Here is a 144,179-nt window from a genome sequence, read left to right as displayed (position 1 = left end):
GGTGATTTTGAATCTGTTCAAAGTTTTGATTTTTCTACCCTGTATACCACATTGCCTCACATGCTCATTAAGAAAAAATTCACACACCTAATTAAATGGGCATTCAAAAAATCAGAATGTGAATATTTAATTCGACCTGTTGATACTGTTTAAATAATGATTTTTTGTTATTTTTTATGTATATGGATCTTGTCTGTACACTAGCATGACTAGCTTTGATTATTTGTAATATCTTCAATTTTTCACTTATTCTTACTACATTTGTATAAACTTCAAGATTATAATGATTTTTTTTAAAACCGTTTTTTTTCTAAAGTGAATATTGATTGGTTAAATATTTCTCAGTCATGTCCTGCCATGGCTTTGTTTGAATTTGTTTGTTAGCTTTTTGGTCATGAATGTTTGTCTTTAATATTTAATTAACTGTGCATTTGTATTCAGATATCGCAGATCAAATGTATTCGTTCATTGTAATCATACGTTTTTTGATTGAGTTAAATTTGCCAATTGATATTTTATCGTGTGTTTTTCTATGTTGTGATGTTATGCTATTTTAAATTCTCCCTCGCCCTGCTCGTCCGAATTTAAAGTATTTCTACTCTAAATTCAAATAGGCTTTAAACAAAACAAACACATAAATAGAGTTAGTTGCTCGCAGTAACATTATTATCTTCTCTTGCGATACAAATTTTATTTCACTCTATAATACAAGTTTCTTCGATACAAACAACATAATATAAATACATGTAATAAACATAGCAGCCATTAATGTGACTAACTTCGTACTATACGACCTAACTGCGAGCACCTTCGATACTAATATATTTAAATGCCAAACTTTATATAGTACCCCACCCGTAGAAACCGCCAAAACTTTTCTCGTGCTTTGTACACGTAACATCAGACTTTATAAATAGTACATACTCCTGCAGAACTAGTTCTAAAACTAGTTACACTAATTCCCATCTATATATAATAACTACAAATACCGAAAGGGAAAACCCCAATTTCAAACGAAATGAAATATATGTTTCAGGAAAACGGAGAAGGTTTGGAGATTCCGTATATCGTCAGATTATCGGAATTACAATGGGGACTAACTGTGCACCACTTATTGCGGACCTCTTTTTGTATTGTTATGAGTTACAATTTATGACAAAAATAAGCAAAGACCCATCAAAACAACATCTGATAAACAAATTTAATAATACTTTTAGATATTTGGATGATATTTTCGCTCTCAATAATGACGACTTCAGTATGTATATTAATGAAATTTATCCTGCTGAACTTACTTTAAATGAAGCCAATACTAACAATGACCACTGCCCTTTCCTCGATCTTGATATCTATATCACTAACGGAAAGCTGAATACTAAAATCTATGATAAAAGGGATGATTTTTCATTTCCTATCGTTAATTATCCGTTTTTAGATGGTGACGTTCCCTTGTCACCATCTTACGGTGTTTCTGTATCTCAACTTGTACGATTCGCTCGTGTATGTACCAATGTTCTAGATTTTAACGAGAGAAATCTATGTATTACTGAAAAATTATTACACCAGGGTTTTCGATATCACAAACTAGTCAAAACATTTACTAAATTTTATCATCGGTATAAAGGCATCATTCGTAAATATAGCTCAACATGCAGACTTCTTATACGTTCAGGTATTTCACATCCAATTTTTTATGGAAATATTCTTTATAAAGCACAAAGGTGTCAGTATTCACCTCAGAAACTTACAAAACCTTTGAATAGACTTATTAAGAAGGGATATAATTACGATACTGTTGTCAAGTCATTAAAGATTGCATATTTTGGCGTTAATATTGAGTTACTGACAAGGTCTTTGCGTCGGAACTAAACACATTTATTCTAAAACAGTTGTTGGCATGACACGGGTTATGTTCTTCTCATATATGTTATGATGGTATGACACTAAACCCCTAACGGGAAGGATTGTGCCTGATGTTCATATGATGAAATCATAATTTTTCAGTCAGTTTAATCGAAGTCTGGAGCTGGCATGTCAGTTAACTGCTAGTAGTCTGTTGTTATTTATGTATTATTGTCATTTTTTTTTATTTTCTTTGGTTACATCTTCTGACATCAGACTCGGACTTCTCTTGAACTGAATTTAATGTGCGTATTGTTATGCGTTTACTTTTCTACATTGGTTAGAGGTATAGGGGAGGGTTGAGATCTCACAAACATGTTTAACTCCACCACATTTTTGCGCCTGTCCCAAGTCAGGAGCCTCTGGCCTTTGTTAGTCTTGTATTACTTTAATTTTAGTTTATTGTGTACAATTTGGAAATTAGTATGGCGTTCATTATCACTGAACTAGTATATATTTGTTTAGGGGCCAGCTGAAGGACGCCTCCGGGTGCGGGAATTTCTCGCTACATTGAAGACCTGTTGGTGACCTTCTGCTGTTGTTTTTTATTTGGTCGGCTTGTTGTCTTTTTGACACATTCCCCATTTCCATTCTCAATTTTAAGTATAAATAAAGCAAACAATTATATGGAACATTTTATTTGTACAATAGTTGGCTCCTGTAATGATAAATGGAGATATGGGATATACAATTTATAAGAAAGCAACATCTGGAGCCAAGGCTCCGTGTTGAATGCCGTACATTGACCTATAATGGTTTACTTTTTTATATTGTTATCTCGATGGACATTTGTCTAATTGTCTAAGCTGCACATATCGTCTGGATTTTCTTTATTTTTTGTTGGTAAATTAGGCAGTTTGATAAAATATAAAAGGCACACAGAGTACAGACTCCGGTTTACATCTCCTACATGTGAAATTTCAAGCTGAAACCTTTATATTTCGCAGTTTGTTTTACTTATAAAGAATGAAAGATTGGCTTTTATTTCCACGTGAACTTTACAAAAATATGAACGTAGGTAGGTATTTTTCATGATTTTAGTTAAATTTTAGAATTAAGATATTATTTGAATAATCTTCTTTAAAAAAATTGCGTGAATTTAACGTGAACCTATTTCCGGTGATTTATTCATGAACTATTATCATAAGATTCACGTGGAACCAACCAGTTCAGGCAAGTTTCAAGTATAGATAAAAAAAAAAAAAGAAGCTGTGGTATGCCTGCCAATGAGATAACACTCCACAAGAGACATAAATGACACCGAAATTAACAACTATAGGTCACCATACGGACTTTAATAATGAGAAAAGCCTATACCGCATATTCAGCTATAAAAGGGCCCGAAATGACAATATAAAACAATTCAAACGAGAATACCAACGGCCTTGTTTATATTAAACAATGAACGAAAGGAACGAAAAACAAAAATGTAACAACAACCACTGAATTACAATAATATGCTCGTTTGGTGTGAAAATTAGACAAAATTAATGTTAATTCATTTGAGAGAAATTTCCATGTGCACGACGAAATATTTCATATTGCATTTCAAGGAAATTTACGACACCCGAGAGGGTAAATGAAAATAAAATAAACACCATTCAGATTCCGACATATATTTTGTTTTTCAATTCTCTGAGTAGGAATAACGTTAAAATCTGTTTTCAATAACGTCACACGTTTTCGGCCAAAATCTAAGGGTATCAATCAACTTTGAAGCCATTTATCTCAAACACAAGGATGGTGACATATAAGTTTCTATACGTGTATGGATTCAGAATGTAATCCTGGATATTATGTAAGTTTTTTGTTTTTCTCCGTATATAAGAACATAGCCATCCATTGAAAAATCTAAAAAGGCTAGCCGAAAAATAGGCATTAATTTTCCCCTATATACCTAAGTAAATTTGTCGCAAAAATTGACGTTTTCTTATGAAAATACCAAGAAAACAAAAATGGTGACCCCCTTTTTTTATTTCATATTCCGATGTATCTCGATTCAAAGAACACGTGTGCCAAAAAGTTTGGAAATCGGGAGATATGGCATTCGGTTTCGTGTTACCTTTACCTAAAAAGTCACAATGTATCGATACAGATTTAATGTAAACCTATTGTGTGACTTTACCATTCCAAACGACTAAATATTAGAGATTCGAAAAAATAAATTGTATCTTGCCCTTCAGTGGTTTGAAAACATAAATTTACGTCAAAAGGACCGCGAATAAGTTATAAATAACATAAATATTGTATATTTGAACTCTTTTATTCTAAAATTTCAAGGTTTACCAACTAACGCGTATTAATTACAGCCAGGTATAATGTAATATTTTGATGTTTTGTAATGTTTTATATAAATTTACCTCTAATATCATACTAGTTGATTTGGTTTAATAAATGTTTATTTGTGTACAGATAAAATTACTGACTAGGATTTTTTATACAGTGTTACTTTTCAAGGGAAATTTGGTATACAAAATTCACTTTCCCACAAATATATAATGAACTTTCCCTTTTTTTACACTATTTTATTTTAGAACTATTTTCATAATTCTGATATTCCTTTTATCGGATGTGAACACATGTAGCTCAATTTAAAATTATGAACTCTGGTACTTCCTTTGCAATTAATAAGTTTGCCAGGCTAAGCAGGAACAACAATCTGGGTCTTGGCTATAGGGAGCTACCATTTAATATTCTAAAGGGGGATGTGCTAGGATGACAATTGAAAAATATAGGCAGGCAAGGCTAATTAGACAAAATTAATGACTAATTTTTATTATCTCCAGTTATAGTTGAACTGTTAGATGTAATTAAGACGGTAACGATGTCTTGGGTTGTTGGGAAATAAAATAAGTTGTATGCCTTTTTGTATTGTCTAGATAGAACGTAAATAAACTATATGATAAAGATCATATATGGTCAAGATACTGGTAGATTTGTAAATACACCTTTGATACTGTAATGATGTGATTTTCCTTGAAATCTTGAATCTGTAAAAATTCCGGAGGAGCTTGTTTTTAAAGTTTATATGTTTATATGTAATAACTTTCTAAAACTATCCAGGATAGTTTAAGAAAGTTATTGAAATTTCAAAAACATTTACCACATAGTGATTATATGCGGACCCGACATCGACGACGGAATGTAGGATTGGTACACATGGTACAATAACTTGGCTTATGCAATATATGGGCTTTGCTTATTGTTGAAAATAGTATGCATGTTTGTTGTTCGCCATCTTACTGTGTACAATCTTAACGAATGCAATAATAACAGTACGAGTCAGCCTGGGGACAAAATAATTTCGTACGTCCGTTGTTATTAAATCACGTTTTGCCGTTTAATTCATATCAACATCCACTAGTTCTATATACACTTATTCAAAGCGTAAACCGAATGAACAATGCAGTCAACATTTTAACGACATAATGTAGTTAGCTTTCCTATCGCCGAGTTTTTCTAAATAAATAAGGAAAATAATGTTATCATATATCTACATGCTGTTTTTCTTTCTGTTTTTTTCTCTCTGTTGACATGATTATGTTTGTTGTTCGCCATCTTGGTTTGTTTGGTTTACGGGCTTACCGAAAAAAAAAAATCAGTCTCCTGCAAATAGGTCTGCTGCGAACTTGCTGCAGACTTGCAGCGAACAAAGAGTCTGTGTTTGCAGCGTGTTTGCTGCAAATACGCTGCAGGTCTGCTGCAAACAATTTACCATGCAAATGAGTGTTTGCGGCAGACCTGCTGCAAACATTTTTATGCAAATTAATCTTTCTTCTGCGTGTTTGCAGCAGACCTGCTGCATGGTTGCTGCAGACCTGCTGCAAACATTTATATTCAAATTAATTTTTCTCCTGTATGCTTGCTGCAAACTTGCAGGAACTACATATTATTATTAAATGATTATACAATATTAACCAATTAAGCCCCGAGTCATGTTGTGTATACACATCATATTATCTTTATTGCACAGTAAATTCTGAAAGTTTAGTTACATACATACATACAATATCTCGAATAACTTAAAATCATTTGCATAATTATCATAGCATAAATATAATTTTAAGATTTCGTGTTGTTCAAGTACGTGCTAAAATGAATTGCATGCATATCTAAAATACGAAAAAAAAATTGATGGAATTCATTTTGTGCATATATACTGCTTTATAATTAACATTTTCACATAATTCATCTTGAATTATAACAACACAATATTTTAAAATTAATCTCCAATCTTTCTTGAGTGTACTGTATTTAACGTTGTTACGTGTTTGAAAATGTTTTTCAAAATATGAAGAATCAATACTTACAACAAATGTCTTTGAAAACTTTTTTTTTAATTTCCAACCTAAAATACTCCCTGAATACTAATACATTGTATATGATAACATGAATCAAACACCTTCAACATTTCAAATTTCAAATCTGTATCTTCCAGGAAGTTACCAATTGGCATGATCATTCGTTTTATGTAATTCTTGCAATGCTCTTGCAAACATATAGAATTGTCAAAGATTCCTGCAATCTATCTGCGACCATCCCTTAAATTCTAGAGTTTCCTGCAATCTTACTGCAAACATAAAAGTTTCTGCAAACTTGCTCCAAGCAAAAAGCTGCAATGTTTACAGGAGGTTCGCAGCTAGCTGCAAACTTCTGCAAACATTATTCAAAGGGTTCCTGTAAGCTTTTTGTTTGCAGCAGACCTGCAGCAAGTATGCTGCAGACCTGCTGCAAACATTTCAGTTCTGTAAGGGGGTGCCTTTTTGGGAAAAAAAATGGTTGCTTATATAGGGAATCACTGAAGCGTGACTGGAGCGGTCCCCTCTTAGGTCAGTCAGTGGGCCCCCTCTTATAAAAATTTCTGGATACGCCTCTGCATTTTTTATTATGAATTTTGTTTCAACAATTTATATCTCATTTTGTGTGCGGGTTTTTCTTCCTTTTAAATTTATAAATATGATTCAATATCTATAAATAGATGTGTAACATAGCAATACTGATATAAACTTTAAATTACAATTAACTTTTAAATGCATCAGGGAATGACTTAGTCAATTTCGATAACGAATGTGGAATTCCAAGCGTCAATTTTTTTTAAATTCAGCAGGATAATTTGGAGCAAAGGTAAGTTTTTTTTTATTTATTATTCTTCACAAATTGAACATTATTTATCATGTTTATATCGGTAACATCTAGTTTTAACTTTTAATATAGTTCACTACGTCATACTGGAACGAAATAAAACAAAAAGTAAAACAAAATACCAAACTCCGAAACCCCAAAACTCCAAAGTAACTTAAAAAAAAAGAGGTCGATAAAGACTGTCAAAACCAAGGGTTAGATTTTAAATCATTATGCACCGAAACGAATAAAAAAAGTTGTAGTAATCTAGACTGCTTCAAATTGATATGATAATGTTGAGGAAACAATCATTTCTACTGCATTGTACTAGTAGACTCTTGTAGTACGTACATTGGGGGACATAAACTTGCCTCCCCTATGCCGCTAAAGTATATTTGCTTAAGAGCAACACACACACATATATTTCCATAGAACGTTCATTTCAAAGAGGCAGATAACAACACAGGACAAGTATGCATCATTATCATACAAAGGGACACACCTCTCACGACTAAACTGCAAAACATATACGACCATACACTACATATACAGTACATAACATCCGCCCAAAAAAGAAAATTTCCCAAATTTAAAAAAAAAGCGTATGTGTTTTATCCATATACAATTTCAAGAAGAAGAAACATGGCATTATAAATTCGAACTATATTATCTCTTGCGTTTATAAAAATAAAAAATCAGTTTCCAAATATTGTAAATACATTTATAATAAATGAGATATTCGTTACTAACCAGTTCTCACATTTAGCATCCATTGGGCAAATCCACCAGTATCATCTATGCAGAAAATCCGAACGTCTGGCATCTCGATCTCCCCATTAAGACCTTATGCACGCATTACGTTCATTCACCAACACAAACATTGTGCATATTGACACATTTACTCAGTCTACTAAAGGGAAACTACTAGAATATTGTCATAAATATGGCTGTATACAACAAAATGACAGACCTATAACTCTTAAAAAATGGTTAATATTACATGAAACACTTCATAAGTAACATTTATATGTCAGTAAAAGACAAAAACGACCATTTTTCCCTCTCTAACATGTCCAATCTCAATACTTCACGCTCACAAAAATAAAATAAAAATGAAACAAATGAAAAGCTCCAGAAATGTCAATATAAACCTAGGTTTTATTTATGACTATTATCCAATCGCTACTGACAATCAGCTGTCAAATAAGTCCAACTGTTAACACAAATGTTATGTAATAACAATATACTCATAATAATCACAGAAGTACCGTCTCTGCGTCTATAGAAGAATTCAAATGGTTTAAAACTGTAGTTACGACGGCGTGCATAAAGCTGAGTCTACAAATGTAACGTCTTCAAATTACAAAAATCATTTACGACGTCGGTATTTCCCCTCAGAAAACGTAAGCGTAACAAAAACACTGGACACTTAGTTTACCACATAATTCTAAACATTCACGTACTACATTTTTCTTTTTTTTTTCGACCAAAAATGTGCAGCAAAGGCACATTTTGAAAATATAAATAAATATTTGCTACGAGCAGTACAATGGAAATATTTAGCGACGATGTCGTGGATCCTTTTAAGAAAACAGCGTAAAAACGCCATTTCTTTAGATTGTAACATAATAGCTGGACATTAAAAAAATTCAGGTGTTCAGTCTGGACTATCGAATCATTCATATGTTGCAGATTTTACTAAACCTCTGGTTTTGCACATTTCGAATACCAAGTTATATTGAAAATAAAAAGATAGCAATTACATATTTTTTCTTACCGATTCTTCCATTTTGATTATTAGTCCTTCCAAATTACTACTTCTTACACATAACGAAGATCATTCCAAGCATATCCACTATGGTCTTTTTTGATTTTTTTTTGCGGTATTTTATATAATCTGAACAATTCTATTATACGAAAATGTGGGATAAAATGTTAAATTTGTATAAGTTTTAGGTCAAAAACTCTATTTTATGCTATTTTAATGTTACAAGTTACACCGATTTTTTGCCGTTTTCTTTATGTCCGTTTCATGCTTTATAGATTAGACTAGAGCATACCCGTGATATCGCGGGTCCATGACTGAATTAAAGTATATAACTATTCGCAAGCCTTATTTTAGTATTAGTATTGTCATCTGATAAAGTCATGCCGATTTTAAGATACACAGTTTTCTCTGCTTTTAAATCTTTCTGTTTGAACCCGTCGAACTGGAACTTATCAATTATTGGTAATATTGATTATTTGGAAACGTGACAAAAGGTCCTGGAATGTGGTATTTTTAATCAACAGATTTGTCCTATATTAGTTATAAATAAAGTTGAATTCTTTGATTCGTTGTTTAACGTCATACCCGGTGACAAATTGAAAACTGTACCTATACGCCTTATTTTTAGTCCAGATTTTTAGTATTCGTATTGTTTACCTCTTAGAAAGTTTTACTGATTAAAATACAACAATAGGTAACAATTTGACAATTTAGTAGTGTCAACCCTGTGATTATGACCCGTGTATATACATGTAGCATATTAATCCTGAATACACCGTTTGGTGGTGCGCCTGTCAGATGCAGAACGTACAGATAAGGTAACAGGTGAATATACTATTGGTATCGGTATCGGAATCGACCCGGAACTTCTTAATTATTGGCAATATTAATTACGTGGAAAACAAAAGGACCTGGAGTGATGTAATTTTTAATCTACACCTTTGTACTATATTAGTTGTATATAAAGTTGAATTCTTTGATTCGTCGATTTTACGTGATGACGGCTGACAAATTGCACCTCGTCTTTTTAGTATTATAGATATTAATTTACTTTACTAGTAATGTGGATTCTTATGGCATGCATTCATCATTTTGTCATGAAAAAAAAATCTTCTTAAAAAAATATTAAAAATACATATAAATATTGATCAATATTATATGTTTAAAGCTATTGAAAAATATAAAAAAGAAGATGTGGTATGATTGCCAATGACACAACTATCAACAAAAGACCAAAATAACACAAACATTAACAATTATAGGTCACCGTACGGCCTTCAACAATGAGCAAAGCCCATACCGCATATAGTCAGCTATAAAAGGCCCCTATAAGACAATGTAAAACAATTCAAACGAGAAAACTAACGGCCTTATTTATGTAAAAAAAAGAGAGCACATTTTACAGTTGACGTCATCTTTGTGCACGCCGTCAACACATTTTCCCTGCTAAATCCTAAATACACATACACATTGTAGGTCAAGCTGATAGACCAAGACGTCACATGACACATGCTACAGTTTTCTCAAAACATGAACATACACAGCTGTATGTGTTGAAGTCAGACCAAAGCCAAATTGCGGTTAAAAGTTTAATGGTTAGTTTAGAAATTTTGATCCCGTCCAACAGTCCAACGAAAAGTAAAGTTCAGATGGTAATAAACAAAAGCGATATACTTTCAATAATAATATGCATAAACAATGAAGTTTAAAAACAGTTCCATGAATGTTCTTTTGTTATTCACTAATTAAAATCCAAAATAAAAACATCAACATTTTACAGAAAATTCAAAAAATTGGTTCCAGTGTCAACTCCATGGTACGGCTATATTCCACTGAACGAAAATTCCAAGATTTCAAAGTGGTCAAAATTAAATAATGGCGCCGCCAGCCTCGTGGTCTAGACTTTTAGAAAGTTGATTCTGCATCTTTCGGAAAATCCCTTCATTTAAAGGGATCGTTTTGACGTCCTCCACAATATTGTGTACTTGACTGGGGGACTAATATGGTAAGCCCAAACAACGAGTTGACGAAAAAACTGTTCATCAAATCAATTTTTATTACATGACCATGCTACAGCACTGGCAGACAATAACTAACGGTTACAAGAGCGCAATTATTCGTAATGCATTTTCCGTAGGGTACCACTGGTGTTCCGTATTTTTTTCTCTCGAAGACTACACAAGTTTTTTTCAAGTTTCAAATTTTTATTAAATCAGGAAAATCAATACAAGTATAATGATGTCTTCCCCCACATTAACATGATATTACATCACATGAATAAATATATATTATGTATGACAAAATATCAAATCAAGGTTAAATGAATAAAATTACAAAGGATTCAAAGCATAATTGTATGTAATGGCATATATTTTTTGTATCATCAATATTTTGTGGGTTAAGTAAACTAATAATGGTTTCCATAACTTTTTCAGGGCACAGATCTTGTGAATTAAAATTTAGTTTATTAAATAGTTGTTTTATATAATTTTCAAATTTTTTGCAATAAATAAGGAAATGTTTTTCATCTTCTATTTGATTGCAGTTAGAGCATATTCTGTTTTCTCTCTTAATTTTTGGTCTGAAATATCTACCCTTCTCAATCAGAAGAGGGTGGGAACTAATTCTTAATTTTGTAAGATTTCTTGTTATATTAGGAGAACATTTATAAGATAGATAATTTTGCAATTTAAATTCTGCTGAATAAATATTGGCATAGAAATGTAATTTATTGTCTTGTTCAATTGAACGTAATTTTTCTAGATTATGCAAAGTGTACACAAACTAGAGAAAAACGGGTAGCCATTCCTGTTACTAGAAATGCCAGTGTTGCATAACAATAAAAAAAAAAGATACAGGCTCAAGCGGCTCAAATTGACTTTAAAAGCAGGTGAACAATATCATCTATTCTTTTTTGCTTAATGAAAAAGGCATATTTTTAAGGGCTCCGGCGTGCAGAAATGGAAGATATTTTCTATACTTCGTAAATTCTGAATATGATTTTCGGCTATTTTTAAAAGTTATTGGATAAGGCAACAACCATTTGATTTTCAGGGGGAGGCTATGGTTTTTTTTGGAAAAAAAAGTTTGTTTCCAGGTTTTGGTGAAAAAAATAATTTGTTTTGGACCCTGAGAAAAAAAATTTGTTTCACCCTCAGCTGCCACTATATGTAATGCTAATATTGAAAGAAAAAAATTGTTTTCGGTTTGTCGCTAAAAAAATAGATTGTTCTTCGCCGAAGGCGAAAAAACAAAGTTGCACAGAAAAAAAAACATAGCCCCTCCCCCCTAGAAAATCAAATGGTTGCTGCCTAAGCCAGAGACATATACAAATGTATACACATGTGTATATATGTCTCTGGATAAGCTTTCGATTAAATGTAATTCCAATCCTGTATCATCAAATCAGAAGCTGTATAGGATTCTATTCCGAGTAAAATGTAAACAAATGATTGCGCTCTTGTAACCTATACGTAAAAATATGTTCTACCTTTTACGACATAAGAGATAAATTGTGTGAGTCAGTTCCAATAACTAGAAGACCCAAAAAAGGAATGCAGCACTTGCAACATGAGAACACATTGCTTTATTATGCAAAAAACCCATACGTTTTATACTAGTTTTATATCTAAAACAAACCCAACAGCATTGAAATGGAATACGAAATGTTCGTTCCAAACAGAAATCCTAAATGTATTACATTATTACTGATGAACTGGTTATCCTTTCGTCATATTATCTTTTCCTGCTACTGTCTGTTATTCGTCGTCTTTTGCTATTTAATATCCATTTCTCCAAATTTTGTATAACTCAAAGCGTAAATTAAACAATATATTCAACATGACGACGACATAATGTTGTTTGCTTTCCTATCGCCTAGTTTTTCTTGCTAAACATAGAAGTGTACTATTGCGATAAAAAATGAAGATTTGAATTACAGCGACCTTTAAATATGTAAATTTGTGACTTTGTTTGTCTCGATATCGAAAATGTAGGTTTGGTAATGTCTTTTGTAATATTATATATTTCTGTAAAAATAAACATTATCTATTTCATAAATAGATGTAATAAAAAAATATATATACATCATATCTATATTAGAAGTAAAGTAACAACCAAGGAAAGTTCAAATCTGGTTTTATAGCTACATGTAGTGAAACCTATCTCTTTATGAAAGTCTCCTAAAATTCAATTAAAATTGACAGCAATCTGTGAACAGAGTAAACTGACATAATAGGTAAAAATGTCAAAAAAGGGGCACAGATGTCTACATTGTGATCACAATAAAACCTTATATGCCAACAATGAAAAACAAAATGATATTGACAGAGTGAAAGCAACAATGCAAAATGAAGAACAAAAATAAAAATACAAAAATAAACACAAAAATAAACAAACAGCGAGATGTATAAGTACTGAGCTCACAAAAAGGATATAACGAAGAATGGACCAAACAATCGAGATTAATAGTGAACAATGACAAATGAAATAACACTATAATATCATAGAACATTTGTACTTCATTCTGAAGGTAAATGGTAGATATTCACAGTATGCACTATAGAATCAATTTATACTTTACAGCCAATCATGAACCGAAACTCGAGAAACGTTGAAAAGGATGACGAACAAAATGTTCATGGATTGACGAAAATAACGTACTGGGAAAAATACGGCGTCAAACGTTTCTCTTACCGAGGAAGTCGCAGATACTCACCATGTGTTTACCAATCTGAAGACGGAGGGATCATTATCTCAAATGACGTTTTCGGGCTGACAATCAAACAATTTGAACAAAGGTTTAAATCGTGTTTAGAGAGACGGAGATCACAGGAACAGTACATACTGAACCTAAGATATCCTGACAAAACCTCAGATGAATATGTGGAATACTTAGAGAACATTAGATATTGCAATAAAGGTAACGTTACATTGTTAAGTTGATTACTCCATAAACAATAGTTCCCTTTCATGAATGTGACCTACCGAATTAGACTATTTACCGGATTTGTTATCACATAAGCAACACGACGGGAGCCACACGTGGAGCAGGATCTGCTTACCCTTCCGGAGCACCCGAGATCACCCCTAGTTTTTGGTTGGCTTCGTGTTGTTTAATCTTTAGTTTTGTATGTTGTGTCATGTGTACTCGTGTTTGTCTGTTTGTCTTTTTCATTTTTAGCCATGGCGTTGTCAGTTTGTTTTAGATTTATGAGTTTGACTTCCCTTTGGTATCTTTCGTCCCTCTTTCTTTACAACTGTAAAACAAAAAGGACAATACAAGGTAGGTACTGATTAAATTTAAAAACGGTGAAATTAATGAATAACAGTACTGTAGTTGAAGAGTTGCCACCGCCAATTGTAGATTTGACGGTCGCAAATGCAGTTTTACTGGCGACGCGGAGCGGAGACAGTAAAACGGAGATTTGCGACCGTCAAATCAAAATTGACGGTGGCAACTCTTCAACTACAGTACTGTTATTCCGATTTTTATGCATTACAAAAAGAAAAAAATACGATAAAACTTGAAAATAATTCTAAATTTGTCAAATAAAAAAAAATCCGCGAAACTTCATGAATAATTTTGGCACAAAGACGTACGTGACGTCATACAAACGAAAACTTACAAACTGGAGGTTATTTCGTTACCTGTACGCTTCAAATTTGGATAAAATTACATTAAAACGGCAAATTCGAGGTACACGTAGGTGTTGTTTTATTTTTGATTATATAGTAGTAATCGAACATTTGTTGATTCATCAATCCAAATGGCGGGTCTCTCATTAGTTGCGGCTGGTCAACTGTGGATTTGACGGAAACTGTTAGCCAATGAAAAAAAATGTTACATCCAAATTGCATTAGACTCAAAAATCATTTGCCAAAGATATGTGCACAACACTATAATGTTGTAATACCACCATTTATTTTTCCAGTTTAGTGAGTGTAAAATTTGCACTTGTAAAAAGCAATGATTGTATACGCTTAAATTAAAAAAAGTAAGTCACCAAGTGTAAATGTAAATGCATAGGTATCTTAATGATTTCTTTCTATATAGTGTAATCTTTTATTATACATGTTAATTAACATGTATGCAATTATGATTTTGTACTTTTTTTTTGCAATATCTATATTTTGCTCATCTATTGTTTTATTTTAATATTGTATGTTGCTTTGTAAATTTGTATTTTTTTTTTTGCTTTTTTCATATGGCACCAAATGTGACTGACTATCATTTGGTGGCATTACACCTATAAATTATAAGAAAAAAAACTAAGAGGCATCCTCAACTATGTAAATGTTCCGGACCATATGAGTATTTGGACCATACGCGTATGGTCATGACCATATGCGTATACTCATATGGTCCGACTATATGAGTATAATACTCGTTTGGTTATTAACGGGCCGGACCATATGCGTATTTGGACCATATAGGTATATATATTTTTTTCAAAATACATTATAAACGTTTCAATAATACAAAAACTTTATCTAAAAAAACAGTGATGGTTTAAAACATGACAATTTTTGTAATTTTATAATAAAAAAAAATACGTAAAATTTAATATTGATGCCATAGTTAGTTTTCATCGCTAGTTACATTCCTGCATTTAGGTTTGGATGACATTCACTTCCACACGGTATCATAGCTTTTTTGCATTTGCAAGAAATTTGTGCACGATCTTTTTCATTTACACATTTTGTTTGCGAGTGAAAAACAAGCCTTTTTTGCAGCTGCGTTCAGTGATACCGAGGTCTTTGGCAATTCTGATGTCTACGGTGTTTTTAAGAAGCTCTAGATCTCAAATATCGTAAAATGACTGCAATACACCATCTTCACAACACAACTTAAATAAATTAATAGTATGCTACTTTCCAGTGACTTCTTATGTAACAGTTCATTAATTTTTGGAATTTAATTTTCAAGTCGACATATTGCCATTACTCGTAATAACAAATCGGTAATGACCATCGGTATAAAATGTGTTTACTTTAAATTTGACAATTAAGTAAAATTAAGTAACTATGTGAAACTTTTTATTATTATTTAGCTTTATCTTTTTATTATAATATAATGATAAAATTACCTTTATGATAGCGTATTTTGAATGAACGGTCATACCATATGAAGAGTTTAGAAGTATGAAAAGTAAACTGTAACAGAGTGTTAATTACCCCGACCATACGCGTATGGTCCGACCATACGCGTATGGTCGGACCATATGAGTATATACCCATATGGTCATGACCATACGCGTATGGTCCAAATTCTCATATGGTCCGGAACATAAATACATTGTTAGTTCAAAAAACAATAATGATGACGTCTTGATGGGCTAATCTAATTTTTTTTCTGTAACGTCTCGTAAAACGTCATAACGCTAAAGCCATTTTTGTTCGTCTGGACTTTGAGAGCAAATTTTTACATGGAATCTTCATCAACGGTTAGACAATTTTGCAAATATACAAAGCCTCATCATTTCCGCAACATTTCTGTGCATATTGGAGCCAAATATATCCAGAGTTATCTAAGAGAAATAATATCATAAGATAACATTCCACTTAAGATGGGCAATCATTTTTGTAGATTTTAAAATTGTTTCACAGAATTTCCAAAAAAAACGTCACTTTCGCATGAAAACGTTTCTTTCCAGAAATCAGCTGTTCTTTACTCCTCAAAATAACATTACATATTTTACTTAATATGTACGTTCCTGTAGATTAGTACTATACGATTTCCATTAGCATATTTATGCTTCATATGTATACAAAAGATTGTTCCAAAAGACTTATGAGGAAGTTTAAATTACCTCTACTCAATATAAGTTCTTGAACTGGTTCACCGGTAAGCTTTGAATGCTCCACTATTTTTCCAATTGAGGATACTCTACTCCGTCAATTAACCTAGTTTTACTCCGTTTGAAGTTCCTGAAAATCCTTATATTCTGTTTGCGCCGTTGATTTGTACCTTGGCAAACCTTTTTCAAGATTACACCTACTTTTGACTTTTTTTTCTTCAAAATTACGACATAGATAGAAGCCTATTATATACACATGGAAAAAAGTATTGCAACACCAAATTGAAATTGAAATTGAAAAAAAAACTCTTTATTTTTTTGTGATATAATTTGGTGAAATAGAACTAGTTAAACATTATTTAAGTATCACCTGAGTTTAATCAATAAATATCGACTCGATAAGTTTGTATCTGCAAATGCAGCTACTGTACCCGTAAACAGCAAAACAGATGTTTTTATCCTCATTGTTTTCAACACTTTAAATAACCAAGTTTTTAAAGTTATGTTATTGACACCTTGTTATTGGTCCCTGACAATTCTTAACTGCAGCACGATGGTAGATTTTCAGCATGAGCGACGCAGTGATGTCGCTGTAACAACAGCACGTATTGTTGGTCATCACCATTCCACTATAAGTCGTTTTGAGAATAAAATTCAGACAATAAACGATGTTAAAGACCTTCAGTGATAATGAAGACACCCAATACCATTTGCTAGGGAAAATCAAGCATAATGAAGGTTGGTCAGTAGGAAATCTATTGCATAAAAGACAATCCTAAAAAGAGTGTGGTGGGCGGACAGGAGCCTTTTAACAAGAACTTTTCGAGATCGACTCATCGCTACTGGTTATCGTGCGATAAGACCATTTTGGAGACCGATGCTTACTAACAGACACACAGTTTTCCGTATCCAATGTAGTGCAGAGTTCGCCAAAGTTGGAAATTAGCATCGTGGCGGAAAATCCATTGTTCCAATGGAATTCGGTTCATCTTCCTTGGCCCGATCGTAGCCCGGGGATTTGTACCATATCGAGCATATATGGGACACTATTGGGCGGAAAGTGCGCGAAAGGACACCCCAGTTCAAACACATCATGAAATAAACAATGCTCCTCATCAGAAATGGTTGCTGCTACCTTAACAACAAATTAGTCAATTTATGGCAGGAATCCGAAGACGTTTAGATTCGGTTATCCGTTTGAATGGAGGCTACACACAAAGTGTTAATTCTTTAGCGTATAACGATCAACCATGATGTGAACAGTCATCTGCGGGTTAATTTTGAAATGTCTGACATTGCAAAGTTCGACTACAGTAAAAGTTGTAAAATGCATTTTTTTGTACAAAAAACACCTCATTTTGTTATCAAAATTGTGGTTATATAAATCTTTTTTGTTTTCAAACATTTTAGTTCGTTTCAATGCCAATGTTATCATAAACTATGTTTCAATAATATTATACAAATATTTTTATTATATTTTAACCAAAAAAAGCGGCTGATTTTTCATTTTTTTTTAAATCAAGGTGTTGCAATACTTTTTCCATGTGTATATATGGATTAAATACACTGTTAGTGATAAAATAAAAAAGAGGACATAATAAATATAACAAGAATAATTTATATACACAAAGTCAGCACAATTTTCATATCATTCACTTAATTAATATGTATTTTATAGATTGGTTATCCTGGACCGAAAAAGATTTGAAGGACATATATCTTTACGAACAATTAGTGCGTACAGTCGGAACCGAAATAGACATACGTAAAAGACAACAACTATTTATCATAGAAGATTTGATACATAAAAAATCAACTGACAGGAGAAGTCCAACAATATCGAGTGGAAGTTTAGCAGAAGGAATTGATTTACAAGGTAGTGACATAGATATCATGTGCGTCATCAAAAGCTTAGACGTAGTACAGGATGAAAGGAATATCAAACACCCAGTACAACGTAAAACATTGCTTATGGAGACAGATACTGATCATCCGGGATTTTGTAGACTCCGATTGATAGCAGGAGGGGATGGAACAAATAACTCAATGACATATGAATACGTTGAAAGCAAAGGTTTTTATTTATCAGTGAACGAATTGGTTTGTAATATTAATAAGATGGTTCCAGAGTATAAGCTATCGCCACACGGCCCGTGTTTGTCAGATCAATTTCAGATATATGATTTTGCATTCTGCCTTCGGTGTAAATATTTACCTTACAATGCAATGCCATGGGCATGGCGTTATCGGCAACAATGGCCACCCAATTCCGTAATTGACAAGATTAAGAAACACGGATGTTTGTTTGTTCCTATCGGACCAAGAACTATGCCAGATTGTAATATTTTATGGAGATTATCTTTCTCTGTGGCAGAAAAACTACTTGTTCATTCGTTTAATTTCATTCAACTGGTATGTTACTGTCTCCTGAAACTAACGTTAAAGCATATTGTTAACACGAATAAACTTGCCGAAGGTTTGTTGTGTTCTTACTTTCTGAAGACGGCTTTGTTTTGGGTCTCAGAAGAAATAGATATTGATACCTTTCAACTGTCAAAACTATTTTTTTGCTTTTCGAAATGCCTCGATAAATTGTTATTATGGGTAAAGAAGTGTTACTGCCCGAACTATTTTATACCCGAAAACAACATGTTCCTAGGAAAGGTAAACTCAGATAACAATACAATACTGCTAAATATTTTGGATGGCATCAAATGCGATGGAATTGACAGTCTAACAAACCAACTATTTCCGTACAGCAGTAGAAGTCTTCGTGTACAAAGAACAAAAAGTGAATCTGCGTTCATTAAATTAGACGTTCTCTTTTATAGGATATTACGTTTTGATTTTATGGCAGACATATCAAAGTGTTTAAAGGCACTTATGTTTACTGAATCTTTAATTAAGTCCCAATGCTCTACATTTATAGTTGGTGTATGTAAACATCACCATGCTGAATTAAGTCAATATGTAGCACAGTTACTACCACCACCATCAATAATGACTACACCATACATCATACAAAAACGTTATCATAGACATTTAAAAGACGGTACCAAGACTGATGCTGTATCTGGTTGGCTATTATACGCTTCGTTTTATTATGTAACTGGACAGTACAAAGTTACACTAAGACTAACGGATTATGTTTTGTCAAGATGTTCCTCTGATATGTTAATGTTAGACTTTATTCACTACAGTGAAGAATATATGGACATTATGAATAACTACAGAAAAAATGTATATTCTACAATGACACTGAATGAAAGGATGCGAAAAGCTACTGTAGCTAATGTTCATTACTTTCAAAATTCATCGTTAATACCAATGGAACTACAGCTGGAAGTGAATGACGATGACATTTTTATACCGCCTACTGTTATGTCTCACTATCTTAGATTTATGTGCTATCATCATTTTGGTGACATTTTTAACAGACAACAAGCGTTACACGATTTGAACTTATCTTTAGACGGTACACATTTTGTTTCAACGAACACCTTATCTAATTCATTAACAATACTTGGAGTATGTTATGAGATATTTGGTGATAAGGATGCAGCATATCAGTGTTATGATGAGGCTTTGCAATGTGATGGTTTAATATGTCTTTCTGCACAGGTGCGAAAATCAAAACTTCTAGAAATTTAATATAATTTGTCATTATCAACATTATTTGGAGCTTGATATATACTATTTGTCAGTAAAATATATTGGTTGTGTCTTTCAGCAGAAGCGTTAATCCAAACTTTTAGAAATTTAATATTATAAGATATATATATTCAGTATCAACATATGTCAACAAAAGGTATTGAAAATCCTAGAAATATGTTTATTCTGATTCATATACGAATCAAATTGATACGTTACTGAAAGCACTAATCACTTATACTAAAAGAATAATAACTGACAGTTGTGAACAGAGACACTTTTGACCTTTTGTATTTCTCCCTGCCTTAGATCTTTATGACAGCTATGATCAGCATGGTGACATATTAAACAATCAAGTGATTTATATACAAACTAGTAGATTGTTATTTGTTATCATTTTTCTGACTTACATTCGTTTTAGTGTAGAACTTCCAATCAGGAATCAGTTTTTCTAATTCATGGATATTTGGGACGTTCCAATTCTCTGACTATTTTGGTTTTTGTTCACACTTCTGTCTTAAAAACGGTTCTGGTGTGTGTAAAGGAGTTGATTGGCTTGTTCTACACTGTAATCTACTTTTTTTACTGCATTACTGCATGTTCCAGGTGTCATTTTTGTTTTGGTTAAATTATTTTCTTCTTTTTTGCTATTTGAAGTACTGTTATGTATTTAAGAACTTTTTCTTGCATAGCGATATTTGTGTTAGCTGTCTTTCAAACAGGCAACACATGCATTATTGGATGTATTGACAATACTAGGAGTATCTTATGAGCAAAAAGACGATATTTAAATTATTTGATTTATTGATTTATTGACAATACTAGGAGTATTTAATGAGCCAAACAAGGCAATATTTACATTATTTTGAGTTATTGCCAATATAACTTATGAGCGAAATAGTTAATACGTATATTTGATTAATTGACTACGCTGCACGTATCTAATAAGAAATAAGGTGACACATACATAATCATGATTATCTGATCCATTGACAATTCTAATAGTAAGTCATGAGATATTCCGCGATATTAATGTATACAGACTATCAGTGTTGAGAAACCTGGCAATACAATGTAAGATGATAATACATAACATATATAAAGGTTGAGGATGAACACGGATGCGGCCACTTTCATTTTTGACAAAAAACATCTCATAAGTGTAAATGAAAAATGCGAAATGAAACAGAATGCCATTTTAAAAAATAGGGGTCCATGCGCTCGTTTTCGAATGAAGATAGTTTGAATGATAAAAATTAGTCGAAAAATGGCTTGTTTCCAGATAAAAAACAGTTGACGTCGTGAAAATAACATTTTACGTTAGCAACGTCATTACCTCCCCTGTAACTGTATCGTATGCCCTTAAGAAAAAAATGGACGTTAGGAATGTGTCAAAGAGACCATAATCAAGGAAACAGTCCTGTGCAACCAATGTGTTTTCAATCCGGCAATAAAATATCACATCCCGAGTCAGCCATTATATATATGTCTTCTAATCAATAATAGTTTTCTCGTTTGAATTGATTTACATTGTCATTTCAGGGCCTTTTATAGCCGACTATGCGGTATGGGATTTGCTAATTGTTAAAGACCTTACGATGACCTATAGTGTTTACTTTCTGTGCCATATTTGTCTCTTGCGGAAAGTTGTGTTAAAGTATAGATAAGTGTCTGGTGTCTGTTGCATAAACTGTCTACGTTCATTGTTTTAGTGTTTTTAGAACGCACTCGATATAGCCTTTTTGTGCTAATGCGGCATAAAGCATCTAACAATCAATCTTTAGAACGAACAAGAATAAGAACGCAACAGAAGATTTTAATCACTATAATCAAGGGATAGAACACTTGCAAATGCATACTCAGTGTAGTATTCATTTCACAAAGTTTTCACTGGAAATAAACGAAGCAATGGTCATCAACCCAATCTATCATTTGTTTCCCAAACGATCGTTACAAAAATAATAACATTATATGTGTGTTTCATTCTAATACGTTATTCTGATTTCGTTAACTGCACACCACGTATTATTTCTTAAGCAATTTCATTACACAATAAAACTTATCATTCATGATGACACGAGGTCCCATGATAAAGTGCACAGGTAAATTAAATAAAAACTTGATGTAAATCGTGTTTGCATGATTTTTGCTAAAACATGTTATTAGGTCTTTCCACTTTTCTGTGGAAAGATCTATTGTTTTTCTTCTGATTATTGTTTTTCTCCTGATTATTATTTTTTTTTTTTTTCTTCCGCCTAATTTTGTTCTTGCCATAAATATTTGTTTTGCAACATGTCGCTTAGATATTTGGTATATGATATCGAACAGTTTATGCGCTTTTGAAATTTACCCTGCGTAAACGAATACTTTTCTTTGTTGGAGTTATCTACCCAAACACTGTTTTCCTTGTTAGCGCAACTCCTTCGCAACCGTAAAATATTATGACAAATTTATTTTACAAAATTGCTCGTTATATCCTTCGCATGATTTGTCCTATTTTGACCGAAGCGATATGAACGCTCCATATGAGAGTTATTTCCCCTTATGCATTTGTTATAAGTGATATGCATTTCTATCTTGTAAACCATTAGTGCTAGAGACCTAGGATCTTTTGATTTGAGATCCTTGGTCCAGAAAAATGAAAATAAGGTCAAGGTCAAAGGTCAAGGTCAAATTCAAAATTTTGATTTTGGCTTATTTTCACTCACTTTCATTAACTTTATAAGATTTCGACAAATTATTTTTACTAAATTGTTAGTTGCGACATGTCGTAACTTAAAAATTTTGATTGGAAGGGTGCGTAGACAATAAATGGGAGTTTTTGCCCCTTTTATATTTAGAATTATGCGTAAAGGGATATTACTCATGAACCATACATAATACAGACCTAGGGTCTTTTGATATGAAATCCTTGGTTTATGACCTTAAAATTGAGGTCAAGGTCATATGTTAATTGGACGTTCTAGATTTTGACCTTTGCTCGAAATTCATATTTATACATCATTAAGCCATAGGAACTGACATTTTCAACTGAATTTCAATATTTTCATATCAAAATAGATACTTATTGGCGGAAAGACCATCAATTGTTCTTTGAATTTTTTTATTTTCTTCCGCCTAATTTTGTTCTTGCGATAAACATTTGTTTCGCAATATGTCACTTAGGTATTTTGGTATATAATATCGAACAGTTTATGCGCTTTTGAAATTTACCCTGCGTAAACGAATACTTTTCTTTGTAGGAGTTATCTCCCCAAACACTGTTTTCCTTGTGAGCGCAACTCCTTCGCAACCGTTAAATATTATGACAAATTTATTTTACAAAAATGCTCGTTATATCCTTCGCGTGATTTATCCTATTTTGACTGAAGCGATATGAGCGCTCCATATGAGAGTAATTTCCCCTTATGCATTTGATATAAGTGATATGCATTTCTATCTTGTAAACCATAAGTGCTAGAGACCTAGGATCTTTTGATTTGAAGTCCTTGGTCCAAAAAAATGAAAATTAGGTCAAGGTCAAAGGTCAAGGTCATATTCTAATTTTTGAAATTGGCTTATTATCTCTTATTTCCAGAAACTCTATAAGATAACGACAAATTATTTTACCTAAATTGTTTGTTGCGACATGTCGTTACACGTAAATTTTGATTGCAAGGGTACATTGAACGTAAAAGGGAGTTTTCTCCCCTCTTGTATTAAAAAAATATGCGTATGGTGATATAACTCATTAACCAACTATAAATAAGACCTATAGTCTTTGATTTGAGTTCCCTGGTTTGTGACCTTGAAATTGAGGTCAAGGTCATAGGTTAATAGGACGTTCTAGATTTTGACCTTTGCTTTAAATTCATATAAATACATCATAAAGCCATAGGAACTAACATTATTAACTGATTTTTCCTATATCAATATCAAAATAGTTCTTTACTAGTGGAAAGACCTTCAATTGTTCTCTGAACAATTGGTTTTTAATTATAAGTATTGAATGCTTCTTTTTGTAACTTTATAGTGTTGGAAAAGCGTTGTCCGTGCGCACATCTTCATACAAAATGTAATTCGGTCAACGCTTTTACACCCGAATAAATTTACAAAAAGAAGCATTCAATTCTTAAACAATATAACAAAAATAACGAACTCAGATGAACATTCAATACGAACAGTCCGTACTCAAAAGGCAAATTCAAAGATCAAAGATCAATTCCTGACTTGGTACAGACATTTTATTATGAAGAAATTGGTGGATTAAACCTGGTTTTATAGCAAGCCAAACCTCTCACGTGTTTGTCAGTTGCATAAAATCCCATTATATTGACTACGATATGTGAACAAAACGAACATACATAAAAGGTAAAAATGTCAAAAATATGGTGCATTCGTTCCCAAATAGAAAACGCACGCTTTCTACACAATCTGCATTGACAACAGTATTACAGACATGTTGGAAATTAAATCCCTGTTCATTACCATAAAATTTTATCATTTCACTGAAATTACAAATGTACTACAATGAACGCCATTCGACCTTTTTTTTTAAATAAATAACTTATTTTCGCATTGATTTGTTTGTAAATTATTTACCACTTGGTAAAGGGTAAAGACACCAAAGTGACAAACACAACACAGGACTTGAAGTCAAAATGACGATAACATGACGGAAAGAAAGATACGTATTTCTTCCTTGGACTATGTACTTTTTATAGTCCTAGTTTCTATCTTGATTATTAGATAGTTACTGTATGCTACGAGTGGGTTTGGAATCCAACCACATCTGCAGTTTTTTCTGTCTTTGAAATAACTTTTAATGATTCGATTGGTTTTTTTTCTCTCTTTTTTTACATTTCATCTTACACTTTAACGGAAAATGGTAACTAACTAAATGTATCATCATAACACAAAAGGCAGCTTGTGTTTGATTTCTATTCAATAATGAGTAGAAACAAGTTTTCCGATATATTCTGTTGGATTTTTTTTTTTAAATATATATAATCAGTTATCCAATAGAAAACATAAACATGTATATGAGTTATTTACAATAAACTTTAGGGATGACACACAGTACTCGAGTTATCGGGTACTCGTTCGGAAGGCCGAGTACTCGATTACAGTTTTAGTACTCAGATACTCGTTTTCCTCTTATACATATTGAGATAGTTCTCTTTACATTCCACTCACCTTCGTTCTGTTGAAATATCCCTTTCGTAATAATAAATAAAATCAATTAGCAACATCAATATGTTTATGGTTATGAATGTATTTTCTCATTGACCTAAATATCTGACCGCAAACTGCAATTGAGCCTTAACAAAAAATCTTAGTATGAAAGGTTAATAAACTGTAACATCAATATTAACCGTTACGTCCTATGATTTTTTTATTGCATTTGTTTGAATCTGAAAAAAACCTGAGTACAAATAGTTCACATATTAATATTTGATCATTGTTAGTTAAACTTATTTAAGAGGGTGCTGATGGGGATTTACAGAATAGAAAACATCGACAAGAACATACAAAAATAGAGAAAATGGACCCCCCGAAAATAAGAAGAAAGGATTAACGAGGTGCTTAAATATAAAGAAATGGGATTAATGAAAAAAAAGTATATACAATGGGGAAAATTACCTACAGATGAAAGAATTCAGAAATAAATCACCCTTTCCACCAATCTACTCAGACAGAAATTTTTATCGGGCAATAATTATAATTGAAAGCAAGGTCCTCGTGGGAGCTTTGAGTATTTAGTAAGAATCAATAAAAAAAGAAAGTATCTAATGAAAAATTGTACTTGACATTTTCTTCTATCGAACGCATTGTTTTATAGCTATATGACGTTGAAACTAAAGTAATTTAGTATATGCATAAAGTTTTCCTATTCCTACTAGGCTTGATTTGTAAAGGCTTTTTTCATTAAAATCGTAACAGCATGCTGGAAAAAAATTCATGAAAATACTCCCACAGAACATCGATCCGACCTATCTTGGATTCAGGAAATGCAAACGTTAAAGTCTTTAAAAAAGAGGCCAAGGATTCTAAAGGAACATTAAAAAAAAAATATAAAAATAAAAAAAAAAATGCTTAAGGTGTATTACCGCCAAATAATGGAACGTCACATCTGGTTGTATACGAAAGTAGGCCTAAAAAATATTCCCTTGAATTTGACAGTTGAAGAAAATTAAACCTGCATTTCAATACACTTCAATTTTTCTGAGTCATAAACATGTATGATGGGTGTCTGAAAGCATTATTCTTTTTTATTTGATGGTCTTATCAAATATTTTGGAACGTTAAGGTTACATAGTTACAAAAGCAGGTAACCAGTAAATAACAGTGTAAAATTGGGTTGTTTACTTCCGGTTATGGTTATTTTCTTATATGCAATGAAATGTAGTGTATAATTTTCACTGTAGCACTGGAACGGATAAAAAATTTGTACATGTAAAGTATTTCTTTGGTTGAAATGAAGATAAATACTGTACAATTTTTTTTTAAAGTGCCAATTTAACAAAGACTAATAGGGAAAAATCAATGGTGGTATTACACCTTAAAAGAAGAATTAAAAACATGGCAAAAGCAGTACACAGAACACAATATAAAAAACTGAAGACTGTACAACACGATCACCACTAAACACAGAGGTTGATCTTAGCTGCTCCGTATACTATGTCAAAAATGCAAGTCCTAGAAGGGTCCTATTCCTTGAGCCTAGTGGTCAACATCTCCTGTTGTGTTCTTATTCTTGTGCGTTCTAAAAATCACTAAAACAAAGCTCATAGACTGTTCATGCACTAACAATTATCTATGCTTTGGACGACTGTATGATTTGAAAATAAAAGATGAAAATTAGGACTGACATGAATTATGTTCATTAATTGTAATGATACCTTTCTTTCTGTAGGCCTAATGTGAATGTATTTACCAATAGCATCATTACGAAAGAAGAAAAAACCACGAAAGTTATGTAATCCTGACCAAATTGTCAATTCGATCCTTCATAAAGGACTTATGTCATGAATATATTTTCGACCATTGCATACATAATGATCTTAATCGACAAATGCCTGACCAACAACTTTAAATAGTAAAATCACAAAAATACTGAACTCCAAGGAAAATTCAAAACGGAAAGTCCTTAATCAAATGGCGAATTCAAAAGCTAAAACATATCAAACGAAATGAAAACAACTGTCATATTCCTGAATTGGTACATACATTTTCTTATGTAGAAAACTGTTGATTTTTACCGATTTTAAAGCTAAATAAACATCTCACTTATATGACAGTCGCTTCAAATACCATTATATTGACAACGATGTGTGAACCAAACAAAGAGACACAAAAGGTAAAAATATGTCTGTTATATTCATATCGATACAACTGAATCTACAGAAGTATAGTAGTTTCCTAGAAGTGAAAAAAAGGCTAAGAACAGTTAGACGTAAGTTTGACATGACCGCTAGTTTAAGTGGAAACTTCAAAACTATAGGTTCAATCTAGTTTATGGATTGGTTCATTTAACGTAAATAAAAGTTCAAAGATTCAACTAATTATATTTATAAGTGCGTGATATGTTCTCTGGAATTGAAAAAAACAAAACAAGACAAAAACATGTGAATAATTGATTAAAAATTAGTTACTGAGATTGTTGTTTAATAGGGTGTGACTGTGTAATAACATTTATAATGCCAAGTAATAAGCTGTTAATTCAATATTTATCAAATCTGGGGTTTTTCTTACCATCAGAAGCAAATTATATACGAACTAAGTACATATCTAATCATTTGGAAACAAAGTAGAACAATTTTAAGTTTTCGAGGAAAAAGGATCTATGCTTATCTTTCAGCGTCAGGTTTCGAGAAAGATGGATCTATATTTATTTCTCTGCTGGTTTTACATGATGTCGAACGTAATATCTAAAAGATTAAACATTAAAGGTGGTTCGTTTCAGAAAGACAAATACATGGATTTAAGTCCTTTGATAATTTTTGACAAAGTCGGCCCAAAACAGTGTATTGAACATTGCATGCTTCATACTGGTTGCAATGCTGTTAATTTTAAAAGAAACGACTTGCATTGTGAGCTGCTAATTCTCCTAAATGTTAATGCCCAACTTTTAGACGTCACTGGAATATATTTTACAGAGATTACAGAATGGACTCAGGTAAAGCAATATTTGAATAGTTTATATGCCTTATGGTGTTAATATCATTCGGGGTTTAGAGTAACATTTCAATATCTTGAGAGCTTTGATTTGTTATCTATCTCATGGGCGAATTCTTGAATTTGTCAGAAAATATGAATATTAAAGAGTCGATACTTGAACTGTTTAACAGATTTTAACAATTGTTAAAGCATCAATGAGTTTTTTCAGCGTAACAAGTTGCCGTAGAGTATCACGATACAAAATTGCAAATGTACATAAACAAATCATATTAAACCCTTTGACTAAAATATATATTTGGCTCGTTAGAATTGTCATAGAATTTTGGCAATATATTTACGTTGACCTATGATTAGAAATATAAAATGTTTACATTTTTTCGAAATTATTCAAGAGTTGGTATTGCCTTGTTTAAAAAAAAATGGCCAACGTAGATACAAGTATTTTGTCTTATGAAGAGTTAAATCCTTCTTTGTAAAGGATAACACTGATTCAAACAAATAAATATCTGAAACTGACATTATCAAGATGCTTGATTTCTTGATTGACAACACATCTGTTACGTTTGGAGACCTATTATACCACTGTCACAGGTTAGGGGGATGGTTGGGATCCTGCTAACATGTTCTGTATGTATGTGCCTGTCCAAAGTCAGGATCCTGTAATTAATAGGTTTTTTTGTCGTTTGTTTATGTGTTACATATTTCTTTTTCGTTATTTTTTGTACATAAATTAGGTCATTCATTTTCTCGTTTGAATAATTTAACATTGTTATTTCGGACCTTTTATAGCTGACTATGCGGTATTGTCTTTGTTTATTATTGAAGGCCGCATGGTGACCCATATTTATTAATTTCTGTGTCCTTTCGGTCTCTTGTGAATAGTTGTCTCATTGGCAAGCATATCACACCTCCTTTTTTTAAAATATCGATGGTTCCATTGGTTTACACCTAATGCATTTCAACATTTATTGTCTGTACTGCTCGAGGCCAAAATATTTGGAAGTCGAAAACCTTAAAAAAACGTTGAAAGAGCTGATAGAAAAGAGATAGAGTGAAGTCAAATACACACAATAATTTTGAGTATTCATAATAGGGAGAATCAATTCATGAATTGATTTTGAAATTTTATTACAACAAATTTGAATAAACCCATATCCATGTTAGTATTTTTGTTCCACAGTTTTAGATTACATAGATAAATAGAATTAAACTGATTTCGAAAGGTTATTACAGAAAGTTGATATTATGAATATTATGATATTATGCAAGCATGTACCACAGTCATGTTATAATTAATGAAAACACCAAAGAATAAGGGTATCCAAATATGAGACAAATTAAGTATATGTTCAGCAAAAATACCCCAAAAAATCAAAAGAATAACGCTTGTATTGCTGTTCTTTATATTCAATTCTAATACGCATTTAGCTGAGAGCTATTTGTCAGTGTGAGAGCTTCACAGTGACTTTCAGATAGAGTACAGCAATACACAAGATGTGTTTTTAATTGAAGTTTCTTCAGTGCTTGTATTGTTTTTTGGTTGTTTTTTTTTTACACCAGACTTATTATTTTAGAGTATGCTGGTGCTAAAGTCACCAAAAAAGAAAAGATAATAACAACGGATGAAAACTCTAAAGATAAAGAGAACAATCTGTTTTTCTTTGTGAAAATAGGGTTATCTGTTCTTTTTATCTAGGTAGACAAGTTAAAACAAAACAACATTATCAAATAATTATATAAAATCAAATTTTCTTTTTTTTGTTTTGTTTTTTTACACCAGACTTATTATTTTAGAGTTTGCTGGTGCTAAAGTCACCACAAAAGAAAAGATAATAACAACGGATGAAAACTCTAAAGATAAAGAGAACAATCTGGTTTTTTTTGGTGAAAATAGCGTTATCTGTTCTTTTCATCTAGGTAGACAAGTTAAAACAAAACAACATTATCAAATAATTATATAAAATCAAATTTTCTTTTTTTTGTTTTGTTTTTTTACACCAGACTTATTATTTTAGAGTTTGCTGGTTCTAAAGTAAAACAAAAAGAAAAGATAACAAGAACGGATGGAAATTATAAAGAAAAAGAGAGCAATCTGCTTTTCTTTATGAAAGAAGCGTTAAATATCTGTTCTTTTTAGCTAGGTAGACAAGTTAACACAAAACAACATTATCAAATGTAATCGTAGAAAACAAATGAATGCAGAATCGACACAGTTCAAAAACTGTATATATGTAAATCAAATTTTTTGCAAATAGAATTAATAAAATCAATTTTGTTAATCTTATTTCAGGATAAACATGTCTGCTGGCCAAATCCATGTACCGGTCAAACAAGATGTGAAGCAGCATATTTCAACCAGTACATTTGTGTAACATATGGTATGTTTAAATAAAAATAAAACCAGAAAGTTTTCAGCATTTGTCGCTATTTTAGTTACTATATTCTATGAGTTGTTAACATTCAAAATCAATTTAAGATCAAGATTAAAGTTTAGATTAAAAAGAGTTATATTGGAATATTCATAATATTAGAACCAAAAATATTCTTTTATAATTTTGAAACGTAACACTGATATGAATGGTACCAGCATTCTGATATTATAGCAAATATACATTATCGTTTTATTAAGTAATTGCATATTTTATCAATGATTATATTTTCAAAAGATACACCATGCAGCAGTCTTCCTTGTAATAATGGCGGAACCTGTCGTAATCAGTTTGAGTCGTTCTTTTGTAGTTGTCCAGCTGGATACCACGGAACGGTTTGTGAATGTATGTATTATCTTTCAAAAGCTTATTCTGGAAATTGTGATGAATTATAAGTCAAAAAGTCGAAGGCTAGAAGTATAATATTGACCGTTTGCTGATATCACATCCGATATGAAAAATTACATGTTATGCTCATTTTATAATATGCTTCAACATTGGAGAATCATAACAGTTTAATGTATTGATACTTATACTCATATTTACTTATAACATTAAGTCTAAATCCTAGAAATATCGAAGTATTCATTATCAAACTTACCTCGTTCATGTCGTTACTATTTTATTTTCCTGCTTGATAGATACCCCATGCACAGAAGTCAATTGTAACAATGGCGAATGTGTGATATCCGGTTCCAGCTTCTATTGCTCTTGTTGGTCTGGCTACTATGGAGAAAGATGCGAGAGTAAGTACTTCTGATAACCGAGGATTTATTATTATAAATCAAATGCTCAGATTCATCAAATGAACGAAACACAACAGTCATAGTTCTGACTTAATACAGGCATTTCCTTGTGTAGAGAATTGTGGCTAATATCTGGTGTTATGGCTAGCTTAACCTCACACATGTAATAACGTCTTAAAGTCATTATATTGAAATATCGAAGTAATTTTAAAAATAACCTGGTTAACATTTTATTTTCTTGCTTGATAGATACTCCATGTACAGAAACAAACTGTAACAATGGCGAATGTGTGATATCCGGTTCCAGCTTCTATTGCTCTTGTTGGTCTGGTTACTATGGAGATAGATGTGAAAGTAAGTAATACTCTTAAGATAAATTTAAAACAGAGAGTCATTCATCAAATGACAAAATCAAATGCTTAGATACATCAAATAAATGGGGAAAACGTAATATTCCTAACTTGGTACAGGCATTTCCTTGTGTAGAGAATGGTGGATAATATCTGGTTTTATAGTTAGCTGAACCTTTCACATGTATCACAAACGTTAAGTATTCCATTATATTGATAACAACGTGTGAGCTGTAAGCTGTTTTTTTTTTACAAGAAAGTTTGGATAAAATTAGATGACACCAGCGACGTGCAATGATTTTATTCTAAAACAGATGACAAGTGTGAATCACACGTACAATGAACGAGATATATTGCCAAAAATGATACAGCGATTTCATTTTTAAAAAGATACAACGTCATGTTTACTTAGTTACGTTTGCGTATGACTGCTTACTTGTATCAACTACGTTTACTTATGTAGATACACCATGTTCAGGACAAAACTGTAACTATGGAAGCTGTGTTATATCTGGATCAAGTTTCTACTGTTCATGTTGGTCTGGTTACAATGGAAACAGTTGTCAATGTCAGTATACAATAATGTTACAGTTAAATCAAATAAACCTTATAGATACTTAAGAATATAGTTAGCTAAAAATAAATTTAAATCGAATTTAAAATTTCGACCACGAGTAAGAAGACCCTTGTATTCAAAGGAGCAAAATAAGCTAAAATGACAAAAAATTGTGAAGTATAATGGGGCGTTATGGCTCTCGATTGAAATCAGACAGCGCTAAGACATTAAAAGTGAAAAAGTCTGATAACTATCCCCAATGAACTCGAATGTCCTATCATTGTCTGAATGCGTATGATATATGAAGTTAGATGCTTTCCGTTATATTCCAGGGAAAGTCAGTCAATTTTGTTTAGTCACTTTACAATCATCACTTTGTAGTGACACATTCGGTTTTCTCTGATCAAAATCTGTCTTTTCTTGACGGTTTCCTGTGGAACGAACATTATCTGGAGAAATTTGTATTTCATGCGTTTTTTTTGACCGATTGAGTCCAGATTGCATTAAAACATTGCCGTCTTTGTTCCGGAACAGTCCTGTTATTTATACGAAATTCGGCACAAATTCCACGTCGGGGTCCAGACAATTACAAGACACGATACGAAGGAGTCCATACAATGCTGCACAGCATACTTTGATAGGATTGCGTTTCGGTAGTTCCTGATTAGCTGCAGAACCGTAGCTGGTTCCTGATTATCCCGAATATGGCGATTTCGTGTATAGGAAAGGACCTTATGAAACGGGTTTCTAAAGGATATCTTCCGTAAGCGTAGGTTTTCGGTCTGGTCACTGTCAGATCTCTGTTGGGTCGCATTTGCAGTTGTGGATTTAATTTCGTTCCACGACTTCTTACTCCGAGATCCCTTAAATAGTTTTTGAAACGATTATGTCTTTGCAAACTTCAGTCACTGAATTGCTGCTTTGAATTTGTGGCGATAAATGTTTGATTGTTTCCTTTCTATACCTCATAAAGGTACGATTCAAGTAGATGATGTTTAGAAGTCGCATTTGCCAGAAAGATTTTCAATTCGAAATTACTATGTTTTTAACTGTGCGAGTGAGGGGTTTCATTGTCAAGAAAGATAACAATTTTCATAGATTTCTTTCGCATATCCCGGTTGATATCCATTGCATATTCAGTGAAAAATGAGTTAGTCATCCACGAATTGTTGTTAGCCTTCCAAGTCACAGAAAGCGATTCAACATCGTAGTTCTGAAAACATCTTATTGTATTTGCGTTTCTAATGATTGTATATAGACAATAGAAGAACGTAACGTCATTAAAGCTTGCGTAATAAATTATGGACTTTCCGATTTGATTTTCCTCTGAGTTCAGTATTTTTGTGATTTCACCTTTATACTGTTATCAAAACTTTGATTTTTTCAAATTCTAAGGCATTTCTAATTCAGGAATTGATTACCCTAGCTGTATTTGGAAAATTCTCTAGGAATATTTGGTCTCAATGCTCTTCAACATCGTACTTCATTTGGTCTTTTAAACATTTTTTGATTCAAGCGTCACTGATGAGTCTGGCGTACACAATTTTAGTCCTTGTATACATGATGAGTTTATTTACTTGTTTTCTGCTGAAGGACATAACCAGTTAACATGTATATAAATGTAAGTTTGAAATTTCTTTATCTTTTATAGACTCCTACACTTATATCAATGAAGGCCAAGTTATTATGAGTCCAAATTATCCTTCAAATTATTACGACAACGCTGCCATAAGTTGGAGCTACAGAACTGATGTTGGCAGACGAATTGTTATAGTCGTTCTGGCAATCGACCTTGAAGAAAATTTTGATTGGTTAAAGGTATTGTAAAATAAGTTTAAAGAGTTGAATATATGTAATTTATCAAGACATATCAAATTAATCTGCACAAGTTTGAGAAGATGATTTCAACTGATTTCTACGAATGATAAACTACAAACAAAACTACAGTGTTGCTATTACAAGAGAGACAGTTTAAATGTCGGATAAATGCATATAAAAAAGATGTGTTATGAGTTCCAATGAGACAACTTTCCACAACAGATAAAAATAACACAGATATTAACAACTATAGGTCACCGTACGGCCTTCAACAATGAGCAAATCCCATACCGCATAGTCAGCTATAAAAGGCCCCGATATGACAATGTAAAACGCTTCAAACGAGAATAAAAAATAATGGAAAAAAACATTACCTTTTCTATAGTACAAATGTAGGATACACATCTGTTGTGCAAGTCAGTTGACTAACTTACCTCTTAATATATTTCTAAAAAGATAATTGGTTAAAAGCCATAGCACAAGTGTATAGTTGATAGTTGGTTTAAAGTAGCAATTGAGACTTTTTTCAATAAAAATTAGTAGTGGTGTTACATTCCTCAATATAAATATGAAAACAACATGGTGTTGAGAAAAAAATCTGAAAGGTTTCAAAAGACGAAGAAGTTGATGATGAACAATTGAAATAAAATCAAAAAACACATTTAAGGCTAACAAGTTGTTAATGTTGGCATTTGTTTTTGTATTGACCAATGGAAGTAAGTTCTTAAAACTTACTTTGATATGACACTAGTTCAAATACTACATATAAAGATAGTCGGTAAAAAAAAATCATTTCATAGCATGCTAAAGACCAAATACAATAAATACGGAGTTTATAAGTTCCATATATCTTGTATTAGGTCACTAGCACACTGTGTAACTTTTATTATTCAGGTTGTTGTAAAGGATCTTTCAAACAAAGGTTACAAACTGTTAAAAGAGGTTTAAACTCAAATGGTCACACTTCATCGAACAAAATCGATAGAAGGTTCTTTTTATTTAAGTATCCGGGAAAATGTAAAACTATAAAAGGGTGCACACAATGTGAGTTGCATATTTTCATTGCAAGTACAAAACAAACGAGATAATTTAAAAATTCCCTGTGAAATAATGTAGTATAACTTAATTACACAAACTGACTTCCCTCTATTTATAATAATGTTGAACAAGTTTTATTATTTTGCAAAGATAAGTAAAAATATGTTAACATTCACAAATGATAAACCAATATTCCTTAAAGTTTGAAATGCATATTCTCAATGATATTAGCATTCGTAACTTGGAGGAACATTTTGATTGGAAGTATTCTGATATATGCTTATGTTTATTGTCTGCAAGATATGTCAAAGGTGCACAAACAAACAATGTGTCTACTAGGTCTTTCATGTATTGGAACATTTCAGATTTCCTGATTAATCTTGGTCGAAACCTTAGGAGTTGCATGATTACACACTATTCACCGTTTCAGAATCTAATGCATTTTGGATAATATTTTCAAAAGTGTACACCAAAACGTCGTAATTTGTTAATAGTCCAGTCAATGTAGCATAAATTTGACCCGAACCTGAAAGTAATTGCAACAGAATATTTTTAATTTTTAATCTTTAGCATTATACCCCAAATATACACAGAAAAAAGTCCTATAAAATCTAACTAGAGGAAGACTAAAAAAAATCAGCATTTAAAATTCCTATGGAGATTTGCATTGAAAAGGGAGATAACTCTTGCAAAAAAGGCAGAAATATCAATCAAAAGTGATACAAAATAATAACTTTACCACTTCTATTCATCAGAATGTATTGATTCTTTAGCGGTCTTTAGAGTATAACAAACATCTCTAAAGGTGTTTTCATATATTTTATCAAGCTATAATCTAGATTTCGTAATTGACCATTTATTTAATTTTTTAACATGTCAAGGTAAAGAATTTAAAATTTAATCCAAATTATTAAGCATGTATTCTACTTTTTGTGGTTAAAAGTTTCTTTAGATAAGTAAGTTGCTGAAAAAATATGATATACAAATATAAACAATACCAAATTTTCACATTATTTTTTCAAAATGGTTACAAAGCTTCAAATTTGCAATTTCTTTAATGAAAAATGCACGAAAAAAATTAAACTACCCATAACACCTAGGTTTTGTACATTTCATGAGCTGAACATTGTATAATTTAGTCAAATACAAACTTATAAACCCATCAAAGTACTAGTATCATACTTAACATTAATTTCAAGAAAAAACAGCCAAAAAGAGACCAAAAGACTAATTTTTGCAAGAGTTATCTCCCCTTCCAGTGTTAATTTCCATAGGAAATTAAAAATGTTGATTTTGAGTTTTCCTAGAGTTAGATTTTATGGGACTTTTTTCTTTGTATATAAAAGACATAATGCTATAGATTAGAACTAAAATATTTTCTGTTGCAATAAGTTTAAGGTTAAATCTTAGTTTGACTGGACTATAAAAACCACATAAACAATGGAAATGCAACCTATGACGTGACGTTATTTTCACTTTAGGGTACGAACAATAACATTACCCATACTCCTGTAGATTCTGAGGCGGCCAAAACATGTTGTCCGTGCCCGTCATGCCACGTTGCCTGAAAGCTATGTTTTTAAAATTTTCTGAAGTACTTATGTCTCAAGGTCTTATATGATTGGGTCTCTAGGTCTGGAATAAAATCAACATTAAGTAAAATGGTCCTATCGAAAGGGATACATAACAAAATAGAGGTAACTTATTTTCATATTTATTTTAGGTATATCACCGTCCAGATAAGATAACTGAGTTGGCAAGCTGGACTGGAACCCTTTATTCTGGATTTGTTTATTCTCACGATAATTATGTATATATAGAGTTTACTTCAGATGGCAGTGTAACATCCACTGGATTTCAAATTGTGGTATCCCCTGAATAGTAATAGATGCTATAAATGAGAAAAGTGTTATTACTCAACAGACGCCCTTAAAACTGTCATAGAATGAAGGGCTATTAGCCTCCAGGGTTTTACTTCTTACTTCATTTGGAAAAAAACCAAAAGTCTTTAAAAACAGTTTTGAATTTTATCAGAGATAAAACAAATAATATAAGAATGAACACATATATATCGTTAAATATGTAACGTTTTATGTTAGTCTTTTTTCATAAACAAATGATTTTTGTCCAACTTATATGCGTATATTAATATACATATTTATACTGCAATAAGTTAACAATCTTTACATTTATATTGTAGTATAAAAAAAATATATGGTTAATGTATGAAAATATACTCTGTTTGATATTCTGTACAAAACTAGCGAAGGGCGCGGTTTCTCATCCTCATACAAAACATAAATAAAAATTGCAAAAATCACAAAAATACTGAACTGAGAGGAAAATCTAATCGGAAAGTCCATAATCACACGGCAAAATCAAATAACAAAACACATAATGAACGAATGGACAAGAACCGTCATATTCCTGACTTGGTACAGGCATTTTCAAATGTAGAAAATTGTGAATTAACCCTGGTTTTATAGCGCTAACCCTCTCATGTTGATGACAGTCTCATACAATTCTGTTACATTTACATTGATGCGTGAACTAATTTTTCTGACTTTGATTTAGTATTGTACATATGTATGAATAATAAAAAAAATGTATGGTTAACTCAAATCCTGGTTAAACTTGTTTACAGGCAATACCCTTTGTGTCTGTTTGACTTGTGTCTTATTCAATTTTCATTAAGCAAAAAAAAAATGATGAGATTGAGAAATATATTATTTTAAGGATAAGAAATTAAGGTTCCAGCTACCCCCATACCTCTAATTTATTCGACTAGTTCAGTTAAGGTCCTTTTGGTCATAAAGATTCTATCGTTTTCGGAAATTTATAAAAAAAAAATTTGCCTTTCTTATTTTCCGGATTTAAAAGTTCCCGATGATAGAAAATATGCAAAGCGCGTCACACATACCATAGTTTATTCATGTTTCTTTTTTTTTGTTTTGAAGAAACGTACCAAACTATTAAAACTATTTCATGTTTGTCCCAGATTACAAACAAAGGCAAAAAACATGCCACTTAGGAACACATAACTGATGAGTTTTGGGATCACATCTTATTTGTAGATCTATTTTTGCTGAGAAATTTTGCTGTGTAAAGACAACAAAAAGTGTAATATTCGTGATTTAGGAACAAACAAAAACTCTAATAAGAGTTCAACTGACGATTTCCTCCATGTAGCTAGTGCCATCTTAGATAAGGTCTTTTTGATCAATTTCGCCATAATGATTTTATGTTCTCTATAGATATTGCAATGTTCAAGCTTTTTGGCAAAAATGAAAAACAAATCTAAAAAACTTAGCATGTGTCGACTGACAAGTTCATCAACCTGCATTACTTTCTACCATGCATTGTACGCCAATGGCATCAAAGGGCACTAACTCCTAGCAGACGTCGTCTACCAATTTAATCAGAGGTCAAGACCATAATTAATGACCCCGCTTTTCGTTGTTCCGCTTTTCGTTGTTCACGAATATAGTTCCTTTTAATTATAGTGTATTTTTCCTTGATTTTTTTTCTTTCCCTTCCTCACTCCTTTCTTAGATTTTTTTGGGTGGAAATGAAAGAAGAGAGGTGAAATAATGTTTTGGATGTTGTATTTAAACTGATTTTGATATGGAATGAGTGATTAGGCCAAGTGCAAAAAGGTGATATTTACAGTTTTCGGAACATCTCTTGACTTGTCCATAGGGGTATGGATATGTATTGGCTAAATTTGTAAAAGTGATTACTTCAATCTTCCTGAATTTTGGATATATATTTGGACTAGTACTATACATTACACACACAAAAAATTTGACAAAAGTGCATGGTACAATTTTTTTAATGATACAAAACGTTCTAAAGAACTGATAGAGGAATTAACTGTGGTCTGTGGCCACCTATCATGCTTAATTTGTCCGCCAAGTTCATCAAAATAGATTAACTCCTGCCAATGTCATCAAAGGGTGTTAAATTATTACCTATCATACTTCGATCAATAGTTTCATCACATGGCATTTACTCCTATTAAGCGTCGTCCGCCAATTCCATCACGTGTCAATAACTCCTATTAAGCGTCGTCCGCCAATTTCTTCACAGGGCATTAACTCCTAGCATGCATCGTCCGCCAATATCATCAAAGTGGACCAATTCCTAGCAGGCGTCGTCTACCAATTCCTAGCAGGCGTCGTCTACCAATTTCATAAAAAGTAATCAACTCCTACCATGCGTCGTCAGCAAATATATGTTCAAATAATAAGTAGATCTTTAATTTATATTTGTCACCGTATCACTATTTGCAAATTAAACTTGAGTTAATAGGTGGTCATCTTGAACAGCAAGCCGTATCATCGGACACATTTTTTATACTAGATATCCAAGAAAGATTGTGGTAAAGTTTTATTCAAATTGACAAAACATTTTCAAAGAAGATTTTTTTAAGTTAAAGAATAAAGAACGACTGACGCCAATGACCAGGGGTCTGTTGTTCAACTTGTGATTAAACTAATCATTTGATTAAGTGTAAAGATAACATTGAGAAAGGAAATGGTGAATATGTCAATGCGACAACCACCCGACCATAGAGCAAACAACAGCCGAAGGCAACCAATGGGTCTTCAATGTAGCGAGAATTCCCGCACCCGTAGGTGTCCTTCAGCTGGCCCCTAAAATATGAATAATAGTACAGTGATAATGGACGTCATACTAAACTCCGAATTATACACAAGAAACTAAAATTTAAAATCATACAAGACTAACAAAGGCGAGAGGCTCCTGACTTGGGACAGGCGCAAAAATGCGGGTTAAAGAGTCGTTAAAAGTTAATTGCATGATAAGTAAATACAATTAATAAAAAAAATTGCGATGTTTAATTTAATTTAATCAATTTTTTTTTGAAGAAATAACATTAAAAAAAAATTTGATTCACACTGAATAACGCGCGTAGCGGGATATTTAAAAGTGTGCACCTCTTTTTTCATAGTAATTTCGAATAAACAGGGGGAAAATACTGTCATTTTATTATAATTTAATTATAAACACAATTTTTAAGGAGTAAATTATGAAAAAACGATTATGGATTCACGGTCACATAACAAAATTATATGTCTGAGCTAAAACGAAAATGGCCAATCAGAAGACGTGTTCCAAAATTAAGCTTAATTTAAGACATAACCGTACTTGCACATGTAAGAATTAGAAAAAAAAGATTTCAAGTTGATAATATTGAAGACGTATAGATTTTCCGTTAATACTTAGTAGTTTGCATTTTACACTTCGAGAGTCTCTCTCCCAATTTAAGTAACGAACATCTTTACTTTAAAACAACATATGTAAAATCTCCCAAAGGAGATTTTTTTTTATATAATGCTTTATAGGTCCTATTATAACAAAAGTGTTTGATTAAATATTCATTGAACATTCTATAAGAGACCACGATGATTAAAAAAGAGTTTATTATGAAACAAAAATAATTCAGTTAAAATAATTAATGATGCACTCAACTATTACTTTGTTATTGTCTATAAAAGTATACAATTTGCCATCCAATATAAGTTGAATGGTTCGCTTCTGACCCCCTATGGATCCAAAGAGGGTTTGTAAAATCCACAGGAACTTATCGTTTGCTGTACTTTTCTGTTTGGATTTTGTTGGAAAATAAACGACGAAACAAAAACATTAATAGATGATATCACCATACACAGTAGTTGTAACGTCATGAACACCCTATGAAACTTTCTTACCCCTACGTATCCATAGCGGGTCACCACGTGACGGCTTTAAACCAATCAAAACGTGATTATTTACCCAGCGGTGCGATAAGCTGAACAATAAAAACAGTCGTAGTATTTATTACAATGTCTGGTCTCTTTTTAGTTATTTTTATCCAAACCATTAAGTTACTTCTCTTGTGTGTTAGCTCAAGTCTTGACGTAGGACCTCGTTTTCTTTCCAGATTTTTTTCTTCTTGTAACAACCGTATGAGGGGTCCGTAGGTGGGCCCTTGCAAGGTTAAAGTTATGTCCTATCCAATATACCCGTGGCAGACAAAATTTCTCCGTCCAATATCCCGGACGGTCTTTATAACCTATTATATTTATTGTTAATTTGTTCATGTCCTGAAAATGCATGACATATTTGCCACTGGACGTTAAGCATCCAACAATCAGAAATCAATCATCAAACATTTATTGAATCTTTGTAATAGTTTACTTCAATTTATTTCAATCGTGTAATCTTCTAAAATAGATATGTGTCGTTACAATAGATAGTTCAAGCCTTCAATCGTACTAATTCATCAAAGTTGGGAATAGATTTACTCTATTTAAGATTTGTCTACAAAATGATATGTGAGCAAACGTGTTTACAGTATAACAAAATGAATAAAGAATTAGGCCATGAGCGCATGCATGATACGCCCGCCGCTTTTGTAAAGAATAAAGTTCCATAACACTTCAATGTCGTAACAGAAATGTATAGGTTGTTTCATTAGATATAAAAATAGTCATCAAAGTTTCATTAAAACTGCTCAATTAGTTATGATTTTTTGTCCGATAACTGGAAAGTAACCCTTTTTTATGAAAAAATACCATAATTCGGAATCGTTAAATTTAGAATTCAAAAAAATTGAAAGGAAGCTTCCGCTAATAGAGAGAAAAAAAAATCATTAAAGTTTTGCTGAAAGCATTTTTTTATAGTTATTGGCCAAAAAAAAAATGAATAAAACCCCATGATTTGGAAACGTAAAATCTGAAAATTTATAAAAATCTAAAGGGAGCTCACGTCAATAGATCTAAAAAATCCACCAAAGTTTCATGCAAATTGGTACATGTAAAAGCGTTTACGAGTTATTGTGCGACACGTTGACGACGGACAGACGGACGTTCAACGGGTTACACTTAAATGCGTCCCATAAACGGAGTTATAAACATATGCAAACATAAAATTCTATCACAACGTGACAAGTTGTCTAAATAATTTGTCATTTAATATTTCCTGTTGCCTATGGCTTTAAAATAATAAAGCCATGCAATAAATTCTAAACCAAGGTTGATGTTTTTTGTGTTTTGTGTCCCCCAGTTGGAATGCACTTTCATCATCTTAATATTTTTTTTTTCATTTTGCTTAAGGCCTTGCGGTTACCTGTTATAGTTAATAACGCCACGTCTTTATATGTGCTAAAGCCACGTCTTTACTTTGCATATGTTTATAGTTTATTAACACATGCATAAATAAGGAGTTGATTTTTTATTTAAGAATTGAATGCTTCTTTTTGTAACTTTATTGTGGTGTAAAAGCGTTGACCGAAGTACATTTTGTATGAAGCGCGGAAGCGCTTCATTCTAAAAATGTACGCACGGTCATCGCTTTTACAACCCTATGGACATTTTTACTTGAGATACGGTTTGAAGTTCGACTTTCAAATTCAGAGCGTCGTAACCGAAAAAAAACCCCACAGCAGAGACAACCTGACTGCGAATACGTCCCCTCCCACTGAACCACAGACAACATAAAAAACAACACATGTACATGAAACACAAATGGATATTTAACAAACATGATAACCTCACTTATTTTTTGTGTTGTTTCGTAGATAATTATCCCGTTTCCAATCATTGCAATTGAAAATTAAAATAAATGTATATCCTCAGTTGTGAAATCGATAAATAGTTTAAATACCTACCTACATGTAGGACTTGAAAAAGATAGACATATTGATTGTTACATAACCATATACATACATCACTGATATCTTATGATATGTAGGTAAGCTATTTTAAGCACAATCTCATATGTATTACGACTGAATATAACAACGAATGATCATATACACGGAAGTTATAAAAATGTTTTATGAAACAACATGTCATGAATATTCTGTTGGGAGTTTTATTGACAAATATCAGAATGAAATGCCACAGTTGGTAATGGTAAAACATGGTTACCAAGGAGAAACTGGAAACGACACCTTGGATACAGGACAGGTATGAATTCGCGCACAATCTCTCTCTATATATAGATATATATATACATGTATATATATATAATTATTCACAAATTAAGAGTTTTAATGAAATCAAATAATATACAGGAACTTGTTACTTTTGTTGTGTGTATGCAGGGGATATATCCCAGTGATTGCATGTAGTGTATGCCCTTATTTTTCACAATAAGGGTTTTTGACTTACTACTGAGCTGCCTTCATATCCATTCGTTATTTCGGGAACTTTTAAACGTTTTGTAGCTTTGTTTATTGTTGAAGGCAATACGTTGACCTATATTTTTTAATTTATATGCTATTTGGTCTGTGGTAAAAAATAAACACGGGGGTCTGTTCACAGATGATGAAGACAAATAAGAATTAAAAGTTGTACTGACATGTTTTTATGAAATATGTCCCAGGTGTTTATAAAAAAATAATTGCATGAACAAAAGAAGAATGACAACTAACATTAAAATAACAACAATGATCACTACCACGAAGAATGACAACTAACATTAAAATAACAACAATGAACACTACCAAGAAGAATGACAACTAACATTAAAATAACAACAATGAACACTACCTAGAAGAATGACAACTAACATTAAAATAACAACAATGATCACTACCAAGAAGAATGACAACTAACATTAAAATAACAACAATGATCACTACCTAGAAGAATGACAACTACAATGTAACATTAAAATAACAACAATGATCACTACCAAGAAGAATGACAACTAACATTAAAATAACAACAATGAACACTACTACGAAGAATGACAACTAACATTAAAATAACAACAATGAACACTACCAAGAAGAATGACAACTAACATTAAAATAACATTACAATAACATTGAAATAACATTAAAATAACATTACAATAACATTAAAATAACATTACAATAACATTAAAATAACATTACAATAACATTAAAATAACATTAAAATAACATTAAAATAACAACAATGAACACTACCAAGAAGAATGACAACTAACATTAAAATAACAACAATGATCACTACCAAGAAGAATGACAACTAACATTAAAATAACAACAATGAACAGTACTACGAAGAATGACAACTAACATTAAAATAACAACAATGAACACTACCAAGAAGAATAACAACTAACATTAAAATAACAACAATGAACACTACCAAGAAGAATGACAACTAACATTAAAATAACAACAATGATCACTACCAAGAAGAATGACAACTAACATTAAAATAACAACAATGATCACTACCACGAAGAATGACAACTAACATTAAAATAACAACAATGATCACTACCTAGAAGAATGACAACTACAATGTAACATTAAAATAACAACAATGAACACTACCAAGAAGAATGACAACTAACATTAAAATAACATTACAATAACATTGAAATAACATTAAAATAACATTACAATAACATTAAAATAACATTACAATAACAACAATGAACACTACTACGAAGAATGACAACTAACATTAAAATAACAACAATGAACACTACCAAGAAGAATGACAACTAACATTAAAATAACATTACAATAACATTGAAATAACATTAAAATAACATTACAATAACATTAAAATAACATTACAATAACATTAAAATAACATTACAATAACATTAAAATAACATTAAAATAACATTAAAATAACAACAATGAACACTACCAAGAAGAATGACAACTAACATTAAAATAACAACAATGATCACTACCAAGAAGAATGACAACTAACATTAAAATAACAACAATGATCACTACCAAGAAGAATGACAACTAACATTAAAATAACAACAATGATCACTACCAAGAAGAATGACAACTAACATTAAAATAACAACAATGAACAGTACTACGAAGAATGACAACTAACATTAAAATAACAACAATGAACACTACCAAGAAGAATAACAACTAACATTAAAATAACAACAATGAACACTACCAAGAAGAATGACAACTAACATTAAAATAACAACAATGATCACTACCAAGAAGAATGACAACTAACATTAAAATAACAACAATGAACACTACCAAGAAGAATGACAACTAACATTAAAATAACAACAATGAACACTACCAAGAAGAATGACAACTAACATTAAACTAACAACAATGAACAGTACCACGAGGAATGACAACTAACATTAAAATAACAACAATGAACACTACCAAGAAGAATGACAACTAACATTAAAATAACAACAATGAACAGCACCACGAAGAATGACAACTAACATTAAAATAACAACAATGAACACTACCAAGAAGAATGACAACTAACATTAAAATAACAACAATGAACACTACCAAGAAGAATGACAACTAACATTAAAATAACAACAATGATCACTACCAAGAAGAATGACAACTAACATTAAAATAACAACAATGATCACTACCACGAAGAATGACAACTAACATTAAAATAACAACAATGAACAAAAGAAGAATGACAACTAACATTAAAATAACAACAATGAACAAAAGAAGAATGACAACTAACATTAAAATAACAACAATGAACAAAAGAAGAATGACAACTAACATTAAAATAACAACAATGAACACTACCACGAAGAATGACAACTAACATTAAAATAACAACAATGAACACTACCAAGAAGAATGACAACTAACATTAAAATAACAACAATGATCAGTACCACGAAGAATGACAACTAACATTAAAATAACAACAATGAACACTACCACGAAGAATGACAACTAACATTAAAATAACAACAATGATCACTACCAAGAAGAATGACAACTAACATTAAAATAACAACAATGAACACTACTACGAAGAATGAAACTAACATTAAAATAACAACAATGATCACTACCAAGAAGAATGACAACTAACATTAAAATAACAACAATGAACACTACTACGAAGAATGACAACTAACATTAAAATAACAACAATGATCACTACCAAGAAGAATGACAACTAACATTAAAATAACAACAATGAACAGTACTACGAAGAATGACAACTAACATTAAAATAACAACAATGAACACTACTACGAAGAATGAAACTAACATTAAAATAACAACAATGATCACTACCAAGAAGAATGACAACTAACATTAAAATAACAACAATGAACACTACTACGAAGAATGACAACTAACATTAAAATAACAACAATGATCACTACCAAGAAGAATGACAACTAACATTAAAATAACAACAATGAACAGTACTACGAAGAATGACAACTAACATTAAAATAACAACAATGAACACTACTACGAAGAATGACAACTAGCATTAAAATAACAACAATGAACACTACTACGAAGAATGACAACTAACATTAAAATAACAACAATGAACAGTACCACGAAGAATAACAACTAACATTAAAATAACAACAATGAACAGTACTACGAAGAATGACAACTAACATTAAAATAACAACAATGAACAGTACTACGAAGAATGACAACTAACATTAAAATAACAACAATGAACACTACTACGAAAAAAGAAAATTACAAAGGAATAAATTAAACAGTGAGATGTAGAGAAAGGTTACTGTCTTATTTGTTTAATTAAAGATTATCGTTGATTATCTCAACGAGAATGATGTTCTCGCTTGAGCTGGAACAGCGAAAGTGAGAAAAGCAATCGAGTTGAGATGACCAATGATAATCTGTTTATCGCTATTTTACCTATGACGACGTTGTCAATTTCAATGTCAATTTCATTTCGTTAACAACGCACGTGGCGTCCTTAGTTTCTAGCGATAATTTTTCCATCTCAAGCTAGTAGCATGATATGAAAATTATCACAAAAAAAGTTCGAAGGAAAAATGCACAAAATAGCGATAATTGTATATATTGGTGTCTGTTTCATGTATAGTCTATACATTCAGTGACAAACACCAGCTGAAGGACGCCTCCGGGTGCGGGAATTTCTCGCTACATTGAAGACCTGTTGGTGACCTTCTGCTGTTGTTGTTTTTATTTGGTCGGGTTGTTGTCTCTTTGACACATTCCCCATTTCTATTCTCAATTTTATCATGATTAACCCTTAAATCTATTTATAAAAAAAGAAGATGTGGTGTGATACAAGAGACCAAAGGACACATTCCCCATTTCCATTCTCAATTTTACTACACGCTATATATATAACGTAAGGTTAAATGTAAATATAAAGCCTAGTATAGTTTCAATCATTACACGGCGAACAGGATTTTGAACCAAAAAAAAATAGTGCGCATGAAAACTTCCTTCTACCCGAAGTTATTATTCTTACTCTAAGCTGCCAAGTACCCACTACATGTATTACGCCTCAACATCACATACTCAGCTGAGAAAAAAGTAAATATATACATTGTAAATATAAAGCAACCATAGAGACAAAGCTACCTTACTTAACCAACGAGGTATTATCTTATTTGAATATCTCGACACTTACACAAGTTAATTGTTATGGTGGTGTAAATGTGTTGTCAGTAAATTGTAAAGTACGCGTACACTGGTTGGTTTAAATTGGTGCAACTAGAAAATGGATTTTGATGTTTCTAAAAGATGTTAAAATTAGACTTCAGTCATGACTGTTTCTTCCGAAAACGAAACAAGCATTCCGTTCTTTGTGTTTTACTAGTGACCTCTGAAAAGATGAAAAGTAAAGGAGACACTGACAACGGTATGGCTTTAAATAAACGACCAACAGACAGGCAATAGCATACAAAACATAAACAACTAAGAATCACGAACCCAAAAAGAAACACACAAACTTAGGGCAATCGCAGGTGTTGCTGTATCCCTCATTGTCAATCGACATCATTTCATTCATTTATATTAATTTTGTATACATACAGGTACTAAGAATTCATGGTGTATACAAACAAACCAGACTATTGGCTATAGTAAAGAGAGATTCCAACAGATGTTTTGGATATGGAGATATTTCAGTCAGTATCCCACAACATTGTAACATACCGGTGTATCTCATCAAAAGAAATAATCCAGGTAATGAAAACGTTTACATTTTGTATACTAGTATATATTACGGTAATGTGTTAGTCCATCTGAGGATATCATATACCATATACATTTCTGATGGGTATCATGATTAACCCTTAATTTTTTTTTTATAAAAAAGAAGATGTGGTGTAATACAAGAGACCAAAGGACACAGAAATAAACAAATAGGGTACCATACGGCCTTCAATAATGAATAACACCCTTAGCTATAAACGGCTCCGAAATGACAAATTTAACATCATGGGATCGGTGTGCAAAGGCGCCGTGTTGAAGACCGTACCTTGACCTATTGTTTTTTTTGGAATAAAAAAGTTTGTTTCCAGTTTTTGGAGAAACAAATAATTTGTTTTTAATTCTGAGAAAAAAAAATGTGTTTGTTTCACCCTCAGGTGCCACTATATGTACTGCTAAAATTAAAAAAAAAAATTGTTTTCGACTTGTCGCAAAAAAAAATAGATTGTGTTTCGCCGTAGGCGAAAAAAAAAAGTTGGTCCAGAAAATAATCAATAGTCCATCCCCCCCCCCCCCCCCCCCAGAAAATCAAACGGTTACTGCCTAAGGTTTTTTGTTTTGCCAAGCTGTGTGTATTCACAGATGTTCGTCGCGATCAGGTTATCAGGCGACCACTGGGTTGTTTTAATCTTGTGACTATTTATTTCAGTGAAATGTTCAGCTTTGCTACATGAAGTTATTGCCAAACATAAACTACCAGTCGAAGTCAAGTGTGACACCACAGAGGAACCAGAAATACCACTAAAAGGTCGTAGAGTACGTTTAACCGGGGACATTAGACTTAAATTGACACAGGAATGCGATCTGAAATTCATGTATGGGAACCCAGTTAATGAAGGTTTGTTAATTAGAAAATAGTCAAACATGTTTAGAAGAAGGCACTGGCAACCAGATTCATGAAATACAATCTAAAAGACATGATAAGAAACGGCTCTGAATGGAGGGCAAGACCATTACCTGTTAGTTTAAAGATATTTATATAAGGTGGATTGGAAACAAGTTATTACAACCTATATAATTCCCTCTTCCCTTTGCCGGTGTGAGTGCTGCCTTGTAGCGGCATTAACCTGCTCTTTTTTCGAAATCTACAAAAGTGTCTTACATACAAGAAATATTGCTCTCTCTTAACAAGGTTCAGCCATTTATCGCCCCTACTGACGGTATATCATCGTTGTCTAAAAAAAAAGCCAAAAAGTAAGTCCCAGAAATGTTCTCCCTGGAATGGGGATTGAAGTAGGAACCCTTGTGTTTATAGTCCGATGCGCTAGCCAGAAAACCTCGGCACTCTCTTTTTCAATATCTGGTTTATAATGAGGATCAAACACATTGTTCAAGCAAGTTCAGAACGGCAACACAAGAGACAAACAATGATAGCCTAAACTTACATTTTGTTTTCAAATTACGAAACAGTTCATATTTTAGTATATTGACCGACCCAATACAAATCTTAGATATTCTTCATGACCTTTATATTTCATTTTATTCATATGATAATATAGAATATAGAGATGCGATATGAAGGCAAGTGAGATAACTATCAACCGACGAGAGACGACATGACGCAGAAATTTGGTACTGTTTTACAGTTATAGAAAACTTCTTTAACTATAAACACAACCCATACTTAGGTATCAAAAGTACTGACACAAATAAGTGTTGTCAATTCTTTAAAGTAAAAAGAAACTAACAACCTGATGTATGTGCAAAACGATTTACAAAAAAACAACAAGAATAAAAGACATTTCTGGATGCAAGCTTACATACAGAGATGCAATATTAAACATTTTTTGGTGTGCGAATTGAGACAAAGGTGTAACAGCAAAACAATGAACACACCTACATTTGTATAGACTGTTTTACATGCATACGTACATCTGTGCATTTGTATTCAGATATCGCAGATCAAATTTATTCGTTCATTGTGTAATCATACGTTTTTGATTGAGTTAAGTCTGCCAATTGATATTTTATCGTATGTTTTTCTTTGTTGTGATGTTATGCTATTGTTTTAGAAAAAGGGAGAAGGTTTGGATCCATTAAAACGTTTAATCCCGCTGCAAATGTTTGCACCTGTCCTAAGTCAGGAATCTGATGTACAGTAGTTGTCGTTTGTTTATGTAATATATACGTGTTTCTCGTTTCTCGTTTTGTTTATATAGATTAGACCGTCGGTTTTCCTGCTTGAATGGAATGGTTTTACACTAGTAATTTTGGGGCCCTTTATAGCTTGTTGTTCGGTGTGAACCAAGGCTCCGTGTTGAAGGCCGTACTTTACCCTGTAATGGTTTACTTTTTAAATTGTTATTTGGATGGAGAGTTGTCTCATTGGCACTCACACCACATCTTCCTATATCTACTATTATATGCTGTTAACTCTTTTACAGGACAGTTATATCGTAATGTTATTTCGATACCATATCACATGAGCGGTTTAACGTTGACTGCCATAACAGGGTTGGAAAATGGTAACCAAGACTACTGGGTGTCCATCTTACATTCCATGACTTATACAGCAGACAACTACATCAAATTTGAAGGCAAAATGGGCGGAAATGGTTCGTTTTCAATAACTTAATGTCGAAAAAAATTATATGAAGACAATAGAATGTTAAAGTTAAGGTTAACATGAATGGCATTAAAATTGAATAGATCATTATTGTAGGGAACATCTGTACTAAGTTTAAAGTTGATTGAACTTCAACTTCATCAAAAAATACCTTGACCAAAACCTTCAATCTGAGGGGGACAGACGAGTTTTCTTGGTTCAGTGGACCGTGCAATTTGAATCAACACTCTAATTAATTTGACATTACAATTACAAATATCATATCATTGGAAACTTGTTTACAACGTTTCAAGTTGATTGAACCTCAACTTCATCAAAAACTACCATGTCCAAAATATTTAACCTGAAGCGGGAAAGACGAAATCAAAACGAAAAATAAAACAACACTTTGCAATCAAAAATAAAGTTTTAAACGCCTATGTATTTATCTATAAATTTTCGTAAGAATCATATCTATCGAATTAAAACATGATTTTCTGATTAAAATATAAATTTTTTTTGTTTAGATTTTCTCACGTTTTCTACATCAGCACCTACATCTACTATGGAATATGATTTTATTGGAACCAATAAATCTGATATGACAATAAATAAAACAAAAGACCCAACGTATGTATCGACTAAATCCTCCATTCAAGACGAACATCTCTATGAGGAAATTCCGGCTGATAAAATCAAATCCTCGGAGCATAATATATCTAACAACACAAAAGTGTCTTCAGAAGACAGTGAAATAACTGAAATTGCAAATCTTCCATATGAAAATTTCGATAAAATCAGTATTTCAAACAAAACAATAGTGTCTTCGGAGAACGATGACATTGATGCAATCTCAAATCTTCCATATGAAAATTTTAATAAATTTCGTTTTTCAAACAGAACAATAATGTCTTTGGAGGACTGTGGCAATACTGAAATCTCACATCTTCAATATGAAAATTTAAAGAAATCAAATTCGGTGATTACTAAATCAAATTCTGGTGATTTACAAACAGTTGCAACAAACTCTTCGACAGATTTAGCATTTGAAAACAGGGAGTATCAAAATACACCAATATTAGAAAGTACAAATGATTGCTTCGAAACAAAGAAGATACCGGATAAGACTTCGCCGAGGATAAATATCGTAAATACCACATATTGCCCTCCTGACGTCGAGAATTTGTCAGTTCAAGAATTAGGACAGTATTTACATGTTTTGAACTTGGGGAAACACGAAGAAACCCTTTCCGACGCCCTCATTGACGGATCTCTTATCAAAGACTTGGATGAAAAGATTCTTCGTGAGGAGTTTGGTTTCACACGATTTGAGGCGATTAAACTGATGAAATTTGCGCGAGATGGATATTTGCCGAAAACTTCACAAGAAACCTTTTTATAACGATCGTTTGCATTTATTGATCAGCATTTAAAAAAAAAGTACTTTTATGGTCGATTTTGTTGATTTAATTTATTCCATTAAAAATGTAAAAAAGTCAAAGATAAGAGTTTCCAAACCGATTGAATATATTTTGTACATGTGACCTACATGGAGGGATAGATTTTCTGTAACTTGTACAGTGACCTTCATTTATAACTGCTATGTCGTCATTTTGGTTTTCTGTAAGAGAGTTGTATTATTGGCAATCATTCTACATTCAAAAAAAAATCTAGATTTAAAAAAACTTTGGTTGAACCTGTTGAAAACTTATTTGAAACGGGATAGCACATTCTCATTTTACGGAAATGGTGTTAACCGTGCCCGAAAATTTAGAAATGATTCTTGTAAATTTATCGCTCCTTTAAATAAACTTGTCCTAAAAGGTTACCAATTCAACACTGTAATAAGATCATTGAATATTGTTTTATTGGTATAGATATTGATTTTGTTATCAGTGAATTTAAAAATTAAAAGCAAAAAAATATTACTAGTATATTACATACATATACATATTCATGGATCTACAATTTGTCGATACCTGTATCTTGGCATTGCACAAGGTCATGATTTCTCAGACGTCTTTACACTAAATCCATTGGATGTTTGATGCGTACGGATTGATAGTTTAGTCTTAGATGCATGATTTTTTTTATTAGTTGTTAGTGGCTTTGAACTAACTGTCATATAACTGCGAGTACTCTCAGATCTGTTCCTAGTGTCTTTTTGTTGTTGAGATGTACAAGTACCCGACCACGTCCACTTGTATTTTTGTCCAACTGATGAGTTAAACTTTTTTCCACTGATTTTTATAGTTCGTCTTCATGTTGTACTCTTATACCACTGTCCCAGATTAGGCGGATGGTTTGGATCCCGCTAACATGTTTAACCCCGCCACGTAATAAAATTAAGAAAGGAAATAGGGAATGTGTCAAAGCGACAACAACCCGACCATAGAGTAGACAACAGCCGAAGGCCACCAACGGGTCTTCAATGTAGCAAGAAGCTCCCGCACCCGGAGGCGTCCATCAGCTAGCCCCTTCAAAAATATGTATACTAGTACAGTGATAATGAACGTGATACTAAACTCCGAATTATACACAAGAAACTAAAATTAAAAATCATACAAGACTAACAAAGGTCAGATGCTCCTGATTTGGGATAGGCGCACAATTGCGGCGGGGTTAAACATGTTAATGAGATCGCAACCCTCTCCCTATACCTCAAACCAATGTAGAAAAGTAAACGCTTGACAATACGCTCATTAAAATTTAGTTCAAGAGAAGTCCGAGTCCGATGTCAGAAGATGTAACAAAAGAAAAGAAATAAAATGACAATAATACATAAATAACTACAGACTACTAGCAGTACTTAGATGACATACCAGCTCCAGACATCAATTTAACTGATTGAAAAATTATGTCTTCATCATATCAATATTACATAAAATTGAGAATGGAAATGGGGAATGTGTCAAAGAGACAACAACCCGACCAAAATAAAAAAACACAACAGCAGAAGGTCACCAACAGGTCTTCAATGTAGCGAGAAATTCCCGCACCCGGAGGCGTCCTTCAGCTGGCCCCTAAACAAATATATACTAGTTCAGTGATAATGAACGCCATACTAATTTACAAATTGTACACAAGAAACTAAAATTTAAATAATACAAGACTAACAAAGGCCAGAGGCTCCTGACATGGGACAGGCGCAAAAATGCGGCGGGGTTAAACATGTTTGTGAGATCTCAACCCTCCCCCTATACCTCTAACCAGTGTAGAAAAGTAAAAGCATAACAATACGCACATTACAATTCAGTTCAAGAGAAGTCCGAGTGTGATGTCAGAAGATGTAACCAAAGAAAATAAACAACATGACAATAATACATAAATAACAACAGACTACTAGCAGTTAACTGACATGCCAGCTCCAGACTTCAATTAAACTGACTGAAAGATTATGATTTCATCATATGAACATCAGGCACAATCCTTCCCGTAAGGGGTTCAGTATCATACCATCATAACATATATGAGAAGAACATAACCCGTGTCATGCCAACAACTGTTTTTAGAATAAATGTGTTTAGTTCCGACGCAAAGACCTTATCAGTGACTCAATATTAACGCCAAAATATGCAATCTTTAATGACTTGACAACAGTATCGTAATTATATCCCTTCTTAATAAGTCTATTCAAAGGTTTTGTAAGTTTATGAGGTGAATACTGACACCTTTGTGCTTTATAAAGAATATTTCCATAAAAAATTGGATGTGAAATGTATTTATGTGCCTGTCCCAAGTCAGGAGCCTGTAATCCAGTGTTTGTCGTTTGCTTATGTGTGACATATTTGTTTTCGTTCATATTTTGTACATAAATAAGGCCGTTAGTTTTCTTGTTTGAATTATTTTACGTTGTAATTTCGGGACCTTTAATAGCTAACTATGCGGTTTGGGCTTTGCTCAAGGTTAAAGGCCGTACAGTGACCTTTAATTGTTAATTCCTGTGTCATTTTGGTGTTTTGTAGACATATGTCATATTGGCAATAATACTACATCTTCTGTTTCATAATCATCATAGATACTAGGATTAAATTTTAAATTACGCCAGACGCGCGTTTCGTCTTCAAAAGATTCATCAGTGACGCTCGAATCCAAAAATGTTAAAAATGCCAAATAAAGTATAAACCCATTGCAATGCATTTGCCTTTACAAAAATAATCTGCTGCAACAGTTGAGTAATGATAAAAGAGTCATACTTAACAACAAGTGAAATTTATATTAATGTAGTTATGGGGAAAGAAGTAGTAAAAACAAATATGACATTCAAAATAAATTAACTGAGGATTTCTATTAAACCTGAAAAACTCAAACACTTTAATCCAACGGAACCAATTTGAATCGGTTTAATATCGTGGCATTTTTCGTGTTTCAACTTCACGCATTTTAATCAACAAGGAACATCATGAATAGTACAGAACAACTCGAGTTTTTTATTATGTTGTTCACATCGTATATTGGTTTCCCGAACGAAAGCCGGGAACTTCATGAAATCTTCGATCGGTAAAGTGCGATGACTTCTGCTTGCTTTACAAAGACCATGGCGCTGTTTACATTCGGAACAAATCGACTTATCACATTCAGAACACCAAACAGTAGCTGGTTAGAAAATACCACGAAGACTGTAGATGTCAAAATGTGGTAATTTGCTTGTCATATTTCTGAAATATTTTTTAAATGTGATTAGCTTGGAACATTAAATAATACAGAAAATTCTAAGCTAATTAAAAAATCGAATTCATTGCTTTTATTAAAAAAGATGTTTTTATAAAAATGTTAACCGACTCAATAAACTATCCGACAGAACCAAATTAAAACTTTTGAATTTCACAATTTTACTGTATGACAAGAAATTGTTTCAATAATATAAACGGTTCCAATATCGCTGCACCAGATGCACATTTTGACAATCTATGTCTCTACAATGGTGTAGTGGTTAGTGCATCGGACTACTAACACAAAGGTTCCTGGTTCGATTCCCGTCTGGGATGAAAATTTCAGAGAACGAATTTTCGGCTCTCTCTTGACACCATTTGCGAGTATGGTCTTGAGGAAACGATGATAGTCCATCAGAAGGGGACGATAAGTGGCTGAACCGTGTTAAGAGAGAGTCATATCTTTTGCACGTTAAAGACACCCTTATAGATTTAAAAAAAAACTAGGATAATGCCGCTACAAGGCAGCACTCACACCCGCAAAGTGCAGAGGGATTAATACAAGCTGCAAAACTTGTTTCCCAATCCGCTACAAATAAATATGTTTAAACTATGTCTCTACAGTGATGCGCGAGGCCAATATATTTGAAAATGTACAGCTTATCAAAAGGATTAAGATCTATAAGCCAAATAAGACGAAAAAGGTATGACAAAATCCTGTCAATTAATAAGAAATTTTATATGCATGAGGGAGATATATTTCTGAATTCATAATTTGTTCCCAAATTTGGCAAATTTTTTTTTTAAGATGTACAGGTGGACGACAAAATGAGTCCCAGTTTTTACCAGTAACGATAGTCATTGATATTGCAAAGACATATTTCCAATTTTTTTGCAAGTCAATTAACAAAATGTCACAAATATTTAATAAACAGACCGAGAATTGAAATTATTCCTCAGTAAAGGACCGAAATATCGTCCCCCTTTAATTATTGATTAGAATGAGTGTCTTAATATCATCCACGACTCACTCTGTATACTAACTGTTTGAAATAGATAAAACGGGAAAAAGCTGACAAAAAATCTTTTGACTCTTTTTTTCAATTCAGTAATGAACGTAGTTGATATACGTATTCAAGATTTTAAAGAACATTTTATTATTAACAATAACCACAATAAACCTATTTCTCGTATCAAACATATTCTAAAAGAACTAGGCAAGGAATTTGTTTTTGTCCCGGTTGATAAAGCCGCTAATAATATCAGTATTGTTTGACGTAAATTTTACATTGAGGTTCTAAATAAGAAATTACCAATTCACCAACATTCCAACTGACTCCATTCTCAGAAAACGACATCTGTAACAAACATAAACTTTTAGCTTCCGCTTTACAATCAGAACCAAATACAATGAAAGTCCCAACTATGTATTGGCTTCCGAAGCTCCACAAAACACCTTAACATATAGATTTATTTCGTCTTCAAGCCATTGTTCCTCAACTAAATTGTTTATTCTTTTTACCAGTACACTTGGTACAATACAAAACCTGACAATAAATTGTTCAAATAAGGCTTTCGAAAATAGTGGAATTAATTACTTTTTGAGTGTCAAGAACTCGTTGGAAGTACTTGATAAATTGTATGCTTATATTGGTGATTTTGAATCTGTTCAAAGTATTGATTTTTCTACCCTGTATACCCCATTGCCTCACATTCTCATTAAGAAAACAATCACCCACCTAATTAAATGGGCATTTAAAAAGTCAGAATGTGAATATATATGCTCAAATTCTTTAAGGTCACTATTTAGTAGCATTAAACAAACAAAAAAAACTATGTCAGTTGGACATGCTTTGATACTATTTATGCATTTGAATGTTTACTGAATAAACATTTTTGTTCGCTTTGGAGATTCCGTATATCGTCAGGTTATCGGAATTCCAATGGGGACTAACTGTGCGCCACTTATTGCGGACCTGTTTTTGTATTGCTATGAGATACTTTTTATGACAAAAATCAGCAAAGACCCATCGAAACAACATCTAATAAACAAGTTTGATAATACTTTTAGATATTTGGATATGATTTTGGCTCTCAATAATGACGACTTCAGTATGTCTACTAAAGAAATTTATCCTGTTGAACTTACTTTAAATAAAGATTATACTGCCCTTTCCTCGATCTTGATATCTATATCACTAACGGAAAGCTTAATACTAAAATTTATGATAAAAGAGATGATTTGTCATTTTCTATCGTTAATTATCCATTACGGTGTTTATATATCTCAACTTGTACGATTCGCTTGTGTATGTAACAATGGTTTAGATTTTAACGAGAGAAATTTATGTATTACTGAAAAAAATATTACATTAGGGTTTTCGATATCACAAACTAGTCAAAACGTTTACCAAATTTTATCATCGTTATAAGGCATTAATTCATAAATATAGCTCAACATGCAGACTTCTTATACGTTTAGGTATTTCACATCCATTTTTTTATGGAAATATTCTTTATAAAGCACAAAAATGTCACCCCCAGAAACTAACAAAACCTTTTAATAGACTTAGTAAGAAGGGATATGGTTACGATACTGTTGTCAGGTCATTAAAGATTGCATGTTTTGGCGTTAATATTGATTCACTTATAGTGTCTTTGCATCGGAACTAAACACATTTATTAAAAAAAAACAGTTGTTGGCATGACACGGGTTATGTTCTTCTCATATATGTTATGATGGTATAATACTGAACCCCTAACGGGAAGGATTGTGCCTTATATTCATATGCTGAAATTATAATCTTTCAATCATTTTAATTGAAGTCTGGAGCTAGCATGTCAGTTAACTGCTACAAGTCTGTTGTTATTTATGTATAATTGTCATTTTGTTTATTTTCTTTGGTTACATCTTCTGATATCAGACTCGGACTTCTCTTGAATTGAATTTAAAATGTACGTATTGTTATGCGTTTACTTTTCTACATTGGCTAGAGGTATAGGGGAGGATTGAGCTCTCATAAACATGTTTAACCCCGCCGCATTTTTGCGCCTGTCCCCAGTCAAGAGCCTCTGGTCTTTTTTAGTCTTGTATTATTTTAATTTTTGTTTCTTGTGTACAATTTGTAAATTAGTATGGCGTTCATTATCACTGACCTAGTACATATTTGTTTAGGGTCCAGCTGAAGGACGCCTCCGTGTGTGGAATTTTCGTTACATAGAAGATCGGTTGGTGACCTTCTGCTGTTGTTTTTTCTATGGTTGGGTTGTTGTCTCTTTGATACATTCCCCATTTCTATACAAAATTTTATAGAATATCGATAGGTCACACTTATTGATATTAAAATTTTCCTCCATGACAACTTTGAACAAACACATTTCAATTATTTACTATTGACTTATACAACCTAAAACGTGGATCTGTTTTACAATAACAACAAACTTGCTCATTGTTGAAAGCCTTATAGTTGTCATTTGTTGTTTTTTTTATTTGGAGAAGAGTTGTGTCAATAGCAATTATACCACATCTTCTAATCAGTTTATCTGGATCATGTGCATTGTTTTTATTAAGAGTTAATCTCCACGTTTCACACCACTTGTTTAAAATGTCCAACTGCTTTTGCAGTTTCTCTGCGTCAGGTGCAATCAATGCAATGTTATCATCGTATAATAACATAGAGACAATTTTGTCATCTATTTGAATACCTGAATTTGCTTCTTTAATATTTGAGACTAAATCATTTAGATAGATAAACAATAAAGTCGGTGATAAAACACAACCTAGTTTAACACTAAGAGCAACACGACAAAATGATGTCATAAAGTTATTTACTCTGACTGCACAATTGACATTACTGTATCAACAGGTATTACAATTGAATATATCGTTAATGCAAATTTTCCTCAATTTAAATAGTTAACAGTCTCTATCAACAGTATCAAATGCTTTCTTTGCGTCAATTGTACCAAGTCAGAAAATTGGCCACTGTTCGTTTATGTGTGTGTTTCATTTTCAGTGTTGTGTTTCTGTTATGTCGTAGTTCTTTTCTTATATTTGATATGTTTCCTTCAGTTTAAGTTTGTACCCCGTTTTTTTTTATCAATCGATTTATGAATTTCAAAGAGCAGTATTCTACTGTAACCGATTTTTATCAGTCTATAAATCATGTAATAATCAAACTGTCGACTTTATCAATCATCAAAACGACTGGTTAAGGCACTTTCCCAAAAAAAAATTGGAGGGGGTAAAACCTGGTTTCATAGTTGACTTAACCTTACACTTGTATTATTTTTGTTAATAATTTCATATTAATGACAACAATAAGTAAGCAAATCAAGTAGACATAATTTATCAACAGTAATATGTCAGATCACGTGGGTTTTCACCTGTGTAAAACACCTTAACTTAAAGTTATATTCATTTACACATTCATATTTATTGTTCAGTAAACCCTTCTTGTGTTGAAGATTAATAAAAGGATATTTAATTAATTGTTGTGACCATAAAAGAGACTGACAGAAAGCATTATATCCTCTGCTTTCTACATACAAAAAAAAAAGACATATATATATCAAGAAAAAAAATATTTAAATTGTGCTATTTTTTTATTCATTTTTTTATCATTGTATAATTTGATCATTATAATAAAGAAGTAACTTTTATGATCACACGGTCATCACTAAGTACTGGTTATTTAATAACACATGATCATTATAATGAACAAGCAACAACGAATATCCTACAATCAATGTCATCGTTTTTTCTTCTGTTTTCAGTTCAATCTCAAGCATCTAAAAAAGAGAAACAAATAGTTTTACACAATTTGTCTTATCTATTTATGGAGAATTTCTGATATTCAGATATGTTATGAATATAAATGCTTGTTAATGACTGTACAATGTATTACCTAATGTCATATCCTGAGAGAGAATATTTATTTTAAGTGTAAATTATGATTGACACTTATATGTTTGTCTCTTTTTAACTGTTTTACTTTCTAATACATTACAGATCATGTGTTCATATTCTGCATACACTAAGACGCGCGTTTTATCTTCATAAGACTCATCAGTGACGCTCATATCAAACAAGTTATAAAGCCAAACAATTACAAACTTGAAGTGCATTGAGGATCCAAAATTCCAAAAAAAAAAAATTCTAAAAAGTATTGCAAGCCTTTATCTTACTTTGGTTAAGTTTGTTTATGATGAGACGGTATTATGCCTGTCGATTGTTTTACTCAGTGCGTCATCTTTTTCATAGACTTGTAGCTTCTTAAAGGTGTTTAATTCAAACGTAAATGAGACCAAGGGAAGGCACTATGAAAATGAGGTTAACATCTTTTCACTGTATAACTAGTTTAACACCAACCAATTGTTTTAAATTTCTATTTGTTTCTTTTGGTATCTTGTGTGGTTTTTTTGGGGGAATCGCCGTTATTGATATTTTTAAAACAATTTCAATGTTTACATATTTTAACTCTTTTAAAGGTTCCAATCCAAATGCATGTGATACCTTTAAATACAGTTATGCATATTAATTTAGTTTGGTTGAGTATGGTTTTTTTTAAAAGACGATAAACATGTTAATTTATTTTAAAATCACTCATTTTGTTTTTTTAACACTTGCACTGTTAAAATTTTTAAAAGAAAAAAAACAACGTCAACTTTATTATATTTATTGAACAATTGGTGTTATATTTGATGTTTTTTAAAATCAAATGCTTGATGGAATATTTCAAAAAGGTAGATAAAAAAAGGAAACTTTTCACATAAAAACAGTTGTCATTTGTAATCCACATTGACCAACATTTGTTTTGAAAAGAAAACATAGTTATGTATTTTATCAAAGTCAGCTGTTAAACAGGTTAGTTGTGTGATTTGACTTATGTACTTAAAACTATCGCAGAGACAATCTTGATAAGTAAGTATGTATCAGAAAATAATACGTTTCCCAACGATTGTAAATGAATATTTCTTTACAAGTTATTGCTTTTAGATATCATTTTGTATCATATTATTTCTCCTATGACAATTTTGAAGTATTGAACATTTTTAATCGATCGATTGTTACAGATATATCTCTAGAGACATATATGAAAGTTTCAAATGCAAAGTGAATTTACAAATGTAGGAAGAAATGGTCGATTAATTTCAAATGCAAAACATTAAAACATTTTTCCATCAAGTATTATTCTTCTTTGGATGGTTGTTGGTTTTTCCCAATTATAATTTAAATGGGATTTTTTGAACATTGTTTATATTTAAAAAAAACATCATGCAGCATCATGTCATCCTAGTTTCCTCTTTTTATTTAATGGTAATGGAAACATAGATCCAGTGGTTTTAGCTTTACATTCAACGGAAAACAGCTCATGATTATTCCTGCTAACAACATTAATAAATCAATACTTACTAGTACATGTACCAGATTTGAGATTTATATCATCAATAGCAATGTCACTCGTAAACCAATCCTTTACAGAAGCTTTTATGGTGATCTGAAAAATAAAATCAACTTATATTTCTGAATTTGAGATATCATATAACGAGAACGAGTATAGCAGTGACAATCCATAAAACATTTTTTTTTAAATATTGATGAAAAGGTTCTTCATGGATACACACTACTTATCAATTGATAATTCAACTGATTTATATCAATTTGCACAAAACTCACCATTTGATATCTAAAGTATTGGTATCAAGTTACACAAGACTCAACACTTGATAACGTAAGTGTTGTATGTCAAGTAACACAAGACTCACCACTTGAGAACTAAAGTGCGGTATAACAAGTAACACAAAACAGACAATTTGTTAACTAAAGTATTTTATGTCAAGTTTCACAACACTCATTACTTGAAAACTACAGTGTGGTATGTCAAGTTAGTTATGACTCATTACTTGAGAACTAAAGTGTGGTATGTGAAGTTACACAAGATCACCACTTGATAACTTAAGTGTTGTATGTCAAGTAACACAAGACTCACCACTTGAGAACTAAAGTTTTGTAGGTCAAGGGACATAACACTCACCACTTGAGAACTTAAGCATTGTATGTCAAGTTACACAAGACTCGACACTTGAGATCTAAACTGTGGTGTGTCAAGTTACACAAGACTGACCACTTGAAAACTATAGTATTGTATTTCAAGTTTCACAAAACTCACCACTTGAGAACTAAAGTATTTTATAAAAAAATTTAACCAACCGTTTTATCAGAAAAATAACACTGGTTACATAGCAGTTTGACAAAAACTTATTTTGATCTTTGAAAAGCTTTATTTACCTTAACAACATAATGTAATTAAAACGTTAAGCTGATTTTACAGAGTTATCTCCCTGTAGTGTTAGGTACAACCTTAAGTACTGTATTTCAAGTTTCACAAAACTCACAACTTGAGATCTAAAGTATTGCATTTCAAATTTCACAAAACTCACCACTTGAGAACTAAAGTCTTGTATTTCAAGTTTCACAACACTCACCACTTGAGAACTAAATTATTGTATATCAAGTAACACAAGACTCACCACTTGAGAACTAAATTGTGATATAGTAAGTTACACAACACTCATCACTTGATAACTTTAGTTTTAGGTATGTCAAGATCACCACTTGATAACCTAAAAGTGTGGAATGTCAAGTTACACAAGACTCAACACTTGAGAACTAAAGTGTGGCATGTCAAGTTACACATCACTCACCACTTGAGAACTAAAGTATTGTATGTCAAGTAACAAAAATGACGTGGAAAAAATCACCAACATGAAGGCTTCACCAAAGAGCAAAGTCAATACTGAAGAGCGTGACTAATGATAAAATTATAAATGACAAATTCATATGACACACTGAGACTGACCTCTATCGAAAATTCATAATGGTGGTGATATGTTTTTCAAGTCATTTGACCTGCAGGACCGTTGTCTTATACTTGTCATATACACATGTATAGATACCACTTCTCCGCAATTTCAGATAACGGATGTTGTTTTTGTTTTCGAAAACATTCTGACGTCAGCATCAAGTGCCTTGAGTGTAATTTCTGCTTAAATAATATTTTTTCATACATTGTTCATAAATGAATCGTAGAATACATACACCGAGATTATTATAAAGTGGGATATCTATGGTAGCAGTTTTCCAAGACTCAGGATTAGGTTGCTCTCCTGTTTTTGTCCATATGCTAGTCAAAGAAGATGTTTTATCCCCAGCAGATACTTCCAAAGTTCCTGTAGTTGCTCCTTTCATATGGTACTGGAATGTCAGACACCAAGGACAGGCTAGAAAAAAATAATTTAATGATCAATATACTTAAACGACAGCAATGAGACATGAAATTGATATGTGAAGAATGCAGTATCATTCCCGTGCCTATGTTGATTGTTTTTGTTTTATCTAAAAGGTAATTATCCATTGGAATATAATTTAAAGTGGCATTAGCTTATTCGATTTGAAATAAAATATATGTTTTGTTCTTCTTTCAGACATTTACTGAAGCAGAACAATCCTGTTGTACTGCAATATTGACGTCTGACGTAACTTACGTATACTTGAAAATCAGAAGTGTTGTTTATAAGAATACGAAATCTATAAAAAAAAAAAAAAAAGACCAACGCAACCAACAAATTCAATACTAGTATAAACCTAAAATGGACGATACTGGGCATATAATGTATTACAGAAATTAACGAACTTAATCAAATAAATCACTGGTAAATTATTAAGTCAGGGATTTCGTTTCCATAAATTACTTAAAACTTTTACTAAATTCTTTCATAGTAAACATGGCTGTACATGTGAAAAACTTATTAAAAACGGTATTGCACATCTTGAATTTTACGGCAATATGTAATGACAGAGGAAGACTATGCAAATGCAGAAGTCATCTATGAACAAGTGTTAGAAATAGTAGATGAAATCCAAGATGACACTGCTGGCATGCTCAGATTTTATGCTCGACTTCTTATGTACTTATAGAGCGGAAATGACTATCTCATCCGTGTAAACTCATAAAATCTTTAAACAAACGTATTAATAAATTTTGTGTATAGTTTACATGGGCACAATCATCGACTTTGTAAACAGCAAATTAAAACATTACTAAGTTTGTAATATTTTTAAGCGGGATGTTTAGAGATACATCCACGTTCATGTCTTAAGCTTTTCTATGAAGAAGTTAACTATTAACTATCCTACTGCCGGTCGATACATATGTTTTGGCATTGCACAAGACATGCCTTTTTTTAACTATGCATAACGTTAAAATACTAAATCCCTAGGATGTGTTTCATTTGATTTTAGTCTAAACATGTTGCATGCTTTTTATCATTATTAACTGTTTTTGCTTTTTAACAAATATTATTATTATAACTCTAAATTTTCACTTCTTCATATTATGATTGATTGATTGATTGTTGGTTGCTTAACGTCCAGTGGCAAATGTTTCATGCATATTCAGGACGAGAACAAGTTCATAATAAATACAATAGGTAGGTTGATACGATAAAGGCCATCTGGGATAATGATCGGGGAAATTTGGACTGTCACTGGAAAATGAGGGTATCTTGAATAGGGACAGAAATTTTGCCTTGCAACAGGCTACCCACGGACTCCTCAAAAGAGCTTCATATTATGAACAGAATTTTTTTTTTTTTTTTGTATTTTAGATAAGAGTGAAGGTTGGTACATATTAAAATATGTTAATTTGTTTGCATTTGTTCTAAGTCAAGAATCTGATGTTCATCGCTGATGTTCTGAGTGAGCCAAGGCTCCGTGTTGAAGACCCAACGTTGATCTAAAAGTAAAATCACAAAAATACTGAACTTAGAGGAAAATCTAATCGGAAAGTCCATAATCACATGGCAAAATCAAATAGCAAAACAAATAAAAAAAAACGAACGGACAAGAACTGTCACATTCCTGACTTGGTACAGGCATTTTCAAATGTAGAAAAGGGTGGATTAAACCTGATTTTATAGCGTTAACCCTCTCAGTTTGATGACAGTCTCACCATATTCCGTTATATTTTCAATGATGCGTGAACTAAAAAGACATAATAAATAAAATAGTCAAAATATGGATACAGCGGGCACCATCGTGTATCAATTTTAAAAGAAACTATTTAACAGAACCCACAACACATTTATCTACACGTTGTTAAGATGATAAACAACGTCAGTACGCAGAATCTATACATCACGACCATCGTGTATTATTTGAGAAGTTAAATATTTATCAACATGGTCTTGGTACCTTCCGATGATTTTTTTTTTTTAAAAAGGACGAGAAGTTCTTTGATATACCCCTGGTTCATCAACTTTCTACTCAGACACTGATGGTTTACTTTTACAAATTTTGACTTGAATGGAGAGATGTCTCATTGGCATTCATACCACTTTTTCTTATATATCAATATCCTTAAAATGAGGTAAGTTATATGGCCTTCAAAATATTGTTTATATTCATTACATCTCTGAAGCGACATTAAGTGTCGAAATCCGGATATGGTGTACCAATTTTTGCACCTGGTGTTTGCGGTTTACCATCTTTACCTCAAGTTTATCATGTGTTTATTGTTTTATGTTTGGTATTAAATTGATATTTAGATCCGTTTTTTTTTTTATCTTGTGGTCTATTTTTTTTTCGTAAAAGCAATGGCATTCAGCAGGGTTAAAGAACATCCGACCTGCGAACCAATTGCGTTTTGGTAAAATAACCTTTTTTACTTTTCTGGTCTTTTTAAAAATGTTTTCAGTGCTGTTTTGAGACCCCACTATTATCAAGTTTGTTGTACACGCACATGAATACAAATTGCTGCTTTTATCCGTCTGAATTATAGGTTGAAACGGTTTGAATGCTTATGAATATATAAAAAGAAAACAGCAATTTATATTGCTAAGCAATATAACAACCTTAAAAATGATAAACAATGAATTGTGTTAAACCATTCAAATAGAAAATTTACAAACACAGAAAGTATTACGTTGGGTAATTAAAGTTTGAACTTTATAAATAAAATCATTTATTTAAAAAAAATCTAATTTTAGTGTTCCTATTATAGGCGACAACCCTACAGAACACTTCAAATTTCACACAAAAATGGAACTTCCATATTACAAATCAAATAAAAACAAACATGACAAAAGAAGAATGCAATGTCTACGTACTTTAGGATACACTAAAACAATTACTAGCAATAAAGCAGATAAAAACAACATTACAGTAGTTCAACATAAAAACGACTAGATCAATGATGGTAATCAAACGACAAATTAGACTCTATTGAAAAACCAGAGGCAACATACAAATATCATGATTTAAATTAATGAAATGAAATTGTATGAACAACAGCAACTTCTCAGAAGAAATAACATCGAAATTCATCACTTTCGAAAAAACCAATATATAAAACACCCTTTGCCTACTTTCTGCCTACAATCCATAAAACTTGATAACAAAATGCTGAAAGACATGCATTTAAACAAACTGAAAACAAAATCAAAGAACCAACAACATAAAAAGGTCTTATCATTTCACATTGCAAACTTTCATTTCATTTAGAAAAAAATCGCATGATAGTTGAATTCTACTTTAATACCTATAGTTAAAACACGTACGTCTAAAAGATGTGTAGATACTGTGAAATTAATTCTATTCTTGGGTATCCATTTATGTTGTTTGACATAAGGAAAGGACCGATTTTGGCCTCAAACAAGTTGTTGGTAACTGATATACAATTGCATGAGGTTTTTTCTCTTCAACCAAGACATTAACTTCGGTATGTTTTTGTATTAATAAATAATCCATAAATTGAAACCCCTTTCAATCAAAAACTTACACAAAACACCATGAAAATTGTTAGCCACTAATAAAATGTCTAAAAGATTAAGAATATGCGATCATCGACATGTCAATCAGAAACATTCTTCTAAAGTCCGGTTATATTATTGAAGGTAGTCCGTTATTGTGTGAGCATAAAGGTAGATTATCAAAATAAACTGGGGATACACGATAACCAACTATTATGAAAGTAACGAATATCCTACCTTGTAAGTCAGTAGCTTCCGTTGTGAGTACAGCTCTTGTACCAGGAGATTTAACAGATGCCTCTATGTACATGTAGTATGTCCCTTCGGCTGCTGATTCAGGACCAGTGCCCATGGAAGGGGTCCCTGTCTAAAGCATTAGTAATAAAAACTTAAAAAACAATAAAATTAATATTTATTTCTATCCACGTTTATTACGTTATGTACGGAACAACATGTTAAAGGTGTACCTTTTAAACTCAGAAAAAACAATCCTTTTAATTTGTGGATTATTCCAAAACCGCTTTTTAAAAATTGTATGTCATGTTGTAATGCTATGGAGTGTACACTCTTAAAATGTGCCACCGTTTAACACTGTATAAACCTCTTAAATTACAAAAATAAGCATACAATTGATATATTGATATAATCAAATTGTTATACCACAAATATTAAATTGCATCTTTAATTAAGCTTTCTTTGTTTTTCTCTGTATTGTTTTAATGCTGACACCGATAACACGTGCAGTCATATATTATTCGATAATTGCTGAAATAAAATTGAAATTTGGAATAATGGTAATGAAGGGTATGCACCAAGGTACAAAATATATGTTACATGAGTATATATACTTACAGATTTTGACATGAATAAGGTACGCTTCATTTATTTGTAAAGGGACAACAATGTTACTTTGACATAGATTTATGTTCGGCGTATATAGAATGTTAATAGTAAAATGGAAATAATTATCCTAATATGCAGTTTGTAAACATTTACCGTGATATTGCATAGAAAAAAAACTTTGTATATCTTCAATATAGGCTTGTCAAACAATTTCCCTGTATGTATGTACAAGATGTGCATATTATTAATTACAGAGTGTGCTAGTGATCTAATACGGTATATATGGGGTCAGTAAATTCCATATGGGATCAGAGTGAAACCCGAATCCCCATATGGAACTTACTGACCCCAAATATACCGTATTGCATCACTAGCATGCTATGTAACGAATTTATCTTACCGACTATCATAACGTGTAAAATTTTGTTTTTATAAACTATTAACCATTTGCAAATTCTAAACGATTGAGTATACCAATTCGCTGTTTCAGAATCTAAAGCATCATAAGTAATTTCATTGTTCGAACCCCAAAGTGAAAAAAACCCGTTACGTCATTGGTTGCATTTCCATTGTTTATAACGTTTTAAACCAATCAAAACGCTTTGGTGTACGCTTTTGAAAATATTACCCAGGATGCTTTAGATTCTGAAACGGCAAATTGACTTCTGGTAATTAACACAACTAACGTGTAATCAATGTACAAGTTTCAATCAATAGACCATGACTAAGGACAATATGTCAAATCAGGTTTACAGATATGAAACAAATGCTGATGCAACTATATATCAAACATAAGATAAAGAACCACTAGTTCAGGTCCGGTCGGAAGAACATACAGGAAAGAAATACATATTCTAATTAAACCATCATATTTAATTATTTTGGGTAACAAATGTGGGGATAAGGAAACAATGTAGAACCCTTGTTGAAAGTTTCTTAAGTTTCATTAAATAAAAAAGTATACACATGGAAAAAAGTATTGCATCACCTTGATTTTTTAAAACTTGAAAAATCAATCTTTTATTTTGGATTGACTATGATAAAATAATTGTAAAATGATATTGAAAAGTACATAAAAATGCACTTTACAACTTTTACTGTAGTCGAACTTTACAATGTCAGACATTTCAAAATTAATCTTTAAATCATTGTTTACATCATGGTTGATCGTTTTACGCCAAAGAATTAATACTTTGTGCGCAGCTTTCATTCAAACGGATAACCGCATCTTAACGTCTTCTGATTCCAGCCATAAGTCGACTGATTTGTTGCTAAGCTAGCAATACCATTCTTGACGAAGGGTATTGTTTATTTCATGACTTGTTTGAACTGGATTGTCGTTTCATGCACTTTACGCCAAAAAGTGTCCCATATATGCTCGATATGGTTCAAATTCGGGCCACGGTTGGGCCAAGGAACATAAACCGAATTCCATTGGAACAATGGATCTTCCTTCACGACGCTAATTTTCAACTTTGGCAAGCTCTGCACTATAGTGGATACGAGCATCTGTGTGTCTTTTCGTATGCAAAGGTCTCCGAAATGGTATTTTCACTCGATAACCAGTAGCGATGAGCCGATCTCGAATAGTTCTTGTTTGAAGGCTCCTCTATGGTCATCATTCTCTTTTAAGGATTGTATTGTTTGCAATGGGTTTCCTTCTGAACAACATTCATTATGCTTTATTTTATCTAGCAAATGTTATAGGGGGTCTTCTTGACATCGGAAGGTCGTTGACATCGTTTCTTGCCTGATTTTTATTCTCAAAACGACTTGTAGTGGAATGGTGATGACCAACAATACGTGGAATTATCACAGCGACATATCTGCTTCCATCATGCTGGTTATCTGCCGTCTTGTTGCAGTTACTAGTATGACTTGTGGATGACCAATTACAAGGTGTCAATAACATAAATTTATAAACTTGGTTATTTAAAGTGTTGAAAACCATGAGGATTAAACCAGCAGTGTTAGTGTTAACGAGTACACTAGCTGCATGTGCAGATAAGAACTGATAGAGTCGATATTTATTGATTAAACTCAGGTGAAATTTAAATAATGTTTAACTAATTCTATTTCAACAAATGATTAACAAAAAAAATTAAAAGTGTTTTTTTTTTTGAATTTCAATTTGGTGTTGAAATACTTTTTTTCATGTGTATATATGAAATTAAAACACAAGTGCACATTTGCCCTGTTTGTCAGACAACAAGTTCCTGTTTTGTACTTCCAAACTTTCATGAACTAGTACGCTCTAATTTGCAATTTTTCATCACTAGTCAGGATAAGGTATTGTTTTGATATGAAATGACTGCCACTTTATATGAACATCCGACTAGGTGCTCATTAATCTTTGAATTTGCCCAACTTAACATAGAAAGCAATGGGGCCATCAATTACTTGTTTGTATACAACAATTGAGTAACCGTATCTCATTGTTCTTACCACTGACACAATCAAATACTAAAACAGGTTTTAACAATGATACAGCGACCTTGACCTATGACCTAGTCAACTCAAGATTAATTGTTATGTCTATTGTTTTGTTTATCAGTATATAATACTATTGAAATCTTTGATTCTAGATGTATATGTTCAAAACCAGATTCCGTAAAGTACAACCGCTTTAATCCTCATTGAAAATGAGTGTCCGTCTCCTACAAAGTATTCTTAATATGCTCTCCAGTTACGCGGTGTGTTTTAATCCCAAAAAAATTTGAAAAGGAGGTAAAGCAATCAATTTTGATTGTGAGGGGAAGCAATCTAATTTTTGCATCATTGTAGAACCTCATATTCTAACGCTGTTTTGGGTTGTTAACCATAGCAAAATACCGATTTCATAATATTTCATTATCCATACCAATTTGGAAACACAGGGTATGAAAAACATGTGAACTCTCCTCACATTGTTTTTTTAAGTACGAAAGCGTTAATTTTGAACTTGTGTGTCTAAATATCCATTTGCTACATTATGTTCCTCTCTTTTGAAACATTACACTTCATGTAAAGCCGGTCGGACATTTGCCGTTTCAGAATCTAATGCATCCTGGATAATATTTTCAAAAGTGTACACCAAAGCGTTTTGATTGGTTATATACGTTAAAACAATGGAAATTCAACGAATGACGTAAGGTTATTTTCACTTTGGCGTAAGAACAATGAAATTACCCATGATGCTTTAGATTCTGAAACGGCCAATTGTACGACTATTTGTTGAAAGTAGACTTGGTTTTGTTTAAAAAAAAACTTACAGATCTTCGAGTCCAATCAAAGTCATTCAGACTTGATTGTCTAAAAAAACATTGTTCAGTTGTCTCAAATCCACAGCTATGATTTATGTCCGGTATAACTGTAAATGATATCAAATTATTTTATGTTTAAGTCGATGGAATCATTAATTAGTATAATCTTAGTATGTACATCTTAGTCATGGCAGTCCTTTTGCCATTTTGATTTATATACAATGTACATGTAACCATTCGAAAAATATAATGAAAATTGTTTTAGCACACATTTGTCCCTTTTTATTTTGCATCTGTCCCACCAAATTAGAATATAGATTGAAATGATTATCTGTCTTTGGTTCTGTGATACGGGAAACTTGTTTGCTAGATTTATTCTACTACTTTTTTGTCGACTAAGTTAGCAGTTTACATTGCAGTCTAGATAATTCAATTAGCAGCATGATGACATCATCAAGGACAAGGTCGCACTATTAACAATCTACCTTAATTGTTTGGTCTTTAACGGGGAAAGTTCAAATTGGATATGCTTTGTACAAATATGTTATTGTTAGATTTACAATGACGTTGTAGTCGGATGTACTAGTTGCTTAATTATTTTATGTCGAGCACAAACTGCTTACGAAAGAGGAAGAAAAACACTTTTCTTTGAATTGTTCAATTTCATTTGCAATATGGTACTTTATTCAAAGACTTGCCTTTGGATTCCTCTCCGCAGCATGGTTTTTTGTTGCAGCATATGCCCTTTTCAATCCATCCGAGTCCAAATATTTGTTCACAGGTTAAGCCTTTGCGTCCACATAAACCATTTAAAGCCAGACATTGTTCAGTTAGTACTGAAAAGAACAGTACTTCGATACAATATGAAATCATTCGTTATGGTTTATGCATTATACATTACTATTTTATATGTAAGGTCATAAAATGTTATAAGTAAACCGTTATTGAAAAAGGAGCTAAATATTACCGCCAAGGACAGAGGGGCGAAAAATACCAGATGAACATTTAAACTCATAAATTGCAGGTAAACTGACAACGTCATGCCTAAAATGAAAAATAGACCAAACATTCACATAATAGTACACACGAATCAACATAGAAAATAAAAAATTAGCAACACTAATAAAACCAAAAAAATGAGGTCATCGCAGGTGATCCAGAAGAGGAGATCCTGCTCTGCATGTGCAAAATTGCTGAAAATTATATATGCAGTTATATCTAGCAAATAGGTAAGCTCTATTATTTCCAGTTATCAGATTAAACATGGTATTTCACAGAATCATTCTGGAGAAACACGAGAAGAAGTAAATGCAATTTTCACAATTACATTTTCCAGATGCACCACGTACAATATAGGACACAAATAAGAATGTTAACTCAAGAAAAGGATTGTTTAAAATGGTATGATATTGTGGTATTTATGATTTCTTAAGAATAAATTTATCTGAATTTTATTGATACTCGTTACTCTATTCAGATGTTTGAAATATTCTGTTTTGGAATGTTGAAAGCTTTGATTATTCTGGTGTCAAACGTTAATTCCACAATGAGAAAATGTGTAAAGTTTTGCACAGCTCAAACGTTCTCATGCTATTATGTAAAAAAAATGAATGTGTAAATTCCCCAATTATTGTATTAGAAAGAAAACTAGTTGAGAAACGAGATAATACCGTATAGCGGGTTATTTTCGCGGGGTGTAAATTTTCGCTTGTTTTCGCGGATAGAAGAAAATCACCAAAATAAATTCCGACAAATTAAAGGTGTACATGCAAAGGTATTAATGAAAGTTTTCATCCGCCAAAATAATAACCGCTAAAATATTTCGTATACCTTGTTCAATGAAAATCGTGAAATTTTACACCCGCGAAAATAACCCGCTATACGGTATGTTTGTATTTCTGTAACATCACTAATTCTATTAAATTGGGTGTTTCCTCTGGCCCGCCAGAGAAGCACTTCTGCTGTGAAGGAAAATACTGTACCTGTCAACTATGAGAGACAGTAACTGCGTATCTTTATATAGTCCCACGTTATTGCCGTTATAACTTGCACTTAAAAAAATCATAGTTCAAACATAGAGTCACAGGCTCAAGTCGTTGTTTTGTCCATCCAGGTTCTTGACAGGGTTTATAAAGCTCAATCATAACACATATCCTTCGTTTTTTATTACATTTATTGAAAATATTTGTTCAAAACAAAGTTGGGAAAGTATTTGTCAGCCGGCCTTAAACAGTTATAACTTCAAATAAAACATTTTTAAATGTATTTCATGATTTAGGGCCGCAGTTACTACTGTAGGTTGTGAGTTCAAACTCAGCTCTTGTTGGTGCAATTAACTCCACTCTTAACTCACTAGGATAGAAAGTCTTCCTATATAAGGTCTGTGGTCGCTACGAACTAGCATTAAAACACCCGCAATATATAAATCAATCCAACTCTGATTTGAAAGTGCATATTAAAAACGAAATAATTTTGCTTGTTTTATGTGACACCAATGATCTTAACACTTCTTGTCCTTTCAGTAAAACGAAGTTAATGACATAAGTTTGGAAGAGGTCGTCTTGCTCTGTCATACCGTTTCGATGTAATATTAGCGTTGCGTGGATTTTAATTCTTCATTTAAATAAGTTTTGGGTTGAAAAATAGTTTGGCTTCGAGCATCACTAGATATAATTTTTTTTTTGAAATACTGATCTAAAATATGAAGACCTTATAGCTACAAAAGGACGAACAAGTTAATTAAGGCGTACACTTTGAATATAGGTATATGTAGGTATATCGCATTCCTAGCAAAAAGATCAGTTCTTACTTCTTTTAACATTTTATACCTTTCCACTTCATCAGGAACTAGCAAACCAAATTATATGAAATCCAAGTATGTGTAAGGCCGAATGAGGTGTCTATATGTCCGATCTGGACCATAGATATCTTAATTCATTTTAGAATAACTTTGCCGGAGAGAGTTGGAAACTTGATTTCTTTATACGTTTTCTTTTTAATAACATAGAAATATCTTAATTTATCGATGTAGAATTGGACAAAAACATAAGCAACGAACTGCAGAAGTGGATTCGACACAGTTTTGATTGTAAATAAAAATAACACGTTCCTAACTACCGCTAATCATGTTTTAATTGCTTCGAAGAATACTGCCGAACTAAGAACACAATGATTCAACTCTTCATTGTTTAATGAAACTAATGAACGTGGAAATTCGTTTCTAAAAATCCATATCAATTGAAAACCATCTCCGATGGCAGAGTTAAAAGCATAAATCAGAATGATAATATCTACCAACGTGTTCTTAACTTACTACTCTAACACGACATCTTGCTTACATTACCTTAGCCAATTTATTAAAAAAAAGAAGGTCAAAGGTATATTTCATGTTGACCTTCAGTCTAATTCTGCGCAGTTAACACGTCAAACATAAGTTTTTTGCGGTCATAATAACATGTTTGATCATGTAGCCAAAACGCTACACTCGTTTTAATATACTTACTGCCGCCATTAGACACACAGATGGTGCAGAGGGTGATTACAATCAAACAACAAAACTTCATCATAATTCTGAAATGAATATACTTCTATATCAATTCTATGTTCCGGGTTATTGAGAATGTACCGATAACACTAATGTCTTGTACAATGTATTCATTAAGGCGGATCGAGGGTCTAAATACTATTCTTTTCAATTTAATATAGGATTTCTCTATATTTTTCTATAAATGAACTTTATCTTATACTTTAAAAAATAGGGTCACCTTTCATTAACGCTCACAATGTGCCTTCGAAAGAAGCAAACATTTTTTTTAAGTTATTTTTTTTTTTGTTGAACTAATAGGAAAAATAGCGATAATATCGAATTAAAAAAAGAACTAAATTACAGAAGTAATTTAATTTTACAATTACTTAGTTGATGTACAGCTTATTCGAAAACAACAATAAAAATACATGTCACCGATGAGTTAAAATAGATAACAATTGTACATATTGTTATGCCAAAAAAAAATGCATTAGTGCACCAAAGGGAGAAAATTTTGAGCTTTTTCAATGATGTCTACATTTTAGAAGTCACCTGGGGCCAATACGAATTTGAGTTCTTGGAATGATTTTTGTACCATATGATGAAATAACTACTACTAAAAGTAATAAATAAAATGTGTAATGAAAAATTTATGTTTATCTATACACATGGAAAAAAAGTATTGCAACACCAAATTGAAATTGACATTAAAAAACACTTTTTATTTTTTTGTGATATAATTTGGTAAAATAGAACAAGTTAATCGTTAATTTAAAAGTATCACCTGAGTTTAATCAATAAATATCGACTAGATAAGTTTTTATCTGCACATGTAGCTACTGTACTCGTAAACAGCAAAACAGGTGTTTTTATCCTCATTGTTTTCAACACTTTAAATAACCAAATTTTTAAATGTATGTGATTAACACCACGTAATGGGTCCTTGACAACTCTTAACTGCAGCAAGATGGCAGATTATCAGCATTAGAGAGGCAGGGATGTCGCTGTAACAACTGCACGTATAAGTCGTTTTGGGAATAAAAATCAAGCAATAAACGCTGTTAAAGACCTTCTGAGATAATGAAGACCCACTATACCATTTGCTAGGGAAAATCAAGCATAATGAAGGTTGGTCAGAAGGAAACACATTGCATACAAGACAATCATAAAAAGAGAGTGGTGGCCATACTGGAGCCTTTTAACAAGAACGGTTCGAGGTCGATTCATCGCTACTGGTTATCGTGCGATAAGACCATTTCGGAGACCTTTGCTAACGAACAGACACACAGTTTTCCGTATCCAATGTAGTGCAGAGCTCGCAAAAGTTGAACATTAGCATCGTGGAGGAAGATCCAATGTTCAAATGGAATTCGGTTCATCTTCCTTGGCGGTTATCCGTTTAAATGGAGGCTGCTCACAAAGTACTAATTCTTTGGCGTATAACGATCAACAATGATGTGAACAGTCATCTGAAGATTGATTTTGAAATGTCTGACAAGTTCGACTACAGTAAAAGTTGTAAAATGCATTTTTTGTACAAAAAACACTTCATTTTGTTATTCAAATTGTGGTTATATAAATCATTTTTTTTTTAAACATTTTCTGTTTGTTTCAATGCCAATGTTATCATAAACTATGTTTCAATAATATTATACACATATTTTATTATATTTCATTCAAAAAAAAAGGCTGATTTTTCAAGTTTTAAAAAATCAAGGTGTTGCAATACTTTTTTTCATGTGTATATTTTCTGAAAATCTTATACCCGTGAGCCTCCTTAACAGATCAATTTTGATTGCTATTGTTAAAGCTCCAAAAAGACTGAACCGTAAATCCTAACTTATCAATATAAGGGCAACCTGACGGGTTTGAATGTGTTTATAAAGCACTTTCTTTTGTAAACCATGAACGTATCTTATTTCGACAATATTGTTCAAAGTTCATATGTGATATGTTAAAAGGGGCAATTGATAATTGGTCGTTTGAAATTACAACTAAAAATTGAAGTTATTTAGATCACGTCTAGATTCGTTTAAAGGGATTCGTGTTGCTCTTGTTTTAGTTTAAAGAGTTGTTCCTTGTTATTTTAATTTTTATTAATTTTTGTATTGTATAACATGATTACAGTCCTACCTATTATTTATCATTCACATTTTAAAATTTAACATTGGGTCACGTTTAATGGTAATTAAAATGTCCTATGATTTAAGATTTTTGTATATCTTAGTGTTAGAGAACAGTCAATTATTAGAATCTTTGTCTTTAATATGGAAAAAAGTTTGAGTTTGAGTTTATGCTTTATCAACGTATAATGCTTCAAAGAAGATGCCTTGTGACTGAAATACAACGTTAACCAGATAAGCATTTGACAATTAACAATTATAGAAAAAAATATAATTGTTCAGAGGCTGCACACCAATTTCAGATGTCGAAGTCGAAAAATAGGTGAATTTAAAATTGCGTACAACTAGAAATTACTAATTGATTTTAAACAATTTACATAGCAACCATCTTTTGCTGTTCAGTAATATTATGTATGTAGGTTGTGTGAAATTCTTTCAATTTTGAAGTTTTAGAAATAAAAAAAGAAAGAGATGGGATAGCAAGGTCGCATTCGAAAAAGGAAGATGACAAAATTCAAGATGAATGGACTCACATTAGTAACAAACAATACATGGAAATCTAACGACAAAGTAACACTAGGATACTAAACATGTCAAAGGTACCAGGATTGAAGTTATATTTGTGCAAGCTCCGCGTTTCGTGTACAAACGAATTATCAGTTGTTTAAGTAAAGTGACATTTCTGTCTTGAAATTGACTTTTACATGCACATTAGAGGTCTGTGTTGTGATTGTCTAACGCTCTCTGCAAACAACCTGAGCTGTAAACCATCTGATGATAAACTGTTATATTACCTCTTTAATTGTAAATCACAAGAATTTTGAAACCAAGAAAATAATTAAAAACTTACCTCAATTTACAAAAGGAGACCTGCAGATAAAAAGATAACTTCTAAAATGAAGTGCCTTCTTATAAATCAAATCGAATTTAAAACGTTGAACATGTGTTAAAAGATTGTTATCCAAGATGTGCAACATCGAATAGTGACATATGTTGTTTTTCTTCCTTTAATATCTGAATAAGCAAATATTTTTAAAACGTGTAACATCTTTTATCTGTTGTAATTTTGCAATTACATGTATCGGTAGATAATGTTATTGCATCAGGAAATTTAACATGCCTTTTTCAAATAAAAAGACCAAATATATCTACATAAATAAATATACAAAAGAACATTTATATTTAAATGATAGAAGTAAATATAAGTTTCAATACATATTTCAGAAAAGAAACATATATTCTTTTTCAGAGTAGTTTACATATTGTTAGAAATAAAAAGAATACATTCTGATTTTGATAAAACAATCTCCAATGTTATTGTCAAAAGATAAAACACATAATATTATATTCTTTTTCAGAGTAGTTTACATATTTTTAGAAAAAAAAAGAATACATTCTGATTTTGATAAAACAATCTCCAATGTTAATGTCAAAAGATAACCAAATACGCCATACGCATGTTTCCTCAACACACAAAAATTATATAATGTAATTTAAATCAAAATAGGCGAAAAGATTCCACTGAGTTAGATATAGAGTTAAACATGTTTAACCGTATTAATTTATAATTCTATAGACAAATAATGTGATATGATATCATTTACAGATAATATCGCATGTTTCGTTTTTATTTTACCTGAGTTTAATCAATAAATATCGACTAGATAAGTTTTTATCTGCACATGTAGCTACTGTACTCGTAAACAGCAAAACAGGTGTTTTTATCCTCATTGTTTTCAACACTTTAAATAACCAAATTATTAAATGTATGTGATTAACACATCGAAATGGGTCCATGACAACTCTTAACTGCAGCAAGATGGCAGATTATCAGCATGAGAGAGGCAGGGATGTCGCTGTAACAACTGCACGTATATGTCGTTTTGGGAATAAAAATCAAGCAATAAACGCTGTTAAAGACCTTCTGAGATAATAAAGACCCCCTATACCATTTGCTAGGGAAAATCAAGCATAATGAAGGTTGGTCAGAAGGAAACACATTGCATACAAGACAATCATAAAAAGAGAGTGGTGGCCATACTGGAGCCTTTTAACAAGAACGGTTCGAGGTCGATTCATCGCTACTGGTTATCGTGCGATAAGACCATTTCGGAGACCTTTGCTAACGAACAGACACACAGTTTTCCGTATCCAATGTAGTGCAGAGCTCGCAAAAGTTGAACATTAGCATCGTGGAGGAAGATCCAATGTTCAAATGGAATTCGGTTCATCTTCCTTGGCGGTTATCCGTTAAAATGGAGGCTGCTCACAAAGTACTAATTATTTGGCGTATAACGATCAACAATGATGTGAACAGTCATATGAAGATTAATTATGAAATGTCTGACAAGTTCGACTACAGTAAAAGTTGTAAAATGCATTTTTTGTACAACATTTTGTTATTCAAATTGTGGTTATATAAATCAAACATTTTCGGTTCGTTTCAATGCCAATGTTATCATAAACTATGTTTCAATAATATTATACACATATTTTATTATATTTCATTAAAAAAAAAGGCTGATTTTTCAAGTTTTAAAAAATCAAGGTGTTGCAATACTTTTTTTCATGTGTATATTTTCTGAAAATCTTATACCCGTGAGCCTCCTTAACAGATCAATTTTGATTGCTATTGTTAAAGCTCCAAAAAGACTGAACCGTAAGTCCTAACTTATCAATATAAGGGCAACCTGACGGGTTTGGATGTGTTTATAAAGCACTTTCTTTTGTAAACCATGAAAGTATCTTATTTTGACAATATTGTTCAAAGTTCATATGTGATATGTTAAAAGGGGCAATTGATAATTGGTCGTTTGAAATTACAACTAAAAATTGAAGTTATTGAGATCACGTCTAGATTCGTTTAAAGGGATTCGTGTTGCTCTTGTTTTAGTTTAAATTGTTGTTCCTTGTTATTTTAATTTTTATTAATTTTTGTATTGTATAAAATGATTACAGTCCTACCTATTATTTATCATTCACATTTTAAAATTCAACATTGGGTCACGTTTAATGGTAATTAAAATGTCCTATGATTTAAGATTTTTGTATATCTTAGTGTTAGAGAACAGTCAATTATTAGAATATTTGTCTTTAATATGGAAAAAAGTTTGAGTTTGAGTTGATGCTTTATCAACGTATAATGCTTCAAAGAAGATGTCTTGTGACTGAAATAGAACGTTAACCAGATAAGCATTTGACAATTAACAGTTATAAAAAAATATAATTGTTCAGAGGCTGCAAACACCAGTTTCAGATGTCGAAGTCGAAAAATAAGTGAATTTAAAATTGCGTACAACTAGAAATTACTAATTGATTTTAAACAATTTACATAGCAACCATCTTTTGCTGTTCAGTAATATAATGTATGTAGGTTGTGTGAAATTCTTTCAATTTTGAAGTTTTCGAAATGAAAAAAGAAAGAGATGGGATAGCAAGGTCGCATTCGAAAAAGGAAGATGACAAAATTCAAGATGAATGGACTCACATTAGTAACAAACAATACATGGAAATCTAACGACAAAGTAACACTAGGATACTAAACATGTCAAAGGTACCAGGATTGAAGTTATATTTGTGCAAGCTCCGCGTTTCGTCTACAAAAGAATTATCAGTTGTTTAAGTAAAGTGACATTTCTGTCTTGAAATTGACTTTTACATGCACATTAGAGGTCTGTGTTGTGATTGTCTAACGCTCTCTGCAAACAACCTGAGCTGTAAACCATCTGATGATAAACTGTTATATTACCTCTTTAATTGTAAATCACAAGAATTTTGTAACCAAGAAAATAATTAAAAACTTACCTCAATTTACAAAAGGAGACCTGCAGATAAAAAGATAACTTCTAAAATGAAGTACCTTCTTATAAATCAAATCGAATTTAAAACGTTGAACATGTGTTAAAAGATTGTTATCCAAGATGTGCAACATCGAATAGTGACATATGTTGTTTTTCTTCCTTTAATATCTGAATAAGCAAATATTTTTAAAACGTGTAACATCTTTTATCTGTTGTAATTTTGCAATTACATGTATCGGTAGATAATGTTATTGCATCAGGAAATTTAACATGCCTTTTTCAAATAAAATATATCTACATAAATAAATATACAAAAGAACATTTATATTTAAATGATAGAAGTAAATATAAGTTTCAATACATATTTCAGAAAAGAAACATATATTCTTTTTCAGAGTAGTTTTCATATTGTTAGAAATAAAAAGAATACATTCTGATTTTGATAAAACAATCTCCAATGTTAATGTCAAAAGATAACCAAATACGCCATACGCATGTTTCCTCAACACACAAAAATTATATAATGTAATTTAAATCAAAATAGGCGAAAAGATTCCACTGAGTTAGATATAGTGTTCTGTCACATTTATTTATAGAGTTATCTTCCTTTACCCACATTTCATTTTTGGTTAATTTTCGGTATGTTTCACTTCCCTAGATTACATGTATCGATAAGGGCCGAGAGAGATAGAAAGAAAAATAGCACATGGCCCGCAAACGCATTTTGGTATTATTATTCAATATTTGGAATCTAGTGGTCCCCCACAGAGTAAGTTTTATTACCTGCTTGATATAATCATTTATTTGTATGTAGATATGTTTTGCGTTATGAATTTTTATTATTATTAAGGTTTTGTGGCAATTTATAAGCCACTTGGTCGTCTGCATTTTTGATATGCATTTTGCTCAAATAATTTGCTATTTTTACGTACATTTGTGTATTGTTAAATATTTTTCATATCGGATAAGATATTAGGATTAGGTACATATCATGTACATTTTTCGATACTGTGTATTTGGAACTTTTCTTAGTAAAGAAATGGCTAATTGAACAAATATCAGAAGACCTAAAATGGACCACGCACATCTCAAATGTTGCCAAGAAAGCCAATTCGACACTCGGCTTTCTAAGAAGAAACCTACGCTTCTGCCCTAAAGATTGCAAAAAGACCGCATATATATCATTAGTACGATCAACTATGGAATATGGTGCCATAATATGGGACCCATATACACAACATGATATAAATCAATTGGAAAGAATACAACGCAGAGCGGCTAGATTCATCACAGGCGACTATAGGTCTAGAGAAGAGGGGTCGGTCACCAAAATGCTAGCCGAGTTAGAACTAGACAACCTACAAGCAAGAAGAACAAGTCAACGGCTAGTATTTCTGTACAAAGTGGTTGAGGGGTTGGTCCCAGCTATTAATCCCGACGATTTTCTTGTTAAAAGTAAACCTAAGAGGAAAATCAAACCCAAAACATTTGACAATTTTGTATGTGCCAATATAGTGACAAATTCAGTGAAGAACAATTCTAAGGCACTAGATACTATTCCAAGCAACACCGATCCATATAAGAACTCTTTCTTCGTCAAGAGTGTACTACATTGGAACCAACTAGAGGATCGTATTGTATGCGCAGATACAGTTGAGAGCTTCAAGGCTGCTCTCCAACACCGCCAATAGGTGTCTCTCTCTCCCGTTGAGTAAAAGCCAGAATTGGTATCTTCAACGTATACATACAGATACAGATACAGAACCGAGAAACTTCTTCTCGTAACTTTCATGCATCCGTGCAAATTTTAGTATTTTGAGACTTGGAATAGTACATTTATTATTATCTAGGCCTAGGATATAGTATAAATTAGTCTATGTCAACTGACAACCCGCTTAGGACTTATTATAAGTGTGAATAACTTTGTTATTGTTGATGTTATCTTTTACTTTGGCCTTGTTGTGAACCGAACATGTTGCACCTACAAATTCTGCTCACCTGGTCACAAAGGTTCATTTAGGAGCAAATCGATAATTTGAGAAATATATTTTTCTTGTTTGTTTTGAACATTTATAGCATAATAAGGGATTTATTCATTGTTTTGCTTTACTTGTAAGATGTTTAATACAATTTATGTTTAGAAATCATTTAGGAACAATTACTTATGATTGTTTATTTTTGTTGTAGCTTTTTACCTTCTCCTGGGAAGTTTGTAGTGAATAAAAGAAATACAAGAAACATTTGTTAGTTATTAGGCATTACAGTAAAAAGTCTGACGATTGGACCAACTCATTATGGACACGCCAGATGAAGTAGAAACAAAACGGCTGAGAACACTTACAGTTAGGGCAATGGAAAACTATAAAGAAAAGGTTAAAGCCTATCATGCTAAACTATTAGAAAAGAGACAAGCAGTTGAGGCATCATTAGCCTATCTGGAGGAACAAACAGGAGATATACAATTTCTAGGACAGGTTAGAGAAACTCTTGTGGAAGTACTTAACCATTATTATGAACTTTGTAAAGAATTCTGTGAATACTTGTCACCTCAAAATACGGAACAAAGTAATAGTGAACTATTAGTACAAAAATCTGTGTTTCAAACAATAGCTAAAGAAGTAGATCTAGCAATTAAATTCATTGATGAGCAAACAAGTCATAGTACCAAGATCGAAAAAGAGAATAGCTCAACAGCACATCTAGTCAAAGAGGATGAGCCTCAATTAACAATTAGGAAAGACAGTCCAGTTCATCATTCTAGTCTTCATGGTTCTTTACATGATCAAGGCAATTCTAGTCATAAGATCCAAGGACATAAGTCACATTCTAGTTCTAGTCATAAAGCTAAAAGTAGTGATGGAGGTCGTTCTTCAAATTACACTCACAGTCGTTCTAGTCAGGGAAGTCGCTCGAGCAAGTCAATTCTTCTAGACAAAACAGCTAGAGCTGAAGCTGCCAAGGCAAAACTTAAATTCATAGAAGAGGAAGAGAAATTAGTAAGAAAACAAAATGAGTTAGAATTAGAAGTCCAAAAACAAAGATCGGAACTTAAATCAAACTTAAACATTTTGAAACATAAAAGAGAGATTGCAGAAGCCGAGGCAGAATTAACAGCAGTAAAGGAAATTTTAGATGAGGAAAATGCAATAGATAGCAATTGGAAGGACAGAGGTCTGAACCTTCCTGAATCAAGTGCTTCTGAAATAGTAAAATCTTATATTACCAATCAGAGACCTAAAGTTTATGTTCCCGTTGAGGAAGAAACAAAATTAAACCCTCATGTACAAGAATTTGTGCCTTCGACAATACTGCAAAAGGAATTCAAAACATTTCAACCACAACAGACTGTGCATGTGTCTGAATCACCAGGAATAATTGACCTCACGAAATATATTATGAAGAAAGATCTTTTAATTTCAAGATTATCGACTTTCGATGACAAACCTGAACGATATTGCAGTTGGAAAAATAGCTTTAACAACATACTAAGAGAACTGGATGCAACAGATTCAGAACAGTTAGATCTTTTAAACAGATACTTAGGCCCACAGTCAAAATGACATGCAGCAAGTCTGAGAGTTGCTAACTCCCACAACGAAAATCAAGCTGTTGTTAAGATTTGGCAAAGGTTGGATGAAAGATATGGGGCACCAGAAAGTATAGAAGCAGCACTTAAAGATCGACTTGATAAATTCAATAAAATCAACAATACAGAATATGACAAACTTTATGAATTATATGACTTATTGGCTGAGGTAGAATCAATTAAAGAAAATGATATATACAGGACAGTCCTATCATTCTATGATTCATCGTATGGGGTGAATGCAATCGTAGGGAAATTGCCAAACTTTATTCAAACAAAATGGATGGATCGTGCTAGTAGGTACAAAACACAACATTCTGTGATGTATCCGCCTTTTTCAACGTTTGTAGAATTCTTACACAGCATGGCAGTGCGAATGAATGACCCTAGCCTCAAAATCCAACAATCAGATAGTGGACGAGACAAAAAAGTGGAACGGAAATATGCTGGAAAAAGGACTCCTGGTCAGACTGTTTTGAAAACAACTATTGAAAAACAAAACACTTCGGCTAATCTGAACTTTAAATGTATTATTCATGAAAATGGCAAACACAACCTTGCTGACTGTAAAGTATTTGTTGAGAAACCGTTAGAAGAAAAAAGACAATTAATACGGAAAAATGGGATTTGTTTCAAATGCCTAAATGGGAAGCATCTAGCTAAAGATTGCAAAGCTAACATCAAGTGTGAGAAATGTGGAAAAACGGCACACTGTACAGCCTTTCACTTTGAACGTGAAACCCTACAAAATAATGGCGGGGAAAGACAAATTGACAATATACCGCAAGACCAAGTAAGCACAAAATGTACTGAAATTTGTAAGGACTCGGGAGAAACTACTTTCCAAGGAAAGTCTTGTGCAAAGACATTACTAGTCAAGGTGTATCCGGAAGGCAAACCAGAAGTCAGTGTTACTACTTATGCGATCATTGATGATCAGAGTAATAGGTCTTTAGCCTGTTCAACATTTATAGATTATTTCAATGAAACCACAGAGCCAGTTGAATACACACTAGCATCTTGCTCGGGAAAAACTGTTCAACATGGTCGTCGTACTACAGGGTACATACTAGAATCTTTGGATGGCACTACACAGCTGAAGTGTCCATCTCTGATTGAATGCAATGAAATTCCGATCTCAAAGCGAGAGATAGCTACTCCTGCCATAGCTAGGCACTACAAACATCTACAGGATATAGAACAGTTCATACCAGAACTTGATGGGAATGCCGAAGTTATGCTTCTAATAGGACGGGATGTGACCGCTGCTCATCACATTTTAGATCAAAGAATTGGCAAGGACAACGAACCGTATGCACAACGTCTTCGTCTAGGATGGGCAATAATTGGCGAAACATGCTTAGGTTTAGTGCACGCATCAGATACAATCACAGTTAACAAAACAACAGTTCTTCCAAACGGCAGAGAGACAAATCTCAAACCATGTGAATATGGTTTCAGAGTGAAAGACAATGAACCAGATATTGGTAGTACTGTTTTCAAACAAACTAGAGAAGATGATACTTTAGGATTATCTCAAGAGGACAAAGAATTTCTAATCGTTATGGATAAAGAATTTCACACGTCAGAAAATGGTCGTTTATCGGCACCTTTACCGTTTCGGAGAGATAGACCAAAACTTCAAAACAACTATCATCAGGCAAGACAAAGAGCAGAGAATCTTAGTAGAAGCTTCAAACGAGACTCCACTAAACAACAGCATTTTGTAGAATTTATGAAAAAGATATTTGTAAATAATCACGCAGAAGCAGTCACTCCGGCTAGAAAGGGAGAGGAAGTTTGGTATCTCCCAATCTTTGGAGTTTATCACGCAAAGAAACAATCAAAAATCAGAGTAGTATTCGACTCAGCGGCTAAATATAATGGGCTTTGTCTGAATGATATTCTAATGAAGGGACCAGACTTAACAAACAACTTGGTTGGTGTACTATTGAAGTTTAGGAAGGGTAAAGTTGCCGCAATTGCAGATGTTGAACAAATGTTTTTCAGTTTTGAGGTTAATGAAGAACACAGGAACTACTTAAGATTTGTATGGTTTAAGGACAACACTGTAACAGAACCACTGACTGAATATCGAATGAAAGTTCACGTTTTTGGGAATTCACCTTCCCCAGCTGTAGCTAATTATGGTTTACGCAAAGCTGTTTGCGATCACACAGATTTAGACACATGTGATGATGTATGTCATTATGTAAACAACAATTTTTATGTAGATGATGGTTTAGTGTCAGGCGACAGCCCTGAAGAAATTGTAAGTCTCATCAAAAGGACTCAAGAAAGATTAATAACAGGAGGTAAAATTAGACTGCATAAGATAGTTTCGAATAATAGTGAGGTAGTCAAGAGTTTTGAAACAAAGGATTTAGCTGAAAGCATTACCAAGATTGACTTTAATTCAGAGTCTACATGTCTACAGAGAAGTTTAGGTTTATGTTGGAATGTTGTAAAAGACATTTTCACCTATCAGTTATCTAAAGAGGAGAAACCCTTTACAAAAAGAGGGCTGCTATCAGTAATTAATGGAATATTTGATCCATTAGGGTTCATAGCTCCTGTAATCCTTGGCGGAAGGTTAATTATGAGAGAAGCAGTACAAAACAATTCATTAGATTGGGATGATCCGTTACCTGATAATTTACTCTCTTACTGGCAGAGATGGAAACAGTCCTTACAGGATCTTGAAACATTAGAGATAGGGAGGCCTTTCACTAGTCAATCATTGAACGACAGTACTGAATGTGAATTACACATCTTCTCGGACGCATCAAAGGAGGCGATTTCGTCTGTTGCCTATATCCGTACATTTGACAAGAAAGGAGATTCAGAACTAGGTTTTTTAGTAGGAAAGTCCAAACTGGCTCCGTGTCATGGACATACCATACCGAGGCTGGAATTATGTGGAGCTGTTCTGTCAACTGAGTTAGCTACATTCATTCAGAATGAACTGAAATTGCCATTAAGTTCCACACACTTTTATACCGATAGTCAGGTAGTACTAGGGTATATATACAATGAGAAAAGACGGTTTTATGTGTATGTCAGCAACCGTGTTAGCAAAATTTTGAAAGGTTCTGTGAAATCACAATGGAGCTATGTACCAACAGAGTTAAATCCTGCTGATCATGGCACAAGGCAATTAGAAGCAAAAAATGTAGGAGACTCAAAGTGGTTATTAGGACCAAAATCATATATAGATACTCTTCACAAATCCGAATGCACTTCATTTGATATTGTGTCGCCTGATGAAGACCAGGAAGTTTGTCCTACAGCAGTAGAGTCTATGAAAACATTGATATCACCTATTCAAACCTTGGGAGTTGATCGGTTTGAGAGATTCTCAAAATGGTCAAGTTTAGTAAGAGCTATATCTTTGTTGAAAAGAAAGATTGTGTCTAGTTATAGGAGTAAAGTAGATACTAAGGATACAAGGACTTGTGTAGATATCAGAAAAGAGGCTGAAACACTTGTTTTGAAACTCAGTTACAGTATTATTCTAATGAAATAGATTGTTTAAAGAGTGGTAAACAGTTGCCGAAAAACAGCAATATTATTGCACTTTCTCCAATACTTGATTCAGAAGGACTGTTAAGATTAGGCGGAAGACTAAAACATTCTAAATTAGAAACTGGAGAAAAGATGCCTCTAATCATACCAGGTGGAAGCCATATTGCTTCATTGTTAATAACACACTTTCATGAGTCAGTGCACCATCAGGGACGCCATTACACAGAAGGTGCTGTACGCTCAAATGGTTTCTGGATAACTGGAGGAAAACGCCTTATTAATTCTATTTTGCACAAGTGCGTACAATGTAGGAAACTAAGAGGAAAAGTAGAACACCAGAAAATGGCAGATCTGCCATCAGATCGTCTTACACCGAGTCCTCCGTTTTCATACGTGGGTGTTGATACATTTGGACCATGGTCTGTAGCCACAAGGCGAACACGTGGAGGTGCCGCTAATTCTAAACGATGGGCAATAATGTTTTCATGCCTTGTTACTCGTGCCATCCACATTGAGGTCATAGAGGAAATGACTTCATCCTCATTCATTAATGCTTTGCGTCGATTTACAGCAATAAGAGGACCCGTAAGAGAATTTAGATCTGATCAAGGTACCAACTTTGTAGGAGCAGTAAATGAATTGTCACTACTATATAATGATGAAAATATTCAGGGATATCTGTCTAAAAAACAAATTGTATGGACATTCAATCCACCCCATGCCTCACACATGAACGGTGCATGGGAACGCATGATTGGACTAGCAAGAAGAATTCTCGATTCAATGCTAACAGATATTCAAGGAAAGCAACTCACTCATGAAGTTTTATGCACATTAATGACAGAAGTTTGTTGTATCGTCAATAGTAGACCAATAATTGCTGTGTCAAATGATCCAGAATCACCTTCTATTTTGTCACCAAACACTCTATTAACACAAAAAATTAATAGTGACATAGAACCGTACCATTTCAATTTTTCTGTGAAAGATATGTACAAATCACAGTGGAAGCATGTGCAAATTTTAGCAAATCAATTTTGGAAGCAATGGAACATACAATACTTACAAAACCTTCAAACTAGATCAAAATGGCCAAGTGAAAATCGAAACTTACAAATTGGTGATTTTGTGCTCATGATTGACGTTAGTTTACCACGCAATCAATGGCCAACCGGAATCATTGATGAAGTATTTCCTAGTAAAGATGGATTAGTTCGAAAAGTATCAGTGCGTGTGATAAAGAACGGGGAACCAGTAACTTATAGCCGTCCAGTAACACAGCTGGTACATTTGATGTCGGATTAAATTTATATTTAGATATGACAATTGCATTATAAGGGTTAATTTGAGTGCTTTGATTTATTCATCTTAAAAGTTTGTTAAAACATGCCTTTATTGATTAATTTTTTAAATTTTTAAGGATTATTTTTTGAAAGAAGTGATTTTACTTGTAGGTAAAATCAGGCGGGGAATGTTCTGTCACATTTATTTATAGAGTTATCTTCCTTTACCCACATTTCATTTTTGGTTAATTTTCGGTATGTTTCACTTCCCTAGATTACATGTATCGATAAGGGCCGAGAGAGATAGAAAGAAAAATGGCACATGGCCCGCAAACGCATTTTGGTATTATTATTCAATATTTGGAATCTAGTGGTCCCCCACAGAGTAAGTTTTATTACCTGCTTGATATAATCATTTATTTGTATGTAGATATGTTTTGCGTTATGAATTTTTATTATTATTAAGGTTTTGTGGCAATTTATAAGCCACTTGGTCGTCTGCATTTTTGATATGCATTTTGCTCAAATAATTTGCTATTTTTACGTACATTTGTGTATTGTTAAATAGTTTTCATATCGGATAAGATATTAGGATTAGGCACATATCATGTACATTTTTCGATACTGTGTATTTGGAACTTTTCTTAGTAAAGAAATGGCTAATTGAACCGAGAAACTTCTTCTCGTAACTTTCATGCATCCGTGCAAATTTTAGTATTTTGAGACTTGGAATAGTACATTTATTATTATCTAGGCCTAGGATATAGTATAAATTAGTCTATGTCAACTGACAACCCGCTTAGGACTTATTATAAGTGTGAATAACTTTGTTATTGTTGATGTTATCTTTTACTTTGGCCTTGTTGTGAACCGAACATGTTGCAACTACAAAGTCTGCTCACCTGGTCACAAAGGTTCATTTAGGAGCAAATCGATAATTTGAGAAATATATTTTTCTTGTTTGTTTTGAACATTTATAGCATAATAAGGGATTTATTCATTGTTTTGCTTTACTTGTAAGATGTTTAATACAATTTATGTTTAGAAATCATTTAGGAACAATTACTTATGATTGTTTATTTTTGTTGTAGCTTTTTACCTTCTCCTGGGAAGTTTGTAGTGAATAAAAGAAATACAAGAAACATTTGTTAGTTATTAGGCATTACATATAGAGTTAAACATGTTTAACCGTATTAATTTATAATTCTATAGACAAATAATGTGATATGATATCATTTACAGATAATATCGCATGTTTCGTTTTTATTTTATATGTTGTCCTAACATTTATAAATGTATGTCCATGCAGATGTAAAACAGACATTATATAGATATGTTGAGTCAAGTTCTTTTCAATTGATATGCATAGTTTGTTAATATGTGTTGCTCTTACACCATTGTCACAAGGATCAGGAGTGTTGTGTATCTGCAAACCTGATTAACCCCGCCATATTCTATATGTGCCTTTCCCACACCAAGAGCTTGTAATCCAGTTGGTGTCTTTAGTTGCTGTAACATTGGTATTTGCATATAGCAGGTCGTTAGTTTTCTCGTTCGGTTTGATTTACGTTAAACTTTGTCTTTTCGGGGCTTTTATCGATGACTTTTCCGTAAGAGTTTTGTACATTGTTGAACTATGACCTTTCTTTTTAATCTTCTTTATCATTTGGTCTGCTGTGGAAAGTTTCTCACATATTGGCTATCATACTATATTCTGTTTTGCCATAGCAAAAGTCGCTTACACATTATTTGTATAATGTTAAATGTATAAGACGAAACTAAACATACGACAATATGTGTGAAATTGATTTGTGACAGACTATACTTTCTTTGTTAATCTTATTGATTATGCAATTTTTCCAATTTCTGATGATGCATGTCTTTATACATCTTTTATGGTTTGTTCACCCTGTCTTACTTACACCGAGCTGAAGTACGTCCATTATTCATAGTTCATTATTCATTATTCAATAATGAATAATGAAATAGTTCATTATTCACTATTCAATATTGAAAAATGAATAATGAATAATGAAATGGTTTATGTTTCATTATTCAAATTGAAGCGGTGAATAGTGAAAAAAATATAAAAAAAATTTGACCGTGACACTATAGCTATATTTTGATTCGCAATGACCATAAGAGGGTTTACGGACGACCTAAATGCCACAAAATGCATAAAAATGAGGAAATATAAAAAAGAAGATGTGGTATTATTGTCAATGAGACGAACATCCACAAAAGACCAAAATGACACAGACATCAACAACTATAGCTCACCGTACAGCCTACAACAATGAGCAAAGCCCATACCGCATAGTCAGCTATAAAAGGTCCAAATAAGACAATGTAAAACAATTTGAACAAGACAACTAACGGCCTTATTTATTTTAAAAAATGAACTAAAAACAAATATGTAACACATAGACAAACGACAACCACTAAATAACAGACTCCTGACTCGGGACAGACACATACATAAATAATTCGACGGGGTTAAACATGTTAGCCAATTTTGAATAATGAAATGGATATTTTGAATAATGGAATGGACTGCTGCGACCCTTTAGTCCCTAATTATAGATAAACCTTATATCTCAATCGAAAGCTAATTACGAGAGAAACAAAATGTATATAGTCAACATGTTCCGCAACGCATATTAGAGGACTTAAATGTCGAAATACGCGTGAAAATTAAGAAATAGCCAATTTTGAATAATGAAATGGATATTTTGAATAATGGAATGGACTGCTGCGACCCTTTAGCCCCTAATTATAGATAAACTGTATACCTCATTCGAAAGCTTATTACAAGAGGAACAAAATGTATATAGTCAACATGTTCCGCAACGCATATTAGAGGACTTAAATGTCAAAATACGCGTGAAAGTTAAGAAATAGCCAATTTTGATTAATAAAATGGATATTTTGAATAATGGAATGGACTGCTGCGACCTTTTAGCCCCTAATTATAGATAAACTTTATACCTCATTCGAAAGCTGATAACAAGAGGAACCAAATGTATATAGTCAACATGTTCCGCAACGCATATTAGAGGAGTTAAATGTCGAAATACGCGTGAAAGTTAAGAAATAGCCAATTTTGAATAATGAAATGGATATTTTGAATAATGGAATGGACTGCTGCGACCCTTTAGCCCCTCATTATAGACAAATTTTATACCTAATTCGAAAGCTTATAACGAGAGTAACAAAATGTATATAGTCAACATGTTCCACAACGCATATTACAGGACTTAAATGTCGAAATACGCGTGAAAGTTAAGAAATAGCCAATTTTGAATAATGAAATGGATATTTTGAATAATGGAATGGACTGCTGCGACCCTTTAGCCCCTAATTATAGATAAACTTTATACCTCATTCGAAAGCTTATAACAAGAGGAACAAAATGTTTATAGTCAACATGTTCCGCAACGCATATTACAGGACTTAAATGTCGAAATACGCGTGAAAGTTAAGAAAGAGCCAATTTTGAATAATGAAATGGATATTTTGAATAATGGAATGGACTGCCGCGACCTGTTAGCCCCTAATTATAGACAAACTTTATACCTCATTCGAAAGCTTAAAATAAGAGTAACAAAATGTATATAGTCAACATGTTCCGCAACGCATATTACAGGACTTAAATGTCGAAATACGCGTGAAAGTTAAGAAATAGCCAATTTTGAATAATGAAATGGATATTTTGAATAATGGAATGGACTGCTGCGACCCTTTAGCCCCTAATTATAGATAAACTTTATACCTCATTCGAAAGCTTATAATAAGAGTAACAAAATGTATATAGTCAACATGTTCCGCAACGCATATTAGAGGACTTAAATGTCGAAATAGGCGTGAAAGTTAAGAAATAGCCAATTTTGAATAATGAAATGGATATTTTGAATAATGGAATGGACTGCTGCGACCCTTTAGCCCCTAATTATAGATAAACATTATACCTCATTCGAAAGCTTATAATACGAGTAACAAAATGTATATAGTCAACATGTTCCGCAACGCATATTAGAGGACTTAAATGTCGAAATAGGCGTGAAAGTTAAGAAATAGCCAATTTTGAATAATGAAATGGATATTTTGAATAATGGAATGGACTGCCGCGACCTTTTAACCCCTAATTATAGATAAACTTTATACCTCATTCGAAAGCTTATAACAAGAGGAACAAAATGTATATAGTCAACATGTTCCACAACGCATATAACAGGACTTAAATGTCGAAATACGAGTGAAAATTACGAAATAGCAAATTTTGAATAATGAAATGGATATTTTGAATAATGGAATGGACTGCCGCGACCTTTTAACCCCTAATTATAGATAAACTTTATACCTCATTCGAAAGCTTGTAACGAGAGGAACAAAATGTATATAGTCAACATGTTCTGCAACGCATATTATAGGATTAAAAGTAGAAATACGCGTGAAAACTAAGAAATAGCCAATTTTGAATAATGAAATGGATTTTTTGAATAATGGAATGGACTGCTGCGACCCTTTACCCCCTAATTATAGATAAACATTATACCTCATTCGAAAACTTATTACGAGAGAAACAAAATGTATATAGTCAACATGTTCCGCAACGCATATTACAGGACTTAAATGTCGAAATACGCGTGAAAGTTAAGAAATAGCCAATTTTGAATAATGAAATGGATATTTTGAATAATGGAATGGACTGCTGCGACCCTTTAGCCCTAATTATAGATAAACTTTATACCTCATTCGAAAGCTTATAATGAGTGTAATATAATGTAAATAGTCAACATGTTCCGCAACGCATATTAGAGGACTTAAATGTCGATATACGCGTGAAAATTAAGAAATAGCCAATTTTGAATAATGAAATTGATATTTTCAATAATAGAATGGACTGCTGCGACCCTTTAGCCCCTATTTATAGATAAACTTTACACCTAATTCGACGGCTTATAACAAGAGGAACAAAATGTAAGCAGTCAACATGTTCTGCAACGCATATTAGAGGACTTAAATGTCGAAATACGCGTGATAATTAAGAAAAAGCCAATTTTGAATAATGAAATGGATATTTTGAATAATGGAATGGACTGCTGCGACCCTTTAACCCCTGATTGTAGATAAACCTGATACCTCATTTGAAAACTTATTCTGGGAGGGAAAAAATGTATATAGTCAACATGTTCCGCAACGCATATTAGAGGACTTAAATGTCGAAATACGCGTGAAAGTTAAGAAAAAGCCAATTTTGAATAATGAAATGGATATTTTGAATAATGGAATGGACTGCTGCGACCTTTTAGCCCCAAATTATAGATAAACTTTAAACTTATTCGAAAGCTTGTAATGAGAGGAACAAAATGTAAATAGTCAACATGTTCCGCAACGCATATTAGAGGACTTAAATGTCGAAATACGCGTGAAAATTAAGAAATAGCCAATTTTGAATAATGAAATGGATATTTTGAATAATGGAATGGACTGCCGCGAACTTTAACCCATAATTATAGATAAACTTTATACCTCATTCGAAAGCTTATAATAAGAGTAACAAAATGTATATAGACAACATGTTCTGCAACGCATATTAGAGGACTTAAATGTCGAAATAGGCGTGAAAGTTAAGAAATAGCCAATTTTGAATAATGAAATGGATATTTTGAATAATGGAATGGACTGCTGCGTCCCTTTAGTCCCTAATTATAGTTAAACCTTATACCTCATTCGAAAGCTTATAACTAAAGGAACAAAACGTATATAGTCAACATGTTCCGCAATGCATATTAGAGGACTTAAATGTCGAAATACGCGTGAAAATTAAGAAAAAGCCAATTTTGAATAATGAAATGGATATTTTGAATAATGGAATGGACTGCTGCGACCCTTTAACCCCTGATTGTAGATAAACCTAACACCTAATTTGAAAGCTTATTCTAGGAGGAACAAAATGTATATAGTCAACATATTCCGCCATATTAGAGGACTTTAATGTCGAAATACGCGTGAAAGTTAAGAAATAGCCAATTTTGAATAATGAAATGGATATTTTGAATAATGAAATGGATATTTTGAATAATGGAATGGACTGCCGCGACCTTTAGGCCCCTCATTAAAGATAAAGTGTATACCTCATTCGAAAGCTTATAACAACCGGAACAATATGTATATAGTCAACATGTTCCGCAACGCATATTAGAGGACTTAAATGTCGTAATATGCGTGAAAATTAAGAAATAGCCAATTTTGAATAATGAAATGGATATTTTGAATAATGAAATGGATATTTTGAATAATGAAATGGACTGCCGCGAAATTTTAACCCCTAGTTATAGATAAACCTTATACTTCATTCGAAAGCTTATAACAAGAGGAACAAAATGTTAATTTTCAACATGTTCCGCAACGCATATTAGAGGACTTAAATGTCGAAATACGCGTGAAAATTAGGAAATAGCCAATTTTGAATAATGAAATGGATATTTTGAATAATGAAATGGACTGCCGCGAACTTTTAACCCCTAATTATAGATAAACCTTATACTTCATTCGAAAGCTTGTAACACGAAGAACAAAATGTAAATAGTCAACATGTTCCCCAACGCATATTAGAGGACTTAAATGTCGAAATACGCGTGAAAATTAAGAAATAGTCAATTTTGAATAATGAAATTGATATTTTGAATAATGGCATGGACTGCTGCGACCCTTTAGCCCCTAATAAAAGATAAACTTTATACCTCATTCGAAAGCTTATCATAAGCATAACAAAATGTATATAGTCAACATGTTCCGCAACGCATATTAGAGGACTTAAATGTCGAAATAGGAATGAAAGTTAAGAAATAGCCAATTTTGAATAATGAAATGGATATTTTGAATACTGGAATGGACTGCTGCGACCCTTTACCCTTTAATTATAGATAAACATTATACCTCATTCGAAAGCTTATTACGAGAGGAACAAAATGTATATAGTCAACATATTCCGCCATATTAGAGGACTTAAATGTCGAAATACGCGTGAAAGTTAAGAAATAGCCAATTTTGAATAATGAAATGGATATTTTCAATAATGGAATGGACTGCTGCGACCCTTTGGCCTCTAATTATAGATAAACTTTATACCTCATTCGAAAGCTTATAACGAGCGTGCCAAAACGTATATAGTCAACATGTTCCGCAATGCATATTAGAGGACTTAAATGTCGAAATACGCGTGAAAATTAAGAAATAGCCAATTTTGAATAATGAAATGGATATTTTGGATAATGGAATGGACTCCCGGGACCTTTTAGTCCCTAATTATAGATAAACTTTATATCTCATTTGAAAGCTTATAACAAGAGGAACAAAATGTATATAGTCAACATGTTCCGCAACGCATATAAGAGGACTTAAATGTCGAAATACGCGTGAAAGTTAAGAAATAGCCAATTTTGAATAATGAAATGGATATTTTGAATAATGGAATGGACTGCTGCGACCCTTTAGCCCCTAATTATAGATAAACTTTATACCTCATTCGAAAGCTTATAATAAGAGGAACAAAATGTTTATTGTCAACATATTCCGCAACGCATATTAGAGGACTTAAATGTCGAAATAGGCGTGAAAGTTAAGGAATAGCCAATTTTGAATAATGAAATGGATATTTTGAATAATGGAATGGACTGCCGCGACCTTTTAACCCCTAATTATATATAAACTTTACACCTCATTCGAAAGCTTATAACAAGAGGAACAAAATGTATATAGTCAACATGTTCCGCAACGCATATTAGAGGACTTAAATGTCGAAATACGCGTGAAAGTTAAGAAATAGCCAGTTTTGATTAATGAAATGGATATTTTGAATAATGGAATGGACTGCTGCGACCCTTTAGCCTCTAATTATAGATAAACTTTGAACCTCATTCGAAAGCTTATTTCGAGAGGAACAAAATGTATATAGTCAACAAGTTCCGCAACGCAAAGTTGTTTTTCATGCTCCAGATGACTTACGACAACAGGGGCCATCTTGATAGCGGTGTTTGTTGGTATTGTACTGGCGAACAAGATCGTCCAGGACATCGATATAGGTGCGTGTGGAGTTGGCTGAAAAGTTTCGAACGTTTGACAATATTTGAATTATCTTCGTTCCCGCTGGAGTAAATATCGATACCTTGCTTTTGAAGCAGCTGATTTACGTGTTTATTGTAAAATTTTTGCCTTTGTCTGTCGATAGCTTCTTGGGCACACCGCTTGGAATGCATTCCGCACCGTCAACCCTTCTTTTTCTTGAGTGGTATAATCCAGCCATATTTGGAAAATACATCGATAATGCTCAGGATAAATTCATTTCCCTTGTCCCTGGAAAAGTCACTCATATCAAAAAGGTCACCCGCCTAGGTCTCATCCACACCACCCACCGCTACACAGCGTTTATGAAACTAGCGTCGAACTGGTTTGTGAACCCCTCAGCTATCTCATCGGTCCAGCGAACATTTTTTTTTTAAATCCAGAACGAATCAAACTTTGGTACTGATGATGGGTCCGACGATGCTGCAGTCCAAGTGTTAAGCGATGCTACATTGTAGCATAGCTTCGTGAACGATGGAGTTGTGTGCGGATGAATCATTGTACTGGGCAAAACAAAGATCGTGGTGATATGCTGCCTCGTCAACTTGATAAATGGGTTTTGACCAAGCCTTCAGGGTGTCGCCGGGAAGTTGTCGCTTTCTAAGTTAAGTCCCTGGCCTGGTGAAGTTGTGTCCGGGTAGATGCATTTCCATGGGTAATCGGTTGATTAGATTGTTCATGAACCCTGTACACGTTGTAGCAACAAACTGAGACATCTTGGCATCGCACACCTTGCAGTTGCTGACCTTTCACCGTCGCCCGTTGCTTGTCATTACCTCGCTGGTGTTACCTGTGTCTGTCTTCCTACGACTTTCACACAGAAAATCGTCGCTATTTTATTTTAATAAATGAACATTAAGGACATTTCATTGAGTGCCAACGCTCACACGAGGAGTAATCACTACCTCCTACTTCAGTGATCGATAAGACGGTCGATCATTGGGAAGTCGGACTGTGGTAAGACGACGCAGCTAAACAACCTATTCCTGTGCGATGGATGGCTCCGACTACAATCAATTGTTCGTCTTCGGATAATCCATTCACCAACCTATCTACCAGCTGTTGGAGCAAGCGCTGGAATAAAGCTTCCCCAAAGAAGATATCCGAGACCTCATACAGTGCAGGGCAAGTCACCATTCTCGTTGATCGATGTGGTCAACACCTTACTACCATCACAACACCCGAGTATCGACACTTTTTTCTTCGAGCAAGAAAGTGATGTACTAGACCCCCGAGAACTTGATCCCAGCCGCAAGAACCTCATGGTAAACCTCATATGGTGTTCTACGATGTTGAGAAAACAGAACACGTGTGAAGACAACGACGATTGTTTCTACCTGTGCCAGAACTACTTCACACTGCCCACCCAGTCGATCCGGGAGAATGCCTACTTCTCCTGCATCTTCCAGCAGAACGCTGAGAAAATCGACCACATCCGACGCAATCACTGCAACGATCTCACCAAGAAACAGTTTGACGCTCTGTGTAAGCATTGCTGGTCCAAGGCAAATGGAAAATATCGATGCAAATTAAATGAGTGCTATGCGGTATAAGATAAAGAATGGATCAGCTCGAATATTTCTTTAGGTATAAAGAATATCTGAACACAGTTCGAATGACCCTGCAAATACAATTTTGAGTGGATTCCAGTCGATATGAGGAGCATAGTTGAAAATGCGGTTGCGTGATTCTTCACCCGATCTAAAGCGGTGGAGGTAATTTCAACGCAAGGACCTCCACCATTATGGTAAGGTGGAGCAATTTTCTCAATCCCAATGCCCTGCCAAGACGATTTGAGGCCATCAGTGCACATACCCATGACACGTGAATCTACCGAAGAAAAGGGATCCGTATCAGCTGTGTAATACCTTCACGTGCAACTCATAATTTAGGGCGTTCACACAAACGCTTAGGGTCGTGCAACAGCATTCGATCTATTAGATAAATGACGTAAGTTACAAGACACCAAACGGAAGATTCAAGCCAGTTATATGCAGCATCGTCTCGACAAGACTGAACTTAGCTGGGTCCTTTAAAAGGTGTTCAAGCCTGTGGTTGGGGCTCGGCGAGAGGCAGCTTCACAGATCATCGAAAATATGGCAGACCTTCCTGCAACAGTGCCAGCCAGCCATCCCTTCACCACCGCCAGAGTTTGCCGACCCACTACTCATTACACGACATACAGACACCGTCCTCTGAGCTCGAACACAGCAGCATTTGCAGCTCAGTATGCCGACGTTGGTATCTTCATCGGAAGCTCACTAGTTACTTTTGACGGCGATAATGTTTTTATGGATAGAGTGAAGTACAAAGGAACCCTTGGCTTCTGGGAAGTCATATTAAAAAAGAAACCATAATCGTTCGAGCTCGACGACCCTGACGACTATGCAGAGATCCTTAAAAGTTCCGGTACTATGTACAAAGGAAATTCCATCCTTGCCAGAACCCCGAAGGCGAATAAGAAGTACATGTGGAAGGGAATCGTGTCCCACATCTACCAGAAGTATTAGTTTGGCATTGAGCTGCAAACCGTGCTTTTTTTCCACTTCAAGCAACTTCTCGATCGCTTGGAACTGTGTGCTGCAGCTTACCGAGCAGGAAATAATGGTGTGCGCAACGAAATTGTATCGATTTTCCATGCTATGAAAAAGGGTAGACATATCAGCATCGAAGAATATATGGCGCTTCATCATAGCATCCTATAAGTAAAGGTTGCAAATCAAGAAATGTTACGCCTGAAAGTACGCAATACTTCATCTGCCACCAAAACCACAGGAAGTAAGGCCGTGAGTGCAAACACCAATGCAGCCTTTAAAGGTGTTGCAAAAGGGGCCCCAAAGCCGTCGACTACGTGGTTGATAAAGTTACCCGCCCCCGAAACCGCAGAATGTCCACTCAACAGTCCAGTGTTCAACGCAGCAAACCGCAGCAAACCAAGTTGAACAACCTGATCTCCGGTTCAGGCATTGGTACCATCCACGACTTCGTGCAGCGCTTTAACGCTTTAAATAAATACATAATGTCAAACATCATTATAACCACCGAAGGGTTGGTCTTCGACGAAAGTCTCCAAGAATATCAGGTTCACGAATATGAACCTCAAGCTGGTGCCAACCTGAATAATCCAGGTGAGATCCGAATCAACATCGAAACCCAAGACTTGTTCCTCCATCCCGCTGAAAATTATCTCTTGGTAGAGGGGTGACTGTACAATAACGACGGTAGTGCATCTGCTTATGCAGATCTAGTGCCTCTCATTCTTAATGGGATCATGTATCTCTTTAAGACCATCAGTTACAATAAATGCAAGCTCTCGAGCTAGCTGATCGAACATCCCAGTCGTTGCCATCATCATGCTGGGAATTTCTCCAAATTCCAAGGATTCAACTAGCTGTGGTACAACGAACCATCTACCGAAGCCGAGGCCGAAAACATAGGGTTTGCAGCAGGACATGGGTATATTATCAACAAGCCCGCAAACAAAGGATCGTTTTCATTCAACATACATCCGAGACACATTTTCTGCTTTGCAGACGATTACAACAAGATTGTGCATGTATCAAGCACGAATTGTCACTCGTACGCGACTCGGACGACAATGCCATCCTGCTACTGCCGTCAACGACGTGGCGAAAATCAACCTGAGTAAGATCTCTTGGTTTGTTCCTCATGTCCTTCCCTTCCTTCCGATGAAAACAAAACTGCAGTTGTACAAGACCATCCAGAGAAAGAGTAAGATCGATTGTGGTTTCCGAAGACGACAGTGTGATTCTACAAGTGTTACCCCAAACTTACAGTTCCACTGGCGTTTGTCTGCTAAGAGCGGTCGGGAAAAACCGAGATATATCATCGTAGTACGATCAGACTCAAAATGCAATCGTGTTCGACCACTGCCAGTAGCAAACTATCTACGTCACTCTCATCGCAGAACGCTACCTGGCGGTAGACTTCAATGCGAGTTTCACCCTCAGAGCAACGATGACTCTCGCCAGACTCTATCAACGTTGTCAATAGCATCAACACATCTTGGGATTCAAATGGCAGATTTACACGTTCGGTTTGATCACAAACGGCTATACAAGACGGGGAGCTCATTGTAAATATCATCAGAATCAACAGCATAGTGATAGGAATAGTGATATTAGTGCGGCAGCTACACGTATATTTTAGACGATTTGTACACATCCTGCTACAAGCATGACATTTGGCATAGACCTTCCTCAACTATTACTCTTTCATTTCAGAAACGGAGACATCTGCAAAAAATGTCTCACCTCCGGTAAAATCAAAAATTGCGGTTATCATACTTAAATCCGCCCTTTATCGAAGGCTAATATGTGAAAAGGTATTATTATCATGCTACTAACATAATATTAAGTACCAACCTTTGTTATCTACTACCTTTGGCTATATGATAGAGATTAATTGTCTTCAAAAACCCTACTTCTGGTATAGTACAACATGGCGCACATACTACTAGAATAAGCTTATTTTTAGGGAGGGTAAATAAAATGTGTTTTAATGTATTGCTACTATCATTACATTGTGCAGCAAACCTTTCTTTTGTGTCTCTCGTGGATACAATGTATAAGACATATCTCTTTAAAAACATTACTTCCGGTAATATCCAAAATTGCGGACATAGAAATATCTATTTTCTATTTCAACATTCAACTTTTTTCAAAATAAAAAGAAAACGCTTTTGTTGTGGGTTTTGTTGCTTGTCATTAAACTTTGTTTTCTAGTTCTCCACTAAATTATTCTGATCTAAATTTTTAAATAACACTTCCGTTAAAAAAAAAAACAAACATGTTGACTATATACATTTTGTTCCTCTCGTTACAAGCTTTCGAATTAGGTATAAAGTTTATCTATAATTAGGGGCTGAAGGGACCTTTTAGCCCCTACTTATAGATAAACTATATCCCTCATTCAAAATGCTTATAACAAGAGGAATAAAATATATATAGTCAACATGTTCCGCAACGCATATTAGAGGACTTAAATGTCGAAATACGCGTGAAAATTAAGAAATAGCCAATTTTGAATAATGAAATGGATATTTTGAATAATGGAATGGACTGCTGCGACCCTTTAGCCCCTAATTATAGTACAATGATTCATCCGCACACAACTCCATCGTTCACGAAGCTATGCTACAATGTAGCCTCGCTTAACACTTGGACTGCAGCATCGTCGGACCCATCATCAGTATCAAAGTTTGATTCGTTCTGGATTTAAAAAAAAAATGTTCGCTGGACCGATGAGCTAGCTGAGGGGTTCACAAACCAGTTCGACGCTAGTTTCATAAACGCTGTGTAGCGGTGGGTGGTGTGGATGAGACCTAGGCGGGCGACCTTTTTGATATGAGTGACTTTTCCAGGGACAAGGGAAATGAATTTATCCTGAGCATTATCGATGTATTTTCCAAATATGGCTGGATTATACCACTCAAGAAAAAGAAGGGTTGACGGTGCGGAATGCATTCCAAGCGGTGTGCCCAAGAAGCTATCGACAGACAAAGGCAAAAATTTTACAACAAACACGTAAATCAGCTGCTTCAAAAGCAAGGTATCGATATTTACTCCAGCGGGAACGAAGAGAATTCAAGTATTGTCAAACGTTCGAAACTTTTCAGCCAACTCCACACGCACCTATATCGATGTCCTGGACGATCTTGTTCGCCAGTACAATACCAACAAACACCGCTATCAAGATGGCCCCTGTTGTCGTAAGTCATAAGGAGCATGAAAAACAATTTGTATTGGAACTTTTCCCTCCCATTCAACCACCGCGAATTTCCGAAGAAAAAAGGTTCTTTCGAGAAGGGATACACCCCCGCTGGACCGAGGAAGTATTCACCATTACCCTAGTTTTGTCATATGTCCAATTGGCCTTCTACGATCTTTTTATCCATCTTCTCAAGGGTTTCAACAAAGTCCGTGGCCGCGGTGAAAATCTAGTTTCCCGAGTGAAAGTATCCCTCGTTCTCGTCATCCGCCTTACCTGTTGGATTAATATTTACAAAGGTACATACAGTGCATGATCACATTGTTTTGCCCCTTAAAACGCCCAATCGTCGTTAACTTCCATCCGTGACATCAGAGAGACCCCAAGGGAGGTATGCACGTCCATGCCAATAAGCGGGGTCATGTTCTATGTAGTAAATAAATCTTTAAACGTTTTTTTTCGGCGAATGTACCTCAATTTTATCCGCAATGGCTTTCCTATCTTCTAATATCTTTTCCTGTACCTTCTTCAGCAGTCGATCAGCCTGCTAACCCCTTTCAACCCAAGTTGTTTTGCCTGGGTGACAATCTCCTCGTGTAGGGTTTGGGACGACGATGAATTTTAAGATTTGTCTTCGTTTCTATCAACTCTCAACCAACTGATATTTCCTCAACCGGGATTACCCTCGAAGGTGGTTCATTTTGGCTATATTTGACGTTTTCAACTACTAACTCCATGTTCACTATTGGATCAATGTCTTTATCATAACAAAAAAAATCAATTTAGGTCACCCCAAAACCACCATTCCCAATTTACTGTTTTTAGACCCAGTTTTCGGGCCTACAAAACATATATATTCGAACACTTTCAATCCTACAATCCTTATAAAAAATAAGAAAGTCGAGAAACGTACGCGGTGCGTCATGATTTTTCATCCCATAGCTCACAATTTGCACAGCTCCATCGGTTCTCTCTTTGCCAAGACGGTAGTCAGTTGCTTATTTAATCTCTCATATCCCCATGCGTGAATAGTTTCCGCTTTCCAGCAGAAGGTTATAATTTTGCAGGCCTTTACTTCGTGTCGAAGTATTTAATGTTTTTGACAATCAAAGTTGAGTCCTGCCCTACTTTTCGCAATTTGATAATTACCTCATCATTGCAGCGCTGTTCTCGATTGGCCTTAACAGCGGCCAGTTTTTTTCCCAGAATTTCGACCTCTTGCGCCGTATTCTATCTCTGACCAGACATATTTGTAATCTTAAAGTCCATTGTATATTATATCTGTGAATTTCTATTTTTGTGTGTGTGTGTGTTTATTTCATCCACAAAGAAAACGTTTCCCTCGACTCCAACCTCAAAATGGGTGTGTGGTAGAACTCTCATAATCATGCTAATGTTCATCTCTTAATAAGCCTTCAATTGAGGTATAAGGTATTAAGGACCTGGGGTCAACGGGTCACAACAGTCCATTCTGTAAGACAAGTGTTCTGTAATTCAAAATATGCATTTCATTATTCAAAATTGGCCATTTTTTTTATTTTCATGCGTATTTTGGCATTTAGGTCCTCCGTAACCCCTCTAATGGTCATTGCGGCACATATCATTTATACTCAAGTTATTCCTCTATCAATACGCTTTAATTTGGTGTATAAAATTTGCCTTTGTTAGGGACTGAAGGGATGCAGTAGTCCATTCCATTAATCAAAATAAGCTATTTCTTAATGTTCAAGCGTATTTCGATATTTAGGTCGTTCGTTACTTCTCTAATATGCGTTGCTGAACTTGTTGACTATATACATTTTGTTCCTCTCGAAATAAGCTTTCGAATGAGGTACAAAGTGTATCTATAATTAGAGGCTATAGGGTCGCAGCAGTCCATTCCATTATTCAAAATATCCATTTCATTAATCAAAATTGCCTATTTCTTAACTTTCACGCGTATTTCGACATTTAAGTCCTCTAATATGCGTTGCAGAACGTGTTGACTATATACATTTTGTTCCTCTCGTTACAAGCTTTCGAATAAGGTATAAAGTTAACTATAATTAGGGGCTTAAAGGTCGCAGCAGTCCATTCCATTATTCAAAATATCCATTTCATTATTCAAAATTGGCTATTTCTTAATTTTCACGCGCATTTCGACATTTAAGTCCTCTAATATGCGTTGCGGAACATGTTGACTATAAACATTTTGTTACACTCATTATAAGCTTTCGAATGAGGTATAAAGTTTATCTATAATTAGGGGCTAAAGGGTCACAGCAGTCCATTCCATTATTGAAAATATTTATTTCATTATTCAAAATTGGCTATTTCTTAACTTTCACGCGTATTTCGACATTTAAGTCCTCTAATATGCGTTGCGGAACATGTTGACTATGAACATTTTTTTACACTCATTATAAGCTTTCGAATGAGGTATAAAGTTTATCTATAATTAGGGGCTAAAGCGTCACAGCAGTCCATTCCATTATTGAAAATATTTATTTCATTATTCAAAATTGGCTATTTCTTAACTTTCACGCGTATTTCGACATTTAAGTCCTTTAATATGCGTTGCGGAACATGTTGACTATATACATTTTGTTTCTCTTGTTATAAGCTTTCGAATGAGGTATAAAGTTGACTATAATTAGGGGTTTAAAAGTTTGCGGCAGTCCATTCCATTATTCAAAATATCCATTTCATTATTCAAAATTGGCTATTTCTTAATTTTCACGCGTATTTCGACATTTAAGTCCTCTAATATGCGTTGCGGAACATGTTGACTATAAACATTTTTTTACACTCATTATAAGCTTTCGAATGAGGTATAAAGTTTATCTATAATTAGGGGCTAAAGGGTCACAGCAGTCCATTCCATTATTGAAAATATTTATTTCATTATTCAAAATTGGCTATTTCTTAACTTTCACGCGTATTTCGACATTTAAGTCCTCTAATATGCGTTGCGGAACATGTTGACTATATACATTTTGTTTCTCTTGTTATAAGCTTTCGAATGAGGTATAAAGTTTATCTATAATTAAGGGTTAAAAGGTCGCGGCAGTCCATTCCATTATTCAAAATATCCATTTCATTATTCAAAATTTGCTATTTTGTAATTTTCACGCGTATTTCGACATTTAAGTCCTGTAATATGCGTTGTGGAACATGTTGACTATATACATTTTGTTCCTCTTGTTATAAGCTTTCGAATGAGGTATAAAGTTTATCTATAATTAGGGGCTAAAGGGTCGCAGCAGTCCATTCCATTATTCAAAATATCCATTTCATTATTCAAAATTGGCTATTTCTTAACTTTCACGCGTATTTCGACATTTAAGTCCTATAATATGCGTTGCGGAACATGTTGACTATAAACATTTTGTTCCTCTCGTTATAAGCTTTCGAATGAGGTATAAAGTTTGTCTATAATTAGGGGCTAAAAGGTCGCAGCAGTCCATTCCATTATTCAAAATATCCATTTCATTATTCAAAATCGGCTATTTCTTAGTTTTCACGCGTATTTCGACATTTAAGTCCTCTTATATGCGTTGCAGAACATGTTGACTATATACATTTTGTTCCTCTTGTTATAAGCTTTCGAATGAGGTATAAAGTTTATCTATAATTAGGGGCTAAAGGGTCGCAGCAGTCCATTCCATTATTCAAAATATCCATTTCATTATTCAAAATTGGCTATTTCTTAACTTTCACGCGTATTTTGACATTTAAGTCCTATAATATGCGTTGCGGAACATGTTGACTATATACATTTTGTTCCTCTCGTTTTAAGCTTTCGAATGAGATATAAAGTTTGTCTATAATTAGGGGCTAAAGGGTCGCAGCAGTCCATTCCATTATTCAAAATATCCATTTCATTATTCAAAATCGGCTATTTCTTAGTTTTCACGCGTATTTCGACATTTAAGTCCTCTAATATGCGTTGCGGAACATGTTGACTATATACATTTTGTTCCTCTCGTTACAAGCTTTCGAATAAGGTATAAAGTTAACTATAATTAGGGGCTTAAAGGTCGCAGCAGTCCATTCCATTATTCAAAATATCCATTTCATTATTCAAAATTGGCTATTTCTTAATTTTCACGCGTATTTCGACATTTAAGTCCTCTAATATGCGTTGCGGAACATGTTGACTATAAACATTTTGTTACACTCATTATAAGCTTTCGAATGAGGTATAAAGTTTATCAATAATTAGGGGCTAAAGGGTCGCAGCAGTCCATTCCATTATTGAAAATATTTATTTCATTATTCAAAATTGGCTATTTCTTAACTTTCACGCGTATTTCGACATTTAAGTCCTCTAATATGCGTTGCGGAACATGTTGACTATATACATTTTGTTTCTCTTGTTATAAGCTTTCGAATGAGGTATAAGGTTTATCTATAATTATGGGTTAAAAGTTTGCGGCAGTCCATTCCATTATTCAAAATATCCATTTCATTATTCAAATTGGCTATTTCTTAACTTTCACGCGTATTTCGACATTTAAGTCCTCTAATATGCGTTGCGGAACATGTTGACTATCTACATTTTGTTCCTTTCGAAATAAGCTTTCAAATGAGGTATAAGGTTTATCTAAAATCAGGGGTTAAAGGGTCACAGCACTCCATTCCATTATTCAAAATATCCATTTCATTATTCAAAATTGGCTATTTCTTAACTTTCACGCGTATTTCGACATTTAAGTCCTCTAATATGCGTTGCGGAACATGTTGACTATATACATTTTGTTCCTCTTGTAATGAGCTTTCGAATGAGGTATAAAGTTTATCTATAATTAAGGGCTAAAGGGTCGCAGCAGTCCATTCCATTATTCAAAATATCCATTTCATTATTCAAAATTGGCTATTTCTTAACTTTCACGCGTATTTCGACATGTAAGTCCTCTAATATGCGTTGCGGAACATGTTGACTATCTACATTTTGTTCCTTTCGAAATAAGCTTTCAAATGAGGTATAAGGTTTATCTACAATCAGGGGTTAAAGGGTCGCAGCACTCCATTCCATTATTCAAAATATCCATTTTATTATTCAAAATTGGCTATTTCTTAACTTTCACGCGTATTTCGACATTTAAGTCCTCTAATATGCGTTGCGGAACATGTTGACTATATACATTTTGTTCCTCTTGTAATGAGCTTTCGAATGAGGTATAAAGTTTATCTATAATTAAGGGCTAAAGGGTCGCAGCAGTCCATTCCATTATTCAAAATATCCATTTCATTATTCAAAATTGGCTATTTCTTAATTTTCACGCGTATTTCGACATTTAAGTCCTCTAATATGCGTTGCGGAACATGTTGACTATATACATTTTGTTCCTCTCGTTACAAGCTTTCGAATTAGGTATAAAGTTTATCTATAATTAGGGGCTAAAAGTTCGCGGCAGTCCATTCCATTATTCAAAATATCCATTTCATTATTCAAAATTGGCTATTTCTTAATTTTCACGCGTATTTCGACATTTAAGTCCTCTAATATGCGTTGCGGAACATGTTGAATATATCCATTTTGTTCCTCTCGTTACAAGCTTTCGAATTAGGTATAAAGTTTATCTATAATTAGGGGCTAAAAGTTCGCGGCAGTCCATTCCATTATTCAAAATATCCATTTCATTATTCAAAATTGGCTATTTCTTAATTTTCACGCGTATTTCGACATTTAAGTCCTCTAATATGCGTTGCGGAACATGTTGACTATATACATTTTGTTCCTCTCGTTACAAGCTTTCGAATTAGGTATAAAGTTTATCTATAATTAGGGGCTAAAAGTTCGCGGCAGTCCATTCCATTATTCAAAATATCCATTTCATTATTCAAAATTGGCTATTTCTTAATTTTCACGCGTATTTCGACATTTAAGTCCTCTAATATGCGTTGCGAAACATGTTGACTATATACATTTTGTTCCTCTCGTTACAAGCTTTCGAATTAGGTATAAAGTTTATCTATAATTAGGGGCTAAAAGTTCGCGGCAGTCCATTCCATTATTCAAAATATCCATTTCATTATTCAAAATTGGCTATTTCTTAATTTTCACGCGTATTTCGACATTTAAGTCCTCTAATATGCGTTGCGGAACATGTTGACTATATACATTTTGTTCCTCTCGTTACAAGCTTTCGAATTAGGTATAAAGTTTATCTATAATTAGGGGCTAAAAGTTCGCGGCAGTCCATTCCATTATTCAAAATATCCATTTCATTATTCAAAATTGGCTATTTCTTAATTTTCACGCGTATTTCGACATTTAAGTCCTCTAATATGCGTTGCGGAACATGTTGACTATATACATTTTGTTCCTCTCGTTACAAGCTTTCGAATTAGGTATAAAGTTTATCTATAATTAGGGGCTAAAAGTTCGCGGCAGTCCATTCCATTATTCAAAATATCCATTTCATTATTCAAAATTGGCTATTTCTTAATTTTCACGCGTATTTCGACATTTAAGTCCTCTAATATGCGTTGCGGAACATGTTGACTATATACGTTTTGTTCCTTTCGAAATAAGTTTTCAAATGAGGTATAAAGTTTATCTATAATTAGGGGCTAAAGGGTCGCAGCAGTCCATTCCATTATTCAAAATATCCATTTCATTATTCAAAATTGGCTATTTCTTAACTTTCACGCGTATTTCGACATTTAAGTCCTCTAATATGCGTTGCGGAACATGTTGACTATATACATTTTGTTTCTCTTGTTATAAGCTTTCGAATGAGGTATAAAGTTAACTATAATTAGGGGTTTAAAAGTTTGCGGCAGTCCATTCCATTATTCAAAATATCCATTTCATTATTCAAAATTGGCTATTTCTTAATTTTCACGCGTATTTCGACATTTAAGTCCTCTAATATGCGTTGCGGAACATGTTGACTATAAACATTTTTTTACACTCATTATAAGCTTTCGAATGAGGTATAAAGTTTATCTATAATTAGGGACTAAAGGGTCGCAGCAGTCCATTCCATTATTCAAAATATCCATTTCATTATTCAAAATTGGCTAACATGTTTAACCCCGTCGAATTATTTATGTATGTGTCTGTCCCGAGTCAGGAGTCTGTTATTTAGTGGTTGTCGTTTGTCTATGTGTTACATATTTGTTTTTCGTTCATTTTTTAAAATAAATAAGGCCGTTAGTTGTCTTGTTTAAATTGTTTTACATTGTCTTATTGGGACCTTTTATAGCTGACTATGCGGTATGGGCTTTGCTCATTGTTGTAGGCTGTACGGTGAGCTATAGTTGTTGATGTCTGTGTCATTTTGGTCTTTTGTGGATGGTCGTCTCATTGACAATAATACCACATCTTCTTTTTTATATTTCCTCATTTTTATGCATATTGTGGCATTTAGGTCGTCCGTAAACCCTCTTATAGTCATTGCGAATCAAAATATAGCTATAGTGTCACGGTCAAATTTTTTTAATATTTTTTTCACTATTCACCGCTTCAAATTGAATAATGAAACATAAACCATTTCATTATTCATTATTCATTTTTCAATATTGAATAGTGAATAATGGACTATTTCATTATTCATTATTGAATAATGAATAATGAACTATGAATAATGGACGTACTTCAGCCCGGTATTAATGAGCAAATATGAAGAAAAACCAATATATTTTTTTATGTAATTCCAAAAAAACAAAAAAATGTGTGTTTACTGTCAGATGCTGAAAAAAATAGGGTAGGTAGGGATTTTTTTCAGGGATTTTTTTTTTGCCTAACACAGCAACAAACAACAACCACTGAATTACAGGACTCCTGACTTGTATATGTTTTCTAATGATACATGTATTTTCTAATTTTATATGTAGAACATTGAAAGGCTATCACATCTTTGATTAAGTGTGCATCCTGTTACCATACACAGAAAGTTAGCAGAATGGCAAAAGTTTCTGGACAAAACCATACTAAGCATAAAAGAAGAATTGGAAAAAGGTTGTCATCAGAAATATCAACTTATTGGGGACAACTGGGATAAAAATATACTTCCTTCTTACAGGACATCTGATACGAAAACACTTTCTGTACATTTGTTCAATATTTATGCAATAGTAGACAGAGTTCAGCCAGTGCCTTTGGTAAGGGAAGAATGTGTACATCAAGATCTGCCAGTAATAGATTTTCTACCATCTATTGAAGACCAAACGAAGCTGCGGAAGGAGTTGAATTTTATTATCTCAACATCTATTGTCAATTGCCACCCACATATATGCAAAAGATGTTCCATAATATTCTCCCAAAACACTTGGAGCACCGATATACAGAATATGCAGGAGTTAAGACTAGACAAGTATGTTAAAGGAAATTTTTCTGTTTTGTTTTTAAAAGCATCTGTAAATCTGGTTAAAGTTTTTTGGTGAGGTTTTAATGATGGATTTGTAGCAACAGCAAGTAAGACTTTATTAAAAAAGAAGATGTTTTGTGATTGCCAATGAGATAACTCTTCCCAAGAGACCACATGACACAGAAATTACAACTATTGTTCACTGTACGGCCTTCAACAATGAGCAAAACACATACCACATACTATGTGGTACAAAGTCAGCTTTAAAAGGCCCTTTAATGACAATTCAAACGATATAACTGACAACAGTATATTTAGCTGCGATTTATTATTATATCTTTTTTAATAGTATGCCATATTCAAATTCAAATTATTTTATTGATTTAAAATCCAACAAGATTGATTGACCTGATAGTGCATGGTGTCCAGTGCATTTATAAAACAGGGGATGTTTTGGTCTTTATTTAAGACTTTTTTCAAAATTGTTTTCCATTTGCAATATGTTTACAAAAATGTATCCAATTAGAAGGGTTTTTTTTTATTTGAAGTTTTATAAGTTATACTTCTTGTACCTTCTCGTTTTAGTTTCCATTTGGACTGTATGACTGTAATGAAAATAAAACCCCTGAGTTGATAAAATTGACGAAAGAACTCTCACAGCAATATGTTCCATGTGCAAACGGAGAAATTGTAGAACCAGTTTTCTTCGGAGGTCAGTATTTTATATCCAATGTACTAATAAACTGATATTAAGAGTTCAATGTATTGTAATAATACAACTGTCCTACATGTAATAAATAAGAAAATGATGATAAATGTACATCAATTTCATGTAACATTAATTTATCACATTGAATTTGTTTTATTTTTGGATTTAAATACTGTTTTATTAACCGGAAATGCAGCAACAGAACAAAGTTCACATAATGTGCTGATAACCTATAGAATTATATCATTATACCATGTGTTGCTCTTTATGTGTTTTTGCTTCCTTAAACAATAAGTGGATGACAATCTGAAGGTTATAAACGTGGCTTTTAATATGATATTCAAGCAATGCATGTACAACTTTGAGGCAAAAAAATTTAGTAATTAGATTGTTAGTGGTACACTTGTAGCCTATTCTTAATTTAAATGATATTGTTCTGAAGAGCTTGAAGAACCATATTTTATTTATTTATTAGGAGACAAACTTACTGATGAGCGAATGCAATCTGCTCAAAATGCAATGGCAAATGGTCATACTGCTATGGAAAGACTTGAAGGCTTCATTTAAAAAATTGAAGGTTTTCACAGATTGATGAACTTTTTGCAGGTACGGTTACATTTGTATCTATGTGAGGTCACTTTTATATCAGGCGTCATCTCCGTTAAAGCAAGTTAAAAAAACAACAACAAAAAACAACTCTGACTTGGTACATGGCTAACAATAAACTTGTAATTTTGGATGCACCTCCCCCCCCCCCCCCCCCCAAAAAAAAAAACTCTTACATTCTTTCAATCTTATTAAAATAAGTTCTCATCACTTGCTCCTCGATTTGTTTTATGTCGCCTTTAAAAAAAAATCGAGGAGCAAGTGATGAGAACTTATTTTAATAAGATTGCCATTCTTCTTACCCCTACATGTATATGCTTCATGAGAGACTGATCCATTTCAAAAGCTTTTATTCAAAACTTAGGGGGATCCCAAGAGGGAGGTCAGTAAGTGGCCGCTCTTACGGCACTGTAAAAGCACAAATGACACAGTACTCGTGAAGCAGCATAATCAAGATAAATTTAATTGGTATCACTATGCATTGTCCTGTTTAATTTGTAGGGGGGTACACTAAGCATATCATGCATTTTTATCATTGCTATAGTATTTATATGATTCTAAGACATATTTTTCATGTTTCTCTCCTTTATTCTCCAATGCATATAATTTGTTTTATATTATCTTCAAACATTTTTATATTATTCATTGTCTGAATATTTTTTCTTGTAGGCAATCCACAAAATGACCTACTCCACAGAGAGTGTTGCGGATAAGTGCACTGTATACTACTACTATAACTTACTTAATATGAGAAATGTAAAGGGGAAAGTTTGCAATTCATATCGTGCTTACAAAATGTTGTATTATGCCATTCATGATGCAATAATTATGAACATGTTTTTGCGTCATTTGAATTTGGAGGATATTGATCAGGAGATAAAAATACCATTTGCCACTATGAACAAGGAGGAAAAACTATCTTGGTTATATGATGTCAGCAACTCGATAGTAGAAGAATGTTTTTTTATGGTCAATCAGATATTTTTATAAAATGTAAAGATGTAGTAGGAGATCCAGAACATCCTGACAACTACTGGGTATCAACCTTGGAAGATGGACGTGTAAAGGGTCACTTCTGTGAGAAGACATACGCATATACAGGGTATTTGAGATCACATGAAGCTAAATGTCACAATGTCAAAATTGGAATGTCAAAGAAAACTAAAAAAGAAAAAAGAAAGATGAACTGCAGAATCATATTGTAATGATTTTCAAACTTATTCTGTTACACAAGAATCTAGACACTGCAGTAGATATGGGAGATGGAGAACGAGTTGTACGTTCAGCTAAATATGAACTGCCAATATATAATCTTACAAACAAAACAAAATATCTAATTGGTTCTGTCCATCTTACTTCTCTAACTTCAGGTTTGTTACCTGCAGACCAATCAGAAAGATTAATTTCCAATAGATTTGTTAATCTGCAAGGTGGGTCAAACAACAACATAAGCCTGGATGAATATCTAGAGATGCTGAACAGGGACACTAAAGTGACATGTTCAGCACATCAGACAAAGGAGAGTATTCTTCAACACTCCAAAGAATATCCGCACTTAGTAAACTTTGTACATCATTTCGATAACATTACTCATCTTAAGGGAAAAAAAGGTTTTCATCACATTCCAACATACCAGGCAGATGTACAAAAAAATTACAAAAGACCTAATGCAACATTTATCATATAAAACAGGAAGAACAATGCAGTGCCAAGACCTCATAAAAGACAGAAATCCATTTGACAGTGCATATTTTGGACTCCGTACTATGATTCATCGACATCAACCAACAGTCCCTTTCCACCGCCTTCGTAACACACATATTTGAACTTAATAAAATCTTCTTCAAAGTATGATCTAATTTGTTCAAACTGAAAACATATTTGTTCTGTTTTTTTCAGTGACCACTTTCAACTTCTAATGAATTCATTAAATGATTGTCCTGAATTTGCATGAGATGTTTGCTTATAAATTTTCAGCAAAGAATGAACAATGCATGCTCACTGGTTATAAGTAAATGAGTCTTGAAATATCCAAACATGCCATATCATAGATACACAACAGCCTGAGTGGATTTTGCTTTTTCGGCCTGCCCACTTGCATGCTATAATTTCTTATTTTGTAAAAATATTGATTACAAATGCTTATCTGCTTTTCTCAAGTGATTGCAAGTCTTTAGATAAAACAAAAGAAATTGCATGCCCACTCCCATGGGTGGGCAGAGTGGACAAGGTAGAAATTTTGCCCACTCAGTGCCCACTCCCATGGTATGCCGGTGGACAAAACAAAATCCAGCCGAGCAGTGTATGATTGTAAATAAGACAATAACCCAAAAGAGACCATGAATAGGTAACAATACTAGTGCATTTATGCAATGACCATAAATAGTTAACTAATACTACCTTCAACAATGATCAACTGGAAGATTTAAATCCAATAAGAATATCATGTCAGTGTTATTGCTTTATTAGTTACTGATTATAAAATGCATTTGATATATTTTTTTGGGTCGATCTCACTTGTACAATGGCAGTCATTTATGTAGTATATGTGCCTTTGGTGTGTTTAATTGTTCTTTTGTACGGCCTGCTAACCACAAGGTTAAAGTCTTTTTGTTAATTTAGTTAATGGAAGATGTGGTATGATTACAAATAAGACATCTCTTGATCAAAGACACCATTTAGTTACAGTCAACAATCATAGGTCTTCAAGTTGCCTCACATCAAACTGGTAAAGGGTCCAAAGATCTGTGTATAACAAATCAAACAGGAAAGACATTTGATCACAACAATAAATGAAAAGTACATAATTATGAACTATATATGGAAAAATAGGTTATGCAAATTTTACTTTTTGTCTGGTCAGAGTCTCCTTCAGCAGAAAGCAAAGCTTAGGGATAGTGATGCCGCAATGACGATAAATGTAACTTGACTTAATAAGAACTTATAATTTTAAAAGGTAGACTTGATGCTTCATACTTTGTATATAGATGTCTTATGTTGCCAACTTTCCACCCGTCATATGACTAATGACTTTGACCTCATTTTCATGGTTCAGTGACTACTTGAAAAGAAAGTTGATTTTTTGCGATGTCAATCTTATTAAAATAAGTTGACATTACTTTCTCCTTGATTTTTTTTATATATTATATGTCGCAGTGTGTGTTCAAGACAAGACATTTTGTGTCAACCCTTGTTAATGATGGTAAAAAAAAAAGAGTATTCTTGGTTTCAAGTTTTTGTGAGTGCTAGGACACATTTGAATATAAATGTATTGTGGTGGCAGGTGCTACCCATTACTAAACACTGAAAATAAATAGAACTTGTGGTTGAACTAGAAACACTATATGCCTATGTTCATGATGTAACTATCGGTGAAACCTGTGTTGACCTTTATATCTAACATGTCTCGGTGAAACCTGTGTTGACCTTTATATCTAACATGTCTAATATTTTTTGTTGGATTACTGTCTCACTTGTGTATACCACTTACTGCTGGCCAATGGATACCCATTAATTTTACACTTGTGTATACCACTTACTGCTGGCCCATGGATACCCATTAATTTTACACTAGTGTATACCACTTACTGCTGGCCCATGGATACCCATTAATTTTACACTTGTGTATACCACTTACTTCTGGCCCATGGATACCCATTAATTTTACACTTGTGTATACCACTTACTGCTGGCCCATGGTTACCCATTAATTTTACACTTGTGTATACCACTTACTGCTGGCCCATGGATACCCATTAATTTTACACTTGTGTATACCACTTACTGCTGGCCCATGGATACCCATTAATTTTACACTTGTGTATACCACTTACTGCTGGCCCATGGATAACCATTAATTTTACACTTGTGTATACCACTTACTGCTGGCCAATGGATACCCATTAATATTACACTTGTGTATACCACTTACTGCTGGCCAATGGATACCCATTAGTTTTACACTTGTGTATACCACTTACTGCTGGCCCATGGATACCCATTAATTTTACACTTGTGTATACCACTAACTGCTGGCCCATGGATACCCATTAATTTTACACTTGTGTATACCACTTACTGCTGGCCCACGGATACCCATTAATTTTACACTTGTGTATACCACTTACTGCTGGCCAATGGATACCCATTAATTTTACACTTGTGTATACCACTTACTGCTGGCCCATGGATACCCATTAATTTTACACTTGTGTATACCACTAACTGCTGGCCCATGGATACCCATTAATTTTACACTTGTGTATACCACTTACTGCTGGCCCACGTATACCCATTAATTTTACACTTGTGTATACCACTTACTGCTGGCCAATGGATATCCATTAATTTTACACTTGTGTATACCACTTACTGCTGGCCCATGGATACCCATTAATTTTACACTTGTGTATACCACTTACTGCTGGCCAATGGATACCCATTAATTTTACACTTGTGTATACCACTTACTGGTGGCCCATGGATACCCATTAATTTTACACTTGTGTATACCACTTACTGATGGCCCATGGATATCCATTAAGTTTACACTTGTGTATTCCACTTACTGCTGGCCAATGGATACCCATTAATTTTACACTTGTGTATACCACTTACTGCTGGCCCATGGATACCCATTAATTTTACACTTGTGTATACCACTTACTGCTGGCCAATGGATACCCATTAATTTTACACTTGTGTATACCACTTACTGCTGGCCAATGGATACCCATTAAGTTTACACTTGTGTATACCACTTACTGCTGGCCCATGGATACCCATTAATTTTACACTTGTGTATACCACTTACTGCTGGCCCACGGATACCCATTAATTGTACACTTGTGTATACCACTTACTGCTGGCCCATGGATACCCATTAATTTTACACTTGTGTATACCACTTACTGCTTGCCCATGGATTCCCATTAATTTTACACTTGTGTATACCACTTACTGCTGGCCCATGGATACCCATTAATTTTACACTTGTGTATACCACTTACTGCTGGCCCATGGCTACCCATTAATTTTACACTTGTGTATACCACTTAGTGCTGGCCCATGGATACCCATTAATTGTACACTTGTGTATACCACTTACTGCTGGCCCATGGATACCCATTAATTTTACAATTGTGTATACAACTTACTGCTGGCCCATGGAACCCATTAATTTTACACTTGTGTATACCACTTACTGCTGGCCCATGGATACCCATTAATTTTACACTTGTGTATACAACTTACTGCTGGCCCATGGATACCCATTAATTTTACACTTGCGTATACCACTTACTGCTGGCCCATGGATACCCATTAATTTTACACTTGTGTATACCACTTACTGCTGGCCCATGGATACCCATTAATTTTACACTTGTGTATACCACTTACTGCTGGCCCATGGATACCCATTAATTTTACACTTGTGTATACCACTTACTGCTGGCCAATGGATACCCATTAAGTTTACACTTGTGTATACCACTTACTGCTGGCCCATGGATACCCATTAAGTTTAAACTTGTGTATACCACTTACTGCTGGCCCATGGATACCCATTAATTTTACACTTGTGTATACCACTTACTGCTGGCCCATGGATACCCATTAATTTTACACTTGTGTATACCACTTACTGCTGGCCCATGGATACCCATTAATTTTACACTTGTGTATACCACTTACTGCTGGCCCTTGGATACACATTAATTTTATATTTGTGTATACCACTTACTGCTGGCCCATGGATACCCATTAATTTTACACTTGTGTATACCACTTACTGCTGGCCCATGGATACCCATTAATTTTACACTTGTGTATACCACTTACTGCTGGCCCATGGATACCCATTAATTTTACACTTGTGTATACCACTTACTGCTGGCCCATGGATACCCATTAATTTTACACTTGTGTATACCACTTACTGGTGGCCCATGGATACCCATTAATTTTACACTTGTGTATACCACTTACAGCTGGCCCATGGATACCCATTAATTTTACACTTGTGTATACCACTTACTACTGGCCCATGGATACCCATTAATTTTACACTTGTGTATACCACTTACTGCTGGCCCATGGATACCCATTAGTTTTACACTTGTGTATACCACTTACTGGTGGCCCATGGATACCCATTAATTTTACACTTGTGTATACCACTTACTGCTGGCCCATGGCTACCCATTAATTTTACACTTGTGTATACCACTTACTGCTGGCCCATGGATACCCATTATTTTTACACTTGTGTATACCACTTACTGCTGGCCCATGGATACCCATTAATTTTACACTTGTGTATACCACTTACTGCTGGACCATGGATACCCATTAATTTTACACTTGTGTATACCACTTACTGCTGGCCCATGGTTACCCATTAATTTTACACTTGTGTATACCACTTACTGCTGGCCCATGGATACCCATTAATTTTACACTTGTGTATACCACTTACTGCTGGCCCATGGATACCCATTAATTTTACACTTGTGTATACCACTTACTGCTGGCCCATGGTTACCCATTAATTTTACACTTGTGTATACCACTTACTGCTGGCCCATGGATACCCATTAATTTTACACTTGTGTATACCACTTACTGCTGGCCCATGGATACCCATTAGTTTTACACTTGTGTATACCACTTACTGGTGGCCCATGGATACCCATTAATTTTACACTTGTGTATACCACTTACTGCTGGCCCATGGCTACCCATTAATTTTGCACTTGTGTATACCACTTACTGCTGGCCCATGGATACCCATTATTTTTACACTTGTGTATACCACTTACTGCTGGCCCATGGATACCCATTAATTTTACACTTGTGTATACCACTTACTGCTGGACCATGGATACCCATTAATTTTACACTTGTGTATACCACTTACTGCTGGCCCATGGTTACCCATTAATTTTACACTTGTGTATACCACTTACTGCTGGCCCATGGATACCCATTAATTTTACACTTGTGTATACCACTTACTGCTGGCCCATGGATACCCATTAATTTTACACTTGTGTATACCACTTACTGCTGGCCCATGGTTACCCATTAATTTTACACTTGTGTATACCACTTACTGCTGGCCCATGGATACCCATTAATTTTACACTTGTGTATACCACTTACTGCTGGCCCATGGATACCCATTAATTTTACACTTGTGTATACCACTTACTGCTCGCCCATGGATACCCATTAATTTTACACTTGTGTATACCACTTACTGCTGGCCCATGGATACCCATTAATTTTACACTTGTGTATACCACTTACTGCTGGCCCATGGATATCCATTAATTTTACACTTGTGTATACCACTTACTGCTGGCCCATGGATACCCATTAATTTTACACTTGTGTATACCACTTACTGCTGGCCCATGGATACCCATTAATTTTACACTTGTGTATACCACTTACTGCTGGCCCATGGATACCCATTATTTTTACACTTGTGTATACCACTTACTGCTGGCCCATGGATACCCTTTAATTTTACACTTGTGTATACCACTTACTGCTGGCCCATGGACACCCATTAATTTTACACTTGTGTATACCACTTACTGCTGGCCCATGGATACCCATTAATTTTACACTTGTGTATACCACTTACTGCTGGCCCATGGATACCCATTAATTTTACACTTGTGTATACCACTTACTGCTGGCCCATGGATATCCATTAATTTTACACTTGTGTATACCACTTACTGCTGGCCCATGGATACCCATTAATTTTACACTTGTGTATACCACTTACTGCTGGCCCATGGATACCCATTAATTTTACACTTGTGTATACCACTTACTGCTGGCCCATGGTTACCCATTAATTTTACACTTGTGTGTATACCACTTACTGCTGGCCCATGGCTACCCATTAATTTTACACTTGTGTGTATACCACTTACTGCTGGCCAATGGATACCCATTAATTTTACACTTGTGTATACCACTTACTGCTGGCCCATGGATACCCATTAATTTTACACTTGTGTATACCACTTACTGCTGGCCCATGGATACCCATTAATTTTACACTTGTGTATACCACTTACTGCTGGCCAATGGATACCCATTAATTTTACACTTGTGTATACCACTTACTGCTGGCCCATGTATACCCATTAATTTTACACTTGTGTATACCACTTACTGCTGGCCCATGGATACCCATTAATTTTACACTTGTGTATACCACTTACTGCTGGCCCATGGATACCCATTAATTTTACACTTGTGTATACCACTTACTGCTGGCCCATGGATACCCATTAATTTTACACTTGTGTATACCACTTACTGCTGGCCCATGGATACCCATTAATTTTACACTTGTGTATACCACTTACTGCTGGCCCATGGATACCCATTAATTTTACACTTGTGTATACCACTTACTGCTGGCCCATGGATACCCATTAATTTTACACTTGTGTATACCACTTACTGCTGGACCATGGATACCCATTAATTTTACACTTGTGTATACCACTTACTGCTGGCCCATGGTTACCCATTAATTTTACACTTGTGTATACCACTTACTGCTGGCCCATGGATACCCATTAATTTTACACTTGTGTATACCACTTACTGCTGGCCCATGGATACCCATTAATTTTACACTTGTGTATACCACTTACTGCTGGCCCATGGTTACCCATTAATTTTACACTTGTGTATACCACTTACTGCTGGCCCATGGATACCCATTAATTTTACACTTGTGTATACCACTTACTGCTGGCCCATGGATACCCATTAATTTTACACTTGTGTATACCACTTACTGCTCGCCCATGGATACCCATTAATTTTACACTTGTGTATACCACTTACTGCTGGCCCATGGATACCCATTAATTTTACACTTGTGTATACCACTTACTGCTGGCCCATGGATATCCATTAATTTTACACTTGTGTATACCACTTACTGCTGGCCCATGGATACCCATTAATTTTACACTTGTGTATACCACTTACTGCTGGCCCATGGATACCCATTAAGTTTACACTTGTGTATACCACTTACTGCTGGCCCATGGATACCCATTAATTTTACACTTGTGTATACCACTTACTGCTGGCCCATGGATATCCATTAATTTTACACTTGTGTATACCACTTACTGCTGGCCCATGGATACCCATTAATTTTACACTTGTGTATACCACTTACTGCTGGCCCATGGATACCCATTAATTTTACACTTGTGTATACCACTTACTGCTGGCCCATGGTTACCCATTAATTTTACACTTGTGTGTATACCACTTACTGCTGGCCCATGGCTACCTATTAATTTTACACTTGTGTGTATACCACTTACTGCTGGCCAATGGATACCCATTAATTTTACACTTGTGTATACCACTTACTGCTGGCCCATGGATACCCATTAATTTTACACTTGTGTATACCACTTACTGCTGGCCAATGGATACCCATTAATTTTACACTTGTGTATACCACTTACTGCTGGCCAATGGATACCCATTAATTTTACACTTGTGTATACCACTTACTGCTGGCCCATGTATACCCTTTAATTTTACACTTGTGTATACCACTTACTGCTGGCCCATGGATACCCATTAGTTTTACACTTGTGTATACCACTTACTGCTGGCCCATGGATACCCATTAATTTTACACTTGTGTATACCACTTACTGCTGGCCCATGGATACCCATTAATTTTACACTTGTGTATACCACTTACTGCTGGCCCATGGATACCCATTAATTTTACACTTGTGTATACCACTTACTGCTGGCCCATGGATACCCATTAATTTTACACTTGTGTATACCACTTACTGCTGGCCCATGGATACCCATTAATTTTACACTTGTGTATACCACTTACTGCTGGCCCATGGATACCCATTAATTTTACACTTGTGTATACCACTTACTGCTGGCCAATGGATACCCATTAATTTTACACTTGTGTATACCACTTACTGCTGGCCCATGGATACCCATTAATTTTACACTTGTGTATACCACTTACTGCTGGCCAATGGATACCCATTAATTTTACACTTGTGTATACCACTTACTGCTGGCCAATGGATACCCATTAATTTTACACTTGTGTATACCACTTACTGCTGGCCCATGGATACCCATTAATTTTACACTTGTGTATACCACTTACTGCTGGCCCATGGATACCCATTAATTTTACACTTGTGTATACCACTTACTGCTGGCCCATGGATACCCATTAATTTTACACTTGTGTATACCACTTACTGCTGGCCCATGGATACCCATTAATTTTACACTTGTGTATACCACTTACTGCTGGCCCATGGATACCCATTAATTTTACACTTGTGTATACCACTTACTGCTGGCCCATGGATACCCATTAATTTTACACTTGTGTATACCACTTACTGCTGGCCAATGGATACCCATTAAGTTTACACTTGTGTATTCCCCAAGCTACTGCTTGTATACCCCTATTGCAGTCTCGCGTCCGTAAATTCTTGAAATTACAGGTGTTGTCACATTTGAGTATACCCCTCATGATCACCCTAAGCTTCCTTTCAGAAATAATTTCTTTTTCAAATCTTAATCATGCTATTTTAGGGTTTCTTTTGGACAATTATAAGGAATTGTTATTTTTATAAAGTTAAATCACAGTTTGAATTCAGCCTGTAATAAACCAAAAACATGAACAACATAAATTGTTTTTAATCATCTTGTCAAGACCCAAATCAAGGTCTTCAAAGTAATCATACTCTGACAGCTGGTAGCTTTCAGTGTCACTATCTGAAAAAGAATCTTCATGTCCCTCTTCAGCAACATGTTCAGCCAGAAAAAGTTTTTCCAAAGGCAACAAAGTGCATGAATTACAACTACATCTGATTGCACACAGGTCACAACATGAATGCTTCCCACACTCTTTCGATTCCATTTCATGCAAGTCGGAATCTCTCAAAAAGTTGACATTAAGTCCTTCCTCCTACATTCTTTAGTTCTTAAAATACTCTTCACTTCTGGCCATCGTTTCACAGAGAATCGTACGACAATCTTAGATCGTACGTCGGTCGTAAGTCAAATCGTAAAAGTAGAATTTTATCGCAAGTTTGATCGTAAACTTACGAGTATTAACAGGCAGTCGTAAGTCAAATCGTAGTGATTTAACCTGTCGACAATTTGTAAAAATCAACAACATTACATTATCTTAAAGAAAAATAAGTGTCATTTGATCATTAGAATACATGTATTTATGTTATATTGTCCCAATCAATATAAGTAACTGAAAATTTAAATTCCTGAAATAATCGTATTTTCCAGTACATTTGACTTTTTTTCCTTTAACTTAACTTTCAATAGTCCAAATATTTGACCATAAAAACATAGAAGTGAGTACGCTAGCACAGCACTATATATATACGGAGCCCGGATAGGGAGAGATAGGGATCGGTACGTCGTGTCACGGTGCTTGTACTAACTGTGTACTAAATATTCAGCAAAAAAAGAAAATTATAAAAGCTTATTTGCTAGTTCTACAACATTTATCACTCATGTTTTACACGGACTTTATGAAGATAACAATAAATACATAGATATGTCAAGTCACTTAGATATTAAATTACAATCCTAGTTATGACCCCTTCCCCCACCCCCTTTTCCCCATCTATCAATGCATGTACTGCGGTTATACACTACAGCGGAGGACGATGTTCTTTATTGATAGACATTTTTGAATATATATTACGATTATTTTAAAACAAATAACAGTCCAAAAATTGAGAAAACAATCATTTATAAGTACATGAATGTATTGGTATCAATCCATAGTTTCAATGAAATTTACTAATTACACAATCAGGTTCGCGTTTTTTTAGGTATAAAATGTATGCTTCAACCCCGTACTCAATACCTGCTTGGATTTTTCTAATATATGTAGGTTTGAAAACTATCTTAATTCACTTTGCCATCATGGGATTGTTTATGTCTATAAATTTACTTATCAAATTTCAATTTCAAATTAAGAAAATTGTAAGAATCCTAAATTTTCCAATCCTAAATGTGTTTAATTAATTCATTTTTAATTTTATTTTTTTTAGGTGACGAGATTTTTATTTTGAAGTATTCAAGTGGATGGAAGGAAACATTAGAATTTCTTTGATTTTTCAAGTTCCCACCTTGATGAAAGAAAATAAATTCAACTATCTTTCAAATACAAACAAAAAATCCTTCACTCCATTTCAGCTTCAGATAAATATACTCTTCTCGAAGTCAAGATCTTGTTGAAAGTTAGAATTTGGGATCTTAAAGTCATAATAAACGAGTGAAAAATAATGTTATTCCAACTCTTGAACTAATGCATACAAACGTCATAAACTTACTAGTCTTCTGTGCACGATTTTATCATTTTTTTTGCATAAATTTCGTATAATCGTCATTTTTTTTCAATCGGTCAGTGTTGTTGTGAAAATATGGCAGGTAATTAAAGTTCGTAGTTTAAATATAAACGATTGTCACCTGTTTGTCAACAATCAACAAAAAGCATGAATATTGAGCATGTATTTAACATGTACAATCAGATCATAATAGTTTATTTTAAGGACATTCATGCGTATTGCGATCACCGGATTTTTACGAGATGGGTCACACTGAGGTCACTTTGCATACGGAAAATATGTCGGGGAATTGCTTCCTGGAAGGAAGCAATGAAAATAAAGTAAACTTCTTTTAAATATGAACAAATTAAAGAATTTTCTTAAGAAAAAAGTATATGCACATAATGAAAACTATCCATTCAGTTATAAAAAAAAAAGCATATGCATTATTTTTTTAATTTGAGGTTTCTTAAGACTTTTTAAGAAATGAGCTCGAGCGAAATTATTTTCTCTGTGTCAAAATATTACAATTTTTTATTGTATAGGCAGCGCACGGTAGGTTGTCTCTTGAGTATGCATCTCCACGTACAAAATATTGTGTTCATTGTATACAGAATTGTTGAAATATTTTGAAAACATTTCATTGCCCCCCCCCCCCCCCCCCCCCCTCCCGATTACAAGTGCAAACTTTTGGGCAATCGTTTTTATATTATAATTTGAGCATTTTCGAATTATACGGATGCTAGCAGATACATGTGGTAAATATACAAAACTAGAAGAAAAATGTCAAAGATAGAGAAACGTGGCGTTAAACATCAGCAATAAATCAAAATCAATACTATATCATAAAGAATATGGACAATCTTTTGTGGAATACGAGATATATCCTTTGTTGTATTGAGAACTATTTCCTCATTATATTTGTCTCAAAATCTCATACATCTTCGCCATATATTAATTCTTTTAAAAAATGATAATTACGCATTTGTCTCGGTCAAGGATTTTTATAGTAAGTAAATCTTTATATACAGGTGGAGACCGTCAGGATCGGAACTCCGGGATCGGGTATTTTTAAATACGGGATTTCGGAATTAATCTTTTCGGGATCTGGGAATTCTTTTTTCGAATTTCGGGATGGCGAGATTTATTTTAAATTAGTTTAAATTCGGGACCTCTGGATTTCATTTTTTAAAGTCCGGGATTTCGAAATCAGGACCCCTCCTATTTTTTTAGTAGGTATATAGTAGTAGTATGATACAGAGATGATCGATATAATCTCGTTCTCGACCTTCAAGTTTTATGGGTGAAATAGAATTGAGAACAGTTCTATTCTTTATTTGAGATGCTACTTTCAGGGTACATTTTTTTTTTATTCGGTTAATTTTTACCCATATATTATATATAATTTTTATATAAAACAATTTCCTTTGAGGAGACAACCATACGAATCAATACTAGTAAGACAATTCTTTTAAGGATCCACTGAATGTTCTTTTATTAGGATAATATTCCATGTATAACTCTTTAAACCATAAACTATTTATACATGTATCTATTAAAAAGATTTGTGTTCTATTTTTAACATCGAAACTTTCAACAAAATTGCGGACGTAAAAGAAAACACCATTAGAAAAAAACAAACACGTCAGAATACAAAATGTAGCGATGGATTAATGATCGTGAAACATCATTTTTGTTTATTTTTCATTTGTTATAGTCTAAAAACTGTTGTATGAATATTAAATTATTGTTCCGACCGTAAAGAAGGTTAAAAATTTAAATGTATTATAGTTTAGTGTCATCTATATGATTGGCCCCACTGACAGCAGCGGATAATTTATGACCAGTATTAATTTATGTGGTTCCTTTCCTTTTTGATACTTTGAAAATATTTTTAATTGTTCCGAATGGTGTGATAATTTTTAAAATAGGGGATATCTAGTCTTACCGTACAAGACTAAGTTTAGTATTAAAGTCCCAAACTTGCCCCCATTCTGCTTATTTCCTGCTACACGATGTCTTTTCCCAGTGAATATAGGGTTTTTGTATGGACAGTTTTGACATACTACATATAGAATACAGGGGCGGATCCAGGATTTTGCAAAGTGGGGCGAAGTTTTTTTAATTTGCCGAGCGGAGCGAGGCGAACAAATTTTGGGACCTTTTTTTGGCTAAAAAACATAAAATAAGTGTAAAATGCACTTTTTAAACGGTTCTTGACGTTGGGCATGTATATTTAATAGTTGCTGTTAAGTGTAAGAGTTGGACATTTTTGATGTTGTATTCTCCCCATACATAAATTGTCTATCATAAAATTATAGTATGGGTCAAAAGCTATGAACTGATATATTTGATGTGGGACTTGTCAGTAAAAAATTGACATGGACAATTCTCGCTTGTTGTATGTTAAGTTAGCATAAACTCACAGATTTCTTGTTGTAAACAAGATACACGTCGCGCTATTCGATGAATTTTACAATACGAGCGACACGAGTTAAAAAAGACAAACAAGCAATTTTTATACAAATGTTTGGTTGATATGTTTTACCCAACACAATTGAAAATTAACCAAAGGCTATTAATGAGTTTGAAACGACAACGAATTTGTGAATGACGGTCGACAAATGGAGACATAAAGGCAACACCAGCAGGCAGGTTGCAGTCTGATCTTGATAAAAGTATTCGATATATCAGTTCATGCAAACCCCCGTCCGAAAAAAAGTACGCCCGTTTTTTATTTATTATGTTCATTTAATGCTATTTTATTCTGTTGGAAATTTTCGTTTCTATAAGCCAAAAAGTGCACAAGATTATTGTTTTCAATCTAAATACGGCCAGACTCTCAGATCTCAGACTGCCTCCTCAAACAATGGCTCGAACCTTGCACTTTAAATCTATCCAGAGCTTATACTGACTGGGGATAATTATTCAGCTATGTTATTTTAAGATAGGCGCGGGCGTTTGGGGTTAAACATAATTTCGTAGGTAAATAATATTAATGTGGAACTTTTTTCATGAGATTATAATAGAGTATAACTTTTTTTGGTTGAATTGTGAAATAGAAGTCAATACGTTCTTGCTCACTCCTTTGTCGCTTTGAAGGTGTCATGATTTTTCATGCTCAGAATTGCAAATGTGTTCCTGTAATTTGAATTTCAAAATGACTGAGTGACGTTTTTTCGACAAACTGGTCAACTCAACCATACCGAATCACTCTACTGTGATGCGACTGCCATATAAGTTAGAGGTTTAGCACTATAAAACCAGGTTCAATCCATCATTTTCTACATTTGAAAATGCCTGTACCAAGTCAGGAATATGACAGTTGTTGTCCATTCGTTTGATGTGTTTTATCATTTGAATTTGCCATTTGATTAGGGACTTTCCGTTTTGAACTTTCCTCGGAGTTCAGTATTTTGTAGTTTTACTTTTGAAATAATCAGTAAATACTGGCGAAAAAAAAATCTGTATATGAAAAGAAATGTCTCATAAAAGTTAAATACTCGGAAAATGGCAAAGTTTACGAAGTCTAGTCTAAGTCCAAGCAAAAAGGGGGGCGTACGCCCTCATGCCCCCCTCTGTATCCGCCACTACACGCAGTTACTGACAGCTTGTTCAAAGCCAATAACAAATAATAAAAAAAATCAAGCATCTAAGACTAAATTCTTACCAAGATTTCTGTAAATCAGTGTTGATTGAGACCCACTGGAAAGAAATGCACCACTATTATTCTGTGTAACAGATTGTCATTGTTGCGTCAACCAGATTGATTTCTTGTTTTACTTCATTTGAATTTTAAAAGTGTAAGAAAAATTGATTTCTTGTCCAAAAATACCGTGTGTTGCACTTATAAACCTTTCTTCTTGTTTTTAAAACATGCTAAATGTTTATAATTACATGATTGTGTAAATTTACATTCAAACATTAGATGAGTTGCATTTATTTCAAACGTTCCAGAAAACATGCTCATATTCGAATAAGCTGACAATAATTCAAGTGAAACAGGGATGGGGATATACAAAGTGCTGTAAAAGAAAAGTTAGAGTATCTATACTAATAAACGAGAAGACCTAATTTTGTGTGTCGCTTCTCTTCCTTCTACAATGAATTAATCATCATGCCTCTGTGTTCTATATAGGTATAGTCGCATTTGTCATCTTTTCTTATGATTATTCAGTTTGTGTTATTTTGGGAGGAAAACGAAAATAAAGGTGTAAAACCACCAATTAAAAATCCCTATCTGTTCAACCGAATCTTGCAATTTTCACAGCTATCTAAATATTTTACCTTAAGTTTAACTTCAAGGAAACCAGGTATAACCTGAATTGTACATGTATCACCTTTCTACATGTCAATTTTCAACCAATGTTTAAAGTCTTATATGAAATTTCTGATCTTGAAAACACAGGTACTACCAAAATAACTCCCTGTTTTCTGGAAATCTTAAATTAGTGTACTATGAAGCGCATTAATCCTGAATTTTTAACGCAAACTCATAGACAAGTGAATTTTGACTCAAAATGGTCTAAATATATTTCCCTTTCACCAGAAGTTTCATTTCTTTCAGGCCTTATGCGACTTCTGGCGCGGAGAGAATTAAGGTAAGGTAAGGAAGAAGTTTCATTTCTGCATTTTTGTTGGTTAGTTTAAGTAAACAATGACATAAAAAGTACTATTTTGTGTCAGAGTTCAATATACCGTCGCGACTGCACTGTTTTTCCTCATCACAATTATGTAGAAATAGTGGTGAGCAACAGTGATCAACAGTTTTCACACTTGTTTTAACTGGTCGGCAGATATCCAAACTCAGACACCTGATTTTCGTTTTGAAGGTCGTCTTCATGACTGTTTTCATATTCATTTTCAAAATCCTGTAGCATTTCTTCAATTTTAGCAAACAAGTTCATTCTCCTAGAAGATACATACTTTCCGTCAGATTTACCGTTGTCCCATTGAAAAGTCGCCGGTTGAAATTTTAACATTGCAAAATCTGGTCAAAGGGACGTAATTCGTACAAAACGTCGCAATATTTCGCGGAATCCGCTAGACGGCGTTCATTTACTGTTACTTGACCTTAATAAAGGAATCCAAAGAGCAAAAAATATATATATAGGTCATCGTGCTTGTTTACGAGATATGAGCCATTGAAATTTTAGCGGGAAAATATGTTCTCTTGACTTTTCATAGCTTTATCATTGACAAGTTAAAGTTCTCAAAAACTGTTAAAAAGTAATTAAAATTTTATAAGACTTTAATTTACAGATTATCGGTTTATCATTATACATGTTAAAGAATTTCAAAAAGAAAAATGGGGGCCAGAGGATTCTGAAAATCTGACAAAAATCCAAAACCTGACAAGCCAGCTTCCTTAACAGCTGTATCATGATACGTGATATATCTGTAATTTTCCGAATTTTTGATCGATAGTGAACCGTGTCAGTATTTTTCTTTAATTTTTTTTCGTGTAGCCGTCCGTCTCAGTGTTATTCAGTTTTTGTACGAGAACACATATAACAATATTCAAATTTAGGGGCTCAATTAAGCAGAGGAAGTTCCCTTTTTTTGGGGAATCTTTTATGATATCGGAAATTCGTTACCGGCTGAATCAGCTGTTGGATCATTTTTGTTATTGTCTCCCGATCTTACGAGAGTATTATGTTCAATACGTTAGTAGATAAACACTCCCATTCGTTGTAGCAAGAACTTTCTATACTAAGTATATACTATTATAGAAAGTCCCTGGTTGTAGTTATATACAAAATGTACATGTCTGTTCAGCTTTCAATAATATTGAAATTCAAGGTCCTCGATAAAAAAAAATCTTGCGTTCTATGATCTTGCTTTACGATATGTATTTTTTAACTTACCAGTTTGATTTCTAACAAAAAAATTTTTAAATACAGATAATAATTGTTTGCATAAAAATTGCTTCCAGGATCCAGCAATACTGATATTTCTTTAAGTAAGGAAATCGAAGGAAAATGGGTAATTTTTAGCCACTGATTTTATTGAGAAAAAAATCAGCGGTCACTTTATTAAATGTATTTAATGTTAATAATTATAGGTCAAAGTACGGCCTTCAAGACGGAGCCTTGGCTCACCCCGAACAGCAATCTCAGCTTAAGTTGTTCTTGCTTAAAAATTGCTTCCAGGCTCAAATAATACTAATAAATATAATAATAGTACCCGTCCACGTCCACTTGTATTTTAGTCCATCTGATAAATTTTAGTCCATCTGATGAGTTAAGCCTTTTTCAACTGATTTTTATAGTTCGTTCATATGTTGTTATGTTTGACACTGTCCCAGGTTAAAAAGGGGGGATCCCGCTATCATGCTTAAACCCGCCAAATGTATGTATGTGCCTGTCCCATGTCGGCCTGTAATTCAGGGGTTGTCGTTGCATATTTGTTTTTTGTTCAATTTTTACATAAATCAGGTCGTTAGTTTTCTCGTTTGAAATGTTTTACAATGTCATTTTGGGGCCTTTTATAAATGACTATGCGGTATGGGCTTTGCTTATTGCTGAAAGACGTACGGTGACCTATAACTGCTAATTTCTTTGTTATTTTTGGTCTCTTATGGAGAGTTGTCTCATTGGCAATCACACCACATCTTTGATCTATTTTATGCTTTCCTAATGTCCTGATGACTATTTTTTGGATGATACAATAACAAATGCACCGCATAGCGTTATAAAATATGAAATAAAAATATGCATATACTTTTTAAATTTCCATAATTGATTGTTGTTTTGCCAGTGGGTTTAAATTTCTCCTTGACAAAAAAACAACCTAGACACGCACAAGAAACTTTCACAATGCTTAACACATTTTATACCTGTTCATAAATAACATTCAAAGATACTTATAATTTCTAGTAAAAAAGTCCCAATGAATGTAACTGTGTTTTTTTTGTATGACTTCATCATTCTTCAACAATAGCAAAAACAGACCGTGCATGAAAAAAACAGCCTCCGCCAGTCAATTTTCTAATAAAATCAAAGCAAAAAATTTCTTAAAACTAGATTGGACACTTATCATGCTTACCTCACTAAACCTCATTACTATACTAACAAAAAAACTGATAATTATTTCAAAATACGATGGTATGAATGTTCTTCCTGGTTTTGAAAGAACGATTCTTTTTATAGACATGAACGCGGCTGTCAAAGAGCGCACCCCTTTTCCATTATTATCGTAAGTCTACGTTACGTTTACGTTACGTTTACGATCACCTTTGTGAAACACTCGCAGGTAAAATCTTACGCTTAACGTAAGTTTAATCGTAAACGTAAGTCGTACGAATCTTTGTGAAACGATAGCCTGGGCTTAATTTCTGCTGGTGGTAACCGTTGTACAGAACAATTGCAACAGACGGTTTGCCATCCCTGCCTACTCTTCCTATTTGCTGTAACAAGTCCACAAGGTTATTTGGAGGTCCAAATAAAATGACAGAGTTACACATCCCATTTCCAAGGCACTGGTTGATAGAATTATCCTTATAACACTGTTTTCATCCTTCAAAGCATTTATGATTATGTTCGTATTGCTCTCTGGTGTCTGCGAATGAAACATCTCTACATACTTTGTGCAATTTGGAAGTTCAGTAGTTAAGTATTTGTACAATTTAGAGGTGTCATTTATTGATGAACAGTATATTATAGTTCTTGGAAAATCTCCTTTCTTTTCCTCTAAGGCATATACCAACCATGTTATACCCATCTCAATTTCATTTTTACACAAGTTTTATGTTAGATTTGTTGGGCGACATATTTATTTCCTTGGTATCACCAGTTAGTTGCAAAATTTTCATAACTTTTTGGCGGATGTTGACTGTGCAAGTTGCACTCAAAGCTAGTACTGTAGCCTCTGGAAATAGTCATTTCAATTCCCCAATACTACCAAACCACTTTCGAAAGGCTTCTTTTCTTCCTTTTCACCTTGACCCCTGAAAACTTAAAAATATGTAAATCTATAAACATGATAAATACTAGTATCTAAATGTAGGTAGTTTCCCTTTAATATAATTAATAAAGCTACAAAATATAGAGAATGTGTCAAAACTTGCATTTCACATTATAAAGGGTCATTAGGGAGAGGTCTATACCTTATACTATAGAGTTTAATTTTGAAAAAATAATTATGCTATTTTTTTCATTTCCCGTAATATACTAAGAGGCTTTACTCAAGAAAGGTACATCGTAAGTGATCCCACCCAAATTTTGTTTGTATAAATTTCAAGAACATTTTGAGACAAACTAAAGTATACAGAATTAAAAATTACTTGTGTATGTACAGACAGATGGACAAGTGTAAAACTTAATGCCTCGTTTTGTCTTGCAACAGCGGCATGTAAACGGCTGAAGGTACATTTGTATGCTCTTGTCTGTTCTCAACAGTTTAAATTGACAGGTTTTGATGTTTTTTACATATCTTTTTCTCATGGATTTGTAGTGTTCATTTAATCAATGGTGAACTATTCATGAAGTTTGGTTTTGCTCATTGTTGAAGGTAATGTTGCCTATTACTTAGGCAGCAACCATTTGATTTTCTGGGGGGGGGGGGGGGGGGCTATGGTTTTTTTTGGAAAAAAAAGTTTGTTTCCAGTTTTAGGAAAAAAAAAAAATTTGTTTTTGATTCTGAGAAAAAAAAATTGTTTGTTTCACCCTCAGCTGTCATTATATGTAATGCTATAATTGAAAGAAAAAAAATGTTTTCGGTTTGTCTCTAAAAAAAATAGATTGTTCTTCGCCGAAGGCGAAAAAAAAAGTTTGCACAGAAAAAAACCCATAGCCCCCCCAGAAAATCAAATGGTTGCTGCCTTAATTATTTGGTTGCTCTGCCACAAACTGGTGCTAATACACTTAACAAATATGTTGAAGTATGACGTCCATTATCACTATACTAGTATGCATATTTTTAGAGGCCAGCTGATGGACACCTACGGGTGCGGGAATTCTCGCTACATTGAAGACCCATTGGTTGACTTCGAATGTTGTCTGCTCTGTGGTCGGGTGGTTGTCGCTTTGACACATTCATCATTTCCTTTCTCAATTTTACCATTATATATAGAAGGGCTTACAACAATGTTGGATACAATCAAGAAGTTGGATTGAGGTTTAAATAATACAAACACTCAATATACATTTCTTTGAAAAAAGATAAAGAAACAGTGAGATATATGTTTGGCCTTTGATTTGCTTTGGACACCCACTTTTTTGGCCCAAAGAAACATGTACATGTGTATAGTTATAAGAAAACAGTAACATTGAAAAAGGGCATTGCATGTACTTACCATATTGCTATTGTGTGAAACTCATCAATCACAATGAGAGACATTGGTGAAGATTATCCCCACTTAATTCCAGGTGGCGCTGTGGTAGATCAGGTCCAACAACATCTGTTTGTATGATAAGAAAGCCAGCATGCATTCATTGCCACATATGATACACAAATATGTGTATGCTGATAAATCTTTGATTAAAATAAATTCTTTTGTTTTATTTTTATTTCATTCACTATTTAGTATATTAATGATGAATGTGTCAAATTTTGAATACATTCCCTCAGTGACTTTATTTACTTTACTTAGCATAGAAAGTCCCTGATTGCCTGAACTAAAGAAAAACTTCAGGAGTGCATGTGTATTATCATGCAGTGGAAGAAACATGAAAGAGTTTTTTTAACATACTTACAATTAAAGATATAAAGTAAATGAATGTATTTCTTTCTTTATTAAATTTAAAAAAAATGGAATGTAAAAGACTTGTTAGATACATGTATATATTAATGAATATTTAATAATAATCAAATTGTTTACACAAATATATAATATAGTGTGATTTTTTTCATTTGTGTTATTCTTTAAATAAATTTCATTAATTAAACTGGTAGAAATCTTCAAACTTGTATACATGACAAATTAAAAACAAAACCTAGCTTTCAATTTCAAATTTAATGGTTTTTTTTCATTAATATTTAATTAACTTTATTTTTTTTTTAAATGAGAATCATATGACAGAAATCAGAATTTTGGAAATGACTGCACATTTTTCATCAAAATCAATAAAGATATATCTGAAACAAATAGGGTTAAAAAAATCAATACAACTCAGCAATTGAACAACAATAGATTTCTGAAATACCTGCGACTGGGAACAAAAAGTCAAAAGTAAAGTGTCAAACCAAAATGTAAAGAGCAAGAAATCACCTACAAAATGTTACATAAGTAAAGATCTCATTATTTTAGAGTATCTGTGTAACTGTGTTGCATGTTACTAATATGGGCCTAACATCTCATTGTAAACATGTCTCTGTAGTTCACTTTGGCATGACAGTTTTCCTCTTTCAAGAGTTGAGTCAGTCAGAAGGCAAACAACATTAAAATATGGAATATTTGTGGCAAGGTCACTTCTTTTGCTTGCCTCTTTATCAGATGGATTAAAAGAAAATAATACAGTATTAGCATTCAAATGCCCATATACATCCCGAAATAAACTAATCACACTAGATCGGTTCCATACTTGTCTGAGTTAATTTTGGAGGTCATTAGTGTTTGGCCAACAATAATGATTATTACTTTCAAATTACTTTAAAAAACAAACTTTAAAGAACTTTTATAATTCATTGCTGAAATAAACTTCTTTTTATGAAAAATAATTTAAACCGATAGTTCTTGACAAATATCATTTAATCTAAGATTGTTGAATTTTTATTTTTTTTAAATTACAAATTAATTTTATTGAATATTAATTTTCACTTCAGTTTTCATTTTTCAAAACTTGTAACTGATGTATGATCGCTCTGCAAAAAATAAAGATCACCGCAAATTAAACTATTTTTGCTAGCTGTCCATTCTTTTAGTTCTATAGTATATGCATTAGCATTACATTTTCGTTTTTTAACGTTTTAATGCTGATATTTTCATATATTTTTTAATGCAAATTGATAGTAAAAATGAAAAATAATAAATAGCAAAATAAATTTAAAAAAAAAATCAATTTCCCCAAGTCATATATCATACATGTTATAGGACTATCAGTTCTATGTGCTTTTTATATTTTTTCCTTTTTGTTGCAAATGTCAATTTCTTATTTAAAAATGTTTAAAAACATATGTCCATCTCTATAAGACACATCCTGGTACTCAATATCAATTAAGAGATATTTAAAGTAATAAAAAAACTTCTTATTATAATTTGTATACAAATATAATCAATGTAATTCTCAATAGGAGATAGATAAGAGATGCTGTGTGTTGGACCTGATCTACTGCACTGCCACCTGTGTTATCATTAAAGGGAAATAATTGACCAATGTTCCTCATTACTTTGATGTTTAAATTCTGCAAACAATTTCTCCAATCTGGATCACCTACTAATGTTTCTGGGGATGCATAAATTATGTCTATCAACCCGTCCTTGATATTGTCATCACTCTGGAAAGATGATCCTAAAATTAGAAAAAGATACATGAAATGTGGGTTGACAGTCAATATTAAACACAATTAAAATAAAAACACAATTGCTTACACATAGTTTAAAGCAGATTAAGGGCTTTTAGATAAATATTACTTTGTTTGATGTTCAGCTACATGTACCTACCCTGAAATATTGGCACTACCCAAGTAGTTTGATCAGAATTTAATACACCATTTTAACACAAATAATCTTTATGCCTCTGTCAGTTTTAGATAGTTTATTTTTTTAACATTCATCACATGCACAGGCCCAGCAGCCCAGACTTTGAAAGTGTTTGGTGTGTATGAGGTATACAAATCTAAGTCAATGGCTCCTTTTAATGAAAAATGCAATTGAAATAAGATTTTTCTAGCCTGATGATGTAAATGTGAGACCTGTTAAAAAACCTCACCGTGTCATATTTCATTCGGACACAGCTCAGTTATTTATATTCAGCTTGTCACAAGACAACTTATTACTTTAAATATAATTCATGCCCCTACCCCCTGTTTATCAAATAGTCATATGAAATCTGTTTAAAAGTTAATCTGAGGAAAAAGTTGCAGACTAAAGGTTCAGGTTTAAATATAAGAGTGATGAACATGTATATTTTTTTCAGTACATAAATAATTTGTACACACAATCTGAGAGTAGTCTCAGACACAATGAGCTCTCTACTTTAGATTGTTGAGACTTGAGTCTTTCGTGTTATCAAGGAATTGTATATTTAAATATACAATTCCTTGATATTATGAAATTGAAGACAGAAAGTTTTTTAACGGGTTGAGCAGCAAATTGGGACATTTTTTCTCCTTTTTGTTTAAACTTTTCTGACGATCTTCCTACTCTTATAGTTAAAAACGTCTATTACTTCATTTAACTTTTAAGTTATACAATATAGTTGTAAAATTTTAAACCATTCTACTTACTAATGAATCCGCACTGTCATTTCAAAGACGCACATAAAACCAAATTGTAACAGCGGGACACCCTTAAAATGACGTTATAGGCATCGAAATGAGCATTTTTTTTTCATTAAAAAATAGAAAAAATAAAAATTCATCTATGTTATTGATTTCTATGGTTTATTTCCTTTTAAATGATATGTATAACATGGCTATTTATTGTATAGGATTAGAGCTTGCATTTGAATAACCCGCCATCTAACCCATATTTCGAAAGTGACACCAATATCGTGCACAACGTCATTAGAATTGACGTTTGGACGTAAAACGTTTCTAATGCGAAGTAAACTAATTCGAATTAAAAAAGCGAATCGAATTCGAATTACGTGTTTACTCAGCATCACTTATACCGTTCAGGAGTTAACGGTGCTAAAAAATGTTTTTTTTAAATGACGTTTCTTGTCGTGTGTTATGTATAGATTAAAAGATTTGCCTATCTTCTAATTTGTCTAAACATATTTCTTTATAATTCAAAAGTCCGACAAAAGTTACAAATCAAACATTGGATTGCATGAAAAGGCACACATTAAATCTTATTTTCCCAAAAAACATACTTTCCAAGAGGATGGAACATTAATGGAAATATCTGCAAAACCAGCCAGGACATCCACAGTACATTGACCTTTAAACTATTACTGAAGTGTCATTTACATGATGAAATGTACGTGTTTGTATGAAAGTCTGCTATTTTGATTTTTTTTCTAGTGAACAACATTAGGATCGCTTATTTCAATACAACGCCACTATACAATAATTATTGTTTGTTGGTTTCAAAAGATCTTATAAATCAAAGAGATTGTTTTTTCTTCCAATTGTCTGTCAGATATTCTTTTTTCATAGTTCGTGAACATTTGGCCGTTGAAAATGGATTTATATTGCCTGTTGGATTTAGTTAAGATATAGTTTTCTTCAAAATGTATAAAATATCAAGATGTACTAGTATTTTTTTTGTTGCCAAAATGATAGTCCGAGATTACTCTGACGTCCGACGGCTGTTTTGCTAGACAAGCTGGGGCCGTGGGACGTCAGAGCTCGTCCCATATCAAAAAGTGGATATTTGCCCACCCAAAATAGATGCGCTGCATCGTCGCTCCTGGAGCCGACTGAGGGCCTTGGAATTATATAAATCGGGCTTCAATCTCTTTATGTTTCATTTATCTCTTCATTTATGTTAGTTTCACCTACCTGCCAAACCTTTATTTTTCTATATTTTAACATTTTTCACAGAGATTCATGATTTCTGTATTTTTGACTTTCACTTTGAAATGGACGTTAAGTTACGAGGGAGTTCGTGGCCTCGAGACTCAAATATGCAAATATTTATATTTTGTGCATGCATTGTTGATTCATATTGGTGTGTTTGCACACAGGGTGGTGATATGCGTCTAGTGTGGTGTGGTCATAGACTTAACATCCACCATCAGCTAGTCCACGTTGTGGATGAAAAGAGAGCCGAGTGCGTCAGCCTCTCCTGCTGGTACAAAGCCTCTACACCATCAAGACTCTTGCAATTCCTCCTCCCGGTAATACACGGATACTGGGGTCCAGTATCTCAGGCTAATTTGCAAGGGATCTCAGAGCAGCAAGGGCCTTAGAGATGCAGAGTGCAGGCCCACCGGCGTGTGGACACGCCCTGGCTCTCATCAACCTTTCCCCAGCTATGGGTTAAATGCCCCACTGCCTTGTGGGTGACTTGGGAATAGTCGAAGGCTATGGAAATTAATACAAACATAAAATCCGGGTAGATGGAACTCGTTAGCAACAGCAATCGTCTAAGGGATGGAAAACCCCTACAGAACAACCCGACCCTTCACGTAGAAGGTTTAGCTTAGGGCCAACACCCCTTACTTGTAAAAAATATTACGTTACAGAAACGACTATAGAAGAAAACCCTCTTACTCGTCAACGGCTTGAGATAGAGGTAAACACAAAATTAGTCGCCCTATGTCCCTCTTGGGACGAAGTGGATTAAGTCAAGGAAGTCATTGTTGATTCAAATTTTCTGTAAGTCAATATCATACTGGTCTTATCGGTAATTTAAGTTGTATAAAACAACTAGAGGCTCTAAAGAGCCTTTGTCGCTAACCTTGGTCTTTGTGAATATTAATCAATGGACACAGATGGATTCATGTGTTTTGGTGATGGTGATGTGCTTGTAGATCTTATTTTATTAAACATTCTTGCTGCTTACAATGATCTCTATCTATAACAGTAGTTTCTGTGGAAAATGATAGTGAAAATCTACAAATTTTATGAAAATTGTTAAAAATTGGCTATGAAGGGCAATTACTCCTTAGGGGGTCAATTGACTATTTTGGCCATGTTGAATTATTTTTAGTTCTTACGTCGCTGTACATTATTGCTGTTAACAGTTTATCTCTATCTATAATAATATTCAAGATTATAACAAAAAAACAGCAAACTTTCCTCACAATTACCAATGCAGGGGCAGCAACCTAACAACTGGTTGTCCGATTCATCTGAAAATTCCAGGGCAGATAGATCATGACCTCATCAACAATTGTATTGCCTGTCAATTTTGCTCTTTATGCTTCGGTTTTTAAGTTAAAAGCCAAAAACTGAATTTTACCCCCAAGTTCTATTTTTAGCCATGGCGGCCATCTTGGTTTGTTGGCGGAGTTACCGGACACATTTTTTAAACTTAATACCCCAATGATGATTATGGCGAAGTTTGGTTAATTTGACCCAGCAGTTTCAGAAGAGAAGATTTTTCTAAAAGATTACTAAGATTTAAGAAAAATGGTTAAAAATTGAATATAAAGGGCAATACCTTCTAAAATTCAAACTGACCAATATTCCGTGCGTTCATCGTGTATCGTGCGTGTTGCGTGCGTGCATCGTGCGTGTATCGTGCGTGTGCCAATCGTGCGTTCATCATTCATCGTTCCGTGTATTTTCCGTGTAACGTGCGTGCATCGTGTATTCTTAATCGTGTATCGTGCGTGTATCGTGCGCTCATCAATCATTCATTCTAATCGTGTATCGTGCATTCGTCAATCGTGTATAATTGTGTATATCAGATAACGTGCATTTGTCAAACGTTCATCTCTAATTTTGTAACGGTCATAGTCGGTTATAGAGCTCACCAAAGCTTATCTTTTTTCTCACGGTTACAGTATCTATATTTGTCTCAACTTAAAATAAAACTTACAGTCATACTTACTTTCTTGTGAACACTTAATTAACATCATCGTACATAACGTTCATACAGGTTCATGACTTTTTGTGTAAATATTTTATCATCTGTAAATATTTTGTGGTTATTCAGTGAATCTTGACTGGGTCTACACTTAGAGTTAAAATTATAATTTCTATTCCACTGAGCGAAATGGACTTAAGAATATATTGTTGGCCAACTGTTATTTGTTAAAAATATTCTGGCAATTAAAAACAAAAGCGCTTTTGCAAAATTTAGATGTGGAGTAGCTCCACTAAAAAAATGACACTGGAAAGTATGAAAGAAAAGAAGTCCACGAAATGACATGTGTTGTCGCTCTACTATTGAAGATGAACTTCATGTCCTTCTAAAATGCCCATTATATGTAATTTTAAGACAAATATCATACATTTTAATGAACATTTTAACCTATCATTATCAGATGGCGAAAGTTTTATATTTTTATTTAATAACGGCAATGTTGCTGGTTTAGTCGCCAAAACACCAACAATATTTTATTTAAAAGAAACTATACAAATCCTTGGTTGAACTATGCTAGATTATAATTCTTCGCTTATTTGGCCAATTCATATGCTACTAAGATATTTTCAAATATTTAAGTTTTGATAAATACCATTATAAATATTTTGTCTTAGTTTCTGATGGTCACATGTACGTAATGTTATTTCATTGAGAAAATACAATATACAAGATTGTCGGGTAAATGTGGATTGCGGATTAAAATGTTAAATGTCAAACTTTAATTAACAAATTAAATTGAGGTGAATTTGGTCCGTGTAACACTTATCAATTCAAATTTTTAAAAAGTTTTGAAATTTTAGATTTTTGGAATTTTGATCAAAGTTTTAAAATATCAAAATTTCAAATTGTGTTAAAGTTTTGAAATGTTGAAATTTTAACCTAATTATTAAAATATCAAAATTCTAAATATCGTTTATAAATTTGATAGTTTAGACATTTGACCAAACTTTTAAAATACTAAACCTAACGCGCAATTTTGATTATTTCACTTTTTGAAAGTTTGATTTTTTAAATGTTTGCTTAAAATATCAAAATAGAAAAGGGGCAATAAGAGGGGTACCTGTAAAAAGCGAAACGAAATAAAAGCGGAACGAAACGAAACAATACGAATTAAAAACATACTGATACTTAAAAGTTTATGTATGAAATAAAACGAACAGTTGAAAGCGGTGAAAATTTGGATGACGAAATTAATATTTCTTAAAAGAAGATAATTCATTTAAAAACTAGACGTACTCTGGTATTCACCATTTTACATGCTTGTTTTTCTAGCACCCATATTTTAGGAGAAACATGAGTAACAGTAAAAACTGAACAACTCGCAGTAGGTCAAATAGTATGGTAATGTTGAGCATGTATATACATTTTCTACTAAACTCTAAGCCATAAAAAGGCCCAATACACGATGTATTATCTCTTTTGATTTCATTTTTTTTTCTGTTTTGCTTTACGACTTCTTTCTTTCTGCAATCATGTTGGCTAAAGAATATATCATTTCATGTACAGAATGAAATATCATCTTAAACGTTTTTATCTGTTCTTTGTAAGTTGTTTGCCCTAAATATTCAGCTTTAAGCGTTCCGTAAGGAGGTCGATCAAGAAAAGCGCTTCATGATACTAAATGCATGGTTTAAGGTTGTGCTAGTCCACAGTGTGGGAGGTTTTTGATATATTTTTTTTAAGCTGAAATTAAGACGTTAATAGGATCCAATATCAGCAAATTGGAGCCAAGATACTGTTACATGGTATCTACAAAAACTCATCATAGACGGATACCGGAATATAAATTTTGCCGGTTTTTGCGCCAGACGCGCGTTTCGTTTACAAAAGACTTATCATTAGTTTAAACATATTTATTTATAGTGGATTGGGAAACAAGTTTTGCAACTTATATTAATCCCTTTCCACTTTGCGGGTGCGAGTGCTGCCTTGTAGCGGCATTAGCCTACTCTTTTTCGAAATCTACAAGGGTGTCTTTAACGTGCAAAAGATATGACTCTCTCTTAATACGGGTCAGCCATTTATCGTCCCCATCCGACGGACTATCATCGTTTCCTCAAGACCATACTCGCAAATGGTGTCAAGGGAGAGCCGAAAATTGAGTTCCTGAAACTTTCATCCCAAACGGGAATCGAACCAGGAACCTTTGTGTTAGTAGTCCGATGCACTAACCACTACACCACGGCTCTCTTTATTGACACTCTCTTTATCAGAATTATCATTGACACTCAAACCAAATTAAGTTAAAAAGGCAAATAAAGTCAAATAAAATTGAAAAGGCCAAATAAAGTAAACTTTTAAATCCAACGTATAGCTCTGGTTTTGTAAAAGTTGAAACCTTTCATATCATATATAAACGTATACCATAAACATTATTTTCACGAGCATTCATATTTATGTAAAAATTACTGCTGTACTACATTAAGCACCCAACTTGCATTCATGTTTATGTAATAGTTGCCGCTGTACTACATTAAGCACCCATCTATCCAGTTGTAGGTGTCGGCATTTTGAAGTTGAAAATTGTGTTCAAAAGTTTTTATCAGCGATAAATAGTAATTTTCTGGGGAACCAATATTTAGATAGTTCCTGTTTTTTACTTGATACTACCACTAGGGGCTTCAATAATGGTACATTAAAATATTCTGATCCCTAATTTGATGATATAATATTCTGTGCCAGAAGAGGACTAAAGAAAAATTATCCATGCCTTTTGGTGTTAAATTTTGAACGCTTCGACAAAACAACCTCACCCCACTTTTAAAGTTACATGGTTGCTACCTTAAAGACAACGTTTGAACTGGTTAACATACACGTAGCTCCATTATAGGTTCTAAATCAACCACTGTTTTATTATGGTAAACAAAAGGAATAGAGTTTTTTGTATTAAAGGATATTACTGTCCCGTATTTGCATTTTGTTATTTGGGTATTTTGAAGTTATCGTACGACAATCGACTTTTAGCAAACTCACATGTACACCCAGTCAGAATGGGGCGTGCACAGAGAAGCCACACTGTCAGCTGCATGATGGATTTTTTTTCAATTTTTGGCCGTACACCAATGTCGCTCTCGAAAAACCAGTACAATGTTAAACGCTGAATTTGAAGTAAAAAATTCACATACGGAGCGCTGAAACTGAAATTTGAAATTCAAGCAAAATAAGAACGAAACAATTAAAGAGGTGTTTGACCAAAGTGAAGTTAAAACATATTTAAATCCATCTTTAAGGGCAACTTTGTCCTCGGAAGTTGAATCTTACGTTTCTTAGTAATTTGTATGTAAACAACCTATTTTAAATTATCGATTTTTTGTTGTTGCCAGTGACAAATATTTCATGAATGTTCCGGAACAAATTAGCAA

The 144,179-nt window shown here is 33.4% G+C and overlaps 6 protein-coding genes and 2 pseudogenes across 8 annotated transcripts; 6 read left to right on the top strand and 2 right to left on the bottom strand.

Annotated features, from left to right (window-relative positions):
• Positions 1 to 18,255: 18,255 nt before the first annotated feature.
• LOC134691551 (uncharacterized) lies at positions 18,256 to 20,241 on the top strand. The gene has a single exon (XM_063552116.1). It carries the CDS (start codon positions 18,256 to 18,258, stop codon positions 20,239 to 20,241), a length of 1,986 nt encoding a protein of 661 aa, XP_063408186.1.
• Positions 20,242 to 43,102: 22,861 nt separating this feature from the next.
• On the top strand, positions 43,103 to 52,354 carry LOC134690613 (uncharacterized). Its single transcript, XM_063550582.1, has 5 exons — positions 43,103 to 43,311; positions 48,176 to 48,326; positions 49,003 to 49,191; positions 50,738 to 50,908; positions 51,426 to 52,354. The coding sequence occupies exons 1-5, from the start codon at positions 43,147 to 43,149 to the stop codon at positions 52,298 to 52,300; spliced, it is 1,551 nt and encodes a 516-aa protein (XP_063406652.1). The 5' UTR covers positions 43,103 to 43,146; the 3' UTR covers positions 52,301 to 52,354.
• Positions 52,355 to 60,226: 7,872 nt separating this feature from the next.
• LOC134690612 (MAM domain-containing glycosylphosphatidylinositol anchor protein 1-like) lies at positions 60,227 to 129,076 on the bottom strand. 3 transcript variants are annotated; one of them, XM_063550579.1, is made up of 10 exons: positions 128,845 to 129,076; positions 80,900 to 80,919; positions 77,946 to 77,965; positions 74,949 to 75,016; positions 72,145 to 72,282; positions 71,456 to 71,553; positions 67,599 to 67,728; positions 63,652 to 63,833; positions 61,966 to 62,050; positions 60,227 to 60,341 (listed from the first exon to the last, which is right to left on the bottom strand). In XM_063550579.1, the coding sequence occupies exons 4-10, from the start codon at positions 75,010 to 75,012 to the stop codon at positions 60,334 to 60,336; spliced, it is 705 nt and encodes a 234-aa protein (XP_063406649.1). In that variant the 5' UTR covers positions 75,013 to 75,016; positions 77,946 to 77,965; positions 80,900 to 80,919; positions 128,845 to 129,076; the 3' UTR covers positions 60,227 to 60,333. The 3 variants fall into 3 exon arrangements, with proteins under 3 accessions (XP_063406649.1, XP_063406650.1, XP_063406651.1); XM_063550580.1 differs by lacking the exon at positions 77,946 to 77,965; XM_063550581.1 differs by lacking the exons at positions 80,900 to 80,919; positions 128,845 to 129,076 and having other exon boundaries at positions 77,946 to 78,031.
• Positions 81,547 to 84,471, top strand: LOC134690611 (uncharacterized). The gene is made up of 2 exons (XM_063550578.1): positions 81,547 to 81,664; positions 83,083 to 84,471. The coding sequence occupies exon 2, from the start codon at positions 83,190 to 83,192 to the stop codon at positions 84,453 to 84,455; it is 1,266 nt and encodes a 421-aa protein (XP_063406648.1). The 5' UTR covers positions 81,547 to 81,664; positions 83,083 to 83,189; the 3' UTR covers positions 84,456 to 84,471.
• LOC134690610 (uncharacterized) lies at positions 84,471 to 90,456 on the top strand. The gene is made up of 2 exons (XM_063550577.1): positions 84,471 to 89,674; positions 90,381 to 90,456. The coding sequence occupies exon 1, from the start codon at positions 84,765 to 84,767 to the stop codon at positions 88,005 to 88,007; it is 3,243 nt and encodes a 1,080-aa protein (XP_063406647.1). The 5' UTR covers positions 84,471 to 84,764; the 3' UTR covers positions 88,008 to 89,674; positions 90,381 to 90,456.
• Positions 88,139 to 89,311, top strand: LOC134691550 (uncharacterized). The gene has a single exon (XM_063552115.1). It carries the CDS (start codon positions 88,139 to 88,141, stop codon positions 89,309 to 89,311), a length of 1,173 nt encoding a protein of 390 aa, XP_063408185.1.
• On the top strand, positions 103,133 to 114,013 carry LOC134691549 (uncharacterized; annotated as a pseudogene).
• Positions 123,473 to 137,804, bottom strand: LOC134691548 (bifunctional 3'-5' exonuclease/ATP-dependent helicase WRN-like; annotated as a pseudogene).
• Positions 137,805 to 144,179: the final 6,375 nt, after the last annotated feature.

The sequence above is a fragment of the Mytilus trossulus genome, chromosome 11 (assembly GCF_036588685.1).
Source record: "Mytilus trossulus isolate FHL-02 chromosome 11, PNRI_Mtr1.1.1.hap1, whole genome shotgun sequence".
NCBI lineage: Eukaryota > Metazoa > Mollusca > Bivalvia > Mytilida > Mytilidae > Mytilus > Mytilus trossulus.
Note: the sequence above shows the minus strand (reverse complement) of the source record. Positions and strands in the feature narration are given on the sequence as shown.

What these genes read in the sequence shown, in the direction of transcription:
- LOC134691551 (XM_063552116.1), top strand. Translation starts at nt 18,256, where the DNA reads ATGTATTTTATAGATTGGTTATCCTGGACCGAAAAAGATTTGAAGGAC.
- LOC134690613 (XM_063550582.1), top strand. Translation starts at nt 43,147, where the DNA reads ATGATCATATACACGGAAGTTATAAAAATGTTTTATGAAACAACATGT. An exon ending in ACACCTTGGATACAGGACAG is followed by an intron (nt 43,312 to 48,175) that starts GTATGAATTCGC and finishes GTATACATACAG; the next exon opens with GTACTAAGAATTCATGGTGT. An exon ending in AGGCAAAATGGGCGGAAATG is followed by an intron (nt 50,909 to 51,425) that starts GTTCGTTTTCAA and finishes TTTTTTGTTTAG; the next exon opens with ATTTTCTCACGTTTTCTACA.
- LOC134690612 (XM_063550579.1), bottom strand. Translation starts at nt 75,012, where the DNA reads ATGATGAAGTTTTGTTGTTTGATTGTAATCACCCTCTGCACCATCTGT. An exon ending in CTGCGGAGAGGAATCCAAAG is followed by an intron (nt 71,554 to 72,144) that starts GCAAGTCTTTGA and finishes TATCATTTACAG; the next exon opens with TTATACCGGACATAAATCAT. An exon ending in TTGATTGGACTCGAAGATCT is followed by an intron (nt 67,729 to 71,455) that starts GTAAGTTTTTTT and finishes CTAATGCTTTAG; the next exon opens with ACAGGGACCCCTTCCATGGG.
- LOC134690611 (XM_063550578.1), top strand. Translation starts at nt 83,190, where the DNA reads ATGGACACGCCAGATGAAGTAGAAACAAAACGGCTGAGAACACTTACA.
- LOC134690610 (XM_063550577.1), top strand. Translation starts at nt 84,765, where the DNA reads ATGGATCGTGCTAGTAGGTACAAAACACAACATTCTGTGATGTATCCG.
- LOC134691550 (XM_063552115.1), top strand. Translation starts at nt 88,139, where the DNA reads ATGCCTCTAATCATACCAGGTGGAAGCCATATTGCTTCATTGTTAATA.